At 44.0% G+C, this 144,179-nt stretch overlaps 2 protein-coding genes, 2 long non-coding RNA genes and 2 pseudogenes across 6 annotated transcripts; 3 read left to right on the plus strand and 3 right to left on the minus strand.

Moving 5' to 3' along the window:
* Positions 1–12,857: 12,857 nt before the first annotated feature.
* Positions 12,858–20,373, plus strand: LOC147994904 (uncharacterized). Of its 2 annotated transcripts, XR_015686670.1 has the most exons (5): positions 12,858–13,000; positions 15,315–16,247; positions 16,850–18,152; positions 19,191–19,273; positions 20,264–20,373. It is a non-coding gene; the product is annotated as an uncharacterized LOC147994904 (long non-coding RNA). The 2 variants fall into 2 exon arrangements; XR_015686671.1 differs by lacking the exons at positions 12,858–13,000; positions 16,850–18,152 and having other exon boundaries at positions 15,651–16,247.
* An 8,542-nt stretch (positions 20,374–28,915) lies between these two features.
* LOC147994905 (large ribosomal subunit protein eL21 pseudogene) lies at positions 28,916–29,251 on the plus strand (annotated as a pseudogene).
* A 5,222-nt stretch (positions 29,252–34,473) lies between these two features.
* Positions 34,474–37,037, minus strand: LOC102549525 (uncharacterized). Of its 2 annotated transcripts, none has more exons than XR_015686672.1 (5): positions 36,944–37,037; positions 35,327–35,404; positions 35,003–35,233; positions 34,733–34,763; positions 34,474–34,626 (listed from the first exon to the last, which is right to left on the minus strand). It is a non-coding gene; the product is annotated as an uncharacterized LOC102549525 (long non-coding RNA). The 2 variants fall into 2 exon arrangements; XR_015686673.1 differs by having other exon boundaries at positions 36,910–36,994.
* A 157-nt stretch (positions 37,038–37,194) lies between these two features.
* On the plus strand, positions 37,195–98,632 carry Eif2ak3 (eukaryotic translation initiation factor 2 alpha kinase 3). Its single transcript, NM_031599.2, is given in 17 exon segments — positions 37,195–37,698; positions 50,506–50,635; positions 68,615–68,809; positions 70,562–70,695; positions 72,972–73,197; positions 74,025–74,187; positions 75,035–75,175; positions 76,368–76,490; positions 76,788–77,008; positions 79,517–79,629; positions 81,123–81,245; positions 84,178–84,327; positions 85,454–86,234; positions 90,002–90,169; positions 94,217–94,318; positions 95,433–95,495; positions 97,478–98,632. Coding segments are annotated over 17 exon segments (3,327 nt in total). The 5' UTR covers positions 37,195–37,405; the 3' UTR covers positions 97,679–98,632.
* Positions 98,633–100,833: 2,201 nt separating this feature from the next.
* LOC147994906 (signal peptidase complex subunit 2 pseudogene) lies at positions 100,834–101,605 on the minus strand (annotated as a pseudogene).
* Positions 101,606–117,371: 15,766 nt separating this feature from the next.
* Spmip9 (sperm microtubule inner protein 9) lies at positions 117,372–124,611 on the minus strand. Its single transcript, NM_001109240.1, has 4 exons — positions 124,531–124,611; positions 123,290–123,326; positions 120,961–121,053; positions 117,372–117,982 (listed from the first exon to the last, which is right to left on the minus strand). Exons 2-4 carry the CDS (start codon positions 123,314–123,316, stop codon positions 117,563–117,565), a joined length of 540 nt encoding a protein of 179 aa, NP_001102710.1. The 5' UTR covers positions 123,317–123,326; positions 124,531–124,611; the 3' UTR covers positions 117,372–117,562.
* Between the last annotated feature and the right edge of the window lie 19,568 nt (positions 124,612–144,179).

Below are 144,179 nucleotides of genomic sequence, written 5' to 3' on the forward strand. Positions count from 1 at the left end.
AGATGGCTGTGAGCCACCACGTGGTTGCTGGGAATTGAACTCAGGACCTCTGGAAGAGCAGTCGGTGCTCTTAACCACTGAGCCATCTCTCCAGCCCACTTCTTCCTTTTTTATGATCCCCTTTCTGGGGAAGGATTCTTAAGTGGGCACTAAACATAACCTATGAAAGAAAAACTGATAAATTGAACTTCACCAAAATTAAAGACTTTACTCCATAAATGTGCCTTGTTTGTATTAAAAGGATGAAAATTCAACTACAGGCGCATACACACACACACACACACACACACACACACACACACATACACACACACATATGCACATACATACATTTGGAGTATAGAACATATGGATCTAAAGGATATGTGATCGTTCAGATCTCAATAGTAAACTCAACACAAAAAAACATATAAAATGGGGGAACACATGTCCTAGTTTCATGTTGCTATGACAAATAGCTGTAGAGAAAACAACACAGGAGTAAAGAGTTTATTTAACTTAGAATTACAGTTTACAGACCATCGATTCAGAAAATCAAGAGAGGAAACCAAGAGAGGATAGATACATCATCATATCCACAGTCAAGAGCAGAGAGTTTAGACATGGCTCCTAGCTTATCTTTTTAATTGCTCGGCTAGACCTACCTCTCTTTCTCTCTCTCTCTCTCTCTCTCTCTCTCTCTCTCTCTCTCTCTCTCTCTCTCTCTCTCTCTCTGATCTAGATAATTTCTCATTAGGAATCTCTTGCCAGGCTGGAGAGATGGCTCAGTGGTTAAGAGCACTGACTGCTCTTCCAGTGGTCCTGAGTTCAATTCCCAGCAACCACATGGTGGCTCACAACCATCTGAAATGGGATCCGATGATGCCCTCTTCTGATGTGTCTGAAGACAGCAACAGTGCACTCACATATATAAAGTAAATAAATCTTAAAAAAAAAAAAAAGTCTCCTCCTAGGCTATCTAGGTGGCACACGACTTTAATCCTAGCACTTGGGAGGCAAAAGCTGTGAGTTTAAAGCCAGCCTGATCTATATAGAATGCTCCAGTTCAGCCAGGGCTACTGGAGAAACCCTGTCTCAAAACAAAACAAAACTTTTCCAACTAGAAAGTTGGCTCAGCCATTAAGAGCATATCTTGCTCATACAGAAAACCCAAGTTCAGTTCCAAGAACCACATTAAACAGCTCACAATTGCCTATAACTCCAACTCCAGATGATCTGATCTGATGGCCTCTTCTAGTTTCTGTGGGTGTGCGCGCATGCGCGCGCGCGCGCGCGCGCACACACACACACACACACACACACACACACACACACTCGCTAAATAAAATTAAAATAAATCAGCCAGTAACATAAAAATTGCCTTTCATGGAAGAGGACATAATGGTGTCAAAAAAAATGTGAAACATGATCAGCATTACTAGGCCTTAGGAAGTGTATATGAATACTTCGGAAATATACCCATGCTGGGTGTGTTTAATCTCAGCATTTGGGAATCAGAGATAGGCAGCTTTCTGTGAGTTCAAGGCCAGCCTGGTCTACAAAGCAAGTTCCCCAGTCAGGACTACACAGTGAGACTCTACTCTCTATTAAAAGAAAAAAAGGAGAAGAAAAAGAAGGAAGGAAGGAAGGAAAGAATAAAGGAAGGAAGGAAAGAATAAAGGAAGGAAGGAAAGAATAAATGAAGGAAGGAAGAAAGAAAGAAAGAAAGAAAGAAAGAAAGAAAGAAAGAAAAAATGAATTACTGCATACCTATTATCCTAGTTACTTTTCTGTTGCTGTGATAAAACACCATAACCAAGCTATCTGAGACCCTTTACTGGTCTCTATAGATGCACATTCATTCTCTCTCTCTCTCTCTCTCTCTCTCTCTCTCTCTCTCTCTCTCTCTCTTACACACACACACACACACACACACACACACACACAGAGCAACTTATTAAAAGAACTTTATTTGGGCTTCCAGATTCGGGGGTTCATAAGTGAAGGTACGGTAGCAAGAGCAGGAAGTTGAAGACTCACTTCCTGTGTTGCCAGCCCTGAGCAGAACGAGACCTAGAAATGGTGAGGGCTTGTGAGGAAGACCCTATGTGTCCATAATGCTTAGCTCATAAGACCATCAGCAGAATGTGGAGAAAGAGGAACACTCCTCCATTGCTGGTGGGATTGCAGACTGGTACAACCATTCTGGAAATCAGTCTGGAGGTTCCTCAGAAAATTGGACATTGAACTACCTGAGAACCCAGCTAGACCTCTCTTGGGGATATACCCAAAAGATGCCCCAACATATAACAAAGACACATGATCCACTATGTTCATAGCAGCCTTATTTATAATAGCCAGAAGCTGGAGAGAACCCAGATGCCCTTCAACAGAGGAATGGATACAGAAAATGTGGTACATCTACACAATGGAATATTACTCAGCTATTAAAAACAACGATTTTATGAAATTCATAGGCAAATGGTTGGAACTGGGAAATATCATCCTGAGTGAGGTAACCCAATCACAGAAAAATACACATGGTATGCACTCATTGATAAGTGGCTATTAGCCCAAATGCTTGAATTACCCTAGATGCACAGAACACATGAAACTCAAGAAGAATGACCAAAATGAGAATGCTTCACTCCTTCTTTAAAAGTGGAACAAGAATACCCTTGGGAGGGAATAGGGAGGCAAAGTTTAGAACAGAGGCAGAAGGAAGACCCATTCAGAGCCTGCCCCACATGTGACCCATACATGTACAGCCACCAAACTAGATAAGATGGATGAAGCAAAGAAGTGCAGGCCGACAGGAACTGGATGTAGATCTCTCCTGAGAGACACAGCCAGAATACAGCAAATACATAGTCGAATGCCAGCAGCAAACCACTGAACTGAGAATAGGACCCCCGTTGAAGGAATCAGAGAAAAGACTGGAAGAGTTTGAAGGGGCTCGAGACCCCATATGAACAACAATGCCAAGCAACCAGAGCTTCCAGGGACTAAGCCACTACCCAAAGACTATACATGGACTGACCCTGGTCTCCAACCTCATAAGTAGCAATGAATATCCTAATAAGAGCACCAGTGGAAGGGGAAGCCCTTGGTCCTGCCAAGACTGAACACCCAGTGAACATGATTGTTGGGGGGAGAGCAGTAATGGGGGGAGGATGGGGAGGGGAAGCCCATATAAAGGGGAGGGGGAGGGGCTAGGGGGATATTGGCCTGGAAACCGGGAAGGGGAGTAGCAATCGAAATGTAAATAAGCAATACTCAAGTTAATAAAGATAAAAAAAAAAAAACATCAGCAGATTTTAGTGTAAGGTCTCTCTTTCTTTACCTCATCACAATTTCACGTGCAAATATTCATAAATAATCTAAAATTATTCTCTGTCAATTGTTTTTCTATTTTAGTTGTTATAAATAAATGCAGAGACCGATGAGTTTTCCAGATCTTACGTTCTGTGATTTAACCAACATGGAAATTGGGGTTTGTCAGAGAGCAATGCTTATTATGGCCACCAGGTGGCAGACCAACTCTGTTAACTGAATGATTTGGTCACCACAGGAAATGGTAACTAGCAATTTTTAAATTGTGAGCTTCTTCCTAGTTCTGCTGTGAAGAATTTCTGGAGTAATGCAGTTTCTTTAGATTTTTCTGGACCAAAGGTTTTGAAAATGATCCAACAGTACATTTAGTTAAACTTGGTTCAATGGTCTATCAAATATTTACCAAGTTCTCACAATGAGTACCTTAGGAGGACTTGGGGCCAGGGTTCTATAAAACGTCAGCTGTCCAGCACATTTACATTTGTGTGTGTGTGTGTGTGTGTGTGTGTGTGTGTGTGTGTGTGTGTGTGTGTGTGTGTATGTGTGTGTGTGTGTGTGTATGTGTGTGTGTATGTGTGTGTGTATGTGTGTGTATGTGTGTGTGTATGTGTGTGTGTGTGTATGTGTGTGTGTGTGTAAGGTGTGTGTGTGTGTATGTGTGTGTGTATGTGTGTGTGTGTATATGTGTGTGTGTGTATGTGTGTGTGTGTGTGTGTGTGTGTGTGTGTGTGTGTATGTGTGTGTGTTTACTGCAGGGTATGTTCCTATTGGACCTATCTACAGGAAGGTTCTACCAATGTTCGTGATTTGGTCCTTAGCTTCTCCAAATTGAGGAGAGCTTAGAAGGAGCATTCTGTAACTCCTGGAAGTCAGTTCGATTGACTATTGAACTTCCTTCAAAAATCTTTGGTTGCAGAATAACTAGCTTGTTGAAGTTTCCTTGAAACTGTCAAAGCTTGAAATCTAAAAGACTCACATCTCACAAAACTAGAAAACAAAACCGTTGGTTGGCCACTGTATCTTGGAGGGGGGTTCTCTCCCAGTCTAAGGACATGTCACTGGGAGACATAGGAATGGATTTCAGGACAACTTTCTCCTCTCTTGCTGCTAAGCCTGCCCTGCCATGAGGACAGCCAAGCAAGGTTGTCTCTGTGTACCGTTGTCAGAGTTGCCTATAGACGCCCTTTGAATGCTAGGACAACATCCGTCGGCAGATCTGAGTCACCAGAGCCTGGAGATACTCCGGAGTGAGGGGAGGAGGGACTGTAGTTGATCCTTAAGAGAAAAGGAGAGGTAACATTGTAGACAAAGAGAGCAGTCAGCACTAAGGAAACAAATGAAATGCAGTTTGTCAGAACCAGAAATGCTTCATGTGTGACAGCGGAAGAATGAACCTTGGGGCAGGGGTGGGAGGTGAGCTTGGAGGTAGGAGAGGACACCAATAGGTGGCAGGGGAGCCTGGCAGGTGGGAGGTGAGACTGACATGTAATGGGTAAGACAAGACAGGTGTGGGGACACACTCCGTTAACCCCAGCATTCTGAAGATAAAGGCAGGTAAACCTCTTAGTTCAAGGCCAGCCTGGTCTACAGAGTCAGTTTCAGGACATCAGGGGCCACACAGAGAAACCATGTCTTGAAAAAAAATAACAATAAAAGAAAACAAAACAAAAAAGTAAAAGCAAAAAAAAAGGCAGAAACAGATGGATTTCTGTAGTTCAAGGCCAGCCTGCTGTACAGTTCGAGCTACAGACAGACAGCCGGATCACATAAGACTACACACTCAGCCTTGTTTTCAGCCCTTGAAAGGTCATGTTCTAGAGACACACAGAGCATGAGGCACTGGCAACCCCAGAAGATCACTGCTGGTGATCTTGAAGAGCGTTGTATGAGCTCCTAGAGACTCATCCTACCTGCACATCTGGGTAACCCTCTCGTCTCCAGACTGGACTTAAGGATACAGTCAGAGATTCAGAAATGGAACTTGGAGAGACAATTTGAAATGAGACCAGTTAGTCCATAATGACCAGATATGGGCGCACATACCTTTAATCCCAGCCCTTGGGTGGCAGAGGCCAGCAAAGCTCTGTGAGTCTGAGGCCAGCCTGGTCTCCATAATGAGTTCCTAGACTGCCAGAGCTACAGAGTGAGACGCTGTCTCAAAACAAACAAACAAACAAACGAAAAACCCGCCCACACCCTGTCAGCCTCACTCTGATAAATACACAGTTAGCATGTTAGCCACCAAAATTAGGAGAATTCAGCAAAGGTGGAACAACTGGGTCCATATGGCTGTCCCCTGCAAGCTTCTTCTCAGAAAACTTGGACATGGGAACATAGGGTGAAGAGAGAAGGACGCTGGGCCTCACCGAGGTGTGTCCGAAGATAGCCTGTAAATCAATAATGGGCACACCGCAAAGACTGCACAAGTTTCAAGGTAAACATGGCTCTGGGACCCAGGGCCAGCTGCCTCTGTATCCGTGTGTTTGATCTGGCAAGGGACAGAGTGGGAACAGACACAGACAACCCGTGACGATGACTCATGGCTCTGCTACTTGACATCACCTGAGAAGGACAGCAGCTGGGAACAGAGGTGAGCTGCCACCCCAAACATCCATGGGAGAGCCTAGACCCAGCCTGGGCTAACCACGGCCTCATTCTCACTTCCTCCCTCAGCGAGGTACAGTCACATTTCACATACTAGGGTCCTTGGGGCACAGATTTAGATGTGTAGAAAAATAAGCCTGACTTCGTCAATTCCAGTCAACCGGAGATAAAGCTGGCATAGAAAACCACTCAGCTGGGAAAGTGCCTGCTGTGCGAGCACGGAGACCCCAGTTGGCATTGGCAGCACTCACAGACAAACAAAACACCTGGATGTAATGGCACATGTCTATAACCCTAGCACTGGGCACATGGAGACAAGTGGATCACCAGAGCTCAGTAACCCACCAGTCTAGCCAATCAGTGAGCATCAGGTTCAGTAAGAGGCTGACTCAGACTTTCAGTGGAGACCAAGAGAGGAAGACACACAACGTCAACCAATGGCCTCTACATGCAGTAGTGCAGAAAACTCCAGGGTTCCCGCTTTCTGGAGTCACCCATACTGGGGTGGGATTTTGCGGATGCAGCTGCCTTTGAGTCATCGCTGCTCCTATGAGCAACCCCCACCCATACTCCTGTAAGCAACTCCAATAAATTCATTGGTTGACTAAGCTGGACTTTGATGTTGTCATTACTTTGGTCTGTTACTGATTCCCTACATAAGGTGATTAGACCTTTGTTTACATCTCCCCGGAAATAAGAGTCTCACACAAGACCTAGTACTGTGCCCTGTGAAGGAAGGGGCATCAAAACAAACGTATCTTTAAAAGTCATTTCACAAAGATAACTGACAACCCTTCTCTACCTGGGCTACATGTAGCACAGTGAGCGTGTTCCAGAAAATCCCATAGTATACAAATGCCCAAAAGGTCAAGTGCTATGCGACTGACCTATAACAGGTCATGAGACTGGTGGTCAAGCACTTTTTAGTTTATGCCTTTTCTCAATTCACTAACCTACTCCCATTTCCAGGAGTGGATTAGAACAAATTCTTAATAAATTCTCTCTCTCTGTTTACTCTTAATGATGTATCCCTGGTGCAGTTATTTGTCCTCAGTCACAAGAACCTAAAAGCTTCAGCGGGTGCCCCAGAACTGTGACTAGTACCTAAAACAATTTCTTATCTGGTATATTAGTCAAGGCCTACCTAAGAAAGAAGAATCCACCTTCATTAGCTCACAAAGAAAGGACTTGGTTCAAAGTAATTTAAAGCGTTCAGCAGTGTTGGCACGCTATAAAGACACAGAGTGTAGACTGAACATTCAGGAGAAACACGTGATCTCTACACCAAAGAAATTAACTCCCAGGATCGTTGCTGTGTGCAGATGCTACCGTTCCCTGCACCCAGCTCTGGCACTTTTAATAAAATCCACAGAATGGGGCTGGAGAGATGGCTCAGCAGTTAAGAGCACTGTCTGCTCTTCCAGAGGTCCTGAGTTCAATTCCCAGCAACCGCATGGTGGCTCACAACCATCTGAAATGGGATCTGATGCTCTCTTCTGTGTGTCTGAAGACAGCTACAGTGTACTCATATAAATAAAATAAATCTTTTTTAAAAATCCACAGAGTAAGATAGGTGTCTCTTACCTTATCTCCCTAATCTAAGTCAGTCACAGACTCAAATGTCACCTGAGTTCTTACAGTTGGAAGAATTGTGGTTAGATTCAAAGCCCAAGAAGCAAAGTTGAGTTTCTTGCCTCTACAGTGCAGGGAAAGTATACTAATCGAGGCTGGAAGGGATGTGGTCAAAGCCAATCCACAACATCCAGGTCATACCCTGATTGTACGACCCACTAAAGGTCTTGCTTTCCCAGCCTGATACTCTGGGACTCTGCTAAGCCAGTGATAGCTGTGGGCCCACAGCACCAGCACCTGCCCTGGAGCTCTTAGAAAGGAGGTTCTGGGACCCCGCACCTGCTTATCCAGAATCTGCTCCTTGAGTAACTTGTATAACTACTCAAGCTGGAAAAGCACTGGTCAGACTGATTTTATGGGTGTGGAGCTTTTAATAATTTAATATGCAGCAAAGGAAAACAACCATTCCAGGAAACAAGAAACCCTTATTTTGGGCTTTGTAGTCTGGACTTGGGACCCACAAACCTCAAGCCCTTCCTCACTATCTTACTGAAATAGCTTTCCAGTTCTCTCTTTAGCCTGACTAAGGGCCTCAGGCAGTCACATTATAATACTAGTCCAAGGATTTGCTATTTGCAGGGGTGAGAGAGAAAGAAGGATGGACAGACCATGAATATTAGACTGGTACAATTCCCAAATTACCCTGAGGAAAAAAATAACAAATCAAGGGGATTTCAAAGTGGACCATACCCTTTCCCTAAGTTTTATGCATGGGCATTTGGCACAATACCCCTGTACACCACTTCGATCCATTAGCGTGCCTCAGAAGTGAGTTGGGTGTTTGTAATGTACAATGTTTCTTAATTGGTACAAATGCTTTCAGGCTGCTCATAAGAACATACTACAAAGTTATAACTTCTGGGCTCAAATGGTGGGGCCCAGCGCACATGGGGTGAGTTATATTCTAAAGCTGATAAGCCCTTGGTTTAGTTACAAGACAGACAATAACATTTTTTCAGACATGATGGCATCCAAGAAATATTCACTGAACCAAATATGTGCTGTTGTGCATAAGATAGGCACATTCACATGCTATCTTTTCTGGAGTAGGCTCTTAGAAATACTTGCTGGCTTTGTGTTCAAATGGTTTTCCATTCCAAGTTGATCAGATCCCATCTAGAAAGGTTGAGAAGTACATTCACGTAGGTGAGTGGTATTGTCCATGTCCTCAAATGTATGTATGTGCATGTCTTCCTATCTCTCTGGCGTTTATATCACATGGCCTCTTTGCAGTCCATAGTGAGGCCACTTCTCATAGGATGATATGGGATGTAAGTGCCCTGTTCTTCTCTATAAACGCTATCTGTATTCTGAATTGGAAAAGCTAACACTTCACTATGGAGTGAGAGGCCCAAGCGGTTTATTGTGTAGAATGAATGAGTAATAGCAAAGCCAGTTTGAGAGATGTGTCACCAGGCACACTTTAGTGAATTGCTAAATAATATTCAGGGCCAGACCACCAAAAGACTTTAGAGTCGGTATCTTTTATGTGAAAACACTGGAGGGAAAAAAAAAGGTAGAACTCAGACTGATAAGAACCAGGACAGTATTGAAGTTTAAGAAATCAGTAGATGAAATGGGGGTAATGGTCTTCATGAACCTATGATTGAGAGCTTATATAGGTCTAAGCAAATCACAATGGCCAATAAAAATCTTCGTGGGGCTGAAGAGATGGCTAAATGATGGAGGGCACTGGCTGCTCTTTCGGAGGTCTCAGTTCAAGTTCACCACTCAAATGGTAGCTCACAACCGTTTGTACTTGGGATATGATACCTGCTCCTGGTTTGCAGACATACATGCAGACAAAGCACCCATATGCATAAAATGCATAAATAAACAAATCTCTTAAAACAGTAATCTTTGCCTCTTTACACATAATGGAATGAGTCAGCTCTGGGAAAGAATGAGACCTCTGGTCTTCAGTAACGTGGGTGAACCTAGAATACCTTATAAGTGAAATAAATCTAGCTTAGAAAGACAGACACATTGGGGTTGGGGATTTAGCTCAGTGGTAGAGCCCTGGGTTCGGTCCCCAGCTCCGGAAAAAAAAAAAAAAAGAAAGAAAGAAAGACAGACAGACAGACACTATAAATTCATCCTTAAATTGAAAATGTCAACCCCATGAGGGGCAGAATAAAACAGTGGACACCAGAGGAACAGCAGAGTGGGGGAGGCATAAAAGGATCGTTAATAGGTAGGTATAGGGGTGCCCTAACTTCTTCTTTCATTACATTTATCTTTTTTACTTTTACTAGTATCTTTATTGTTGACAGTTTCTTACATATATACAATGTATCTTGATCATATCTATGCCCCTTGGCTTTTTTTTTTAAGTCAAGATCTGGTTAATGTCTGACTGGCTTTGATTTTGTTACATAGCTGAGATGACCTTAAACCTTCTAAGTGGCACAGTTATAGGCTTGGGTCACCACATCCAATTTATATGATGTTAGGAGTCAAACTGAGGGACCTACCCATCTTAGATAAGCATCTTATCCACTGAACTATATCCCATGCTCTATGAAGACATTTAAACTTTTAAAGACATACTCCCTGCCCTGCCTGGACACAGAGGTCCAGTCACCTGTCCTACTTTGTCCAGCACAGAATGACACCCTAACTGTTTTTATTCAGTCTTCCACACATGGCATGGTGATTTGTCTGGCTGCCTTCCTGCTACTGACTGGTAGCCAGCTCCTAATCTGCCATCTCTCTGTAGGCCTACTATGAGTTTTTAATAATTAAACTGAAAACCTCTGATGTTTGACTAATAAAGAATCTCTTTGGGAATGGAACTTTTGAGAGAAAAACTACTAAGTTTCCTGCAAACTGACGCTGCTCTGATGGGTTAAGGACTGTTAACACTTTATGCTTTACAGATCACCTAGGCTGGACCAGAGGTAAGTGTTTAGTTAAGGTTTGCCCTTCATGAAAATCAGGTGTCTGAGAGGGACAGTGCCCCAAGAAGAAAGTCACTTCACAAGACCCAGGAGTCTGATGGGACGGGCCCAACTCCACAAACAACTAAGGAGACAGTTAAGTTAGCTAAAGCCATTATAGCCATTTGGTGTCAGACACTAATCTAAGCGCCACTGTGAAAAGATACTGTCGATGAGATTAATATTTACGGCAGTTGATGTTAGGCAAACCAGATTCTAATGTGTGTAGGCTTCACACAGCGGACAAACCTGAAGGACTGAGGCTCCTGGAGGAAAAAGGGGAATCTGTTTCCAAACTCTGACTTGACACTAACATCAACTCTTCCTTGGGTTTCTATCTCATTCTGCAGATTGCAGATTGACTAGCCTTAATGAGTTGGGGGCAGGGGTTGACAGGTAAAGGCTAGCCACAAAAGCCTGACAATATGAGCTCAATCCCAGAGACCATGTACAAAGCCAGATGTAGTGGGGCACAACTGTAATTCCAGCACCCATAAGGAGATATGGGAGGCAGAGACAAGAGAATCACCAGGCAGCTTGTAAGCCAGTTCATGGGCCAGCTATTCTGTAATATGAAGTATATCAGAAGAAACAAGGAGAGACCCTGCCTCAATAAGGTGGAAGGTGAAAACCCACTCCTGAAAGCTGCCCTCTGACCACAGTACACTGTGGGGCTTGTGTATCTACACTCATGCACTGATGTACACATAAGAAATGTCAACAGACCAGAGGAATGGATAATTTAAAAACTGTGGCATACATCACAATGAGATTTTACTTAGCTGGAAAGAAAAATAAAATTTTTAGGAAAAAAGATGATTTAGAAAGTATAATATTAAGTAAAGTGACCCTAACTCGGAAAAAAAGTCTATCCTTTTTCCTCTGTAAAACCCAGCCTACAGGGTATATATAAACAGAAGTAAGTGTAATATGAAGCCTGGAAATCTAACAGGAAACCAAGAGCAAGTAATGGCAGGGGACCAGAAAGGATGGGGAAGGCAAAAGGACACAGGACACAAAAGAGGAAAAGCAGCTAGGGACAGACGGGAAGCTAAAAGGGGCCATCGGGAGTGGAGAGGGGTAGGAGATAAGAGGAGAACCACTAAAATTTTGTTCAAAAAATGTCATAATGATATCTAACTCATTATATGATGATCAAAAATAAATACTAGAAGAATAATCATGGAAAACAATTTTCTAAAATCTCTCTCTCTCTCATACACACACACACACACACACACACACACACACACACACACACACACACACACACACAGGAGTCTGGCTCTCTCTCATATTCAATGTGCTCTGAGACAGGGAAGAATATAGTTAGAAGAGAAACCCTGGTGCATGAGCTGTGCCCTACCACTCTCCTGGAAATGATACTTCTGAAGTGACTCTCCCTGCTGGCCAGAGGGGTGCAGCCTGATGCAGTCACTTGGAAGCAATCACGAATGAGAGAACTGAGAGAACTCAGTGAGGTACTGCAGAAGCTTGCCAGGCAGACTGCGTGCATGAACTGGGGCATCAGGGACAGCAGCCCTTTCAATACTTCTGTGCCCCAAACCAAAGGAAAAACTATCAAGAACCACAAACAGGCATTGTCTAGAAATACCACACTCTAGAAATACAACATTGTTAAACACACTGCACAGTAAGTCCCATGATATTTCTATTAGTGGGATCTTTCTTCACTTGTGTGAAGATTCTTATACGTGTCTAATGTATCTCAGTCATATTCATCCACCCATTCCATATTCCAGCTCCTTCCACCGTCTATAAAGTATCTCATATCTCCCTCCCAACTTCATCTTTCTCTCTCTCCTTTTATAATCCACTAGGTCCAGTCAGTACTGTCCACGGGCACTCGTGTAGTCATCACTGGGGCATGGGAACCTACCAATGGCCAGTCTTTCTCAACCATTGGCTGCTCAGTGAGGGGCGGGGCCTCGGGTCCCTTTTCCTTTACATGCATGCGGTCTTAAGTGGCTCTCCCTTCTCCTCCGGGGTTGTTGGACACCAGGCCTTGAGGACAAACGGAGCAGAAGTGACAAGCAGAGTTCAGACAGTTATGAGTATGACAGAAGAACTTCTGGAGACCCTTGCAGCAAGACAAGTCTACTTTGTTGCTCCAGGGATAGGATATATAAGGGCTTTCTTTGGAGTATGGGTGGAAAAGACTAATTGGTCATAGCACCAGCAGGTGGGAAGGGCCGATTGGTTATAATACAGCACCTAATTATCATGAGGTCAGGAAGGCAGAACGGGACTTGTGTGCTGAGTTATGCAGCCTTGCTGAGAGCTCTGTGTAAGGTCACTTTCCAGATAAGGCCGGCCACCTGTGTTCAGGGACACTCTCCAAACAAAGCCAGGTAGAAACTGGGAAGTCCCAGTGAGAAAGGGAGTCCTCCATTTTGCTCCAAGCTCAGAAAACTATCCGGTTATGGTCATGGGGGACTGAAACCTTAGCAGCAGGGTTCTCCACCAGTCTTATGCAAATGGCCACACTGACTGTGAGTTTGTGTGTGTAATGGCTGTTATGGAACTTTTGGAAATACTTTTTAGTGCTACTTGGACATTCTACTTAGATTTGCCTACTGTTCAACCGATTGGCAAACACACTGCGGCAGAAAGACAAGCTACCTACAAGTGTGTCTCAGGGCTGCCTAAGCAAAGTAATGTTTTTCTTGTGACTTCTCAGAGACTTGAAAAACAAATGTGTCTCATGGATTACCAGGAGACTCCAAGGCTTGTAATACATTAACTATTTAAATTTAGCTAATATTTACACCAAGACACAGGAGGCAGGAACTGAGGTTAAACTTGCCAGCTCAGCGAGGTACCTTGATTCTCTTAACTATATACAAGGTATCTATTTTCAAGCCGCTAGCTCTTCAGAAATCTCCATCTGTGTCACTCTCCTGAGCTAGGTTACCTTTTTCGTGAGCTCTTCCAAACCCAAAAGAGCTCTTTTGCACTTCTTCCTAGAACCCTGTTTCATTTGCATCCTGCCAGCTGCTTCTCAATGGTTCTTTGAAAGCCCAAAGAGAAAATCTCTATCTCTTACCAGAAGCTCCTCCATGAAGCTTTCCCAAGTCAACGAGAGCTGAAAGGGATCTCTCAAAGGCACAATTATTATAAAAGACATTTCTAGCTCCTCCGATATACCCTTGGCGGGCTGAACCATGTCTCCTTCATGGTGGGGGATGGGGCTCCAAGCCAAGTAAGTAGGGACCGAACCATTTCACCTTCACTGTGAGGTAGCTCAAGGCCATCCAGCTGACTTTGCCTCTGGCCACAGAGCAAAGACCACAAGACTTCCCCCTATCAACATGCCTTAAAATAGGAACTTCCCATCCTTTAGCATTCTTATCTATCTAGCCTTTGAGAGGTACACCCACACTTCATTTCTTCTGGACACACCTAACTGTACCTGACAAACACAATGTCTTTCTAGGTTGTCCTGTTGTGCTAACAATTTGCTTTTCTATGTACAATAATCAAATACCCTGTAACATCAACAACAATAGACAGGGTTTCTCAAGCTTATTTGTCTGTGGGAAGTGTATAGGAGAGTGGTTTTGTGGACTCACATTTCATGTAACACATGAACTAATGGCAAAGCAAGTGTCTTTCAAATACAGTTTTTCTAGGCTGGCAAGATGGCTCAGTTGGTGAGGGTGCTTGTCACCGAGCCTTAGAGCCTGAGTTTGATCCCTGAGACCCACCTGGCGGAAGGAGGACTGTAAGTTGTTCTCTGACTTCTCTAAGCATGCTATATGGCATGCATAGCCACACACACAGGCACACACATGTACGCACAAATTAATTATTTTTAAATATTCATTTCCTATTATCCACCAGGTCTAATCCTTTCTGCTTCTTTTGCTTAGAAAATAAAGACTTTAATCTGAGAGTCCCCTTTGTGACCCTTCCCTCTCTCCAGCTGGATCTCCCACAGTCCCCATTTAGTTGCAGCAAATTTGCCATGTCTGGAGCCCTGGGCAGTCTTTCTCTATCAGAAAGCGTTAGTGGCTTTGCTGAGTCACTAAACACTTTCTGTGCAGACCTCCTGTTTTGGTGTACATGACAAAGGGCTGTCAGAACGTTAAAAAGAAATACGTAGTCCTGTTCAGTTCTGGGAGAGCCTTACAGTGGTAAAAAGCTAACCTATACCAAGACACAGTCACAGGCTGGGGTTTTATATCTAAAGGGCTTTTCCTGAAGTTTCCTTTTTCTGGTTTTGGTTAATTATATGCCATGGTTATATAGAAGACCGGTTATAGAGTTCTCCTTCAGCCACCAAAGAAAAATAAAAACAAACAGCAACACCCCCCACCCCCCAATGAGGCCACAAATGTAGCTCAGCTGACAGAGTGCTGACCTAGCAGGCCTGAAACCTTGGGTTCAAGCCCCAGCCTCCCATTAACCAGGCATGGTGGCACACACCTGTAATTCTAGTACATAGAGGTGGAGATGGGAAAGGACCAAAACAGAAAAATGGGAGTCCCAACACCCTCAACACACACTGAGAAACACCCAAAAGCTTGTGCAGAGTGTAGTGATGCGGGCAGGATTGGTGAGGAGTTTCATTCGGCTGTGAATACCAGCAGACACTCCTCCATTGGCCATTATGTGCTTCACAGTTTCCTCCCGGAGACATTTTTCTATCCCACCAAGGATCCCTTACCTTCTCTTGACATCTGCCTTTGACATCTACCTGCCTGGCCGGGCAGCCCCTATGTACCAGGAAAGCATTCACTGTTTTCAGGAATGTGGGAGGCTGATGTCGTGTATGAAAATACCCTTATTTTGCCTTCTTTTCAGGTCGACAGTTAAGAGTTTTCCTACTAAACAGCGGTTCCCAACCTCCAAAATAGCAGAGAGGTGAGTACCAGGGGGAGTGAATATACCACCTTCAGCCTCTGTGATCCCTTTCCCAGATCGGCTAGTCTTCCCTGGATAAATTAGAAAATACTGCAGCGTTCTCAAGCTCCACCCAGGAACAAACGGGCCACAGCCCCACCCCTTAGGCATTTCAGAAAAACATGCCCAGGCTAAGTCGGATGAATAGAACAGAAGTGGAGCTTCAGGGTCAGGTGACTGTCACCATGCTGAAAGCACAACTCCTCAGCCAATCAGGAAGGTGGATGAGCAGCGCACAGTTCCTGCTTCTGAGCCGACTGAGAGCCACCTTCCAAGCAGCAAGGGGAACCCCGGAGCTGCAGACTGCTTAGGACAGGAAGGTGTGGGGATAAGCAAACAAGATCAGCACAAAGCACGGTCTGTTTCTCTACACCGTACAGAGGTCGTCTGCCTCAGCTCAGTTTTCCATTGACCACTTCTCTGTGACCGTGGTTGGCACTGAGGTGCTGAGTGTGAGGTCGCGACTGACCTTTGCTGAACTTTTTCTTTTCCTGGAGACTCTATACTTAGTGTTAGAGAAGGGTGGAGGCCCCGGATTCTCATTCCAGAACAAGTCCAGACCAATACGATGCATGCTAGTCATGCCTTTATTTAACTGTCGTTTATAGCATCAAATATTTAATGAGTGTATACTAAGTGACAGGTGGTAGATGAGGACCTGGAGCCCCCATGTCATCTACCCCTTCATCTTCCTGAAACCGGATGTGGGCTATGCCGCAAGACAACTCTGACCCAAAGGGAGGTATGATCCTGGTACCACAGAAGCCAGGTGTGATGGTGCAGGCTGCAATCCCAGCTCTCAGGAGGTGGAAGCACAAAGATCAGAAGTTGAAGGTAACCGACAGCTATTGGTCAGCCTGGGTATATGAATGTGTGTGTAGGGGTGGTGGGGAACTGCCATTTCTTTTAAAAGATACACACACAATACATATATATGTATTATATATATACACACACATATATGTATATGTATTATATATACACATATATATGTATATTTGTATGTACATACACACACACATACATACATATAAAATGTATATGTATGAGCGGAGCCCACACACATATGAGCGGAGCCCAGGTTCTCTGGAAGAGCAGCCAGTGCCCCATTTCCAGCCCTGGTATTTGAAATAGTCATCATCCCACTGTTTCCCTATAGGAAGACACCCCTCTACCACCCTCTGCATGTGGTCATGAGAGGGCTGTGATCAAGCCCCAGCCCCCAGCTAGATCTATTCCCCTCTCTGTTCAAAGGTCATTGGTGTCTGCTCAGTCCCCTGAAGGCTATTATGTTGTTAGGAAAGCACGCAAAGGGGCAATATCACAATGCCAGATGAAAACCAGAAGGCCAGGCAGTAACTCAGGGTTTCAGGCTGAGACTTGTATAACAATTCACTCTTGTAGGAAATAATGTTCTTATTCTTGTCTGCATGCAGTGCCTGTGACAACTCTTACTACTTGGACTGGAGATATAGAAGAGCGGAGCCCTGGCTGCTTTTTTCGAGAGAAAAGACCTGGGTTTGATTCCCAGTACCCACATGAAGGCTCCCAACTCCATTTCCAAGGGATCTGACGCCTCTGGCCTCTTCAGGCATTATATGCATATAGTATACAACCTGCACTCAGGCACACATGCATATAGAGAAAATAAAAATAAACAAATACGGGGCTGGGGATTTAGCTCAGTGGTAGAGCGCTTACCTAGGAAGCGCAAGGCCCTGGGTTCGGTCCCCAGCTCCAAAAAAAAGAACCAAAAATAAATAAATAAATAAATAAACAAATACAAAGTTTTAGAAGTCCTACTAGACCCACCTCTTAAAAGTCTCACTGTTCTAGTAGCAGTATACTATGGGTCAGGCTTCCAACCTAGGAATCCTCCAGAAAGCATGTTATATCCAAACCATAGTGCAATCCCTTTAATTCTGTGAGATACCTATATTCTTACAATAGTCTTTTGATTTTTTTCTCTAAAAATTATAAGAGTTGTTTTATATGGCTTGCCACAGAAGAGCTTTGACTAATATTCCTCGAAGTCTTACAAAAAATTATCCCAGGATAGCATAACTACTACCAGCCACAGAACTAGGACTCCCCCCCCCCCAAAGAAAATCCCATTGTCCCTTGATTGCAATCATCTCCTCCAGTGTGCAAAAGACATGGGGACCCTGACAGGATAGTGCATGTGTCAGCTTGAAAGGATTAGGAAGCACCTAGATTAGTGAGTGTACTTCCTGGTGTATCTAGGAGGAATTTCCGGAAAGAATTAACGAGGGGGAGAAATTTCTCTATGATACTATGCTATAAACTTGGGTCCCAAACAAGAAAAAACAAAACAAAATAGAGAAAAGGGAAAAGCCAGTGGTGTAGTATCATCTAGCTGCTTCCCGTCACCAGGAAGCACTCTGTTCTGCCATCCCTCCATGATGGGCCGCATTTTTCCTCTCTTAGACTTCTCTTGGGCATTTGGTCACAGTAATGTCAGACCAATACACTTTTGTCTGCTTGTGTTCAATCAGCTCCAGGCTGAAGCATCTGGGCAGCTCTCACCCTCACCTCCTACCCCCACCCCTGACTCTTCCACCCCCCCACCACCACCACCAACCACCACCTATCCCCGGTTTCCAGTGGCAACAGTGTCTCTTTCTACTTCATGGTTTGCCTCAGCTCAGTTTGCCTCAAGTAGGATGTCCTCTGGGAATCCCTGAATGCTTGGGCTGCATTGACCCACACTACTGCTGAGTAGGTATTTGTTTTAGCATTTTAGGACATCCCTCTGGGAGCCCAACTGGGAATTATTTTTAATTGGAGTTACACATGACCTAGGACAGAGTTCTAAAGGAAGCTAAGGGAGGCAAATCCACACAGGACCAAAACCACCCCACACAGTGGGGGACAAGAGAAATCAGGGAATGGAGTGATGGCTCAGTGGGCCACTGAGAATAGTCACTGGGCAAGTGCAAAACCAGAGTTTGGATCCTAGAACCCACAGAACCAAAAGCTAGTGTAGCTACATGCATACTTGTAATCCCAGCACTGTTGGGGGCAGAAACAGGAGAACTACCGGGGCTTCCTGGTTCCCCTCCCAGCCCCAGGTTCGTGCCTCAAGGGAATAAGGTGGAGTGTGATAGAGCTGGACACCAGATGTCCTCCGGCCTCTGCACACCCACATGCATACACACCCACAACTTTAACCAAAGAAAAAGTTGTGACTTAGCTATTGCTCTATGCTGTGGTAAAACACCAAGGTCATTTATAAGAGAAAGTTTACTTGGGGCTTATAGTTTCTCAGGGTTAGAGTGTCTTGCCAGCATGACAAGGAGCAAGGCATCAGGCAAGCAGGCATAGTACTGGAGCAGTAGCTGAGAGCTTACATCTTACCTATAAGCAAGAGGCAGAGAGACGTTAGGAATGGCATAGGCTTTTGAAACTTCAATTTCCTGCACCCAGTAACGTACATCTTCCAGCGAGGCCACCCCTCCTAGTCCTTTCCAAACAGTTTCAACCATTCAGAACCAAGCATTCAACTGTATGGGTCTGTGGGGGTCATCCTCATTCAAAACACCAGAAGATAGAGTCCCCAGCATCCAACTTTGACAAGGTATGGGCTCTTGTCATGCAGAGAAGCTCATCAAAAACTCAGTATCCAAAGTATTTACTGGCAGCTGATCCTATAAGTACCCAGTGTCTGCACATACTGTAAAGACTCTGGAATGAAAGCATGCATCACCATAAACCACACTGTAGGGCAGCTAAAGCACCAAGAACCATTCTCATCAGTTACAGGATGGAGGGAACTTTCCTAAATCAACCAAGGACCAACTCTACAAGGAGGCCTTTGCATGGGAGCAGCATCAGGCCTGGTATGCTAATGCTTTTTCAAGAGCCTTCCTTTTACCTTCAATTCTTTGTTTCTTGTAGGCTGAGTTTTGCTTAATCAGTGTATTTGTTAGTTTTTTTGTTGACCTAAAACAAACTGTAGCCACTCTTAACTGGTGAACCTTCTCTCCAGTTCCAGAACCTGGGTTTTGTATGTGTATGGTTCTACTAGTCTTCGCAAACCAACTCGCTTTCTTTGTTTTATCTTTGTTTTTTTTTTTTTCTTTTAAAAGCAGTTTACACAAGACCCCCTTGTGTATTTTTATTCAACTCTAATATGAGTAGTTTCTCCAAGAAATTTTTCTTTAGTAGAGACCTCGTATTTAGCATCTATAACATAGGTGTTAAGGCACTTACTCTTAGGCAGTGTTGGCACTTGCTTTTCATCCCAGCACTTGGGAGGCTGAGGCAGTCGGATCTCTGTGCGTTTGAGGCCAGTCTGGTTTACTGAGCCAATTTCGTGACAGCCAGGAAAACAACAATAACAATAAAAATGTACTTAATCTTAATTTTTAAATGGTGGTGGTAGCGAAAAATAGTGTTTTAACATTGTACAAAGCTGAATTTTGGTAAGGCAGCTTAGGAAGAATTCACAAAAAAAATTAACTACATCAGACTCCATAGGAGTCAGGTCCAAGAATTTTATAAAGTTTCATTGGAAATCCAAGTACAGCCAAGACTGAATCTCACCCATAAAGGTTAAGGAGGGTGTCCTTTGTCCCTCCTCAAGCTCATCAGAGCTGACACTGAGTGGGACATTGGTAGACTCATCTGTACATGAATAAAAAATCTAAAGGTTTGGATTATTTTCTTAAATATTCTTTCTTCAGCCCAATTTCATATTCCCCCTTTTCCTTCCTTTCTGTACATATATCCAGTTGTATTTATAAGTTCTATGCTAAGCAATGCTCTGTCTCCGTTCCAACAAACTGACTCCCACAGCTCAAATTTTTGTCTTGATTTTCATCTTCCAGTTCATGCTTCACTCTCAAGCCCTACATCCGGTTCTGATCTCTCCCCGGTTTCTTTACTTGGAACTCCAGAAGACTTCAGCTCTCACCTGAATAAAATACTTCAACAACCACCTTGGCCATCAGCGTTCCTGAGATGGCCGTGCCAATCGTGTCCTGAGGGAGCCCTCATTCTCTCACGTTGTTGCACAGTGTTGAACCGGGCTTAGTGAGGGTGCCAGTTGATTGCAGGGAGCAAGCCTTCCTTGGGTTCTCTGAGAATAGATATGATGCTATGGGGCTAGCTGCTGACGGGGTGGAAGAGAATTAAAGGCAGAAAACCCAGGGGGAGATGAAAAGACCAAAGCTCCTGGCGTCCTGCAAGGCGGGCCCCAGGGACCCAGTTATGAAGGCATAGCACCTGCCTTAAGGAAATCATAGTCTTAGAGGAAGCAGGTAATTAAGCGGGTGAGTCAGATGCCTTATGGGAAGTGCTTGCTGGAGGTGAGCAGAGTTGTATGGAAGCCAAGAAAAGAGCTACCACTGGTAGGGTGTGGCCAAAGGCAAGGAAGCCTTCTGGGAAGATGCCACGAACGTTCCATGAGGACTCTGCCTTATTTTGAACCGAAAAATATGGGGTCATGCAAGGTCAGTGTAGAAAGAATGAATTAAGAAAGGATGCTGAAGGTAAATTAAGACACCTACGAAAAATGTTCTGCCTTTTGCCAAGTTGGAGGGAGTCAAGAAAGAGATCAAACATGTAATAACCCCTTTGTATCCTGTGGTGTTATCCTGGACTTCCCTGAAAATACCAGGGGGCTCAATGTTGAAGTCAGCACTCTGCAGAGAACGTGGGAACAAGTGGATCCGAGGCCTTGGTCTTTAGAGGAGCTGGCTTACACACACACACACACACACACACACACACACACACACACACACACACGGATATACACGGATATCGACTCAAGTTACTTGAGATCCTCTTGAGAAGGTGTGCCTTTACACCCCACCTTCTTCTTCATCCTGTCTAGCTACAGACATTGTGTGAGGGTACAGAATACTAAAGGAAATACAGGTGAGGTGTTCCTTCAAGTCCCAACGTCTATTATATGTTCCCCAACAATGAAAATCTGAGTTGAAACCCCAGTTCTTAACTGGTCAGCTGCACCATATGCATGTAAGTATTTGTTAAAAAATGAATGTGTGAAACAACAGCTAGGGGTGCAGCTCAGTCAAGGTTCTGACTTTAATCTCTAGCCCCATCACCACACATATACACGTACACAGAGAGGGGGGAGGGGGGAGAGGGAGAGGGGGAGAGAGAGGGAGACCTGAGGTTGGCAGGTGACACTAATGTTAGAAGCAAAGAGAGAAGAAAACTTTAGAAAGTAGACAGAAACAGCCCAGAGTACTTCTCCCCAGCTCCCTGGGCAGAGCGAGTGCACGCTTAAGATAGAAAGCCTGAACATTTGCACACTACTTTCAGTACCAAATTTGCAGAGCAGAGAGAGGGGGTGGAGGGAGAAAGGCATTGAGAGAGACAGACTCAGGGAGTCCATGGCAGCTGCATATGCTGGCAGAGACCAAAGGCAAAACAACAATAAAAACAAAACCGAGGTTGACAATGTACAGTCCACGCTACACATAACGCTGAGGAGATTTTTCAGTCAGGAAATGATCTCCTCCCAGCCTCTAACCAGAGCAACCTGAAGCTATTTTAAAAGCCGTTGTGAGTAATTGGCCACAGGGCTGCAGAGGCAAAGGTACCTCCTTTCACGACACTGTGAACACAGGGCACGTGTCATGGGACTGGTCGCTGAGTGCTGGCCCACAGGGTACCTGGCTGAGCCATAGACCAGATTTAGACTTACAAGTTTCCTGCAAGAGGAAAGGGTAGCACCAAGTGTTTGAAGATGCTGGTGTCCAGGGAAGGTCAGTGGAGAGCTTCCTGGCAGCCCTTCCTAGTACCCAGAGACTCATCTCTGGTTACCCTTTGATTGCTGAGCAAACAACATAAAGGTTGAAACAGGAAATGAAATATTGCAAAGGGTTTGCCCTGGTCAGAAGCCACGGACACAAACAGCAAAAGAAGGAAAAGCAAGATGGTGAGAGACAGGATCTGCTCAGGTGAATGCCAGCACAGAGACGGGCATTCTGGCATTCAGTGCTAATGGAGGTGTCGTGGTCCACTTTGTTCTCTCTCTCTCTCTCTCTCTCTCTCTCTCTCTCTCTCTCTCTCTCTCTCTCTCTCTCTCCTCTCTCTCTCTCTCTCCCTAAAGACTGGACCTGGGGTTGGGACTCTCTCCAGTGGCCTCTTAAGTATTGGCTTGTCTTAGGTTGTGTGAGTACATTTCTTTACTTCTCTCGCTTTGCCTGGAGCTGCCTTGTCTCCTCTCCTCTTTGTTGCCCCTTCTTTTCTGTTTCCATTTTCCCTTTCTATTTTTTCTCTGCTGATCTAATACTAAGGACTAGTTTCACTCAGATTATTTTTTTCTGATTTCTGAGATGCTCCTTCCTCTGCTAGCAATAAAGTCATGCATTGCCATGCCCTGCAAGTAACAAATACCTTAGTAATATTCTGGTTCTTTTATTCTCTGAAAATTATTGCACTCTAAAGAGATGTCTCCATGGTTAAGAGCACTGGCTGCTCTTCCTAGCAACCACATAGTGCCTCACAACTGTTTGTAACTACCAAAAAAAAAAAAAAAAAAAAAAGATGATGCCCTTTTCTGGATTCCACAAGTACCAGGCACACATTAATAAATAAATAAACAAACAAACAAACAAACACACACCACATGTATGTTTATATATGTGGGCAAAATATCCAACATATTTTATATTTTATATAAAATAAAAAGAAATAAAACTAAAGTTACTGGACTTAAAGATGTGATTGTTTTCAAGTAATTTTTTTTTTTGAGACAGGGTCTCACTTCATAGTTCTGTCTGTCCTGGAATTCACTATGTAGACTAGGCTGACCTTGAACTCACAAAAACCCAACCTCCCTCTGCCGCCTGAGTGTGGGGACTAAAGGCGTGCAGCCTTCATGCCCATCTCTGTTACGGTATGTTGGTAGTAGGTCTGTTCAGTAGCAGTGATCGCTTTGGGGAAGTTAGTTGTTCTATTCCAGTGGTGCAGAAGAGGTGCCTGGTGCCAGAGCACATGGTCTGTGGGCTTAGCTGTTGAGCTACATCTTCAGTCTAGCAAGGGAGATTTACACCTCAATCCTACCACAGCCTAATCCCACTGGAACAGTGAGAATCCTTCAACTGAATGAATGGAGATGATCCAAAAATAAATAAATAAATAAAAATGTCAACCCAAACCACACAGCCAGATGTGCATGTCTCGTTGCAAAAATGCAAGAAAACTGATATTTAAGGTAACATGATTCTTTCAAAAATTACCAGTTCCATAGCAATGATAATGAATTAGATAAAATCCCAAAGATTGAAAAAGAATGATTATAAGAATTTTCAATTTAATAGAGAAACAAACTAGTCAGGTAGTGGTGGTGCACACCTTTAATCCCAGAGGCAGAGGCTGAGGCGGAGGCAGATGGGTCTCTGTGACATTGAGACCAGCCCAGTCTACCTAGCAAGTTCCAGGGCAGCCAAGACTATACAGAAAAAGAGAAGGAAGATGAGGAGAAGAAAGGGATGGGGAGGGGAAGAGGAGGAAAAGAGGGGGAAGGGAAGAGGAGCAGGAGGAAGAGGACAAATTAACTCCTGAATGAATTCAAAGGGATTATAAATAAAAAGTGAAATAAGGAAACCAGAACAAGTTATGACAGAGAAATTCTATACTAGAATAGAAATGATTAAAAAAATAAGATTTAAAAACGAAAATCCCAATATGTCACTTAGAAAAGTTAAAATAAAAATAAGCTAAGCTCAGTGAAAAACACTACCAATAGCTTGGTTCCAAAGAACAGGGTACCAAGACTTGAAGACAAGGTGGAGGAATTCAGACAAAGACAAAGCAAAGTAATAGGAGTGCATGAGCAGTGGCTGGACAGGTAGCTCACTAGGGAAGAGTTCTTGCTGCTCTTCCAGAGGACCTGGGTTTAATACCCAACACCCATGTCAGGCAGGCAGCTCACAGCAACCTGTAATTTCTGCTTACACACGCACACACACACACACACACACACACACACACACACACACACACACAGAGCTATAGCTTAAAACAGAATAAATCTTTAAAGGGAACTGAACAGAACATACATGATTTATGTGTGACCCATTTTATGAACCATGACATAGAAGAATAAGAAATATAAGCTAAAGGCATAGAAAATAATTTCAATAAAATCATAACAAAATTTTCTGACTCTAGAGAAAGAGATGGCTATCCAAATATATAATGAATTTAGGATATAAAATAAAGCCAGAATATCCCCCATCTCATACTATAGTTATAATATTAAACATATACAATAATGTTGAAAGCTGTAAGAGTGCACTAAGACACACACAAAGGCAAACCCTGAAGAGAATGTCAGATTTCTTTTTTTTTTAAAGATTTATTTATTTTATGTGTATGAATACACTGTAACCATCTTCAGACACACCAGAAAAGGGCATCAGATCCCATTACAGATGGTTGTGAGCCACCATGTGGTTGCTGGGAATTGAACTCATGACCTCTGGAAGAGCAGTCAGTGCTCTTAACCGCTGAGCCACCTCTCCAGCCCAGAATGTCAGATTTCTAAAACAAACAAACAAACAAACAAACAAACTCTAAAATCCAGGAGGGCAAGGATGGTAGGAATGGTGTACTTCAGTCTCTGAAAGACAATAAAGGCCAACCCAGATTACTATGCCCAGAAAAATACCCTTCAAAATTGAGAGATAAAGTCTTCCCATGACAAACACAAACCAACGGACTTCTGTGACCACCAAGCCAGCTCTATGGAAGTTGAAAGAATCCTACACATTAAAGAAAAGATAAGCACACGCAAGAGGCCACGGGAAAGAATGAGCTCACCAGAACGGTCAGCAAATGGGGAATAGGAGAGCGGCAACCTAACAGGAACAGCCAAACGCCAGAACTAATGGGCAGCTTCCAGTAACAACTCTGAACATGAATGGTCTCAGTTCTCCAATAAAAAGTCATAGCGGATTGGATTTAAAACAGGGAATGTTTTTATTACCTGTAAAAACCACATCAGTAGCAGAGATGAAAGAATAGAAACAGTCCAAGTAAATGACACCCAGGAGTAAGCAGATGTAGCTGTGCTCATGTCCCACAAGAAAGGCATCCGGTCAAATTAGTCAGACAAGACAAGGGAAGATACTATATATGGAGTAAGGAGCCAAACCATCAAGAATATATTACAATAGGAGACATAAGAACTAAATATCTACGCTCCTAGTTTCATAGAGTAAATAAGCTGGAAATACATATATTGACATCAACACAATAATAATAATAATTAACATCAATATCCCAGTTGTGTCAATAGACGAATCATTCAGACAAAACCAACAAAGATATATCAAGGTTAGAGGACATTATAGATTAAGTCAGCTCAACAGAAAATACATTCTCAGTAGCCAATAGGATTCTCTAAAATAAAACACATTTTAGGACACAAAACAAGTCGTAATGAATATAAGAAAACTTAAATAACTTAATGTCTTCTGTCTGTTTATCATGGAATGACGCTAAAAATCAACAGTAAGAGAAATCATGGAGAATCAAAATAATATTCCTGTGACCATTTTTTAGATAAATATATATTTGGAGTACATACTGCGTTGTGTAATAACTCTATATTTAACATTCTGGAGAAATACCCAAAGTCTTTTCCAAAGTATCTGCACAGTTTCACATGCTCAGCTGTGTATAAGGAAGCTGAGTTAATCTGTTTCTGTCTGGTGTTTTTCTTTTGATTTTCTGTTTCTAATCCTGTGTACCAATCTGACTCCACATTGGTTCACATCCTACCGACAGTTTATGTAAAGCGTGAACATTCTGTCTGATATTTTTTCTAAGCGATGTTTGGTTTTTTTGTTGTTCGTTTCCCTGATCCAGTTAGGGAAGTCGGTACTCTGAGACTGTTTGCTTTTCTGAGGCCAATTGAGATACTCACCGGAGCTGTAATCCTGCACTTTGTGAGATTCAGTACTTTTTGAAGTTTTTTCTAACCTTCTTAGAGTTTTGCTCTTTCACCTGCTGGCTTTAGGGATCGGCAAAGGCATTGGCAGGGTAGTAGCCTCAGCCCAGAGTCTCAGTGCTTGTCATTCTGCTGTTCTTCTGGCCCTCCAATCCTGGTTCCCAGGCTAGCCCTCAACTCTACATTCTGTTTCTGTTGCCTGTTGAGACTCTAAAACTCTCTCTGAGCTACACTTTCCTCCTCTGGTCTTGAGAGAGTCTTCCTCGTAACTCGACAAGTATACGGAAGAGGAACAATACAGGAGATGGTTCACCTTAATGCAATGGTTTTCTCTTTCTTCTTGATTTTTAGCCCCTCCGGTCCTGGATGCTTTGGTTCTTGCCTGATGTCTTCAAAGAGTTGCTGCTGCTGCTGCTGCTGCTGCTGCTGCTGCTGCTGCTGCTGCTGCTGCTGCTGCTGCTGCTGCTGCTTTATATAATCATGTGATCAGAGTCAGGAAGAGATTTTTCTCTAAAGCCAGCTACTCTGTTGGAGCTGGAAGCAGATGCCCTCGGGTGACAATTTAATGAAACTCCATCACTGTGCTGAGAGCGCACGCAAGGCTGTCCACGGAGACGTGGGCTGTTTCACTTACAGAGCCACACGCTGTGTGAGAACTTGATTCTCTCACCACTGCTGTTGTGTTCTGAACAGCTACAGAGTGCTTGCTCTTACAGCTTGCCAGAATTTTGGGTCTTACTTTGAAAGAATAAAAAATCTTTTCATGTAAGAGCATAGGTCTCTTTTTCCTCAGTTGCTTCTGACAGTTCAAATAGCACGGCTGCATGCTCAGTCTGATAGACACAAAACACAAGGCTGAACCTTCAGATGTCAAGAAAGAGTTAACCAGGTGATCCTAGGATACACTAAAAAGTTATCGTGTAAATGAAAACACCAAAGTCCCTATGTTCCCACTCCATTGTTACGGAACATTAACACTGTTTGTACTGATGGTCTTTGTAGGAGAAATATTGCATCGACACAGTGTTTGACACGTAAAGTGATACTTAGCACTTATGTTACTTTTCTTTCTTTCTTTTTTTTTTTTTTCCGGAGCTGGGGACTGAACCCAGGGCCTTGCGCTTGCTAGACAAGCGCTCTGCCACTGAGCTAAATCCCCAACACCGTTACTTTTCTTAGAACTAAAAAAATTATGCAAAAAAATTATGCATGTGTCTGTGTGCCACATGTGTGCAGGTGCCCATAAGACAGAAGGAGGCACTGGATTTCCTGCAGCTGGAGTTAAAGGTGCCTGAACAATGCCCAGTGTAGGTACTAAGACCTGAACCCCGGTCCTCTGCAAGAGCAGCAAGCACTTTAAATGGCTGAGCCTTTTTATCACTTATCACTACCTAATTGTTTTGATTTTTTCTGATAATAAAATTGTGGCACACCAGGAACTTTCAGAATCCCATGTAAGGGATCAAAGAAGGTGCCTAGTAAGACACCAACAATATACTGTGAGGGCCCGAGAGGAGAAGCAGATGATCCCTGAGCTTGCAACAAGTCACTGGGCAATTCTAGGGATGGTCCTTTCCTCCACACTACTGAAGGAAGAAATCACCCCTTCACCTCTTCAGATGAAATGAAAGCAATAAAGATCTGGGCAGTTTTCAAGGGGCACCTCAGAGCTGTGCCCATGTCAAGGGGCATCTTCAGAGTTGCAGATTTAGTATTATTTCAAGGTCCAGTGACCTAGTGCCTGGATGCATTTTGTTGTTGCTATTGTAAGTGGTTTTTTTCTTAGATTATTTTTTATTCTCTAAAATTTTATACAATGGATTTTGATTATAATCACACACCTCCATGTCTACCTCCTGAGTTCAAGCCACCACTTCCACCACCACCACCCCCCCCGAGTCCAATTAGTGCTGTCTGGGCTGCAGTTTTAGTCATTTTAGAACCACTCAGGTTTGATTACAAGGAAAGTTGAACAAGAGAAACTCATCTCTTAGCACAATACGAAGCTCTGGCACCACAAAATAGGATGTTAGACAATTTATAAATCAGGTAAAGAAATAAGCCTCTTTCTGTGAAAGAATTTAGACTATGAAAAACCTCAGAGACTATGGGCTCAGTGTTTAAAAGTACCCTGCTCTTGCAAAGGACTTGGCTTTGGTTCCCAGCACCCACATGGCTTCTCTAATTGGCCCTAACTCCAATTTCAGAAGATCTGACACCCTCTCCTGGATTCTATTGATACACACAACACACACACACACACACACACACACACACACACACACACACACACACACACACAGAGTGAGAGAGAGACAGAGAGAGAGAGAGGAGAGAGACTGGTCTTGAACTTGCAATTGTCTTACCACAGCCTCTCAAGTGCTAGAATACAAGAGACTACCACACCCAGCCACCAATATCCTTTGGAGGGTTGAAACAGCTCCCCTCAAAACAGGCTTTACTACATCCGAACCTCCTGAATTTTCCCTTGCATCTTCACCATCCAAATAACTTATGCTTAAGAAAGATGTGCCTTACTGTTCAAAAAGGAATGCCCCATAAGTGTTACCATGGCAAAATCGGAAGAGTCTACAATGTCACCCAGCATGCCGTGGGCATCATTGTAAACAACCAAGTTAAAGGCAAGATTCTGGCCAAGAGGTTCAATGTGCAGACTGAGCACATCAAGCACTCAAAGAGCAGAGACAGCTTCCTGAAGCGGGTGAAGGAGAACGATCAGAAGAAAAAGGAAGCCAAAGAGAAGGGCACCTGGGTTCAGCTGAAGCGCCAGCCTGCGCCACCCAGAGAAGCCCACTTTGTGAGGACTAACGGAAAGGAGCCTGAGCTGCTGGAGCCCATTCCATACGGACTCATGGCCTGATGTACACAAAGGACCTGGACTGCAAAGTCTTCTCCTTAAAAAAAAAAAAAAAAAAAAAAAAGATGCGCCCTGCTAAAGACACTATGTGCTTCAGACACAGGACTAGAAGGATTCAAGACAAACCTGATCCAAAAGCCTCCTCCCCGAAGACTAGCTTGCATAGTACTGGAAGAAGCTATTTAGTCTTCCATAGGAAGGCTAAACCTACTACTGCTGAGTTCCTAAGTCAGCTCCAGGGGATCCACTACCCTCTCATGGCCCCTACAGATTCCTGCATGCATGTGGTACACATATACTTATGCAGACACTCACACATACATTTAAGTAATTAAATACTCTTAAAATACTCAGGAGCATTTGATATTATACTTTCAAAACCACAGTGATGGTCTGGAGAGATAGCTCATTGCTCTTCCAGAGGACCCAGGTTCAATTCTCAACGACTATACATATAGTGGGTCACAACTATCTGTAATTCCAATCTCAGAGTTCCTATGTCCACTTCTGGCCTCCAGGGGTACCAGTCACACATATGATGCACAGACACACATGCAAACAAAACATTCATGTGCACAAAAATAAATAAATAAAATTTTAAAAATTAAGGTTGGCTAATTTTTTTAATTGAAAATAAATCCTTTTTAATACAATACATTCCAGTCATGGTTTCCCTTTCCTCTTCTCCTCCCAGATTCTTCCCCATATCCCCAGCCTTTCAACTCAATGCCACCTTTCTCTCTCTTTAGAAAACAAGCAGGCAAATAAAACAAACAAACAAATAAGAACAAAACAATTTTAGTTCGTGGTAGTCAGATAGGATGCAACATTTTCTTATATCTATGGAGACTTACTTTGTGTCCAAGTATGAGGTCAATTTTGGATAAAGCCCCATGAGCTGCTTAGAAGAAGGTATAATTTTTGGGTGTGGGTGAAATGTTCTATGACTGTCTGCTAGGTCTACTTGATTTATGACGTTCCTTAACTCCAGGACTTCTCTGTCCAGTTTTGTGTGGATGATCTCTGTATTGGCCAGAGTGGTGTACTGAAGTCACTCACTATCAGCAAGTGGAAATCTATATGATTTTAGCTGTGGTAGTGTTTTGTTTGTGAACATAGCTACCATTGTACTTGATGCATAAACGGTAAAAAATTGGAATATCCCCTTGGTGGATTTTTTTCTCTGATAAGTATCCTGCATCCTTCATTATCACTTCTGATTAGTTTTGGCTTGAAGTGTATTGGTCAGATAATAATGATACACTGGCTTATTTCTTAAGTTATTTGCATAGAATATCTTTTTCCATCCTTTTACCTTGAGGTGATGTCTGTTCTTAGATACAGCAGAAGGATAGATCTTGTTTTTAAATCCAATCTGTTAGTCTTTTTATTGGGGGAATTGAAGCCATTAATATTGAGAGTGATCAATTAGCAGTTTCTGTTGATTCTTGTTATTTTTTTATTGTTATTCTGTGGGTCTCCTCCCACCCCCATCTTTTGGTTTGCTGGGCTGGTATTATTTATTCCTTGTGTTTTCTTGGGTGTGGTTCCTTCTAGTGGTTCTGCAGAGCTAGATTGGTAGAAAGACACTGCTTAAATTTGGTTTTGTCTCTCTATTGAGATTGAAAATTTTTTTTTGTTTTTTTTTCCAATTGGTAAGATATAATTGCCCACTTAAACATACAAACCCCGGTACTATCCATCCCTTGAGAACATTAATAACAACCTGTAAATACACAGAGCAGAATCTTAACATCACCTGCCATCTTGTCCTGCCACGGCTTCTCAGCCCCTCTCTCCCTCCTCAAGATTGAAAGTTTTTATTGGTAAACTCATCTAGGTGTTATCTGAAGGCTCTTAGAGTTTGTAGAATGTCTCCCTGGGCACAGCAAAGTCAGATGTTATTCTAATGGTTCTGCCTTTACTTGTCTCTCTTTGTTTGTGTTTTGATTATTATGTGTTGTGGAAATTTCTTTTCTGGTTCAGGCTACTTGGTATTCTATGTGCTTCTTGAACCTTGACAGGCACCTCCTTCTTTAGGTTAGGGAAATTTTCTTTTATGATTTTATTAAAAAACATTTTTATGCCTTTGACCTGTGTTTTTTCTTCTTTCTCTGTAATTATCATTTGCAAATTTTGTCTTTTAATATTCCCCCAAATTTCCTAGATGTTTTGTGCCAAGATTTTTTTCTTTTAGATTTAACATTTTCTTTGACTGAGGTATTCTTTTCTTCTATATTGTCTTCAATGTCTGAGAGTCTCTATTCTATGTTTTGTATTCTGTTAGTGAGATTTATCTCTGGGTTTATGTTTGACTTCCTAACTTTTTCATTTCCAATTTTATCTCAATTTAAGTTTTCTTTAATGATTCTAGTTCTACTTTCATATCTTGAGGTTTTCATTATTTCATTCCACTGTTGGTGTTTTCGCAGACTTCATGAAGGGATTTATTCATATCCTGTTAAAGGTCCTAGAACATATTCATAACTGCTATCTTGAAGTCCTCGTCTTGTGTCTCAGCTATATTGCATTTCTCAGAGTCTACTGTAGAAGGGTTACTGGGTTCTGGTGAATGCGTATTGTCTTGTCTGTTAATTGTTGCCTTTTGACCTAATTATTTGCCACTAGGCCTCTGCTAGTGTCTAGTTTCTGGGGCAGGGATGATTGAGGTGATTCTAGGTGTTGATATCTGGTGTTGTTTTTTGTTGGGTGCATGTTCTGCTCCAGTCTCAGGATCTTAGGAATGGGAGGTGGGTGTGGCCTGCCCTGTAGGTGCTTCTGAGTCACCGCCCAGAGTGTTTATTAAGGTTAACTTGCTTTCAAAGAAAAAAACATAGTGAGATAATGCGACACACACACTAGAATGTCTCAAAAAGATAAGCAGTGACCAGACACTGGCAAGGGTAAGAACTACTGGAATAGCCACACACCACTAGGAGCATGTCCCACACATGGTACAACTCCTTTGGAAATATCAGGTTATCATAAACTTAAGCATACATCTACATATTAGCCAGTTATTCTCTATCTGGGTACTTATTGAAGAGAAATACAAATGTAGTTCTGTACAAGTCATACTTGTGCATGACTGTTTACTTCCAACTGCATTACCTTTAGCAACACCCATAACAATCGTCCCCTCCACTTTCAGTAGAAGAGCCCTGCTTTTACTTAGAGTGGCAGTACACTTCTCCTGCAGCTAAGCAAGGCTGTTGGAAATGGTCTGACCTGTGCTATGCAAATACTAATTCCCTTGTTGGGCTTCTATTCTTAAGTAAGGGTGAGTGCAGGTGGCCACATGCTCCTGACCTTTCCCCTATCCCCTAAAGAATTGCTGCTGGAGTTGCTATCCCGAGATTGTGAGGTGACAAGCAGAATGTCATTCAGGAAGGAGGGAAAGAAAAAGCACAAATCTACGTCACTGTGGGGGCTGTGGAGGAAAAAACCTCCTTAGTCATGGGAGAAAGACTCCTGTTACTTACAGTCAGACATGATGTCAAAGACTCTGACTCTCTTTTAATGGAATGAGTTTGCAGTTTGTGAATCTCAAATCCATCTCACAGACTTTTTAAACCAAGCCTGTTTTAGATCTTAATTGTTCAGGCAAGTTCTGGCTCAGGACACTTCAGTGCCTTCTTTTCCTAGCTTGGACTCACTGACCAGCTGTTCTGCTGAGGACCCACTTCCTTCCACGTCTCCCAAACACTCAGACCCAGGTCCTTTACCTATCACCATGATGTGCTATGTTGACCTAAAACTGGCAGGCTTCCTTTTCTGCCTTTCACGCTATTACCCAAGTCAGCTGCTTCTGAGTCATGACTGTTTTCTTTTTCCAAAATGGATTTCCTTGTCATTTTCCTGAGTATGGAGAAAATAATCCTTATTAGCCTTGCCCATCACTGTTCTCTTATGGCACTCCAACCATCAGAGAACTTATCTTTGTTTTTATAAATAAACAAAGCACATGCCTAATCACTAATGTCCATCTCCCTACCAGGATAGCTGTTAAGCTTCAGGAGAACAAGGACACATTCTTACTAATTAATACATGCAGGAGCCATGAGACGCTCCCTAACTTCTAATGAAATAAATGCATGAACAGCACCAAACCGTTTACATCTCTTGGAGATGTCGAGCAGATCCCCAGTTCATTAATAGCCTTCCTCAATCCCTGATCACTTCATGAACATTTTACAAAACCGTGACGACTGTCTGTCTCCACTAACATATAGACACTGGCTCATTTTTAGTTACAAGCCGTTACAAGATGTATTAAGGCTCGTTTTTCATCTGATGTTAACTTTCATGTCATTTGTAATAATCTATCACACACTTTTGAGTGAGTAATTAGTCAACTGGCTTGAGTTATTTCTTAAATCTACTTTCTCTATGTTTCAAAATAATTTTTTCTCCAGGGGCGCCTCCTGATCTCTGCCTTCAGAGTGGAAAGCAGATTTGTCTCTGTGTCCTCAGACAGGCTAGGATGCTGCTTCCACAGCTCCCGCCATCCTTTCTTCCCGCTTGTTTATTTCCTTTTCATCCTTGGATATTTATTGATTCATCTGATAAATATTTATTCAATGCTTAGTAGTAACTACTTGAACTTAAAACTGCATTGATGAGCAAATGATCAAAAAACCCTTACAAGCAAGTAGAGGTATGTGGGCAGTAGACAGAAGATGTAGTATGTGTAGCATTTAAAGTCCGAGAGAAATAAAGCAGGGAAAAGAGCACAGGTGGTGAGGTTGTGAGGACTGCAGTTTAAATAAGGTGACAGGAGGTGCCTCGCTGGAAAGGTACTATAACTTTGAATAACAGGAAAACACAACTTTCTGGTGTCCAGATTATACACTGAAATCTGTCCTTCCCCCTAGGTCTGTATGTTGAAATCCTAACCTGTAGTATCCCAGAACACAATTTGGAGATAAGAGCTCCCAGTAGTTGAGTAATTAAACTAAAACCCCAGTGCAGAGTTCTAATCCAGTATAGCTAATGTCTTACCTAGAATAAGAAGAAAGGAGGGGGTGGGGGGCTGGAGAAATGGCTCAGTGGTTAATAGCACTGACTGCTCTTTCAGAGGTCCTGAGTTCAAATCCCAGCAACCACATGGTGACTCACAACCATCTATAATGGGATCTGATGCCCTCTTCTGGTGTGTCTGAAGACAGTTACAGTATATAAATAAATCTTTAAAAATTTTTAAAAAAAGAAGAAAGGAGGGGATATTGCATGTCTAAAAGCATTTATTGCTCTTGCACAGAACAATAGTTTGGTTCCCAGCATTCACGTCAAGCAGCTCAGAACCACCTGCAACTCCAGCTCCGGGGATCATATGCCTTCCTCTGACCTCCACAGGCACTGAGCTCACACAGACAAACCTATAGAGACCCGCATATACACATATTAAAAATAATTAAAGTAAAAAAATTACATTAAAATTTACATATATATAATGGTATTCTCCACCTTCCAATTCCTACTTACCTCCCTACTCAGCCAACTTCATGTTGTTTTTCTAAAATAGAAACAGGAGAAAAAGACAACCAAAAATCAAAGCAGACAAGCAAACTGAAAAAAAAATTAATATAACAAAAAACCCTCCCGAACCAAACAAAGAGCACAAAAAACGGCATACGTTTTGTGTTAACCTAATAAGTACTTGTAGGCATGGCGCCCACCCTGGAGTGTGGCTGATAAACCCAGTGAGACTCCATTGGAGGAAACTAATTTCCCCTTTCCCAGCAGTTATCTTACAGATAGCTTCTTGATTTGGGCTAGGACTTTGTATCCACTTCCCGTCGTCAGTGCTGGGATTTTGTCTAGTTCCAGCCTGTGCAGGTCTTTTGTAAGCTATCAGAGTCTCTGTTGAGTCCATATACGCAAAAATAGCACAAATGTTCTTGGATTTACGACCCACTCCATAAGATGGAACCCATAGCTGCCGTTGCTGCTGCTGCCACCGCCGCCATGGTGAAAACCCTGAAACTAGATAGTCACATGCTTAGGGACAAACTTACTACTATTATTCTGTTATAAGGACATAGCAATAAAAGGACTACTGACGCCATATTGCTATACCATCGAGTAGAGCATTGTTCATCCTCATCAGAGAAGCTTCCTCTTGCAATAGACAGTAATTAACAAAGAGATCTGCAACTGAACAATATACAGAAAGTTAGATACTCTGGAGCCCTCTGCCCCAAAATAGGATACCTGTATCAAACCTCTCCCCTCTCAGGACTCATCATTTTGCATAGAAGAAGAGGTGGGAAGATTGCCAGAGCCACAGGTAGCAGATAGCACCAAGGAAAGAGTTTCTTCCAGACACAACAGTACTACTATATATATGAGCTTAAAATAAAATCTTCAAAAATAAATAAAAAGAGAAAGGGGATCCATATGAGCAGAGGAAAGTTCACATGAAGAGGCAGTAGAGTGGGCACTTGCAAGCCAAGAGGGGCCTCAGAAGAAGTCAATCCTGATGGCTTCTGATGGTGGAATTCTAGCCTCATATGCTAGAGGGAATTTGCTCTGACAACCCCAGAGAACTAATATATAGGCAAGAACTTCGGGTCCTTGGCTTTCATTCTGAGCAAAACAGGGTCATTTGAAGGTCATACCCTGCCCTACAGGGAAGCAGGAAAACAAGGGACAAAATGTTTCATAGAGGAAAGGCTGAGATCCACAGTTGAGACTTGGGACGAAAACGGTACTCTCCTTCGAATTTTTCAAAAATATGTCAGAGTATCAGAGAAATTTGGGTGGAGTTGAGGAGTACTAATGCCTGTGCAGTGTGTGTGAGATGAGAGGGGAAAGGAAGATAAGGCATTTAGAGGTTTATTGTACAGGAGAGCGAAGCAATGTGGTAAGAACTAAAGGGAGACATGGGTTTATATGGATTGAGGCCGGGTGGAAACAGTAGTGTGCTTCGTGCACATGCAGACCAGTGTACACAAACTGCCAACGTCTTTAAAAATCTTCCCAGTGCTTGGTTGGCGTTCTGAACACACAGCTGAAGGAAGCAACCCCTTACTCTCCCACACGCCTGCTCTGATCTTCAGGGTATTCACAACTACTTTAAGAGAACTTTAAATGCGTTGGTTAAACATTCAAACCTTCTCTACTTTGGCCGTTTGTCGTTTAATTTCTCCCGAGAGCACTGTAAAGCATGCCAAACCAACCAGGAGACTTAATAAAATTCTGGGATTGTGAGACCTTGGGCAGATACTTAAGTGCGCCAGGCCTGGGATCCTCCTTTATAAACAGGTAAGAGGCGCTCCGGGAACGCTGGGTTATCTGTTCTACTGATCAGTGTCATCTCTATCAAAGCTGTAATTGTAATTCTTAATACCTTCCTAGACACTAACTGGACGACTTCTGAACTCGTCTTTTCTCTTCCATCCACTTCTAAGGACACATGACTTGTGCAGTCACTTCCCCCCAACCCGCATCCCTTCTTTCCAAATAAATTCGGCTTGGGAATAGCAAAAGCATCTATCCCTTTAAGATCGGCCACCTCCCGGCCACCCGGGACTCCTTTCCACTCTTCTTTCTTTCACAGGGGACTGTCCTCTTCACACTCAGAATCGGCCACGTACTAAGTGCCGCTTCCAACCAATCAAAAAGCAGTTATCTCAGGCCTTTGAGGGGCATCCACTTACACCAATAATTTCCAAGCCTTTTCCAGCGCCTCACCTTGAGGGGCGAGGCCAATCACAGAGTGGACCAATCTGTTCCAGAGAATGCATTCGGGAACTGGAAAGATTCACCAGTCACCTAAGAGGACTCTGGGGAGGGGCATTTCTCATTGGTCATCGTTTCCGGAAAAGGGCCGGACTTCCACACGGAAAACTACAATTTGATTGGTAGGTATAATGTTGACAACAAGGAACGCGGCTGCCTGGCTCAGAGTGACAAGGCGCGCAGCCAATTGCAGAGCAGACACACGGAACCCTCGCTCAATGGGCGATGTCTGTACAAGGCTGTCACTCAGGTGGCAGTGGCTGAGACGTGGCCGGGCAGCTCTGCTGCTGCGGCGTGAAGTCGAGAGGCGTCGGGGTCCGTGGTGCGCGCTTTCGGTGCTCCAAGGCTCCTAGCGGCGAGACGGGCCGGCGCCGACCGCAGGGTCTCCATGCCCGCTCGTGGGGCGGGCCGCTGATGGAGCGCGCCACCCAGCCCCGACCGCGCGCGCTGCTGCTGCTGTTCCTGCTGCTGGGCTGCGCGGCGGGGATCTCAGCGGTCGCGCGCGCCCGCAGCTTGCTTGCTCCCACATCGGATACGGCATTTGGCTTGGGGGCAGCAGCCGCCCCTACTTCAGCCGCGCGGGTGCCTGCGGTGGCTACGGCCGAAGTGACCGTGGAAGACGCCGAGGCATTGCCGGCTGCCTCCGGCGAACAGGAGTCACGCGCGACCGAGTCCGATGACGACGTGGAACTGCGGCCTCGCGGCAGGTGAGAAGTTGGGAACCAGGGTCCGGGCACCTCTCGCAGGGATGCGAGTGACTGCGGACAAGCAGAGAGCCGCGCGACACTTTCCTGCCCGCCTCTGACCTCCTGCCTGGTCCTGACTGTGGGAGGGCAACAGCATCTTCAAAGGAGAATGAGGGATGCTTGAAGAATGCAACACCCGGCTTAGGGAAGAAAGTCACTTCCCCGCTTTCATTGTTTCGGGCTTTAATCATATGTCTGGTCCCTTTTACACTCCCATTCCCAAATATTTGACTCGTTCTGTCCTGATTCTGTTGCGACAGGTGTTTTGAGAAAGGACTTTCAAAAGAGATGCCCACATTTATCCTTCAAATACAAGTCTGTTATGGCTCCCGGTCGAGGGTTCTGATTTTCTGTTTCTAATTGAGATCTGCAGGAACACCTGCATCAGAATTACCCGGGGGATGCTGGTTAAATGGACAGTTTTCTAAGCTCCGCCCCGGGTTTACTTAACCAGACCTTTTCTGGGTAAGAACCTGGAATCTGCGTGTTGAACAAGCCCTCTCAAGAGCTCTTGAACACACAAGTTTAAGAAGTGTGGTTGAGTTCTTTTATACTGGCAGTTCTGTGGTATTTAAAGGGGGTTAGCATAGCTTATTTCAGTTGGATTTCTTAGTCTTACAGACTTACAAATTAAAGAGACAACTTTTAAAGCAATTTTCAAAGTCTGCACAGAATGTAAAATACCTTTAATAAAGTATTTTTCAGATAGCATGTGTGGAGAAAGTGGCACTATTTAATAAAAAGAATGCTAAAAGAGCATTAGGTAAATTAAGAGCCGCATCTAAATTAGAACACATCTAAGTTTGTAACATAGAAGTTACTAGATTATAACAAGTATCAGAACCTTGATCTATGTACCAAGTGATTTCCAGAAATAGAGTAAACCCTAAAATTGTCCATACACCATTTGAATGCTTACATTTAAGAGTTTTTAAGTAGTAAAGAATACACTTTTCATCTATCTGCTAATGTATGCACTCTCCCAGATGAGTGAACCAGTTGTGCAGAGTAAATTACATGGAGTAGAGTGAAATATTTCGTTTTCCTTAGAACACACACCTGCAGTGGCAGAGGCTTACCGAAGTTAAGCAGAGCCCAAGATTCACTGGGGCTATGGAGGTAGAGCAGGAAGTCCCTGCCCTTGGAAGGAATATGCAGCCTAGCAGTCAGGATGAAGCAGAAGGTCTTAACTGTAGGGCAGTTCAAATGAACTGTCATGGCTGATCCACAGTTTTCTGGTGTACGTTGTGTAGGGCAAAGGGGTGAGGTAGGTTCGTAGCTAAGAGATTGCAGTGACAGAATGATCTGGTTCTTTAAAATGGGTAGAATTCTGATAGATGGTGGATTTAAGACAGCAAGAAGAATAGGGTTTGGAAATTATCTTGAGACCATTTTGGGGTGTGTGTGTGTGTGTATTCCGGTCCTAACAGCATTCCCACTTGGAAACATGTTAGACCTCCAGATCAAGTACCTCCCAACTTAACTGAGCATCTGAATTCTAATAGATCACCGTATGATTTATATGCATATTAGTTTGAGAAATCCTAATCTTGAATGGTCAGGTCTATGTCTCTAGTGACAAGGTTTACTGAAACTCGAGGTAAGGATACTAGTATTATATTCTATTATATGGGACTAATATGAATGAGAGATAGTTGAAGCAAAATCTTAGTTCTTAGTTAGCAAGTGAATTGGTCTTCGTCTCTTGCTACACCTGTATAAAGGTCAAGAGTCGGTGGCCAGAAAATGATAACAAACAGGAACCTCGGGAGGTTAAGAGACTCTGGGAAAAAAAGGTAAGGGATGTTGGTCCTGATGCCTCAGAGATGCAAGTCATACAGGCTGATGCTTGGCAAGAAGGTGAAAATGAAAGACTTCAGCTAAAGGGAAGACAGGCAGATAGCTACAGTTATAATGGGGGAAAGGTGCGTACAGGAAAGCCCCAGGAAATCTTACAGAAAGCAGCCACACAGCTGACTAGGGCGGAGTATAGCCCTGAGTCTGGAAAAATTTGGTGATGAGCACACTGAACAGTTTCAGCAAACCAGGGAAGTCAATTGCAAAAGGTAAGGACTACTCTCTTTCTGAATCACTCCTATCTTTCCTCACTGATAGTCTACCAGGAGGAAGCCAGTATAGACAGTTGCAAATGAAAGAAAGGATACCATACAGGAAAGCAAGGTGGCTCTTGCTTGTAATCCCAGCACTTGGGAGGCCAAGGTAGGAGGCTTGCAGTGAGTAATAGTTACAAAGGGCAGCAAAGGATCTGCTTGTCAATCGGGAGGACCACTTTCTTCCCTACTCAGACACAAGTGAAAATAGAGGAAGTGTGCCGGGAGGAGAGTGTGTGTGCGCGATCGCTGTGAACAGGACCGCACAGTAGTGTGGAGTCCACATAGTGTGAATGAGAGAGAACCCACGGGTGTCAGCGTTTTGCCTTCGTACTCTACACGAGTCAAACATCTGAAAACATTAGGACCGTAACAATAGAGCGATGTCCCGTTTGTTTCGAGGGGAGGCCTGGAGGGGCAGAACCGAGTTAGCCAAGCGTTGACTACAAACAGCTGTGAAGAGCTATGAAGCTTGCAGAAGCCGGGTCCGGGTTAAGGTCTGCATTTTTGTGCCTTGTCTTTTGATGCTTAGCAAGATGGGACCTACAGAGATTCAGTTCTTTCCGGTGATCCTCCTTACCGGTGCCTGCACGCTCGCTCCGGCATGTGACTGATTGGATAAACGTCCCTTTTCCAAAAATGTAAACTTGTTTTTCTAGTAGCAGTCTCCGGAAAGTTTTCTTTTAAACTTTACACTGGTAAATGGTATTTCCCCACCCCGCCCCGCCCCACCCCCCACCGAGAACCCTGGGAAGAATGCTTCAGTCAGACACTTAACTATGGATACTGTTTTGTTACCAGCTCTACTTGCAACGTGTTAACAAATTGCCAAGTGTGACTGGGGGTTCCTGCAGGAGCTTAGGCCTGCGATGTGTTACTTGCTTCCTGCAGTGGGTTTGGCCTGCAAAATGTTATTTGTTTCCTGAAGTGGGTTGGGCCAGTGAGATGTTACTGAGGGTTTCTACCCAGGATCGTTTATCTTCACACTGAAGACGTTTTGAAGTTATAAAGAACTAATCTAATCTTGCACGTCACTCTCACTGCAAAGTGTATTTTCTTTTGCCTTGCTTGGTCTCTCTATTTCCTAACAAAAGTATTACTAAAGGTGACATTTCCTGGTGTCTTTATACACTTGTGCACCTGCCAACAGAAGCTTTTGGCTTGAGATAACATTAAACATTTTTGCAAATGTAAGACGATTTAATATTTCTTTATTTCTCTTTCGTCTCTGTCTTTTCCCAGACTGAGCTGATAAGTGCAGAAAGCTAGTTTTCCTCAGATGTTCGAATTCATAATGTTTTGTTTGTTGTCTTAAGCCCCTTTGGGCTTTCGATAATATATAACATCTCCAAATACTGTGTTGAAAGAGAGTGTTGTCAGCCATGTAGGCCTGTCAGGGTTCACTCTTCCCACTCCAGACTCTGGAGGATAACCAAAAATCCTATTTAAAGAAGAATTTACATGTGACTTTGCAAATAAGTTGTTGTCAAACCGAACTTACTTGGGGCCAGTAAATGGACTAAACACCAAAAGCAAACAAAGAAAGAAAACCTACATAAAAATACAATAACAAATGGTAGAGAACTTGTAAGTTACAGGGGTAAATGTGAGAGGAGGGAATTATGTAGTTTTAAAAATCCTGTTCTGTTTGTGAGTAGATCTTTTGAGTAAATGGCCTCATTGTATGATATGGGAATACTTTTTTATTTTTTTCAAGTAGCCCAGGTTGGCCTTGAACTTATGATTTCTGACCTCCACCATCTAAATACTGGGCCTTTTTCTTTCCTTTTTTTTTTTTTTTTTTTTTTTTAAAGACAGAATGTTACAGTATAGCCCAGGCTGGCCCAAGCTCTCCATCCTCCAGATTCCTTATTGGCATGATTATAGGCAGCTGCCATGATTGTTTGGAAAATGTTTCCATCTTTAAAAGGACTCTCTGTTACTCTCATGTTACCTATAAATTTGCTTAAGCTTCTTCAAGGTCTAGCTGATATCTCAAAACAGTCGAGCATAGTCGACAGCTTTAGGCATTATATTTGCTTTCACTTGAGGCCTGGCTATTCTTATGATATGCTTATACAAGAAGCTTGATTAGAAGGTTTATTTAGCAGTCAAATCCAGTCAGTACTAGTTTTTTTGTACGAAAACACACACTTCCTTTCTTGAATGTGTGTTTTGGTAGAAGATTCTTGGCCCCATAACATACATATATCAAATCACATTTCCAAGTTTGTAAGGTAAGTTCGCCAGAAGGAAATAAATAGAAAATATTAAAGTAAGCAGTTGTAAATCTGTAATTATTCAATCCAGATAATGCCCTCTGTCATCTGTTGGGACTGTCCACAGGAGATAAGACTCCTTTGAAGGAGTTTAGCATCTAGCAAACCTGATGGTCTGTGGATAGATATTCTGAGCAACTTAATCAGAACCAAAGGTTCTTTAGAATTCAGTCAGAGCCAAGGCAGTCTGTGTATTCATTTGGCCTTGGGTCATTTCTTCTAAATTGAGGGCATAATCAAAGTAGTTAGAAGATAAATGACGGGGATGAGAGAGGGCTGGAGAGATGGCTCAGTGGTTAAGAGCACTGACTGCTCTTCCAGAGGTCCTGAGTTCAATTCCCAGCAACCACATGGTGGCTCACAACCATCTGTAATGAGATCTGATGCCCTCTTCTGGTGTGTGTGAAGACAGCAGCAGTGTACTCACACACATAGAAGATAAATGACATTTCTGGAAGGAAGAGGCTGCATATTATAGTAGCATAAGAGGCAGCTTTAGAGTTGACAGACTAATAGGGTTGGGAAGCCTGGAATTCCCCATTCCTGCCCTATGCTTACTTACCGTCTGTGTTCCGAGACAAGTTCCATTTCTTTGCATCTTTCTCGGCCTCCCTGCCTGTATGATGTGGACAATGCCTTTACATCGTGTATTTAATTTGTATAATAAACGTTTCTTTATTTTGCTAGGCTAGGTACTGAGAGCAGAGAGAAGCTCAGGGTCTAGCAGAAATAACTTTGTTTATGGAATTAACTAGACTGTGGTAGACAGTCAGGCATCTTTATGATGCCATGACGGTAAAGAGATTGAGTGTCACTGCCATATAATTAAGTCCTTAAATAAAAAAGTGTCAGGGTAGGAGCTGGAAAGGTGTCTCAGGGTTGAAAACACTTGCTGTTCTTGCAGAGTTCCCAGGTTTGGTTCCTAGCACCCAAATGGTAGCTCACAACCATCCGTAACTCCAGTTCCAGGTGATCTGATACCCTTTTCTGACTTCCGGGGCACCAGGCATATATGAGATGCACATACATACATGCAGGCAAAATACGCATGCACATAAAACATTTTTGTCAAAGAAATGTCAAAGGCCAGAGAAATACTTCAGTAGATAAGATGCCTTCCTAGAGCCTTGATCCCTGGAATCCAGATGAGGCAGCACATCTAAAATCCTTGCACTCCTACTTCGAGATGGGAGGCAGAGTCAGGAGAGTTACCATGATATTGCAGGTCAGCTAGCCTGGAATACACAGTGTCTCGAAGAAACAACAGATAACCCTGTTCCAAAAATAGGTGAAAGAAAACTGATTCCCAAAGTTATCTCGTGATATCCATAGGCTCGTGTGTGAGTATGCACACGCACACACACAAATAACAGTAATAAAATTTGGATTTTAAAAGAAATTCTTTTGGGCACAGTAGACAATAGAATCACACAAGCAAGGGCACATTGGGGGTTTACAGTGAATTTAGCGGGATTTCTACACCTGAACTCCCAGATCACTGTGGATCTGCAGAGGGCTTCTTTGAGATCTGGTGGGAGTCTGTGGACTATAGGGTTTTAAAATAATGTAATGCAATGAGTCATTTGATGAAGAAAGCACTGATTAATAGGCCAAGCCAGGTGTGGTGGCATATACCTGTAATCCCAGCACTCAGAGGCAGAAGGACCATTCAGGGCCATCCTCTACTATATACAATTTATTTGAGGCTATAAGACATCCTGTCTCAACAGAGAGACAAACACGAAAGAGTGAATTTCATTGCTTTGTGCTCAAATTATGTCAAACCTTAGATAATAACTTTAGTTATTTCTTTCCAGAAACCCTGAATATTTGGATTAGTTTTAATTATTTTCTTAAAGCTGGGGACAGTGCAGGCTACCAAGATGGGTCAACAGGTGAAGGGGCTTGCCGCCAACCCTGACCACATGATCTCCATTCCTGGAATCTACTTGGTGAAAGGAGAGAAGCCATAAATTCCTGTAAATTGACCTCTGACCCACACAATTCAGATTTTGACATGCATAGGCTACCCCCTTAACAAACAAAATAAATTATTTAAAAACAAAAACCAGAGTCTTAAGCACTTGGCAAATGAAATATTTGCAGACACAGTGAAAATTGAATGAACAAAGGAACCTTGTTGAAAAGGCTGGAAACCCCTGGGGGTGTGCATGTTGTCATGGATTGAGGGAGGTGTGAGGAGAGGGGATTAGTTTGGCAGAAGAGACTGAAAGTGAGGTTAGGAAAGTACACAGGAGCCAAACTGCAAAGCAGAGAAGTTAATCAGAACTCTCCTCTGGAAGCAGACTCATCAGAAAAGCAAAGAAATGGTCCTGGGCCAGAAAGTACATTGAAGAGGCCTTGGAGATGTCGTGACAAAAACCGAGTCTGTTCCAGGGCCAGGGCAGAGGTAATGAAGAAATAAGTGTAAAGGCAGCTTCGGAAAACGAGTCAAGAGTACATAGCTATGATCTTAATATCTCAAGAGGGTGAGAGAGCAGGTGTGTGACGTCTGCGTTACATGTATGATGGCAAAGTGAGTGGTTACAGTGTGAAGAGCGGAGGAGGTGGGAGGAAGATGTTGGGTGAGAGGTTTGGCTTTCCGAATGCCTGAATTCTTGATAAGGGATGGAACCTACCGCTGAGCTATGGAGAAGGGGATGGCGAACCATGGGTACCATGACGTTGTGTTTGGAGAGAAAACTGGGCTTTGGTTTTCCAGGAAGAGCATGCAGTGCAGACAGAAAGTACCTGCTGGGAGGGATTGGGGCTGTGGGAATGACAGGTGAGAGTGTGCGGAACTGGTCCTCTAGGAAGCAGGGGCCTCTGTGGAACACTTGCTAAGGGGGATGGAACACTGAAACCCTTCCTAGGGGTAGCTGGACAGTGCTTGCAGGGAACCTAAACTGATGCTCTGCTACACTAAAGAAGCAGCGCTTTGAGAAGTGGTTACAGATCACGTTCTAACGAGCCATGATTTCTTGCCTCTTCTATCGCAAGTCAGTTGGCACAGCTGAGCTTAGTGTGAAGTTTACCCTGGATGTCACGATACCTTGTCTTGTGAGCCTTGAGTAGTATGTAATAATTTTTATGGTCAGACAATTTGGGTTATATTGATCTAGGTGAAATAGCATTATTTTACCAACTGAAAAAAAAACAAGGTGAGGGGCTGGGGGGTGGCTCAGTGGATAAAGCACTTGCTACCCTGCAGATGTGAAGACCAGAACCCATACTCTGTGTTCTCTGGGCCCTCAGCACACTGGCTAACTAGACTAGACGGAATTGTCAGGCCCTGGGTTCCACAAGAGGGTCTGTCCCTATAAATAAAGTAGAGGGGCAGAAGAAGTGGCTTAGCATTCAGGAGCACTTGCTGCCCTTCCAGAGGACCCAAATTTGGTTCCCAGCACCCGTGTCAGGCAGCTCACAATATCCTCGAACACCAGGTCCAGGGGTTCCAACAACATCTGGCCTCTACCAGCACCACAAACATGTGACCTACACATGGAAAACAAACAGATGCACATACTACACATAAATAAAAATAAATCTTTTTGTGGGGCGGAGGGTAGGGGACAGAAATCTGGGTCTCCATATAGCCTTGGCTGGCCTAGAACTCAGTATGTAGACCAGGCCGGCCTGAAACTCAACAGAGGTCTGTTTGCTTCCCAAGTGCTGGGATTAAAGGCATGCACCACCAAACCCAGCTAAAAATAAATCTTGTTTTTAAATAAAAGGGAGGGCAACCAAGGAAGACGCCAGATGTCACCCTCAGATGTGCACAGGGAGCCTTTATGCATACAGAAATAAATATATGAATAAAAATTATAAAAACTCAAGCTGAGTGAAGCTTTGAGGGGCATAAAGGCAGAGCCATGGAGATGTGTACTGGGTCTGACTTCCAGGCCCTACTTGTGAATTCTTTGACTCTTCAGTAAGCTAAGGGTTTTTATCTTGTTTGAAATAGAGCATTCATGGGGCGATAAATGCCTTCCTATTTCTCCCTCTTTTCCTCCCTCTGTCCCCTGTTATCCCTGCACTCAGCCAAGCTCTTTGACTTGTAGAGTGTGGCTGCTTCTACTCTCTCAGTCAGGGGCAGCAAGCGTGCATCCATGACATAATTCGGTGATCTACAGACCCTCGTGTCTGCATTGTCCCAGTGATGCTTCTCAATTCCAGCTGTAGCACGAGGGATCCTTCCCTTCTGGATGCATGCTGTGGGAAGGAGCCACAGTGAACACTCCTAGTTGGTGACAGCCAACGTGTCACACACCCCAGCCTGTAGCACAGAAGGTCTGGGAGGGTTTGTTTTGTTTTGGTTTTGTAACACTCTCAGAGCACTCATGAGGCGCGGGCGCGCGCACGCGTGTGTGTGTGTGTGTGTGTGTGTGTGTGTGTGTGTGTGTGTGTGTGTGTGTCTTGACATTAGGAGTTCTAGACCAGCTTGGACAACAGGTAGAAAGTTTACAAGGAATTGAACTGGTCCTTTTCTGTGGTTTGTCATCTGAAGTTATGTAGCAAAATCTTTATTTTCCCAAATTAGTTAAAGGTTTACCACTTTAAAATTCAAAATAAGAAAATTAATGCATAATTTGGCGATTTCATTTATCTTATATGTTTTGGGGATTTTTTTAGACAGGATTTGCTATGTAGCTCAGGCTGGCCTTAAACTTGATATGTTGCCCAGGCTGGTTTTCTGGAGATCCTTCTGTCTTCTGAATGCTGGGATCATGGGGTGTACCAAAATACCTTACAAATTGTGCTGTGTGTGACTTAAGCTGGGTTTATATTAACTTATTTCCCTGGCTAATTCATAGCTTTGCTTTGTGTGCACTGTATATCAAATGCCACGTAAGGAGGGAAGTTGTGCCTCATAATTCTAAACAGGAATGTAATTATATATTTGGAATTGGCATGGTCTTTTTAAAAGATTTAAATTTTTTATCTATGTGTTTGTTTTGTGTGTATGTGCTCCTGCAGTGTGTGCTTGAGCACACACATTTGAAGATCAGTGATAACCTTCAGGAGTTAACTGTCTCCAGACCATATGGGTCCCAGGATTCAAACTCAGGATGTTGAGCAATCATCAAGCATCGTTACCAGCTGAGCCCGCCATACCCTTGCACGGTTTTTAAAGCTGGCAAATAAACCCAGTGATTGCTAGTGTTCAACTAGGAGTCGACAACAGTGTTCCACACTTTCTTTCATCCAATGTGCATTTATAGTCTGCTGTGTATCTAGGATGTATGCCCCAAGCAAAAAAGAGACAACAGTAAGAAAAATCATTGTTTGAACATTTGAAGGACTCACATAGTTGTCTTGACTTTGGATATAGCAACTTTGATTAGCCAAGAAGCCCGTAGGTAACTTCATTATAGTAGGTAGACATGTGTACCCAGGGGAAAGGCCTAGAGCCAGAGATGAAAAATTGGGAATTGCCAGCACGGAGATGTGTTTAAGCTGTGAGACTGACTGGGATCACCAAAGTAGTTAAACACAGGGAGAAATTATTTTAAGAGACTAGAAAGATAAAGAGGAACCAGAAAACAAAACTGAGAAAGAGGATCAGAGACTTGAGTGAAAAAATAATTTTTTCATTTTTCAAAATTTTTATAATTACATAGTTTTTCAAACTCTTCCCTCCTCCAGTTCTTCTCACTTACCCCAGGCCCCTTTCCTCTCTCAGATTTATGGCGTTTTTACTTTGGCACACACACACACACACACACACACACACACACACACACACACACGCACGCACGCACACACTCACATACAATCCTAAATATATAAATACAACCTGTCCAGTTCATATAAAGTTACATCTCAGTTTCAGGGCTGACCACTTGGTATTGGGTAATCACTTGCAGGAGTTGGGGAGCTCTTCCTGGGAAGACGTTCTCCCACTCTCAGCTTTCCCCAGTGGCTAGTAGTTTTTCTTTAGGGTTGTAGCCCTTCGAGCTCTCCCCCTTCCATTGTTATCTTGTCCATTGGTGTCATCCTTGTGCAGGTCTTGTTTAGGCAGCCATATTGGTGGGACTTCAGGGTGTAGTTTCTCTGACATTTCTAGGAGACACAATTTCACAGCAAACTTCCTGTTCCTCAGATTCTTACAAACTTTTTTACTTCCTCTTCTGAAATAATCCCTGAGCCTCAGGAGGTATGATGTAGGTGTAGTGCTTGGGTCTGTGTACCACAAGATCCATGTTCGCTTGTCCTCTGCATTTTAATTGGTTGTGGTTTTCTGCAATGGTCTGCCTGTTGGGTCAGGAGGTGGGGCGGGGGGGCGGGACAGGGCGGGGCAGGGGCGGGGCAGGCTGTTGTGGAACACCCTTTTACTCCTCTGCATTTTAATTGGTTGTGGTTTTCTGCAATGGTCTGCCTGTTGGGGCAGGGGGTGGGGCAGGGGCGGGGCAGGCTGTTGTGGAACACCCTTTTAATCCCGGATGGATCTCTGTGAATTCAAAGCCATCCTGGCCTACAAATTGGGTTCCAGGACAGCAGGGCTACACTGAGAAACCCAGTCTTGAAAAGAAGAAAAAAAAATAAAATAGGAAAATAACCAGGCATGGTAGCACACTTTTAATCCCAGTATTCAGGAAACAGAAGCAGGTGGCTCTCTGAGTTTGAGACTGGTCAAGTCTATGTAACTAATTCCTGGAAAACCAGGGCTATGTGGCTACTTAGAAAGACCCTGCCTCCGTAAACAAACAAACAAACAAACAAATAAATTAGGAAATATGGTATCTTAGAAACCACATAAAAAGTATGTTTAAGAGTTGAGGTAGGGGAAAGTGTGGTTGCGATGTATATGTAAAGAATAAATATTTTTTAAAAATGTATGCATCACAAAGTACAGGACTGATAGTTGGCCCTGAGTGTTTGGCACTGTGAAGATCAGTAGTGACTCCAGTAAGAACGGCTTTAGTATTGTGGGAGTTAGGTTGTAAAAAGAAGCAAGTAAGGGTCTGGAGGGGAGATACAAGAGAGTGGTTTGGTTTGGTTTGTTTGTTTGTTTGGTTGGTTGGTTGGTTTTGCTTAATTTAGTATTTGGAGTTTTCGGATTCTTTGAGAGGGGTCTCTGAGACAGGGCCTTTCTGTGAGGCCTAAGTTGGCCTTAAGCTCTTAATTGTCCTGCCTCAGCTTCCCAGATGCTGGAAATATAGGCATATCCATCAGCCCCCGCCTGTTCTGATTTTAAGTTGGAGGGAATTACAGCAGATTGAATCTTAGTCTTGCATATTCAGGCTGCTCTAGTGAAGTACCATAGACTGGGAGGCTAGAAACAACTGAAATATTTTTCTCACAGTTGTGGATAAGAAAGAGAGGTGAGGGCCAGATGGTACTAAGGGTCACAGGATCAGTGACTTTAACCTGCTCATGCAGCCAGAAAAGTTTCGAGAGTTGAAGTAGGGGAAATATGTATGTAATATATGTAAAGAATAAAAATTAAAAATTAAAAAAAAAGTTTGTTTGGGGTCAAAGAGGAGGAAGGAAGCAGGAAGGAGAAGGGCTGGTGGCTGTGACAACATGCTTGAAATGTGGTCCTGACAGAGTCAGGGGTCTGACAGGAGGGACTGGTGCAAGGTAGAAAAACTCAGAGAACGAGGTGAAATAATATAAGGTAATAAGGCAGTAAGCAGCTAAACTATCCAGGAATAATCTGGTGACCTTTGTAAGGATTAGCACTGGACCATTAGGAGAGGTGGTGGATGGGACAGTCTGACCTTATTTTCAGGGAGAAGTAGAAGAAAATAAGCCAGAAGTAGCAAAGAGATAAAAACCTGGTAGTCAAGACTCATGATAGCAGACTGTCCTCTCTTCCATAGGGAAGCAGTATTCTTAAAGTTCTAGGAAAGCAAGCATCTGAGTGAAAGTTTAGGGAGGGTCCAGGGCTCAGTCAATAAAGGCTTACTGTGTGAGCATGAGGACCCAGTGTGGTGGGACACTACCATAATCCAAAACCCTGGGGAGGCAGAGACAGAGAAACCCCTGTGACTCTGACCTCCACACAGATGTACATGTACACACATACAAGAAGGTTGGGGGAGGGGATTGCCAAGGAATGGATCTCAGGAGGTGGGGAAAGGGAAGAGGAGAGGACTCAGCCAGGGGTGTTTCCATCTTGATCGTAGTAAGGATGTGGGAGGAAGGGACAACTAGGAATTGGGAGCTTTTCATCAGAGACTTGAGCAAATACAGGGTATAGTGAAGTTTGTTGTCCTGCTCTGGAGACAGATTGGTGGCAAGAACGTAAATGTTGAGGGGCAGTGGTTTCTCTGCTTTTCTTACTGCTGGATGGGACCAAGTTTCTTTCAGACACGAACTAAATGCAAGGTGTCTTAGATTGCTTTCCAATTTTGTTCTATTCCTTTTTACAGGTCCTTAGTAATCATCAGCACTTTAGATGGACGAATTGCCGCACTGGATGCCGAGAATCATGGGAAAAAGCAGTGGGATTTGGACGTGGGATCTGGTTCCTTGGTTTCATCTAGCCTTAGCAAGCCAGAGGTAAGAAAACTCAGGTTGTAAGGAGAATCGCTGCTGATTCTTGTGAAGCTTGAGCTTAGAGCCTCAATTAGAGACTTGAACAGTCACTTCTCCTCTCTGTAAAATGGGGCGGATGACAGCACCCACATCTTAGGACTGCTGCAGGCGTTAAGTGTGTTAATCATATTAGTAACTGAGGAACTGCGTCTGCTATGTCATGTAACACATTATCTGATGGATAACACGATCATCTTTTCTTATGGTCATCATAGGATCTCCAAGGAGTAACAATAGTTGGAAATTTCTAGTTAGAAATCCATGTTGCAGAATCCAATGCTTTGTTATTTTCTACATTTTTTAAGTGCTATACATCCTAATATTCTTTTTTATGTGGTCCAAACCCGGTCACTTAAAAATGTGCGTGTGCGTGTGTAATTAAAGAGGTCCTCAGAGAGAGGACACAAGCACATAGGCACATATGCCATGTTGCACATGTGGAGGTCGTAGGTCAACCTTGTGGAGTCAGTTCTCTCCTTCCGCTGTGAGTTCTAGGGATTGAACTCCAGTCATCAGGTCAGGTCTATATGACAGGCACCACCGAGCAATCTCTCCAGTCCTAAATGTATCACATTTCATTGAATTTTATTAATTGCAGAAAACCTGTACTTAGCTCTAGAATGTGAAGAGCACAGATTGAAACCACGCTTCCAAAACTATTCTGACTCTGCCCCTTAGCAGCGAGTTCTTCGAGGTGAGGAATAGCCCACCCCAGTGAGATGGGATGGAGAGGGGCCCAGAGGGAATAAGCTTATTTTTCAGTATTTGGTCTTGCCTCTGGGTTGCCTCCTCCTTCTGAGCTTTAGTCTGTAAATAAATCCATCTGTCATGCAGTCAGTCGCCTGCCTCCTCCCACATCTAATCGTCCCTAGGTGTGGACACCCTCACAGTAGTCGTGTCTTTAAAAAGTTGGGAAGAGACAAACGCTGGCATGAGGGGTTTAAGAATGACATTGATGCTCGTGGACGTGTGCACTGGATACACCGCTACCAGCCTCCTTTCTGTGACTACACATCCTGAGTCTTCCAGCAAACCCAGCCTGGATCGTTCTGCTGCACTGAGGGAAGGGGTGACGTAGGGACAGTCTTACTGAATCTCCACACTCCCCGTTTGCTAGACTTGGAGCATCGAGCAGTGTTCGTCACGCTCTTATTTTTGTCAGACAGTATGAAGAAGTGTGTTCTGAGACTAGTGAGAGTCTGTTTATAAGAAGAACTAACACTAAGAGCAAGTTGACTTTCTTTAAACTGAAATCAGGTTTTATGAACAGTATTCAGGGGCTGGAGAGATGGCTCAGCCATTAAAGGCTTGACTCATAACCAAAAATATAAGAATGATATTCAGGCCTGGTGGTGCTGGCACACATCTTTAATCTCAACCACTCAGGAAGCAGAGACAGGCAGTTCAAAGCCACCCTCGTCTACACAGCATGTTCCAGGACAGTTAGGGTTATACAGAGAAACCCTGTCTCAAAAGCCAAAAAGAAAAAAAAAAGGTATTCATATGATTAGTGTTACTCTCACTAAACATGTTTATTTGTGCTCTTCTAGAATTTTCCTCATTTTTAAACTTGATGTGAAAGATGATCAGCAAATTGAGATCATAAACCACTTATATCTGAGGTAATTTTAGTGTGTCGTGTGATTCAATGCATGTGTGTATTTGTAAACAGAAAATCCACACACAAAATTGGGTTGGCTGATGGCATGGCCAAGTGTTTGTTAGTACAAAGAGCTGTACTAATGAGTCGTGCCACCTCTGAGCAAGTGCTCAGGGTCATCTTCAGCTGCATAGCAGGTTTAAGGATAGCCAAAAATGCTCAGTGGGTAAAGCTGCAACTACCCAAGTCTGACAACCTGAGTTCAAACCCAGGGTCCACATGATGAAAAAATGGATTCCCAAATGTTGTCTTCTGACCTCCACATGCACCCTGTGGCTGCAACCCACCCACCCCATGCAAAAACAAATCAATTAATAAATGTAAAAAAATTACATTTTGTGTGTGTGTTTGAGTGTGTGCATGTGCCTTGTCTATGTATATCCAGAAGCCAGAAAAGCGTGTTGTATCTCCTGGAGCTGAAATTACAAGACGTTGTAAGCCACTCTGTATAGGTGCTAGAACTAAAAGTCTCCAGGCCTCCAAAAATTAAAAAACAAAAATTAAAACTCACTATATATTATCTAGTCTTAAATTGTCTACTTTGTAAGAAAAAGAAAATCTAAAGGCATAGATCATTTTATGATAATGATAGCTTAATATATAGATATGTTACTGACATTGTTCTCAGTGTTATATACTTGATGTTCCTTGTAGTACTCCTCTTGGTGTTGCTAAGTCAATCCCATTGTACAAAATGTTGAAAATTGAAACTCAGCTGTGATTTACTTGGAGAATGATAAAGACTTGTCTGGATGTATTGCGTGTGTCTGTCTTGGGGCCTTTTCTATGTTTTCTGAAACAGTCTTACTAGGTATCCCAGGATAGCCTTGCATTGGTATCCCAGGATAGCCTTGTATTTATATTCTTCTGCCTCAGCCTTCTGAGTGTTGGCGTTATAGGCATGTACCATCACACCCAGCTATATATCTGTATTTACATTAAAAAAAATTAAAATAAATTGTGCAGGTAGATGGATCTCTGTGAGTTCAAGACCATCCTGGTCTACGTGAGTTTTAGGCAAGCTGGAGCTATACAGTAAGATTCTGTATGGAAGTAAAACAAGGGAGAGAAGAGGGGAAGGGAGGGAGGAGAGAGAACTCCCAAAAGATTTACTAGTTAATAATAAACCCAATACCTGATAGCACAGCACGCTATCAATACGAAAGAGACATTCTTCTTACATGTTTGCAACCCCCCCCCCCCGGGTTCTTTAAGACAGGGTTTCTCTGTGTACCTCTGACTGACCTTGAACTCACAAAGATCAGCCTGCCTCTGCCTCCTAAGCTCTGGGATTAAAGGAGCGCACACCGCCGCCACCACCTGGTGACAACTAGATTTATATAGCTGCTTCTTTATTAAATATACTGCATTGTTGCCAGATATGATAGCAAATGCCCATGGTTCCTTCATGGGGAGATAGAGGCCAGCCTTGGCTATTCATGACTTCAAGGCCAGCTGAAATATATGAGACCTGTCTCAGAAAAACCCCAAAAGAACAGACAAAAATTATATTTACTTACGTTTCGATTATATGAAGAAAATTCAACCACCTACATCGGTCAAAGGGAGGAGTATTTTAGTGGCCTTTTGCTTTGTTTTGATACTGCTCCAGAGCAAGTATCTGAAGGAGTCTGAATCTAAAGTCATTAACATTTTAAGGAATATTTTTATTTGTTGTTTTATTTTGTTTTCTTTGTGTCAGGGGCTCACCATGTGCCTCTGGCTGCCTTGGAACTTGCTGTGTAGTAGACCTGCTGGCCTCAAACTCACAGAGTTTAAAGGAGTGCACCTCTCTGACCTTATTTTTATTTGTGTGTGTGTGTGTGTGTGTGTGTGTGTGTGCGCGCGCGCGTGCGCTTGTGTGTGTCCTTGTGTTCATCTATGCTGTGCCCAGAGAGGCCAGAAGAGGGTGTTGGGTCCCTTGGACCTGGAATCCAGTATGGGTGCTGGGAACTAATCCCCAGTCCTCTGCAAGAACAGCAAGTGCTCTTAACTGCTGAGCCATCTCACAGCTCTGGCAGTAAAAATGTTACACTCCATTGCAGTAAAATCCATTAGCCCATCTTGCCTTGTATAAAAAAAAAATCCATATTTTTCTGACTTCATAGGAAATAAAGAGTCGTTATTAATACACAGTACAATAGGAAAATTTAGTTATCACTAACATCGCTGATCTAATTAGAAACGGCTGGGCTGGGTTGGGTTTTTGGTGTTAGGAATTGAAGGCTTCCTGTACCTAAGCTAGGTTGCTACTGTGCTACTTACCCAGCCTTTAAACACCCTTCGAAGTACTAGGAAAAGGCCAGTTTACTCCTGCAGACATAGGGCGGCCTACCTAGTTTTCTAATTTTCTCTTGAAAACTCAACTTTTGTCATGAATACTGCCAGCTGATTGCTTTGACGTGAAAAGCCTACTTTGTTCTTGCTTGCTGAGGAAATGTCTGGCATTTCGAGTCTCATCTCTGTGATCTTCAGTTTCAGTTGATGAACAGAGTGGAGCCGCTAAACAGAGTAGACCATTCAGTCCACACAAGTGCTGCTCCTGAGACTGCTTCAGATGTGCGCAAGTGCCCAGCGCCCGTCCTGATTAGTCACAAGGACAGGAAGAGGAGAGTACTGAGGGCCGAGAGTTAATGAAATTCATCATGGTTGTTACTTCAAATATTTTCATTTCTCTGTCTGTTTGTCTCTGTTTCTCTGTTTGTCTCTCCCTCCCTCCTTCCCTCTCTCTCCATCTCTTCCTATTCTCATTGTCTTTCCTCCCTGCCCTTCCTTCAGCAAAGTCTTGCTGTGGAGCCCAGGCTCTCCTAGAACTTACAGTCCTCCTGTTTCAGCCTCCTGAGGGCTAGGTTTATAGGCATTTGCCATGGTGCCTGACTGGCTCTTTGGTGCTAAGGATTAAATGTGAGGTCTTGTGTACGCCAGGCATGTGCCCTAGCACCAGGCCTCATCCTCAGGCCCACCAGGAACTGCTCTGTTGTTGTTGTTGTTGTTGTTTGTTTGTTTCTTTGTTTGTTTTTGAAACAGGGTCTTATTATGTAGACAGGAATGGCCCTGAACTCAGAAATATCCTCCTGCCTCTGACAAGAACATATATGAAGCCAGACACAGTAGTGCACGCCTGCAATCTCTGAATTCCAAAGACTGACTCAGAATGATGATTTCTAGACTAGCCTGGTCATCAGTGAGAACCTGTCTCAGGAGACATAAACAAAGCCAGACACGTGGTAGCCAGACCCCAGCACTTGGGGTTGGAGGAGGTAAATCTAAGAATTTAAGGTCCTCGTTGGCTACATCCATGTGACTTCCAAACCAGCTTGGATTCCATGAAACCCTGCTTAAAAACTAAGCAAAACAAACAGATAAAAACATAGAGGAAGCCTGCATAAAGTCAGCAAGGTAAACCAGTATTTGCTACATAAATATGAGGAGTGGAGTTGGGATCCCCTGGGACCCAGGTGAAAGCTGTGAAATGGTTTAATGCTAAAATCTCAGCGCTGAGGAAGAGCAGACTGGAAGACATCAAGACTTTCTGGTCAGCTACTCACTTGATCAGTGAACAGTCTTGAACAGGAGGTCCAGAGTGATTGAAGAAGATACTCAGTGTTGACCTCTGACCGCCACATGCAGACATACATGTATACTCCCTCCCATCCCCCAAATACACATATGCACATAGCCCATATGAACTAACACTAAATTTTTATTAAAAGTGCAGACTCCTTACACGTTACAGATCTCCTTGCATTCTGGCTTGTTCTGATGTCATGAACTTTTTCTGATCTGCAAGGGTCTATAAACCAGTGTGTTGTGTTGCTTTGTTTGTGTTTTGAATATGTCAGTGAAAATTTCTGGTGCACAAGGGAGAGTGACAGCTCTGTGAGGAACAGATAGTTTGTATTATATTTAGACTTGCATGTGGCAGGAAGGTTCAGGTGTCCTGGGACACATCTCATTTGCCACTCCTTCCTGTTGACAGGGCACCCACAAAACTTCCTCAAAAGAATGTTGATAATGAAACCAACCTACAACTGTGCCTCTGAGTGTGTGTTGGGATGACTAGGGAGCCAGGCATAGTAGACTATGCTCCCTGGTTAATGAACCACTTTTGTAGGACAACCAGTAGCTAAGACTTGTGTTTTAAGGTTTCAGAAGGACCCCCTGAGGTGAAATCTGATCTGGCTTTTTCTTTGGTAATTGAAATGTAGCTAGTTTCAACCTTAAAATTTTAATTTATAGATAATAATTCATTCTGTAGTGCATTTTTTCTTTGAAGGTCCCTGGGCAGCCTTTGGACCACACTTATATCTGAATAGAGACCAGAGCTGTCATGGTAGCTTACTGTAGGCACTTGCTGTCAAACCTGAGAAACTTAGTTTGATCCAAACCAATATGGTGAAAGGAGAGAACCTCAAATTATCCCGACCGTCACCATCATCATGTCTTGGCAAGTACATGCATGGCTGACCACACACACACACACACACACACACACACACACACACACACACACGTAATTAAAAAACAAAATCTTGGTTGATGCGCTAGGCATGGTGGCACACTTTTCAATCCCAGCACTCAGGAAACAGGCAAACAAGAAATCTATAGGTTCAAGGCTAGCCTGATCTACATAGTGATGTCTAGGCAAGCCTGGACTACATAGTGAGATCCTGTCTCTATCAATCAGTCAATAAATTAAATATGTACATTTCAATAGACTAAATGTTTTTGAGTCTTACTTCTCTGTGTCTTGGGGCATATTTATTTATTTGCGCGCAGGCAATCCTTACTTTTCGTAAGGATGTCTTTATAATGACCTTCCTAGTGTGTACACATCTGCAGCTAACTTGTACTTGGATGGCTGCTTTTATCATTTCATCACTTAGACTTTAAACACAGCATGCTGTTTTCTGGTTTTGCACTGTGCCTGCCCCCCTTTCCTCCTAAAAAGAGCAAACAACTCTGTTGTTAGTCGATACTTACTTAGAGTTTTGTTTTATTTTAGGCATGGTTATCCCCAGGAGATGAGCATTTCTGTTTCAAACAGGTGCATAGACAGACAGGTGCATAGACAGCAGACAGCAATGAAACGCTGCTGTTGGCAGAGAGAAGTGTTTTCCCCACCTGCCTTCATCCCGATCGGCACAGGGGCTTCCTGCCTCAGCCGTATGTACCAGGATTACAGGCATGCACCGCCACACTGGTCAGCTGAAACACCTTTGAACAGAAGTACCTAGAGCAGGGCATGGTGGCACACACCTATAATCCTAGCACTGAGAAGCTGAGACAGTTGGATGGTTAGTTTGAAGCCAGCCTAGGCTGCATGAATGAGATCCTGTCACAAACATGAACACAAGTGTGTGTGTGTGCACTCACATGTAGAGTGTGCCATTCGTAGTTACTAATTCTGATTTGTTCACAAACATGTACATGCATAGCAACTGAATGTGACTTTATCAGAACCCTATTGGGCATGGGTGGCATATGTCTATAATCTCAGAATTTGGTTCAAGGTCAGCCTGGACTACACAGTGAGACCCTGCCTTAACTCCAACCCCTTTCTCCTCAAAAAAGAAAGCAAGCTGCAGGGCTGGAGAGATGGCTCAGCGGCTAAGAGCACCCGACTGCTCTTCCAGAGATCCTGAGTTCAATTCCCAGCAACCACATGGTGGCTCACAACCATCTGTAAAGAGATCCGATGCCCTCTTCTGGTGTATCTGAAGACAGCTACAGTGTACTTATATATAATAAATGAATAAAAAAAAAAAAAAAGAAAGAAAGAAAGCTGCAATCTCTCACTCTTTTCTATATAATGCTGGAAACTGAATTTGGGCTTGTGCCGGCTTTTTGTCAACTTGATAAAGGCCTAGACTTCTGAGAGGAGGGAACCACAGTGGAGAAAATGCCTCTATAAGATTGGTCTGTAGGTAGACATGTGAGCCATTTTCCTAGTGATTGATAGGGGAGGGTTCTGTCCACTGCAGTGCTGCTGCTTCAAAGCAGTGGTCCTGGCATATATAATAAAATCAGGCTGAGCAAGCCGGTAAAGAGCATTCCTCATGTCCTCTGCTCCGGCCCCACCTCCGTATTCCATCAGTGATGGAGTATGACCTGAATTAAACTTCTCCAATTGCTCTCGACAGCAGTGATTCATCACAGCAAGAGCAGAGTAACTAAGACAGACTTTATGAACTCTAGGGAAGGGCTATACCACGTGTCCTTTGCACCTCCGAAATGTTGTTTAATTCGGGGCTAAAGAGGAGCCTTACCAGTTAAAAGGACTGGCTGCTCTTGCAGAGGGACCCAGCTTTGGTTCCTAGCGTCCACACAGAAGCTCACAGTCATCTATAACTCTAGTTCTAGGGTATCACCTTCTGGCTTCCATGGGCACCAGGCACACGGGTGGTGCATATACATATGTGCAAATACTCATACACTTAAAATAAATAAGTCTTTAAAGACTGCCTAATTTATACTAAATGTTGCCCAAGTCATTTAAAGGGATTGTGTATGTATGCGGGTGAGACACAGAGACAGAGAAAGAGAGAGACGAAGCAGTGGGTCTCGGCCTGGAACACATTATTCCTGGCTGGCCTTAACCTCTTCACTCTCCTTTCTCAGTCTTCCAAATGCCTGGGTTACAGGTATGCACCAGTGTGTCTGACCCACATTTCTTTTGATTTCGACATTAAAAGGTGCTTTTTGAATCAGCTAAGTCATCAGCTGTGAAGTCTGTTTTGAAGAGTAACTGTCAATTTTGCACCAAGCCAGTATCTAATTGATTGCCTAATTGCTTTTCATTATAGAAATGAAACTGTTTTGATTTAATTTTTATTACTTCCTTAACGTGGCCAAAAGCAATCCTGTGAACTAAATTAATTTATTCAAGTAAGCATGCTGCCAAATGAGAGATTGAGATCACTCCATTGCTATTGTTTAGGGAATGGGGTTCTCCCTGTGCGCGCTTGCGCACACAATTTTGTGTGTGTGTGTGTGTGTGTGTGTGTGTGTGTGTGTGTGTGTGTGTGTGTGTGTGTGTGTGATGGGGGGAGTGTCACTTGCCCCAGCACTCACATGAAGGTCAGGGACAGCTCTGTGTGGTCAGTTCTCTCCTTTCACTTTATATGGGCTCCAGGGTTGAACTCTGGGTGTCTGACAGGCAGGGCAGTTGCTTTTGCCCACTAAGCTGTCCCTGACCTCCTTCATTTTCTTGGGAGCATGTCACTTCGGGTGTGTCCTATTAACTGAATGTGTGTGTCGGAAGCTCTCAAGCCCCTCCTGCAGGAACTTGAGGTCCTGTTAGCCATGAAGCCTCCCCTTACCCGTGAGGCACTGTCCTCTTGGATTCTTTAGCAACTTTATTTTTACTTCCCCCATCAGTAATGTTGGCATTTAAGGGGAAACACAGGCTACTTCTATAATACAACAATGTCGGGGCTTCTTTTTATTAAGCCATACGTAATAAAGCAGTGCAGTCACTTGTTCATCTGGTGGTGTAGTCACTGGTTAACTTTGGGTAACAATTGCCATTTTTGGTTGAAGATATAGCTCATTTGGTAGAGTGGGTTCAGTCACCACCTCCACAGAAAACTAGTGTGGTGCACAAGCCCGTAATCCCAGCAGTATGAAGGTAGAGGCAGGAGGATCAAAGTTATCTTGTACCACATAGAGGGTTCAAGGCCAGCCTGGACTACATGAGCCACTCAATTTTTTAAAAAGTTACCATTTTATGCCCTACACCTAGCACATCATCTTTAAGAAACTGAAATATTACACATACGTCTTGGTTCTAGAGAGGCGTGTCTAATGGGCTTCTCTTCTCTTCTCAAACCTGGGTTTGAGTTCCAGAACCGACATCTTAACTGTCTGTAACCCAGTGAAGTTTAGAGCTTGCTTTGTTGCAGTGGATTCAGCAGAACCTATGGGCTCCCTGCAGTCCCTTTCTTCTTCTCAACACTCCACACATTTCAAACCCACGAGTTTCCAAGACATTAAGACCTCTCTCCTTACAGGATGCTAAGGAAGTATTTGACTGTTCGGGCCTTGGATTTCCAGAGGAGAGATCTGAGTTGCACACAGAGCAGTGTTAGTGTCCTGGGAACCAAGAACTTGGTCACCTTGAGAGTAAAGCAAGAAGACAGCTGAAGACAAGACTGTTAGAATCCAATTTCCTAAAACTGAGACGGGGATAGGCAAAGAAAACGGTGTTTTGGAGATGGGCTGGTTTTATGGTTTTTATGGTTTTTCTGCATTACTTCCAATATCTTTAACTGCTGCCTGGTGTTAATACATATTACTTTATTTTATTTATTTATTTATTTATTTATTATTTTTGAAACAGGGTCTCACCTTTTTGAAACAGGGCTAGTCTTGAACTCACTGTGCTATTGAGGATGACCTTAACACCTGACCTCTGGCCTCTACCTCCTGACTATGGTATTACAGGCGTGTACTACCCTACCAGTTTTCTGCAGTCCTGGGGATGGAGCCCATGCTAGGCAAGCATTCTGCCAACTGAGTTACATCCACAGCCCCTGCTTTAAATATTTTAAAATATAAATGTTTCACAATTAGAGATACCTGCCATATTTGGCAAATGTGTCTCTTGTAGACAACCCCCTTGATTTATTAGAGTCTCTTTAGAATTCCTACAACAAAGAGAATGTCAAAAGCCTTTCCATTTTGCTGATAGAGGGATTGGGGAAGCTTGAAGAGGAGGTGGAGGAAAGATATGCAAGCCTGTTTACAAGACAGCAAAAGAATTTGGGGACCAGAAGAGGTGAGCCTTTAAAAATAGTTATGGAGGGGCTGGCAGGATGGCTCAGGTGGTAAAGATACCTACCACCAAGACTGAGGCCCAAGCTCACTTCCTGGAGCCCACGGGGTGGAAGAAGAGAACTGGTTCCTGAAGGTTGTCTTCTAACCTCATTCATGTATGCCTAAACATTGCTCCTTTAGACAGACAGATGATAGATAGATAGATAGACAGACAGACAGGCAGACAGATGAAATAGTTGCGGAGTATGATGTGAGAACTGTAAGAAAGACACGGTCTCCCGGCAAGTGTGTAATGGTGTGAGGGACCTAAGGAGTGGGGCCAGGCGAGGTGCAGAGCAGTCTGTCGTGCATCCTGGCTTCAGATGCAGCAAGCCGCGTGCTGATTAAAACAGCAGTTGTGGGCAGGCATTGTCCGACTTCCTGTTTTTGATGAGTACTGTCCACCTATTTTGCCCCTCCCTAGGATTAGTGAGTTTCAGTCTTGGTTCCTGGCATCTTTGTTGTTGCTGTGTGGTGCTACAGATGCCCTGCCATGATGGAGGAGCACAGGGGAGTGTTCCCCTGTAGTAAGTGCTCCAGGATAACTGTTTTCACTGTTCTCTCTGTCACGCAATGTGATGGGTCGTCCTTGCCCCACTTCCTCCTCTCCTTCCCGTGTCATTCTTTCTCACCCATGCTATAGCTGGGACTTACGACTCTAGCTCTTCTGGTGTATTTCCTCTTGGGTTACAGAGCAGACTGGCGTCACTGGAGCACAGGAGCCATTTTCAACTTTAAGTCACACTGTGTGGGAATTAGTACTGGATACAACTTTAGGGATTTGATGATAGTTTATGTCTGAGTCAGGAATTGACAAAACAGTTGTATATATACATCTGGCTTCCAAAGCAGATTGAGAACAATTTTTTTTTAAGAAAAAAAATCTAATAAGTACAGAAGAAGCAAATACAGATTAGAAGCCATGATTTTATTCTGTTTAGGTGAATAATAGGACCATCAATCAATACTACAATGAAAAATTGATGGGGAACTTTTACGTGGAAAAATTGAGCTGACTCCCTAGAACTCAGTTTGGTAGCCGTATTATTAAAAGTGGGGCAGACAAATAATACGCACCATGTAATATGTCATAACACAGGACTCACCAAGCTTTTTATGTAGAGGTTCAGATGGTAAATACCTTAGGCCTCAAGGGACACATGGTCTCTGTTGCTATTCTAACAATGGTTATAGTTACAGTGGGCTCTGCAGTTGGGACTCAGAAGTGCTCATGGGTATATGCAAATGGTAGGATGTGTGAATGCATTTCTCTTTTTAAAAAAAGATTTACTTATTTATTAAAAATAAGTAAGGGGGGTTGGGGATTTAGCTCAGTGGTAGAGTGCTTGGCAAGCGCAAGGCCCTGGGTTCGGTCCCCAGCTCCGAAAAAAAGAAAAGGAAAAAAAAAAAATAAGTACACTGTAGCTGTCTTCAGACACAGCAGAGGAGGGCATCAGATCTCATTACAGATGGTTGTGAGCCACCATGTGATTGCTGGGATTTGAACTCAGGACCTCTGGAAGAGTAGTCAGTGCTTTTAACCACTGAGCCATCTCTCCAGCCCCCATAAGACTTTCCTTAATGAAACATTTTGGGCAAGATTTTGCCTATGCAGTTCATAGACTCCTAACAATAGAAAATACTAGTTCTGAAGCACACATTCCAGGATGCATGGGTTAAAAGAAGTTGTTAAGGAATGTATAAGTCCTGGCTATGACCCATCTATAGGAAATTGAATCCTTTCTCCAGAAAGGAAGTGATTCTTCTAGAGAGATGGCTCAGTGGCTGCTCTTGCAGAGGACCCACGTTCAGTTCCCAGCACTGACATGGGGGCTCACATCTGTCGAGAACTCCAGTTCCAGGCTACCCTCCGCTAGCCTCCTTTTCCACCAGGCATACATACTGTACACAGACATATGCTCAGGTAATGTGCCCATACATGTAAAGTCAAGTGGTAAAATTTTTTTAAGGAAAGGGCACTGAAAGAAGCCCATACTGTGATGTGAGGAATCAGATAGAATCCCTTATGATATAGTGAATCTTTGGGACAGTCTGAGAAATGTGAATTCTTACGTGTTTATAAACCATCTGGCCAAGTATCAGTAGTTATTAGAAATCAATACGTGAGGGCTGCTGCACTGGCCTCGTTACCTTTCAAATGTTTGAAATAGTTCACAGTAAGTTAAAGTTGAATGTATGGGCACAAAGAAAGTGAAGAAGACAGCCAGGACTGACCAGAGAAATCCTGACTGGGGGGGGGGGGGGGTGAGGAAGGGAGAAGTAAATGGAAAACCGTTCCATGCAGCTGGAGGATTTCTTTTTCTCTGATAGTATTTAATGTTTCTTTTTCTCTTCTTCAATTGAGGTTCCCTTTTCCTGTGTAAGTCAGAGTTCTTATTTCCACTTCAGTCTCTCAGACAGTTTCGATTACATGTGTACATGTGTGTGCCACTTAGATTTCTATTCAGGACAGAAGTCAAATTACTTTACTCGGCTGTTAATGCTTTTCAATTGCACAGAAAAAGGCTCTAGATCTTTGGTACTGAGTTTGCTAACCAATGTGACAGACCCTTTGTTTTAAAATTATGAACGGGGGAAAACAAATAGAGGAAATAAATTCAAAATAGCATGAATTTATACTTCCTGAAATGACCAAAGGGAAAGCCAGGTCCCATAATTACCTTGAGATGCAGAGCAGCAGATCAGAACAAATAGCTCTCACAGGGACAGATGGCTGGAATATGGTCGGGCATCATCCGTCAACCGCAACCTACATTTTTTTTTTCTATCAAGAGATTCAAAGCTGACTATCAGAGTGACTCATTCCTTTGCTTAGAGGATGAGGTAATGCTATTGTGAGGGGTGATGTCATCTCTACCTGAACTGCATGCATATAGATCACTGCTCAGGCTCTCCAGGAAAAGCACCATCTGCTTTGATATCCACTGCCTGAAAGGCTTTGCAGAGATTGGTGCAAAGGTCACCAGCCTCGAGTATGACTCATAGGCAGCCAATCAGCAAAGAGCAGCTGGTGAAAAGTAAACTTCTAAAATCATAATCCAAACATATGACAGGATGAGTCCATACTGAATCACAGTTCTTATATCAATCGTATGTTTTACACTTACTGAAGTTACCACCATTGAAGGTTTAACTCCTACATATAAAGCCATTTTCAGTTGGCCAGACATCACAACCCCCCCCCCCCCTTGTTGTTTAAAACATTTTTTTTTTAAATTGGAGATAAGTTTTCTGTTACTTCGGAGGTGCATGGGTCATTCTTGAGTTTCAGTGCACGTGAGTTTGGCAGCCGCTTTCTGCAGTTAGGACCTGTGTTCCCTGCAAACCAGCTGCTACTCTAGGGGAAAAGAAAGAGGGCACATGTCACAGGAAGCGCTCGCTGCTTGTGGCCAACCCACTGACCCTCCCTTTGTTTTGGTGACAGTGTTCCCCACACTCTTTGAATTTACTGTAACTTGAATCTGTCGTCTGTTGTGTACTGTCAAATTTCTAATAGATGATGGAAAATAGACAATAATAAATACTTGATCTTTTTCATTTGTATCTTGAAATAGCATATTGTCTGCATATTGTATCTGTATAACAGCACACATTTGTTTTAATGGCAACTTTAAATCAGATATTCTACAAATATATAGTTAATTATGTTAAGTATATTAAGCTGTTATAAGAAATATAAGGAAGGGGAGCTCGAGAAATGGCTCAGAAGTTAAGAGCACTAAGTGCTCTACCGGAGGACCTGGTTTCACTTCCCAGCACCCACATAGCAATTCACAACTCCCTGTTACTCATGCATGCATGCGATGCATAGATACACCATACACATAAAATAAATAAAGTTTAAAAGAGTCAGAGATACAAGGAAACAAATAAATGGAAATTTTAACCTAAGTAATTTCAGGTGGCATGCATCCGATGTCTTTGGAAAACTTAACGAAAGTTAGATACTGACTAGACCTGATGGTACATGCCTGGTAATCACAGCACTTTGAAAGTGTGCAGAAGGATTGCTCTAAGTTTGAGGCCAGCCTGGGCTACATAATGAGTTCTAGGACAACCTGGGCTACAATATGAAATCTGTCTCAAAGCTACAACAGAAAGATCATGTAACCATCCTATTTGTTATCAGAATTTTTGCCTAGAATTAACATTAATGATTCTTGTCTGATCTAAATTTTACTATCATGGTTACAAAATGCTATTTTTTTTAATCCAAGTCTTTTTTATTGGTACTTTTTTTTTTAAATTAACCCGAACTTAGGAATTTCTCTTTTTTTCTTAATAGTGCTTCCTTTGTCTTCGCACCAAACCTCTATAGTTGTCTTTTGTCATCATAAGATGGCAATGGCTCACCTTGTACCTACTCCTCCTCCGCTCTGGACCATTTCCTTTTGGTAGAAAATTAAAATCTAGATTGTTAGTGTTGGGTTAATTAACAGTCATTGGATCCAAACAATTATAAACATTTCTGTGTCTGGTAAATATGTCTATAATTTTGAGATCCTAACAATTTGAGAACATTGTAGAGTCTCAGCTTTAGTTGCCCAGAAAGTGAAATAGAGACTGGGTATGATGTAGTTCAGTGGTGGACCACTCACCTAATACGACACATTAGTTTCCTGTCGGTATATTAGTTCACTCACCAGGGCCTGAGGCCCTAGGCTCCATCTCTGTCCCAGGAAAATTAGATACAGAGTGGGCTGGAGAGATGCCTCGGTGGTTAAGAGCACTGCTGCTCTTACAAAGGACCTGGGTTCACTTCCCATCGCTTACATGGCAACTCACAACCTTCTGTAACAGCTGCTCCAAGGACTCTAATGCCCTCTTCTGGCCTCTGTGGGAACTGTATACATAGTACAAAGAAGAATACAGGCAAAACACATAAGAATAAATAGATCTTTTTTTTTTAAATTTATTTATTTTATGTACAGCATTCTGCTTGCATATGTGACTGCAGGCCAGAAGAGGGCACCAGATCTCATTACAGATGATTGTGAGCCACCATGTGGTTGCTGGGATTTGAACTCAGGACCTCTGGAAGAACAGTCAGTGCTCTTAACCACTGAGCCATCTCTCCAGCCTGAATAAATAGATCTTAAGAAAAGATAGAGATAGAAAAGTAGAGAGGCTGAGGAGTGGAGCATTACCCCCACCCCACCCCCAACCCTTATCTGGAGTAGAAATTTTTCTAACAGCAAATGTGCACTAGCACTATTTTCTTAGATTTGAAACAGGTAAATGATACTAGGTGAAGGCCAGTCGGGTTTTAGTGGGCAGTTGTGTAAGAAAGTGCTCCAGGGAAAAGACACACATCACCAGTGAAATGAGTGGTACCAGGAAGGGCAGTTGTGTGGTTACGTAGCCATGCCAGGTTGCTGCCCACACAGGGAAAAGGGAAGGACACATGACAGAAAGGGTGTTGGAGGTCACACTTACAGGACTCTGGACGTCCTCCACAGGATTTCAAGTCCTTAGGATTTGGGGTCTTCTGTAAGAAGCTAATGAAGAGCCATTGAAGATTTTTCAATATTGTCATAACAAGCTTAACTGGCCCAGAGGGATTAATCTAAGAGATGCATCAGCTTCAACTGGGGCATTTCCAGGGGAGATCTGTGAAGAGTTTATGATAGGAGCTCAGGTCAGACATAATAAGGATCTGAGCTGGAGTATGAATGGAGTTAGGACAGTGGTCTTCACCTTCTTCCAGATCCCGAGTTTAAAGCAGAGGTAAGGAAGCATAGAGAGTTGAATCCCAGCTTAGAGCTACTTAAAGAAAGCCTGCTGCTTCAGGAACCCAAGGCATCCAGTGGGGGTTCTGTGTTAAACCAGGAAGTCTGACAGTTTGTCTAAAGAGTTTGTTTTGCATGCATGGTTTGTTTTGTCCTTAACTCTTTCGTATTCTCTCATCCCAAAGTTTTAAGCCTCATGGATCAAGACAGAAGTTGTGTTGTTAATTGGAGTTGATGAAATTTTATTTTTAATTCCAGCAGAAGGCCAATGCCATGAAGATCTGTACTGAAGTTCCTAAGACATTCTTTGGGCTGTGCCCTGGTTCCCTGTCTTCTGCCCATGCTGCCCAGTGAGGCTGCCATTGAGGCTTCCCTGTTAGGACACTGCTCTGACACTTACCTCCTTCACGGCTAACCAGTCTCTGTCCTGTGCTTGCTGCCCGTGCCTCCGCTCTCTCTCCTCAGCCTGTTTACCTTCTTGTGGTGCCTCAGTTATGACTACGTCATTTCTACCCAGAGGCCTTTGCAAGTTTGTTCCCCAAGTGTCAACGTGATATACTGTTTCATGTTGAGAGCTTTGCCCAGCCGTTATTAACTAACATTCTCAGCAGGACCTGCCATGAGTTCTCCATTGACAGTTCCCACTCACCCCATGTGCTCCTCTGCCCCTTTATCTTTAATTCTCCTTCCTCTTATGATGATCTCTGTCACTGACATACATCATTTGCTTGTGATGCTTGTGACGTCTCCAGACACCAGAGTTCAAGCTCCATAGGACTCTGATTTTGTTTGTCAAGATTTGGTTTGGCTGGCCATAGTGGTGCATGCCTTTAGTCCCAGGACTCGGGAGACAGAGATAGGTAGATCTAGGCCAGCCTAGTCTACAGAGAGAGTTCCAAGACAGCCAGGGCTACAAGGAGAAACCGTCTTGAAAAAACAAATTAAAAAAAAGATTTTGTTTGACAAAGAAAGGATGAGGGCTGGAGAGATGGCTCAGCAGTTGAGAGCACTGACTGCTCTTCCAGAGGTTCTGAGTTCAATTCCCAGCAACCACATGGTGGCTCACAGCCATCTGTAATGGGATCTGATGGCCTCTTCTGGTATGTCTGAAGACAGCTGTGGTGTACTCGCATACATGAAATTAATAAATATGACTTTTTTCTTAAAGAGAGGATTTAAAAGAGAAGAAGAACAAGAAGAAGGGGGGACTGCACATATAAAACTCTTGGGAGGCTTAGTTGTCAGCTAACTCAGCAGAGTTGAGAAAGTAAAAGGAAAAAAGAGGGACAGCGGTTGAATTTGCATCCCTCACCCTGTGCTCCTTCAGTCTCAGTCTATGATGTAACTGGTTAGAAAAATGAAGGCCTAGAAAGTAACCCATGTCACCCATTTACTAGAAAAGCACGCTTCTTAGCATATTAACAGCTACAAAAGCTATAGTGGCCTTGTTTTATTATTTATTACTTCACTGGATCCCCAGGCTCTCTTTTGGCAGCTTACTCATCAACATGAGACCTTCTTGACCTATAACAGTTTGAGAAAAACCGTACTAGACTGCCATGCCAGGTCGGGGGACTGTAGGCTCACAAGGTGATGGGTGGCCCTTTCCAGTTACTTCTGGTTGATAGCCGTATTGATTTCTATGTTCTTCAAAACGCTAGATCTTATCACCTCTCTTCAAGGTATGAGGCTTGTAAAAGTGGGCTTTTGTTTTAGGTGTTTGGGAACAAGATGATCATTCCTTCCCTGGACGGAGACCTCTTCCAGTGGGACCGAGACCGAGAGAGCATGGAGGCCGTCCCTTTCACTGTGGAGTCCCTTCTCGAATCTTCATACAAGTTTGGAGATGATGTTGTTCTGGTTGGAGGAAAGTCTCTGACCACATACGGGCTCAGTGCATATAGTGGAAAGGTGAGTGGTGACGTATTAGGGGTGTGGAAAACAGCAGGATAGGAGGAACGGCATTTTTAGTCGGGATCTCAGGGTAACTGGCCAGCTTAGAGTGTGTAGGCCGGGCTGGCCTCAAACTCCCGAGACCTACCTACCTGTGTGCTGTTGGCAGTTGGTCGTTTGTAATTCCCCCCTGAGAACAGAATTTGTCTTAGTAAGACACTTGTGAGGGAGTTGTGGGAAACTAAGTTTATCCAATGTGAGAGTAATCATCACAGGGCTGGAGAGATGGCCGAGCTGTCGAAGGCTCACAACCAAAAATACAGGAGTAAACATCAGAGTCAGGATAACAGGAGGAGAGGAGTTCATAAACATGATCTACTGTGCTGGGTGCTTTTGTAGTACGTTACTTTGAAGTCTTCATCATATTCCTAAGGATGGTGTATTTTTACAGGCAAAGAACCCCTCAAAGATGAGTAACGATCCTGATAATAGGAGTGATTGACACTTGTTTATCTGGTTTGGTTATAAAATTGCCCAAGGAGAGAGCTGCTGTTCACTAAGCAGATAAGGAAACCTTAACTGATTCAGAAACTCCGGGGTCAGATTGCCTCAGATCAGGCTAATGGCAGTCATTGATGACCCATATTCTCTCCAACGAGACTCCCAGGATACGGTCCAGAATCTTAGTCCCTGGATGCATAGACATTTTCTGTATGGATTTACACTATGACAGGGAAGGATGGGAGCAGGACTTCCTAACCTGTAGGTTCCCAGTTCAGTGCTCCCTCTTCCAGATGCCGGGCCTCTCCTGCAGCCTAGGTACTGAGGTTCCATGCCCCCCGGGACGGCCACTGGTGCTTTTTAAACTTTCTTCTTAAATAAGGCAGGTTGCCACTCTCCCTTACTTTAGCTCTCTCCTCTGTAGTGCAGCAGGGCTGACCAGCCACCTGGTTCTCTGCATGTACTGCTATAGAAGTCTGGGATTCCAGCATGTTTCTGCCTTTTCTGAGGATTTTAGTTTAGATTTAGCTGAAAAACCTCCTTTTTTCTTAAGTCAAAAGATATTAGGGTTCAAATTTTTAAAACTGTATACATAGTACTAGGTGGAAATCGTGTACTTGATTACTGTCAAGTCATCTGGAGTGAAATCTCTGGAAAGATACCATTGGCTATTCATTTCTTCTTTGGAATTCCCCATGGACTAACCCCAAAATAGGGCTCAAATTATACAAATCCTTAAAATCATCCACTCCCTGAAATAAATATTGTTGGAACTTTCATGGTTCTAAATAACTCATTTTCTGGTTTAGTAATCTAGTGATACTCATAACAGGTATTTCTTTAGTTTCATTTTACTTTTTAAAAATTATAAGCTAGGCATGGTAGTGTGTTCCTTTAATTCCAGTACTAGAGAAGCAGAGTCAGGCAGATCTCTGAGTTTGAGGCCAGCCTGATCTACAAAGGGAGTTTCAGGACAGCTAGGGCTACACAGAGAAACCCTGTCTCAAGAAAAAACAAATTATAGAGATCTCATGCTGGACGTGTTGGCACACATTTTAATTCCAGCACTTGGGAGACAGAGGCAGGTGGATCTCTGTGACTTCGAGACCAACTTTAATTATGAGAGCAAGTTCCAAGTCAGCCAGGGCTTAGTAGAGATAGGGTGTGTGTGTGCGTGTGTGTGTGTGAGTGTGTGTGTGTGTGTGTGTCTGTCTGACTGTCTGTCTGTCTGTCTTGCTTCCTTGACTTATTTTATGTCTGTCTTTCCAGCTGAGGTATATCTGTTCTGCCTTGGGATGTCGCCGATGGGATAGTGATGAAATGGAAGAAGAGGAAGACATCTTGCTTCTGCAACGCACGCAGAAGACTGTGCGAGCTGTCGGGCCTCGAAGCGGCAGTGAGAAGTGGGTATCAGAACATCAGTAATGGCATTATTTAGGAGTTCCAAAAGCTGCCATGGGGTGCACACCTTTAATCCCAGCTGAGGCAGGTGGACCTCTGGGTTCTGTAGGCAAATTAAAAAGGTGGTGTGACTCCTTTAAACCCAAGGTTTCATGAATTCTTTGCTTTGTAGAGATTCTGTGAATTATTTGTTAACCTAAGAGCACAATGTACTTTTAAGAGAAATGAATGCCCATGTTAATCCCAAAGCTGTGAGAAGAAAGACCACGGACCCAAAGTGTCATGGCCAAATTAGTTGCAGCAAGCTTTTTTATTCATATACACAGGCTGTCTACCGCTGAAGGCAGGGTTCATGGGATCAACATTGGACATGGGGGAGACAAGGATTTTGTAGCTCTGGGGTAGGGGTTTCCCAAATGAGAAATTTGGCAGGCAAAATAGGAAGGGTTATAGGAACAGGATTCCTATAGGAAGTGCATAACAAGTTAGTCATAATGATCTGAAACAAAGACATGATTGCAAGGTGGTCTTAACAGTCACAACAAGGTAACCATTTTGAAACAATCCTTTTGAAACAAAAGTAGGGTTACAAGATGGTTATGACAGCTTTTAAAACAAAGACATGATTGCCATTCCTGGAAGAGGAACAACAAAAGCATCAGTAATTAAGGTTGTGGGTGGGGCGGAGCCCAATTCCTGAGAAACAGATGTAATGGTAAATAGGAATGAACCCAGTTAGTCTTTACTATGAGGCGGCTTTCAAGCCTAAAATGGAGGCAAGCGAAGCAGCATCACATCCTGCGCTTCAAGGTGTGGTACCCAGGAGTCCCGTGAAATAAAATGTAATTTTAGCTTAGTCCTTGGTCACTGACTCTTGGCATAGTCACATGACTGATAGAAGCTACTTAATGGCAGGGAAGTCTTAAGGCAAAGGTAACATGTATCCCTTGAGTGTCTGGGGATGCTTTCATAGTTTGTCTCATGAGCACTGTTTTTCTTTTCACGTTTGTGTTTGTGTGTGTGTGCTGAGGGTCAAACCCACCTCTTTGCACACGCTAGACAGTGTCCGTCACTGAGCTGCAGTTCTAGCTCCCAGATTTAGAACAGTCATTTACTCTGCTATCTTTAAAAGTACCAGCCTTTCATTTGGACCTAATACTTTTTTTTTTGTTTTTTTATTTTCAAATAATGAGCTCCTTATGTAATTTACCACTTAAATATATGATTCAGCTATTAGATCCGCTAGTCCTCTGTCATGTCCAGACTTTTTCAGCCTGATTACTAAGCTCAAGAGTCACCTGGGTTATTTAAAAAAAAATCACCTTAGATTCCATTTTGATCTTTTGAAACTGAATGACTTACAGATTTTGTCATATGATGAAATAGAATTGAGGCATCTCTCCTGAAATTTGATTTCAAAGCCGATTAAGAATGTATTTCTTCTTTCTGTTTTTGCTGGCCTGTGAAGAGAGATTTGTAGTTGCCTGTGAGACCGTTGAGTCTGAGAGATCTGTGGGAGCAGAAGTGGCTACCGGAACCCAAAGAGCAAGCGTGGGGCTCTAAATTCTGTGTTGTTTGAGAGAGAGAGAGATATCTAATCCCCATGTTCCTTAAGTGTGTGTACATATGTATATGTACATACGTATATCACTACATTTTCAAATTCATACATAGCTAGGCCATTTTATATCTTAGTGCCGTGTCATTATAGTTACTTATGTGCATTTCCTGCTTCTGAACTATAGAGGAAACACTGCTGCATTATGGATAAGAGCACACACATCTAAGACAGAGTGAATCATCTGCCATGTCTTGGTCAGTAGAGAGCCGACAATAGGGCTTAGGTGATCGAATAAAAGTTTCATTAGAATCTAAGAGTGATGCATACACCTTGCCTTTTACATTGGTCTATTGGGATGTGTTTTACTGCGCTTGAATGACATGTGCTCATGTAATTAAGAAATTAAGGCAGGCTGCAAGTCACCTCACTTTTCTGTGATTTTGTTGTGCTTTATGAAGTACATGTTAATTTTTGAGAGAGCATCTGGCCTTAGGTGTTTACAGTCTCCGACCTCAGAATGGCTGCCTGCAAAGAACCAGCACGGCTCTCCGAGGCCCTCTTGTGGTGTGAGTCAGAATTGCATTCCATCCCAGAAAGTTAGGATGTCTTCTCATCACTAAAGTGTTCTATTTTCTTCTTCAGTCTGAAAACAGTGCTGTATTATTTGGTCCCTTCATTTAAACATGAGATTCTAAAACACACCTTTATAAATTTAAGGTGGAATTTCAGTGTTGGCCACTTTGAACTTCGGTATATTCCAGACATGGAAACTAGAGCCGGATTCATTGAAAGCACCTTTAAACTGGGTGGAAACAAAGAAGACTCTAAAATCATTTCAGATGTGGAAGAACAAGATGTGGACACAGTGATAAAAGTTTCCGTTGCTGATTGGAAGGTCATGGCGTTTAGTAAGAAGGGAGGCCGCCTAGAATGGGAGTACCAGGTATTGGAGACCACTGACCCTGTGTCCCCAGGTTTTGTTTGACCACACACATTGCTAGAGGGAGGTAATGCCATTTTGGAATCTCAGGGATTTTCCTCTGCTTTAAAACTGTGACTTAAAGAGGCATTTTGTGGAGCTGGCAAGATGGTTCAGTCAGTAAGTATTTGCTGCATAAGGCTGATGCCCTGAGTTCAGATCCAACGTGAAAAGCTAGGCCTGGGATTCCAGGTCTATTCCCAGCTCTGGGAAGGCAGAGAAAGGCAGAACCATGGCGCTCACTGGCTGGCCAGCCTGGCCCAATCAGTGAATCCCTGTAATTGGTAAGAGAACCTGAATTGAAAAATAAGAAGAAGGAGCTGGAGAGATAAACAGCTCGGTGGTTAAGAGGAGCTGCTGCTCTTGCAGAGAACATAGCTTGGGTTCTGAGCAGCCATGTGGCTGTTCACAACTGCCTACAACTCCATTTGCAGTAGATCCAACACCGCTTCTGACCTCCACACGCACCAGGCATGCAAGTGGTGCACAAACATGTGTGCAAGTGAAACACACATACATGTAATAAATAAATAAACGAACGAATGAATGAATGAATGTGGAAAGCAAGTAAAGAAGATAGCCATCATCAATGTCTAGCTTCTACATTAAGTGTACATACTCACAGCATGTGCAGACTTGAGCACACACACACACACACACACACACACACACACACACACACATACACACACATACACAGAGGGAGGAAGGGAGGAAGGGAGGAAAGGAGGGGGGAAGGGCAATCAGGTAAACATTGCTTACGCTGCTGACTGCTTTTCTCCTTTGTCTAGTTTTGTACTCCCATTGCGTCTGCCTGGCTGGTGAGGGATGGTAAAGTCATCCCCATCAGTCTGTTTGATGACACAAGTTACACAGCCAATGAGGAAGTTTTGGAAGATGAAGAAGACATTGTAGAGGCTGCTCGGGGAGCCACAGAGAACAGCGTGTACTTAGGTGGGTAGATGTCGCTAGGAAAGGTCCACCAGCACCCAGAGTGCTTCACTGGTGGCCCTTTCTACCTAATTACCTTAATTACTGAGTGCAGTCTTTGCCTCACTTTCCCTTAACATCTGTGCCTTGATTCGTATTCCTGCAGCTTTTCTAACTGTCCAGTTCTGCAATCTAATTAGTATAGGGTATTCTTTTCATCTGAGACCTGAGACATAAGTTAGAAAGGTTTGGAAATGCTCTCACTGTGTAGGAAAAGCTCTCCTGTAATTCTGAGCATATTACATAAATACATTTTGAAATGTTTGTATCTGTTCCAGTTAGTTTGGATTATTATCACAAAATCATAAACTACATGCCACCCATACTTCAACCCAGTCTCCATGAAAAGCTGTGGTCTGAAGGAATAAATCTTTTTGACAACATGAACAAGTCAAATATATTGCTAAATAATCTATTCATGGAAATAAAGAACGCCCTCCCTTTTATAAAATAAAATATCATGCATATGTTATAGTAGCATTTGGCCAAACTGTTAGTCATGGCCTTGGAATTAGAGTTGTTTAGATAAACCTTGTTCACAGACAGTTCACTTCATCTCTTTGCAGCACAGAGAGTGTTATTTTTTTTAATGTTTTGGTTACTGAATAGGTGCTATTTACTCAGCGAGGAACATCGTAGGGGCTTTTTATGTACTCTTCAGTGTTGTTGAGTCAAATGGAAATGCTTTAAGCATTTTCTCTGGAAAGAGCCATGTAGCAAAAACATGAGTAAAGTTTATCAAGGTGCATTAAATCAAAGCAATTTTTTAAGAATTCCATCACGTGACTGGCATGTTTTGTGGTTGACCCAGGGATGTACAGAGGCCAGCTGTACCTGCAATCATCCGTCAGGGTCTCGGAAAAGTTCCCTACAAGGCCGAAGGCCTTGGAGTCTGTAAATGGAGAAAGTGCCATTATTCCTCTGCCGACGATCAAATGGAAGCCCTTAATCCGTAAGTCACTCAGAGACTTTGCAAAAAGTGCCAAAGTGCCTAGGTAAGCCAGGTGTGGTAGCTCGGGTCTGCAACTCCCCAGAGCTCGGAATGTGGAAGCAGGAGGTTCAGCTACATAGTTTGAGGTCAGTCTGGGTTACAGAAGACCCTCTCACAAAACAAAACAAAACAAAACAAAACAAATAAACAAGCACCTTTATGCCAAGCTCTTGGGAGGCAGGAATAGGTCTCTGTTCATTGTCAGCCTGGGCTACACAATGAGTTCCTGCCAATCAGGGCTACACAGAAAGACCACATCTCCAAAACCAACTAACATTCATAGCTGTTAGGGCTGGAGAGGTGGCTCAGTGGTTAAGAGCACTAACTGCTCTTCCAGAGGTCCTAAGTTCAAATCCCAGCAACCACATGGTGACTCACAACCATCTGTAATGGGATCTGATGTCTTCTTCTGGTGTGTCTGAAGATAGCAACTGTGTACTTACATACATAAAATAAATAAATCTTTTTTAAAAAACATAGCATTTAAAAAATATGCCAGGCCATGGTGGTGCAGAGGCAAGCAGATCTCTGAGTTCGAGGCCAACCTGGTCCACAGAGCATGTTCCAGGATAGCCAGGGCTACAGCAGAAAACCCTTTCTCAAAAAACCCAAAAAATTACAAAGATTATATAGGTAAAAATGTTTCCTGGTTATCACCTCATATTTTTGAGACAAATAAATAAATTGAAGTACATCCTTTAGTTTTCTTTCCAAATGTTTTGTGTGTTTTAATTGTAAATGTTATACTTGAAGTGCTTCTTTTAAATTTTTGTTCTAGTTAAATTTTATTATGTGGATTAGAGTGATCAAACTCAAGTTTGAGGCTTCGATGGCAGATGCCTGTGCCCAGTGACCCTACTTGCTTACCCTAAGTGATTCTTCAAATGACTCTTTCTGCATCTGTCATTTTGAGATATGGTCTGAGTATGTTGCCCATGCTCGGCTCCCAACTCCTAAGCTCAAACTAGCTCCCTCGCCACAGATGTAGGTCGTCTTCCTAGGGTAGGGCCTGATCGTGTGTCTCAGTAGCAAGTCTGTTGGACTCCTTGACCTGCGTCTTTGAACTAAGTTGTGGGTAAATGTCAGCTAAGTGTATGAATGAACCTGTGTCTTTCATTGAAGTCACACGGTTGATAGTTTACATTCTCTTTAGATTCTCCGTCTAGGACTCCTGTCTTGGTTGGGTCTGATGAATTTGACAAGTGTCTAAGTAATGATAAATATTCCCATGAAGAATACAGTAATGGTGCGCTTTCAATCCTACAGTATCCATATGGTAAGTGTCATTACTCCTAAATGGAAAATACTTGGTTTCATTTGTCTTATTCAGTTATGTGAAATTAATTAATAGGAATTAAGATGAGGTAAATTGGCTGGGTGGTGATGGCATACACCTTTAATCCCAGCAATCAGGAGGCAGAGGCAGGTGGATCTCAGAGTTCAAGTCCAGCCTGGTTTACAGAGTGAGTTCTAGGGCAGCCAAGCTACACAGAGAAACCCTGTCTTGGAGGGTGGGGAACAGAACTGTTACAGTTGTCTTAACAGAAACCCCTTTCGGTGTTTGTTTTCTCAGACAACGGTTACTATCTGCCTTATTACAAGAGAGAAAGGAATAAGCGGAGCACGCAGATCACGGTCAGGTTCCTGGACAGCCCGCACTACAGCAAGAACATCCGCAAGAAGGACCCCATCCTCCTCCTGCACTGGTGGAAGGAAATATTTGGAACGATCTTGCTTTGCATTGTGGCCACGACCTTTATCGTGCGCAGGCTTTTCCATCCTCAGCCCCACAGGGTAAGATGCTTTCTTCCTAATGTGCTTCCAAGTGTTTGCTGTGTAGAAAACTTAACAGGAGGAGGGAGTCGGTGTACTCAGACTTACCAAAGAATCGCCTATGTCCATATGAGCTCCGTCACGTAGCCACAAAGGTACCGCCAGTTTTATCATGTGCAAAGGTCCTAGCGTGTACGTCCACAAACCTAAACAGGCAGTATGACACAGCCTGCTGCCGCCAGGTTGCAGTCTCATACAGTGTGCGACTACAACACAGTATTTAGTGTCTATACATCTGAAATAGATAAGGCACAATTAAAGAAAAGAAAAACTAGCCACAGTTGTTTTCAACTCTATTATAATGTTATGGGAGGGCCAGAGAGATGGCTCAGTGGTTAGAGGACCTGAGTTTGTTTTGCAGCACCCAAATCAGACAACTGTCAACTGCCTGTAACCCCATCTGTGGGGGATCCGACACCCTCTTCTGGCCTCCACAGGTGGCCATATATTTTTGGCATAGGGTCAAACACATAAATAAAACTCGATTATCTTTTTAAATTGTAATAGTAATACATTTATAACACACTGTTGTGGACGTGCTGTAGGTCCCTGAATGGCCATGATGCGAGGCATGGCTACACGCCATTTCTACTTTCTCGCCTTCACGCAGGTCTCGGTCCATTGCATTCTGGCTTTCACTCCTCACAGCTCACTAAACTGACGTTGACAAGAGCTTTAGATGACCTTTTGCTAAACAGAGTGGGTATCTTCCTGTCCCTGGCTGAGCCTCTGGGATGACACTGTTGTATGCTTCTCTTAGACTTTTCCTATCTGCCTTCCTTGACCCAGGCCCTCCCAGTCTCCCTGGAGGATGAGTGGATCCTTCAGGACTTCATCTTCCTCAGCATCCACAGAGTCTCCTCACCCATTCTGCTCTTTTCAGCACCAAGTCTTGCAAAGAGATTTCCAAATCCCACCTCCTTCCTTTTTTTAAGGCAGGGTCTTACCCTGTAACCCGAGTTGAGCAGAACTGATGGCAGGCCACCTGCCTCAGCTTCCTGGGTGCTGGACTCAAGGTTTGATCCCAGATCCAAATCCCTTCTCTGGAGCAACTTTCTAGTTAGGACTATACAGATGGCTCAGATGAGCTGTATCTCGGACTGTTCTCATTCATCCATCCATCCCCAGCCTGTCCCACAGGCATTTCTGTCTCAGACTGCAGTCCCCTGCAGTCCCCCTGCAGTCCCCTGCAGTCCCACAACCAAAGCCATTCTCTCCCTTGACAGTCACCATCTGCCAAGGTCTTCTTTCTAATTATCTGCAGTGTTGTTCTCGTTTCCTTATATCTGTTTCCATTTTTTTTTTTTGTACATACACCTGTCATCTGATTGGTGGAACATCCCGTAACTGGGTTCATGCCTCTAGTCCACTCCTGTCTGTAAGCCATTCTCCATCCCTACTCCGCCTGTAAATCCTAATAACTGACTTGACGTTCTTGTTAGAATAAAGCTCAGCTTTCTTCAGATATGCAAGGATTCTGAGTGATTCCTGCCCTGCCTGCTCTGTTCTCATCCTTTCCCATGCCTGGATCCTTAGATTCGAGAGTTGAGTCCTCTGCTTCTGTCAAGAACAGCCTCTTCCCTTGCTGGTGCAGTTAATAGGGACAGTCTCATTTCTCTCTGCCTGTGATGACACTCTGGAACCAGCTAGTTACATGTCCAGCTGTCCAGTCCCTTACAGAGAACCTGGCAGGACAAGAACCAGTTAATGAGTAGACAAACCAGGATTGCCTCTGCCCTTTATACTGTGCTAATTTTTAGTCCACTCCAGAACAGTGGCTCTCACCCTTCCTTATGCTGTGAGCCTTCAATACAGTTCCTCACGTTGAGGTGACTCTCAACCGTAAAATTATTTTCATTGCTACTTCCTACCTGTAATTTTACTACTGTTAGGAATCATAATGTAAATATCTGATATGAAGGATATCTGGTATGTGACCCCTGTTGAAAGGGTTGTTTAATGCAACCCACCAGTAGGGAACAGCTGCTCTAGAAAACCTTTTAATTGTTGGTAAAGAGACATTGCCAAGTTTAATTTTATGTTGTCAGAACATTTATAAAAGCATCTACAAGGGCGGGAGGGATGGCTTGGAGGTTAAGAGTACTTCTCTTACAGAAGACCCAGGTTCAGTTCCAGTACCCACAGGGCATCTCACAGCTATCTGTTATTGTATTTCTAAGGAGTCTGACATGTTCTTCTGCCCTGGGTGGGCACCTTCACACACATATACATACAGTGTGTACATGTACATGAGGCAAACATGCAAATAACAGCTTTAAAAAGAGAAAGGAAACAAGATCCATTTGCTGTCCAGAGGACGGCGATGGATGTAAAGTCTAGTGGGGGGAATCGCTGCTCTGGTGTTTGGCTTTCCTTTCAGTGAGTGTCATGTGTGGTCCAGTGTTTTCTCACAAGCTAAGACGATGAGCTGACTTCCGTTCTAATAGTAACTGCTTTCTGCCTTCTCAGCAACGGAAGGAGTCTGAAACTCAGTGCCAAACTGAAAGTAAATACGACTCTGTGAGTGCTGATAACAGCGACAACAGCTGGAACGACATTAAACACTCAGGATACGTGTCCCGGTAAGAGTCTTGGCAAGTGTCGATGCACACAGACAGCTTCAGTCTGTGAAGTCAGTGAATTCAGCTGTGAACTCACGTCCAGCCTCACCGTCCGCCAGCTGAGACCTTAGCAAAATGTGGAATCATGCATGAGCTGTCGCTCCTTTTGATAATTGGAAGGAGTGCAGTTGGCCCTTGAACTGTTGAGGGCTTTTGCATTTGGGGAGGTGATTTGTTCTGAGGTCCTTAACAAGCTATTTTTAGGACAATTGCTCTTCCTTCTGTGTGAAGGTAATTGGCCTAGGGAGGGTTGGCATCAATTATGTCTCCACCTTAACTGTTCTCTGACCAGCTGAGGCAACTACTAAATTAACGAGAGTGTACGAGTCGTCGCTTACGTCATAAGAGTGACACTGTAGAACAGCTGAGTCTCCACTCCGTGTGGCTGGAGTAGTCTCCAGCATGCATACCTTAATTCTCACAGGCACTCAACAGACATCTGTTAGACATTTGATTTGCCAAGTGGTGTCCAAATTCTAGAGCTAGGAAGAGAAACAAAAATATTTTGCCCACGTTTATGGCCCCCGTGGTACAGTGGTGCTGAGACACATGCACTTCATTGTAACTCAAAAATAAAAGAGCATTCCCTCCGTTATGTGGACAGTGCTGTGTGAGATCAGCAGACTGAAGGGAGGGTAAGATTTCACTAAAGGTAAAGAACCTGTCTGCAAGAGCGCAGGGCAGGAACAAGAGCCTTGAACCCGAGAGAGAGCACGATAGGTCAAACCCCTGTCGTCTCCCATGTTCCCATTACAGTACCCAATGTACATAGTCAAACAATTAGGAAATCAGTTCTGCCATGGGGCACACACTGCAACCTGAACTGGAACTGCAGTGAGAACGTACAGTCATGAGACGTGCATTCCCCCTCCGAACCTGACAGGAAAACCAAGCATGGAGGCTCATGGCAGTAATCCAAGCTGATGTAGCCAACAGTAGGACTGCCATGAAGCACCGAAGGGTGACAGGCTGCAGGCGACAGGCTTCAGGGGACTAAGCTTGGCTGAACATCTTCCTGGTGGGCGCACTGACTCTCAGGCAACCCTGCCCATGTCAGCTTTGGTGCCTACTGAGCGTGCCAGCTGTGAGTGTACTTAAATAGAATAGGATTGTCTTTGTCTCGGGAAATTTTATGAGCAATGAAACACAGCTAAAGAACATTTTTAACAGAGAGAGACGTGCCGAAGTAAGCAGAAGCTTAGAGAATGGAGAAGATGGTATCTTGGTAGCTGACAAAGTTTGGGGTAGAACAGATCGTTAGTACAGTTACTGTAAGAACAAGAGATTGCCAGCTAAACAAAGCAATTCACTCGGGTGAACTTAGACGCTGCTAGTCAGTTCTCTCTGTGCCTTTTCTAGTTTTAGAGGCTATGCATTCATATTGAACTGTTTGTTCAGTTTTGAGGTGTTACTGTAACATTTCAAACTTTAAAGTTTTGTATGTATCTTTTAAGATACCTAACAGATTTTGAGCCAATTCAGTGCATGGGTCGAGGCGGCTTTGGCGTTGTCTTTGAAGCTAAGAACAAAGTAGATGACTGCAATTACGCCATCAAGAGGATCCGTCTCCCAAACAGGTACTGGATGATTCTTTTGTTAGATTGGATCTTGTCTCATTACGCACAGTGTCCAGCTTGTGCGCCATAGTCACAACGTAGTTTCTACTTCCAACTCTTTGGGTCTAAGCGTAGCCAGGTAACAAGTGATCTTAAAGTTCTGGGCTGTAGGGTTGGGGATTTAGCTCAGTGGTAGAGCGCTTGCCTAGGAAGCGCAAGGCCCTGGGTTCGGTCCCCAGCTCCGGAAAAAAAAGAACCAAAAAAAAAAAAAAAAAAAAAAAAAAAGTTCTGGGCTGTAGACAGCTTTAAAGTGTGGCCTTTTAGACTAGCAAGATAGATCGCATGGAAGTTAAATGCACTTGTTGGACGAGCGTGAAGACTAGAGTTCAGATCCCATCACCCAGATAAAAAGCTGGGCATCCTACACTCACCTGTAACCCTAGTGCCAGATAGGACAGAGGCAGGAGGATTGCTGAGGCTTGCTGGCTGCTAGCCTAGATTTTTAAAAAAGCTCCGGGTTCATTAAGACCTGGCCCTAAAGGAATATGGAGCGTGATAAAGGAGTGTGCCGACACCATCCTCCAGCCTTTATGTGTCCATGTGTACATGTTATGGCCACACAATACACATGTGCATGAGCACTAACCACAGTCACAGCACATGTACACAGACATTCATGCAGATTCTTAATTCAAGATTCCCCCCGGAGGCAAGTGTAAAAACTCGAGCCACAGCATTCAGAGTCACTTTCGTGTGGTGTATTGGTTGGCTACATCAGTGTAACGAAAGACTGGAAGTTCACTTTGCAGGTGTTGGGTTCGACTCTGGGTTCTCAAGGTTTCAGTTGATAGTGACCTGACCTTACTGCTTTTAGGCCCGTGGCAAGGCAGAGAACATACGATGGAGGAAACAGCTTAACAGTTCCCCTCATGGCTAGGGAGGAAGCTCAGAACCCACTGATCTCTTCTAGGGTACACCCCCAGTGGGCTACTGCATAAAGTCGCCATCACCTTCCTGTAGCTCAGGGACGGTCCATATTCAAGAATGTCCTGAACCTGCCATGCCTGTGGCCTCAGTCCTCAGGAGGCTGAGGAGGGATGCTCATGAGTTTCAAGCCAGTTAAGTGTGTCTGATGCCAGTAATATCAGTTCTTTTTCTCATTGCTGTACCAAGTGGCAAAAACAGCATAAGGAAGGAAGGGCTTATTTTGGCTCACAGTTTGAAAAGACAGTCCATCATGCCAGGGGAGGCATGGTGGTAGGGGCATGAGACAGCAGCTGGTCATATCATATCTGCAGTCAGGGAGCACGGGGATGGACGCTGCTGTAGTCAGGGAGCACAGAGAGGTGGATGCTGCTGCATCAGGGAGCACAGGGATGGATGCTGTTGTAGTCAGGGAGCACAGGGATGGATGCTGCTGTAGTCAGGGAGCACAGAGAGGTGGATGCTGCTGCATCAGGAAGCACAGGGAGATGGATGCTGCTGTAGTCAGGGAGCACAGAGAGGTGGATGCTGCTGCATCAGGAAGCACAGGGAGATGGATGCTGCTGTAGTCAGGGAGCACGGGGATGGATGCTGCTGTACTCAGGGAGCACAGGGCTGGATGCTAATGTAGTCAGGGAGCACAGGGATGGATGCTGCTGTAGTCAGGGAGCACAGAGAGGTGGATGCTGCTGCATCAGGAAGCACAGGGAGATGGATGCTGCTGTAGTCAGGGAGCACAGAGAGGTGGATGCTGCTGCATCAGGAAGCACAGGGAGATGGATGCTGCTGTAGTCAGGGAGCACGGGGATGGATGCTGCTGTACTCAGGGAGCACAGGGCTGGATGCTAATGTAGTCAGGGAGCACGGGGATAGATGCTGCTGTATCAGGGAGCACAGGGGGATGGATGCTGCTGTATCAGGGAGCATAGGGGGATGGATGCTACTGTATCAGGGAGCACAGGGGGATGGATGCTGCTGTAGTCAGGGAGCACAGGGGGATGGATGCTGCTGTAGTCAGGGAGCACAGGGCTGGATGCAATTGTAGTCAGGGAGCACGGGGATGGATGCTGCTGTATCAGGGAGCACAGGGCTGGATGCTGTTGTAATCAGGGAGCACAGGGGGATGGATGCTGCTGTAGTCAGGGAGCACGGGGATGGATTCTGCTGCATCAGGGAGCACGGGGGGATGGATGCTGCTGCATCAGGGAGCACAGAGAGGTGGATACTGCTACTCAATTTCTATTCTCCTTTTGCTTTCTTTTGTGTGAGAGTTGACAGGTCTTCCTACCTCATTTAACCTAATCTATATAGACCATTCCCTCACAGATACCCCCAGAAGCTTATATCCTAGATGAGTCTTCTTCACATGGACCCACAGACATGTAAGAGTCAATGGCGATTTTTCTTCAGCTAAGGAACTTTATTTAGATGAGAAAATAGGGGTGTGTGTGTGTGTGTGTGTGTGTGTGTGTGTGTGTGTGTACATATCCCCCTCGATCCCCCAGAATTGAAGGGGTAAAACTAAAATACACTTTTTAAAAGGAATTCAGTACTACTACATGACTGAGGCTAATCATATGCTCTTAATTTTATTTTCAGAGACTTCTTGTTTTTTTTTTTTTAATTTATTTAATACGTAATAATAATTCTTTGGTTTCCCGGTAAACATCCCCCTCCCCCCTCCCCTTCCTTATAGGTGTTCCCCTCCCAACCATCCCCCCATTGCCGCCCTCCCCCCAACAGTCTAGTTCACTGGGGGTTCAGTCTTACCAGGACCCAGGGCTTCCCCTTCCACTGGTGCTCTTACTAGGATATTCATTGCTACCTATGAGGTCAGAGTCCAGGATCAGTCCATGCATAGTCTTTAGGTAGTGGCTTAGTCCCTGGAAGCTTTTTCAGAGACTTCTAATGCACTCTTCTTTTTTCACCACTGGACAGCAGATACTTACTCTTGTTTCCTATACTTCAGGGAGCTGGCACGGGAGAAGGTAATGCGGGAAGTCAAAGCCTTGGCTAAGCTGGAGCACCCAGGCATCGTGAGGTATTTCAATGCGTGGCTGGAAACACCACCAGAGAAGTGGCAAGAGGAGATGGATGAAATCTGGCTGAAGGACGAAAGGTAACTCTGTTCAGTGACTTACAAATGAGTGTCTGCTTCTAGGTAGCACTTTGCTGTGGCCATGGGGTGACCATTTCAGGGGCCACCCCGTGTCATCGGGTCATTCTCTGAGCACTCGTTGAGTACTCGAGATTGGAGTAGGCTTTCTCACCATGCTTTATCTTACTGTGACTTGTACTCAAGGAACCCATGGTGGCTTTTCTCTCAATGTGACCTGTCTCCATTCTCTTTTCTCTTTTGGGGGTTTTTTCTCTTGGCAGTTAATAATTTATAACTCCATTAAAAATGGTTCTAGGCTATTTCAAGTTTGTTTGCTTTTTGAGACAGAGTTTTTCTATGTAGCCCTGGCTGTCCGGAAATTCTCTCTGTAGACCAGGCTGACCTCAAACTCAGAGATCTACCTGCCTCTGCCCCTGGTGGGATTAAAGGTGTGCGCCACCGCTGCCTGGCTGGCTGTTTCAGTTTTTAAAAGTGTATATACTTAGGTAGCCTGCAGATACCGCCACCCCACCACCCCTGCAGCGTTTGTTATCTGTGCGTGATGTGCTGTAGGAAGGAGCCCCTCAGAAACCACCATGAGGAATAATGAAGCATATGCCTGCAGAGCATTCAGTCCCTGGAGGCATCTTGCTAAGCAACACCTGTTATAGGCTCCAGGACAAAAGGAAGTGGCCTCTTGCATCAAGGCCTGTGAGCTACATTAATTTGCACAGGGCTTCAGAATTATTTCATACAGAAGGCTACACAGAGATGACTGTGTACATATTTCAAGTATATAATTAAGCTCCCAGGGCTCTTGCAGAGGACTTGGGTTCATTACCCAGCACCCATATCGGGAGGCTCACAACTGCCTATAACTCCAGTTCCAGGGAATCCAATATGTTCTTCTAACTTCTGTAGGCACTGCTTAAATACACAGATTTGAAACAAACAAAATTAAGCTTTCAAATAAAAATGTTGAAAAGGAATAGATAGGGTGAGATGTTTTTTTGTCCCACATGGCGTGTTTTATTTCCACTATGTGTTTTTGATAATTGTGTTTATAATAACTGAAACATTTTAAACCACTGTGCAGGTCACATCTGACATATATTCACTCCATTCTTTGTATTTCTCCCACTTTTAGCACAGACTGGCCACTCAGCTCCCCTAGCCCAATGGATGCCCCATCTGTTAAGATCCGGCAGATGGATCCTTTCTCTACAAAAGAACAGATTGAAGTCATAGCTCCTTCTCCTGAAAGAAGTCGGTCTTTCTCAGTGGGCATTTCCTGTGGCCGGACAAGCTCATCTGAGAGCCAGTTCTCTCCCCTGGAGTTCTCAGGGACAGACTGTGGAGACAACAGTGACTCAGAGGACGCAGCCCACAACCTCCAGGACAGCTGCCTGACAGATTGCGACATGGAAGATGGTACAGTGGACGGCGATGATGAGGGACACTCCTTTGAACTTTGTCCTTCTGAAGCTTCTCCCTATACCAGGTCAAGGGAGGGAACGTCCTCTTCCATAGTGTTTGAAGACTCTGGCTGTGATAATGCGTCCAGTAAGGAGGACCCCAGAATGAATCGGCTGCATAATGGCCACCATTACGTTAATAAGCTAACTGAGTTCAAGCACTCCAGCAGCAGGTCTTCTTCCGAAGCCACCTTGTCTACCTCTCCTACCAGGCCAACCACCCTAAGTTTAGATTTCACCAGGAACACGGTGGACCGGCTCCAGCCCAGCTCCCCCAAGGTGTACCTGTACATCCAGATGCAGCTGTGCAGGAAGGAGAACCTTAAAGACTGGATGAACCGGCGCTGCAGCATGGAGGACAGGGAGCACAGAGTGTGCCTGCACATCTTTCTGCAGATCGCAGAGGCAGTGCAGTTTCTGCACAGCAAGGGACTCATGCACAGGGACCTCAAGGTCGGTCTGTAGCCTGAGACAGTCATGGTCTGGGTGTGACGTGGGGTTCAGAGCAGAGTGGACTAATATAAAGGCATCGGAAAGCAGAGGCCCAGGAAGGAAGCAGGAAAGGAAGACATCTTGAATTTGAAAGGCTCAGGGGAACCATGCATCTTCCTTTAGAACCTGTTCATTTTTGTTTTACTGTTTCCAGTAGTCCTGGTGGGGGAAAGATCTTGTATCTAAAGTCCATCAGGAGCAGATATACCACATAATTCCTATGCTTTAAAAATAAGTTTACATCACTGGGCAGTGGTGGCCCAAGCCTTTAATCCCAGCACTCCTGAGGGAGGTAGGGACAGGTGGCTCTCTTGAGTTCGAGTATTTAGAGTGTGGATGCGTGTGTGTGCTTGGTTGTATGTGGAGATCCAAGGATAACTTTTAAGAGTCGTTTCCCTTCTTTCACCGTGTGGGTACCAGGGATTGAACGCAGGTTGTTAGGCTTGGCAGCAGGCTCCTTTATCCACTAAGCCATCTCAGTGGCCTGGTACTTCTTATGACTTTGAATAACCTTGACACAGGCACCCAGGGTTTCTGCATCACATGGTGAGAGGGACCTGAGCGGAAGGAGAGATGAGTTTTCTCCAGCTCAGATTTGGAGCAGCAGATGCCCATAGTTTTACCCCCTTGCCGACTGTGTGGACTTTGAGGGAGAAAGAAGCTGACTAGAGAAAAGTGGCAAACGCTTAACCAAGAGGCCAGAGCCGTGTAAGACTTAAGCCCTTTTCTCAGAGTATACAGTACTAAGCAGTACAGCAATACAGTGCTAAATTGCATAAAATTTTAACTCAGAGGCTACTGCACTCTTTCAATCATAGCACTAAATGGCTGAGACAGGAGGATTGCTGTGATTTCAAGACCAGCCTGTCCAAGTCATTCATACATACATACATACATACATACATACATACATACATACATACATACGTACGTACACACACACATACACACATATACATACATAATTTTTCCATAGTATATATTTCTAAAATATACAGAACTGTAGCTAGTTTGATGATTCTATTAAACTTTTGACTGTTTCTTGTCATGACCCACTTGCTCCTGGTAGCCCTCAGTAGATGTGTATGAACCCATAAATATTTCCTGACTTAAGGGTAGTGACTTAAACACCTGGTGTATTTGACCTTGTATTAAGTATTTTAAATTTTATTTTTATGTAACAAACTTTTGCTTCAGATACTAAAGTAGCTATAACAGGAATTGTTTTCTCGGGCTGGGAGTGATCTCCAATGGTAGAGTGCTTGCTAGCATGCAGTGAGGCCGAGTTTGATCCCCACTGTCGATCTCTGACCACATAGCAAGTTTCCAGCCAGCCTGACTACACGAGACCATTACCTGACTTTAAAACAAACAAACAGTTGCTTTCTTCTAAAATCATCACCTAAGTGTTTTTAAAGTTTTGATGTGCTTTAAGGGTTTGGGGAGAAAATGGGAATAAGACCCCATTGTGCTCCTACATACCTGCTCCTTGTTAAAAGCAGTCATTGTGCTTTGCTAAGTTTGATGTGGGTAAGCTGGGTGCCATGGACTGATCCACACACAATGAAAGTTGAGAGGCGTTTCCTTTAGTTGGAGTGGAGAAGATGTCTTACACTAGAGAGACCTCCAGCTTCAGATTGGTGATCCTAGCTGTTGAGGTGTGAATATGGTCAACCTTCCTAATACATGTACAAGTTCTCCATGGGCCTACTCCCTGTCATGCAAAGCAGCACCATAAAATCCATGGCCAATGCCTTCCTTAACAGTATAGTCTGCAGTTTTATAATGTAAGCAAGATGTTGGGGAAAGGTTTGCTCAATACCTTGTGTAAAGAACTTTCTCTACTTTTATGTCCACCATAAAAATTCCCAAAAGAGTTAATTTTCCCTTTAGTTTTTCTAAAAATATAAAGAGGTTTATTCCTTTGAAAGGGCAATCATTTCAAAGATATTTAGTATGATAACAAGACCACCAACCATGAATCTTTCCCCTCATTGAAAAGCCTGAATTTTGCCATGTTCTGACCCAAGTCTCCATGTCAAACCTTGCAGGTTTTCCCCTTCGTAAAGCTTGGTCACATGTGTGTCGTCAGCACGGGTGATGCCACCTCTCCAGTAACTCTGTTTTCCTTTCAGCTTTTCTCAGTGTTTCCCCATCACACCTAGATCATCTGTCCTCTGGTTTCTATGGTGGTCCAAACCATGCCCACCCACCTTTTTCCCTCATCCCAGCCTCAGAGCAATGCTGGGCATGTTCTGGACCCTTGGTTCATTTTAGTTTGGATTTTCCTTTGCTTGCAACCAAAAGCATTAGTACTGACAAAGTCCGAGGTCAACCATGCAACAAAACTGTCAGAGATTCAGACAAAGTGTGGCTATTCAGCTAGAATCAGACAATTTGGTGAGCATGCTTCTCTGCTTCCTGTTTCTTCTTTCCACTTTCAGCCAGGTTCTCCTGTCATAGACTCAAGGTAGCCACCAATGATTCTCAGACATGTTTTGTCTTTTAAGCTCTCTGGAAGGCATTTGGTAGTAGTACAAAGTGGGAAACAATTAAGAAGATCCCTGGGGTGGCCAGAAATCCTAAGGCTTGTTTCCAGTAAACCAAGGTCCCTAGACCATCCCTTCACCAGACTTCTTGGCAGGGAAGGGATCAGGCAAGCATGGGGTTGCTCTATACCCAGGCAGAAGGAAATTCACAAAGTCTGGATGCTTCTAGAAGAAGCACAGGAAATAGATGCTAGAGAGACAAACACTGTCTTTAAGGGTTCAGTAATTGCCATTGGAAAATGGGAGCGTACACTACACTACTAGGGGTGTTGCTTGGTTGGTAGAGTGCTTGTCTAGCATGCGTGAAGCCATGTGTGATCCTCAGTGCCACATGAAAACAAATTGTGAGGAGAAATTTAAAGTCATCTTCACCTACAGAGTGAGGCTGAAATCACCCTGGACTGCTTGAGCCTCAAGAGAAGAACAGAGACAGAGTTCCACCACAAATACCACTTTGTATAGCTCTTACATGCAGGCTTACGGCTTTGGCTTGGTTCTGTGGCCTAGCGGTGGGAAGGAGGAAAGAGAAGAAAGAAAGGCAGTACCATTTATTGCTTCTGATATGGGGCCATTGGTGAGAAAGTTCTAGATTATTACCACAGATTTTAGTTACCATAACCTTGTCACTTCAGAGTCAGAATTGTATGATGGTATCTTAGGAATCAAAGTTATTATTTTCTGTCAGTGTTGGAAGCATGATGAGGTTTGATTTTTATGAACTAAATGGCTCCTCTTTCCGTGATGAAAGTCATAGATTTCTTGCACGAGACCTGAAGTCGGAGGAGCACATGTGACATTTGGTTAGCTGCATCTAAAATGTAAATTCAAGTGGGAATTTAGAATGCAGGCCAGCTCTTCCCAGAGCCTCCTCCACCTCCCTACCCACACCACTGCATGTTCTTTCTCTCAACAGCAAAACAAAACATGAAAAAGTATGGAATCTGATTAATGTTGGCCAGCTGCTCCTCACAGGACAGCAGCTCCTTTTAAAGGTCATGTCCTTTAGAATATCTAGCTCTCTTATTTCTTTTCTAAAAATCATAACTATTCTTTTGGGTATTTCCCCTTCTCTGTACATAATCACTGTGGTTATTATTGTTGTTGTTGTTGTTGTTGTTGTTGTTGTTATTATTATTATTATTATTATTATTATTATTATTATTATTATTATTTTCCCAGCCTTCCAACATATTCTTCACAATGGATGATGTGGTCAAAGTTGGGGACTTTGGGCTAGTGACTGCAATGGACCAGGATGAAGAAGAGCAGACAGTACTGACTCCAATGCCAGCCTATGCTACACACACGGGACAAGTCGGGACCAAGCTGTACATGAGCCCAGAACAGGTGAGTCTTTCAAACTTGTAGGTAGCTAAGCAGTGAGATGGTTGTGCCTAATGAGTCTTTCCAATGTCTTGGTACAGTACCTAGTAACACACAGCCTAAAAGTTATGAAAGCAATTCTGCCCCAAGGAGCACAGCCCCACCCTGGGGTTGGAGTGAGAAAATACAACTGTGAAACATGTTGTCACCTCTGAACCAGAACCGGAGAAGAGACTTTGAGAGCCTCTCATGGCATTGTGGCTCGTGGCAGGAATCCAAGCAGTCAGGAGGCTAGAGCAGGAAGATTGCCTTGAGTTCAGATCCAGTCTAGGTTACAAAATGAGATCTGTCTCAAAAACCCAAAGAGAAAAAAAAAGAGAAAGAGAGATGGGGTGTGGGGAAGTGAGACAGATCACATCAACACATAGACAGCGTCTCATACAGCTCAGCCTGAACCCTCGGCCTCCTGCCTCTGCTGCATACATTTGTTTTGTTACATGAGCCTTCTTTGCTTAAGAATACTCATGGTTTGTGCTCAGAGAGAGGAGAGGAGCCACAGAACAGCAAGCAAACCTACGACAAACAGCATCTCCGAGTTGATTGTGATAGTTCTAAATCAAAACAGTAAATTTCTCTAAGCAAATCTACTTAAGAGGAAGAAAAAAACAAAAAAAGAAAAGGGAGCATACTGCAGAGATAATAAGTCACAGAGAAAGAGAGAAATCAATTGGCCTAAGTAATCGGATTGGCTTCATTAGTCATGTAGCCAAGATTTAGTGAAGGAAAAAACAGGGTGGAATATCAAAATGTTCTAAGTTTACATCTGTGTCCCAAGAGGAGAGACCAGGGGAGCCCTAAACTGCCAACTGCCCTTGGATTCTTTAACCTTTAATACATCAATCTATTATCAGAACTGAGATAAAAAGGATTTTAATCACATTTTTAAAAGTTAATCATAAACTGAGTTGGGTAAAGGAAGGCATATGCCATCAACCTGATTTCCATCCTTGAGACCCATGTGATTGAAGGAAGGAACAACTCTCTATTGACTTGCATGGGAACACTGTGGCATGTGTGTGCAAGCACACAAAAATAAGTACACTTCAAAGAGCTAACAATTAAAAATTAGCCTTTGTTTACAGGATCAAAAATAATGTTTACATTTTAAGTAATGTGGAAGCAAAGTAGGAATTACTGACTCTGGATGCTTCTTAGAGAAGGGCTCACTGGAAAAGCCACCCCCAACACACACACACACAGGGGAGCACCCGTCCACCTTTGCCCTCCCCCCCACAGCAGAGTACCCACCCACCCCGACTCCCACACACAGCAGAGCACCCACCTACCTCACCACCTACTATCTTGTACATGTGTTCTTTTCATAGCATTTTCAACTCTCTAAAAAGATTTTTCTCCTCTCTAAAACATAAACTATTAAGGTTAGTATCTCGCTGTGTTACATGAAGGCGTAGTAGGACTATCGGGAAGAACAAGGAACAAGACCAGTAGGAAAAGATGGGTTTGGAGGGAGGGGGCAACAAGTGAAGCACAATACTTTGATAATTTTATAAAACAAATTTTTAAAAATTAGTTTTAATCCAGGTGGTGTTGGTTCATGCCTTTAATCCCAGAATTTGGGAGGCAGAGGCAGGTGGATCTCTGAGTTTGAGGCTAGCCTGGTCTAAGGCATGTTCCATGACAGCCAGGGCTACACACAGAAGCCCTGTCTCAAAACAAAACAAAACAAAACAAAAAAACAAAACAAAACAAATAGATTCAAACCTTTATTTTCCTTGAAAACTACTTCTAACTACATAGTGCAGTGCACAGTGAGTAAAATACAACTAGAATTCCCAGTTTCCTGGCCCTGCCTCAAACCAGGGGTCTGCAGTCTGCAGTCTCACCTGTTTTGTTTTGTTTTGTTTTGTTTTGTTTTGTTTTGTTTTGTTTTGTTTTTGAGACAGAGTTACTCGGAGTAGCCCTGGCTGTCCTGAAACTCACTCTGTAGATCGTGCTGGCCTTGAATTCATAGACATCCAGCTGCCCCTGCCTTCTGCATGCTTGGATTAAAGGCATGTGCTGGCATTCCTTTAATGTAAAATTTGCTTTTTAAAAAATTCACTGTTGTGGGCCTTCAAATATAGTGCCAGGCAACACTAGTTACTGCCCATCCTGCTGCCCACGTGTGGTATACTCAACAAACTTCTTCAAAAACTAAGTAAAAGTTCTCTTCAAACAATAGCTCAGTCTCCACAAATTCATACAATTAGCATAAATATGTGGAGGGTTGAGAGATGACTTAGCAGTTAAGAGCACTGGCTGCTCTTCCAAGGGACCCTGGTTTAATTCCCAGCATCTACATGGCAGCCCACAACTGTTAACTCCAATTCCAGGTTATCTGACACACACCAGACACACATGCAGGCAAAAACACCAATGCACATAAAATAAAAATGCAAAAAACTAAAGTCTCAAGAATTTTATAATCCAGTAACATGTTAAAAGTTGTTCTTTCTCTTTATATATTAATCTTTCCTCTTTATAAGGAGTGTGAAAATATAGGAATATATAATAAAAGGGCATTTACCAAAAATAGGTATCCAATTTCCAGCTATGTACATGCACGCACACACATATATCTTATATATATAAATACATATAAATTGTTTTGTTGGAAACCAATATTGGAATTTTGTTTCATAAAAATTTTGATCAGTATTCAAACGTGGCCATGCATAGGTTCTTGGACATCCTTAGATAGCGCTGTTGCTGTGAAGCATTCACTCAGTTCAGATTGCTCAACATTTGTTTTGAACACTAAAGTTAATGCCAGTTTTGCTGTGAGGCCGGTCACTTGTATAATTGGCCCAGCCAGATCCTTGTCACATCTTCATCCACTCTGCCATGGATAGAATTCGATGGGATTGAGTATCAGCTGTCCAGCTTCCTCCAGTGAATGAGTCAGTTTACATTATCCAAATATTGTATTTTTTCCCCCTGTACCCCTGTTAGCAATATCCTTAGACACATTTTCTCTGAACCCTTCCCAAACCACAGAGGTGGGGAAGGGGTGGCAGTCAAGGGACAGTGCAGATAGGTTGCCATGATCACTTGAGAAGGATGGTGGGTGCACAGCTGATACAGTCAGCGGAACTTTGCGCCTGCTATTTTTTTGAGCAGAAGACAGTGGTCTGCACAGAAGGAACCAAAGAGGCAGATACCTAGAGTGGTGTGGAGGAGAGGGGTGATGGCCTCAACGCTGACAGCATCTGTTTTCCCCTGTCCTCCCCCTAGTACAGTTCTGAGGTGAGCCAGTTCCAAAGGTGTTTACCTGCTGTCGAGTAACTGGCCTAAGGATATGTTCATAAATAAAAGGCTCTCCCAAGGCTCCAGGAGCTTGCTTTGCATTTGAATTGGGGCTTTCCTTAATAGAGCAGACCAGATGTGATTCATTGCCCTGTGGTATCAGGTATTTATTGGGGCCTGCTCTGTACTTAGCCCAGTGCTGAAGGATGGGAAGGAACACAAAAGCCAGCAGTCTCTTCCCTGCCAGTACTGGGAAAGAACAAGAGATATGCACATGAAAAATAGAGCTGCGCATGCAAAGCCATCTGCAATTAAGTGCGTAATGAAGGCTCGAAGGTTGATTAGTGGCTGGCAATAATGACTGACTTCAGGACTACCTCAGGTGATTAGAAATGAGATTGGCTTCAGATAGTGTCGCTTTGAAAAGCTTCACCTCAGGGGGGCCCTTAGAGACTCCAGAGCACAAGGCTCCAAGTTTCTGCCGATTGTGCTGATGCATATCTCTTTGGAGCCTTACCTGGGCTTTCCCTCTGTGATGCTGAGTGGTATAATTACACCTGCCTACTGTGAAAAAGGGCAGAACAGGGGCTTAGAGATTAACTCTTTGCTAACTGTTTTACACATACACTTATACCCAGAGGTAACTGAATCAACTCGGTTCCGTGATGCTGTCATAGGAACTGAGCCATCTCTGTGTGAATGCTGTAATGATGTGCTCTCTGGGATAGTTTTTTTTTTTTTTAACATGTCTTTATGCTATTGCAGATTCATGGAAACAACTACTCCCATAAAGTGGACATCTTCTCTTTAGGCTTGATTCTGTTTGAACTCCTTTACCCATTCAGCACTCAGATGGAACGAGTTAGGGTAAGTATATCACACACCCAAAAGGATGGAAGGAGAAAGTTATTTAAATTTTACAAGAGTTTTAAAAAGATGGTTATATTTATTCTTTTTTTAAACTTTTATCTATGTGCATGTGTGCGCAGTTGTGTGTGAGAGTATAGGTATCCCCTGATGTCAGAGGCTTCATGTGCCCCTGGAGCTGGAGTTATATGCACTTGTAAACTGCACAGCTAAACTCTCTGGCGCCATTAAGTTTAATCTTGATGCCACTAGACAGTTAACTAGGAACAATGGGATCATGTGAGTGACAGGATTATTCCTAGATGTTCTGTTGTGTCAGTTCATTATAACCTTAACAGTATTTTGCGTTTGGCAACTTTGTGACCACTGCAAAGCCAGAGGGAGCTGGAAGAGCATCATGAGTGGGAGAAGGAAATAGTGACAATTGGCTGGGGAAATCAGTACAGAGGACAAGTGGCCATGCTCTCACGGACTGACATGCTGGCAAAGGGCATATGGCTAGGTGTTTCCTTCTCAGAACAAATCATGACCATAGGTTTTTCAGGCAGACAGTACAAGTTGCATAGTATTGCACACCTTTAATCTCAGCAGTTGGGAGGCGAAGACAAGACAGATCTCTGTGTGTTGGAGGCTGGCTTGGTATACATAGTAAGTTCAAGGCTTACTAACTACCAAGTGAGCTCTGTCTAAACAAAACAAAAAGGAGATCCAACCAAGTAAAGAATCAAGAATCAAATTTGTGGAGTTCGTCAGTTCATCAAAGACACTGCTAAGAAAGTGGAAAGTTTGGGGCTAGAGAGAAGGCTCAGTGGTTAAAAGCCCTTGCTGTTCTGTCAGAGGTCAGTAGTTCAGTTCCCAGCACCCACATATGGCAGACAGCTCACAGTTGCTTGTACTCCAGGGAGCTAACACCTGGGCTGCCTGGATGCACATGCACACACACAGGCATGAGCACACACAGAACAAACATAGGCACATGCATATTCATAAAAAGTAAGGAGAAAAGGGGAAAGACAGGCTGCAGTGTTATCAGTGTATTTGTCTAGCATGGGTGAGAAAGGGCCATATGACAAAATAAAGTTAAAAGATTAACGAGTACTTTCTTTCTTTTTAGACTTTAACTGATGTAAGAAATCTCAAGTTTCCACCACTGTTCACTCAGAAATATCCCCAAGAGGTATGGATAATTTTCAGTTCTTTCTCTAAAAGCATTGTATGTAGTGCTTAAATTGTTCTTTTTTTTTTTTTTAAGATTTATTTACTTATTATAGATGAGTACACTGTAGCTGTCTTCAGACACACCAGAGGAGGGCATCAGATCCCATTATGGATGGTTGTGAGCCACCATGTGGTTGCTGGGATTTGAACTCAGGACCTCTGGAAGAGCAGTCAGTGCTCTTAACCTCTGAGCCATCTCTCCAGCCCACTTAAATTGTTCTTAAGACATCTGTAAACACAAAGGGTCCTTAGCAGTCAGCTGGTCAGCTTCACCTTTTCAGATGAGGCACCTAACATTCTAGATCAATGGTTCTCAACCTGGGCATCTCGACCCCTTTAGACCTATAGGAGTTGACTGTGATCATATGAAAACACAGGCATTTACATTATGATTCATAACTGTAGCACAATTAAAGTTAAAAAGTAGCAACAGAATAACTTTATGCATGGGGGCAGGGGTCACCACAACATGAGGAGCTAGATATTAAAGAAGGTTGAGAGCACTGATCTGGGAGCCACTCGACCCAGTGGCCTGCAGAGGTCAGGCTGCAGTGCTGTCTTCCCTGAGACTAACTTCATAAGCACCCTTACAGGAGCAGCCATGTCCCATTAACTCTGTACTGGTGACCTGGTCAGTCACCAACATAAAATGGCGTATTGTTAAGCAGATGGCTCCATTGCTCTTCATACCAGGAGAGGGTTAGGCCACACAGGAAGTGGTTTAGAACATAGCCGAAGATTAAGCTGGTCCTAGGGTTAAAAAATACACTGTAACATCATTTCTTTTTGTAACTGATTTCCTATAGTGTGTGTGTGGGTCCACAAACTTAGTACTTTAATGTTTACACATTGATAAATCTTGGCTTTATTGTATTGTAAATTCGTGTGTATTTGTAAAAATGAATCTTTTTAAAATCAGGTGACATCCATGTCTCAAGGATGTGATTCTAAAACCTTTCATTTCATTATAAAGACACTTTTTACACCCAGATAACCTCTGTACATTTACAGAAAGGCTACCAGCTAAATTCAGCCTACTGCCTATTCATAAATTTATTTGTTATGTGGGGGGGGGGGTACGTGTCTGTGTGTGTGTGTGTGTGTATGTATGTATGTATGTATGTATGTATGTATGTATGTATGTATGTATGTATGAATGAGTGCACCATGGTTCATATATGAAAGTTAAAGGACTTAAGGGGTCTAGTTCTCTCTACCACATGAGGCCTGAGAAGCCAACTCAGGTCATTAAGCTTGACAGCAAGGGCCATGGAAATGGCTCAGTGGGTAAGACTGCTTACTGAGGACCCAAGTTTGAGTCCCTAACACACATACACACAAAGTTGGTCATGCCTGCACACATATTATTTAACTCTAGCACTGTAGGAGGCAGACAGGAGGACCACTGGGACTTGTTGGGTGCACGCCTAGTTTCAGGGCCAGTGAGAGAAAGAGGAATAAGGTGGAGAGTGACAGAGCAGGACACTGATCCTCCCCTGGTCTCTGCAGGTGCTCACAGGCACGCATGCATATGCCACCTGTACACGCATGTGCGCGCGCGCGCACACACACACACACGATAATGGAGCTCAGCCATGCTCCTTACTGCCATTCTTTGTGGCTGCCATAGGACTTCTAGGAAAGCTGTCTAATCAGATGTGGTTCATACACTAAAACAGTTATGCAGAAGTTTGGCTGGGGATGAGGGTGTAACTAAACAGAGACCATTATACCTACCACTTACAGAGGTCATGTACTGGAGATTGAGAGGGTGTGGGGTTTGGTGTATATGTGTGTGTGTGTCTATGTATGCATGTGCACACATGTGCCCAAGTGAGTATGTGTGTGTGCATATATATCTATGTGTTCATTATTTTCCATGACTTAAGGACTGCTTAATCTAACTCTAGAGCTTTTAACACAAAACCATTTTTATGTTAGCATATGATGGTTCAAGACATGCTTTCTCCATCCCCCATGGAGCGGCCTGAAGCCACAGACATCATTGAAAATGCTGTGTTTGAGAACTTGGAGTTTCCTGGGAAAACGGTTCTGAGACAGCGGTCCCGCTCCTTGAGTTCATCCGGAACTAAACATTCCAGACAGCCCAGCAGCACATTCAGCCCACTGCCTGGCAACTAGTCTCCAGCTGTGCCTGCGGCCCTCAGAGGTGGCACAGGACGGGCACCTTGAGGAATGTGGCTCTCCGTGGTGGCGGACTCATTTTATGCTTTGATCAACTTGACTTAGGACCAATTTTTCTAAGTCAGACTGGATTATGGGCCTAACCCAGTTTGATCTTAACTAAACTTCAAGGAAAGGGCTATATAAATGACAAGTGGATTTGTTTCTTGTTGGTGTCCCAAAACTAGCTGGTCAAGCTACAGAACCTTCACTTTTCACCAGGAGGCAGAAGACAGCCTGAAACCATCTGAACTGGAAATGACTTTAAAGCACAAAGGTGTGAAAGACCCTCTCACATGGGAACTACATGTTCTAGAAACGTGCTTTCTAGAAATACAAGGGTGATTATGGAAGCGACTGTTATAAAGCTGACTCCATTTTTGTCCCTGGTGAGCATGTGACCCATCTGCACTATTTTGGAAGGCGCAGCACAGGCTGGGTGGCCATTTATGTCAGTAGTGCCATAGTCTGCAGCAGTGAATAACTTCACTTTTTAGGTGGTCTAGGGAGCACGGTGAGCTTTTTGTACTTTTTTATCTCCAGTAATGGGAAAATGAAGCTTTTTAGGTATTGGTCAAAAGGTCTGATTGGAGGGTTTAAAAAGAAGTGTAGTAAGAAATGGGTCACCTATTACACCTAACTTATTCCATTATGGAGTTTTTGTCCTAGTAGAAGTCTACCTTATGTGTAATACTACAAGTCAGCATATCCCCCAAACTGATTATAGGTAAGTTTAATCATCTCAACTTGCTAACATGTTCTCATTTTTCCTGTAAATATCTTTATTTTTTATTTATAAAAATTCTGAAATCAATCCATTTGGGTTGGTGGTGTACAGGATGCACATAAGTGTGTTAACTATTATGACTTCTTTCAAGTCTAAATGATTTAATAAAACGTTTTTAAATTATACTTACAGTTGACTCTTACTTTAGAAATCTAGTTTCCTTTTGTGGAGCTTGTTTGCTGTATTTGCTTTTGCTTTTTCGGCTTTTCTCAAGGCTAGGTTTCTCTGTGTAGTCTTGGCTGTCCTGGAACTCTGCTCACCAGGCTGCCTCAGACTCAAAGATCTGCCTGCACTTGTCTTCCTAGTGCTGGGATTAGAGGTGTGCACCAGCATTGCCTGGTTTTAGAAACTTGTTAAATGATTGTCTTCTAACTTACAAAATGGGATCCTAGAACCCTGAAAGGTTATACCCCTTACTCTCAAGTCAAGGGATTCCTTTTTTTACGTTCTTTTCTATTTTTACTTCTGTGTATGTGTGCATATCTGCCCTATGTGCACAGGTACCAGGGTGGCTAGAAGAGAGGATATCAGGTCCCCTGGAGCTGGTTGTAAAACAGCTGATCTAGTGCTCGAAACTAAACTCAGGTCCTCTGATCTAAAGAGCAGCAAATGCTCTTAACTGCTGAGCTCTGATAGTGGTAAAAGGCTGCACTGCTTTGGCTCTAGGAGATATCTGGATTTGGGAATGGAAGACACACACATACACATACACACAGCAGTTAATTTTAAAATGCCTTGGCTAGCTCAAAGACTGGGCAGTTGTAATCTTCCCTGGGCCTACTGCACATTTCCCTCCTGTAATCCTGGTTTAACTCCCTCTAATTCCACATTTTATCTTTGTTGCCCTGTTTCTTTCTGGATGGCTTCCTAGCCTTTGCTGCCCAAGATGCTTCTGGGCAGCCCTTCCGGGGGCTGCATTCCTTTCCACCTACATTTCAGATGACTTTCCTTCTGCAGCTCTAAATCTGACCCATCTCCCTCAGAATCACAGTGAGTCTCCTGTTTTCCAGTTCCTAGCCTGTGCAAATCTAAAGGTCTCCCTCTGCCCAGCCATTGGCTGGCTGTACATCAATTCTTTATTACCAGTCAGAGCCAGCTAGGTCAGGCTTCCTTTAGCCTACTTGCAGCGTTGGGGGTGGGGTGCACTGCAAACAAGATTTTTGGGTAATACAAATAGCAAGAGAACACCAGCCACTACACAGCTCTCTCCAGCTCCATAAAAACTTACTCTTCAGCTTATCCAAGGCAAGTTCACAAGATTCATAATCAAAGATGGCTTCTATGCCCCACTCCATGCCAAGGACTATAGAGGACCATTCCCCGAAGTGAAAGCTCACAGAAAAAAGGAAGGTGGTGTTGCTAATTAGGGCCACCTGTGTATGCCTATTGTGTCCAATTCCCAACTATGCCTGTCTTTTTCTTTTCCTGTTGCTGAAATGTACTTATTGAAACACAAAGACTAAAGCAACTCCAAAGAGTAAGGGGAAACTGGTTCACAATCCCAAGGAGCAATCCACCATAGTGGGGAAATCAAGTCATCAGGAGTATGCTGTAGCTGGTCAAATCACGTCTTTCAGAAAGCAGAGAGAAAAACATGAGTGCTCGTGCCCAGCTTGTCGTCTCTTTGTTTTATTTTTAACTAAAAATGCCATTGGCTTCTTTAATTGGTTAAGAACACAAAATGTAACAGGCAGGTCTATTTTAAACAAATTAAAAGGCTGTTTTGTATTTTTTTTTAAATAATTCTCCCCGGGGTTGGGGATTTAGCTCAGTGGTAGAGCGCTTGCCTAGGAAGCACAAGGCCCTGGGTTCAGTCCCCAGCTCCGAAAAAAGGAATCAAAAAATAATAATAATAATAATAATAATAATTCTCCCCAAGTCAAATATACATATCCACAAAATTGATGTGTAAAGGAAAGCTGCCATACTTAAGAAGTTGTATCCTAGATTTAAGGAAATAGTTGCTGATGTGGTAGTCAACGCAAAGTCAGCAACAAGTTAACAATACCCACTCCCCAAGACAGGGCCTAGCTCTACAGCCCAGGACCGCCTCAAACTCAATCCCCTTTCCTCAACCTTCTGAGTGCTGGGATTATAGGTGAACACTACCTCACCCCAGCAAGGTTAGTTCTTAAGAACTGAGCATTCAAACATTGCATGGCCCAAAGCTATACTGTATAAAGTGCTATAAAGCATAAAGGAAAAAGTATGCTTAGCTTTTACAAAAAGCCTTAAGGAAAACAACAGAAAACCGTTCAGCAGACCAAGGAGGCTACAGCTAGCCTTCAAAGATACAACTTTGCATATCTGTACTAGGAAATTCTGTTTATCCAGGGTGGACTAAACAGGGGCATCTTTAACATTTTTTACTTGACCAAGCTTAAGCTTCCTGTCTTTTCCCCTACCCACCAGTAATTCGTATGATCCAGCAGAAGGAGAACTTTTAGAATTGGCTGTTTTATTTTTCTTTCTGTGGCGAGACTGTCATGAGCCTGGATACTTCAGGTTCGAATGCATCCATGACCAACGTCCCGCTGTGGTCAAAGAACTTAGCAATGGACTTGGTGAACTCGGCTTGCCAATGCTGCATTGTCCTCCCACTGATGAAGGTCAACTTCCGGGTGTATTTGTCACCAAACCTTTTGAGGCTGAAGGACAGCTGCCAAGTATCCTCAGGATCCATTCCTGTAGGGTCTTTTCTGTGGGCCACACGGAAGATGCTCTTCTCTTTATATGAGGAATAAATGGTCAGAATCCCCATCATCACAAAATAGGATATGATGCACAAAGCCAAAATTGGCTTGGACTCTGGAAAGGGATGCGTTTAGTCCCATCAAAGCCACTACGGCAAAGCAGGGGATGGTACAGATAGTAAGGCTATGTCAATAAGACCAAAGCTCTCCACATGCTTGTACTTTTTCAGGAATACCTTTGTGACAGAATCATCCAGAGAGTTTCTCACAGTTGACCCACCTAACATCAATTTTTACAGATTTATCATCAGTCCTCCACTTATGTGTCCCGCAGCTGGGGCCACCCCTAGCTCCACTACTGCCTCTGCCACTGCCACTTCTCCTGCCTTGCTCTGCTGCCACCATCTTGTTTCTCCTGTCTCCATTTTATACCCATCAGGATTGCCTACTGAGGAAATATTCCTGCCCCAAATTAAGATGGGTCCTCCCATATCAATAAACCCCATCAAGATAATTCTCCTCTGGAACACTCAGGAGCCTATCTCCCAGGTGATTCTAGGTTCTGTCAAGTTGACAGCACTGGCTCAGTGCCCAGGAAACAGTGCGGCATTCTGGGTAGGTAAATGCAAGCCAACTAGTCACAGCCATGTCTATGGTGGGTCTATGGCAAAGGGCTCATTGAAGGCTCTGTCTCTGACATTCAAAGGCAGAACTTTGGAGGTTTGGAAGAGAGATTGGCTCATGAAGGCATGGATCTCATCAATGGGCTAATTCATAATTAGATGGACTGAAGCCTGTAGAGAAAACTCAGTGGTTAAGAGCACTTAACCTAAGTTTGGCTTCCATGCTACATAACAGCTCACAGACTCTTGTAACTGCAATCCAAGGGATCCAATATCCTCTTTTAATTTCATTAGGCTTCTGTATACATACATACCCTCAGGTACACACACACACACACACAGAGACAGAGGAGAGAGAACAAGCAGTCTGCAGATGAGTAAGCATCTGTCACAGGTCAGCTGTCTCTGTTAGTCACTGAGGCCTCCAAAGGGAAGTCCTTCCTTACCACCCTACAATACTGCATGAAGCCTTGGCTGTGTACATAGTGAGGACGGAAGAACCTAACACTAGAACAGATGCAGCTGTCAAGAGCCAAAGGGTGGATGAGTGACCAATTTACCTGCTCCTTCTTAAAAAAGAACCCCGGCAACAGAACCAAGGTACATGGCTGGCTGTGTTCCAGAACGCTCTGGTGCGCAGCAGGAGAGGAGAAAATTATGGAATGCAGAGCACAGCAAGGAAATTAAAGCACCTGGCACCTGCCCTCCATGATGGACAGGAGAGGGAATCTCCCCTCTACGTGGGTAAGGGTGGGAGAGCGTCTCAGCAACATCAGCACTGAACTGGGGATCATGGCTATGAGGAAGTTTCAAAAGCCCATGGTCTTACAACCTGAATAAAAAAGAACCCTGAAATCTGCAAATTCACCCTCTAACAGCTGGGACCAGGAGCCATCTCAAGACTTACAGCCTCCATTTGAATTGCTCTAGGTGTCAGTCCTGCCCATCCCCATCTTTGAGACTCCACAGGTACTCCTAGGCATTCTACTTAACTGGTTGAATTGATGGCTGCTGGTTCAGGAGCCAGAATCGGCTAAGGTGACTTAACACAGACTGCTTTCTCCACAGGAAACAGGTGTGGCAACAGGAAAGGTTATACAGGGTGACATCCCCAAAAACTGGATCCGAGAGCCTGCCCTGCAGGACCAGGGATGTGCTGGAAAATGTAGGTTCACGCTGGCCCCTTGCTTTTCTTTTTTTTTTTTTTCGGAGCTGGGGACCGAACCCAGGGCCTTGCGCGTGCTAGGCAAGCGCTCTACCGCTGAGCTAAATCCCCAACCCCTGGCCCCATGCTTTTCACATCTGTTTCCTAGCATAGCACCCAGACACCCACCACTAGCAATTTTGTATATAAAGAGCTGCAATTTCATAGTCCATCAGTGGTGAGGCAGAGCCAGACAGATCTCTGAGTTTGAGGACAGACTGATGTGCAGAGAGAGTTCTCAGACAGCCAAGGCTACACAGAGAAACACTGTCTTCAAAAACAAAACTAACAAACAAAAAGCTGCAATTCTGCTGTTGCCCCACACCCACACACAACCCTCCCTTGGTACCTGGGCAGACGGTATCAGGGATACATTCATGTATGTAATAAAGCCAGTGTCAACAACGTCTGAAAAAATCCCCACCTATCAAAAGCAGCCACACAAGTGTACATCATGCATTCTGCTCTGTAAACCATACCAGCTCGAATGGTCACTCAGTCTGACCCAATTGCTTGGTGGTACACATCTTTAATCCCAGCACTCAAGAGTTTAGTAAAGGCAGATCAATCTCTGAGTTTGAGGCCAGCCTTATCTACAGAGCAAGATCCAGGACAGTACCTGCCTGAGGAATGGGTCAGGGAAAGACAATAAAAAGTCTGGATTCTAATGCACTTTTGTTTAAATCAAAAGAAATGGCCTGGTACACATGTTCACCCATCCAACATCCTTCAGAGACACACATACCTGCTGGGCCCTATGCCCTAAGAACATCTCTGCATCTTCCACAATCAACTCAGAAGTGAATGGTCCAGAACTGAGTGTTGGTCAGGGAGACTAGGCAAGGTTTAAAAGTAACTACTCATTTTCTCCCTTTCTGATTTCAGGATGAGATTGCCTCCCCAACTCCCCTCCCTCCCTTTCTCCTCTCCTCTACTCCTGTCTACTTCTGTCTGGAGATACATTTACAACAAAAACTGTTGCACTGCTTTGGCTTTTTCTCTATGAGAATAGAACAAACAGCCATAGTCATTCAATCTGACTCCTGGAAAAGGTCTCAGTGGGACTCTGCATGCCCTTTGCCTACCTTAGAACATCTGCTATCCATCCTCAAGCAGAGTGTTGTGGAGCTTGTCCAGGATTCTAGAACTGCAAACACAGTAAATGCCACACGGTGGCTCATCTCCACCAAGAACACGTCTACAGCTGAAGACCCAAATTTCCTTTATGTAGAGTTCTTCCTCAATCTCAATCGTCTCACGGGCAGGTAACAAACTCTGCAGGCCACACTTGACAAAATCCACCCACACCAAGCCCAAGAGCCATGGACATTTAAATTCTTCATGTGGAGCCAAGCACATGGCTGTCACCTGAGCACTTTGGAGACCAAAGAGAAAAGTTGGGGGAAGACGATGGCATAAGATAGGGTGAAGTGTGAAATGCACCCCTCTGTAGGAAGGCTAGAGGGAAGAGAAATAACTCAAGAGTTACCACTGAGGTCTGGACACTAGAGATGACCACGGGTGAGGAGGACACGGTGCCTGAGTTTCTAGAATAAGTCTTCCATAGGAGGATGCCTTTTTGAATCTATTTGAGGATGCTATTTTGAAACAGACACCCAAAGCTGCTTTTGGTAAAAGCACTGATTCATTGTGTAGTTCCCAAGGTCAAAAAAGCAGAAGGGAAGGCAGGCATTTCCGCCTTCATTCTGAGTACTTTGGTTGAAGGCATGGAGATAAGTCACCATCCTTAGCCCTGCCTTTGGGTCGCCTTGAATTCTCGAAAGAGCAGCAACTTCAAGGACAGATCCTCCACTGCACTCCTCACCCAAGATACAATCTGAAAATGTAAACCTCCCAGACTTGGGGGGTCACTGGATGGTGTCCTCTTCCCAATGTCACCACACCGAATAAATCTTTCTCTACTTCTCACTGTTACTCATCTTTTTCTTTTTTTTTAAAGATTTATTTATTTATTATATATAAGTACACACTGTAGCTGTCTTCAGATACATCAGAAGAGGGCATCGGATCTCTTTACAGATGGCTGTGAGCCACCATGTGGTTGCTGGGAATTGAACTCATAACCTCTGGAAGAGCAGTCGGGTGCTCTTAACTGCTGAGCCATCTCTCCAGCCCCATCTTTTTCTTTTTTTTTTTTGGTTCTTTTTTTCGGAGCTGGGGACCGAACCCAGGGCCTTGCGCTTCCTAGGTAAGCGCTCTACCACTGAGCTAAATCCCCAGCCCCATCTTTTTCTTTTTTATTTATTTTTTTTTAAAGATTTATTTTATTTATTTATATAAGTATGCTGTTGCTGTCTTCAGACACACCAGAAGAGGGCATCAGATCTCATTACAGATGGTTGTGAGCCACCATGTGGTTGCTGGGATTTGAACTCAGGACCTCTGGAAGAGCAGGCGGAGCTCTTAACCACTGAGCCATCTCTCCAGCCCTTTTTCTTTTTTAAACTTGTTTTTGTTGTTGTAATATTGGAGCAGGGATGCGTGCATGTCACCATACACATACAGATGCCGGAGGACAGCTTACAGGAATCAGTTTTCTCTTTCTACCACGTGAGTCCCCAGAATCAAATTCAGGTCATCAGGCTTGTTGGCAAGCATCTTTACCCACTTTAGACCTATTTTACACTGTCCATTCCTCAACTCTAATTGGCATATTGAGACCTGTAGTCGAGCCTACCCTCTTGGGACTACCCAAACCTAGGATTCTATACTAAGAATACCAGTGATGGTTTGGAGGCAGGAAGAATGGTAAGTGTCCCCTTTAAGGGAGAAGTAGAGTCTTGCTCTATAGCCCAAGCTAGCCTCTTTCAATCTTCTCTCAGCTTCCTGAATACCAGGGTTACAGGTGTGTACCGTCATGCCAGGTCAAGTATTCCCTTAGTAAAAGACAGTCTTACAATTCTGGGAGTGGGGGAGGGGGATGGGATTTGGCTAGCAGATGGGAAGCTGACAGAAGTCTCCACACCAGAGACACCACAAGGAGCAATTTTAAGGTCATGGTGAGTAAAGAAGTGGGTTGATGAGAGGGAGAAAGAGTTCCAAACAAGAAGCCAGCAGGGAGGCCACAACCTTAACTATTCAGCAAAAGGCCAGAGAGCCTAAGTCAGGGAGCAGGAGCTGAAAGACATCCCCATCCAGTAGCCAAGGGAGTAAAGGCCCCAGCAGCCCAAGGCAGAGAGGGTTCTCTACAACTGTTCTTCATGTTCAGTTGTGAGGGACTCCATGGGGTGGTATGGTGACTGGGCTGAGTGGCTTGTCATTGTGGAAGTACTCACTGCCTTCTTAAGGGATTTTTAACTTTTATTTATTTTTATTCTTTGGGCTGGCAAGATGGCTCAGTAGGAAAAGGCTCCCCAGAGTTCAATCCTTGGGCTTCAAGTAGTAGAAGGAAAACTCCAAATCCACTAAGTTATCTTCTGATCTCCACACACACTCTGGCATGTGCCCACCCTCCTCCCCGCCAAATACATTCATTGTTTTCTTTTGTTTTATGGAGATGGTTCTCTGTATAGCCCTGGCTGTCCTGGAACTCGGTCTGTAGAGCAGACCTCTGCCACCCAAGTGTTAGACTTAAGTGTGTGCCACCATTGCCCAGCAATAAATACAATTGTTGAAGTAAATTTTCTGTATGCATGTTTATGTGTGGAGGCAGATAGATGTGTGGTGGGTATGGTTCACTCGCTTGGCAGCAAGCACTTTAGGTGCTGAGCTATCTCATCATGGGCTCCAAGGTCTGCCCAAAGTTAGCTTTCACAGTGTGCCAAGAGACACTATCATGAGAGATAGTGTCAAAGTATCCTTCTTGTCAGTCCTTGGTGTTGGTATTCTGTCAAACCCCATCCCCACAGCTACCTGGGAACAGCCAGGTATGCTCTGCCCCACAGTTGCCTGGCAACAGTTAGCTGTGCCTGACTGTAAAGGGGGATGCTTGCCCCCCTCCCTCTTACTCTCTTGCTCTCTCTTGCCCTCTCTGTCCCTGTCCCTTCTCTCCCCATCTCCCTCACCCCCTTTTCCCTCCACCTGCTCATGGCCGGCCTTTCCTCTCCTCTCCTCTCCTCTCATTAAACCTCTCCACATGGAACTATGTTGGCTTGGTGTGTTCTGTCCAGGGACGGGCTGAGATTTAAACCCTAACAGTATGTCCAACGAGTCAGCAGCAGAAGTGGAATTTTTTTTTTTTTTTTTTTTTGGTTCTTTTTTTCGGAGCTGGGGACCGAACCCAGGGCCTTGTGCTTCCTAGGTAAGTGCTCTACCACTGAGCTAAATCCCCAGTCCCCAGAAGTGGAATTTTTAAATGGTATTTTAGGAAAATAAATGGCCAAGGCAAGTTTCCGGGAGGTGGAACATCATGATAGCCCCCAATCCTAACGTTTTCTGTAGGTGAAATTGTTGTCACGGGTATAGAGCGTTTATAGGAGCCATCACTAAACTCCTTCTTGGGGTGAACTTCGTCTCAAAAATATAATAGTTTTCAGACTACTTTGTGTCCTACCACCTGCCAGTCATGGCAAGAGAATAAAATAACAAAACCAGGACCAGGTGTTTTCACAGCTGGAATCCAAGCATTTGGGAAGTGGAGGCAGGAGGATGTCCAGAATCATATTTATTTATTTATTTATTTATTTATTTATTTATTTACTTACTTACTTACTTAGTTAGTTAGTTAGTTAGTTACTTACTTACTTATTACAGAAAGAGTCTTACCATGTCTGGTTGGCTGACCTGCAACTCAATATAAAGACCAGGCTGGCCTCAAACTCACAAGCTCCTGCTGGGATCACATCCGCGTGCCACTGAATGAAGGTTCAGAAATGTAAAGCCAGTTTTGGTTCCATAAACATTTCTGAGGCAGCTAGAGCTACCTGAGCGTCTGTCTCAAAAAACACAGCACACCCCACACACGCACAAAGAGAAAAGAAGGAAGGAAATATTTACAATAACTTAAGTGATCTCGGATTTGTACTGTTTTATAGAATTTGACGTGACCTTTAATTTTACTAGGTCCTCGGTAAAAACAGTTGTTTTCGGTTGCTGTTTTGCATGCCAGGAAACAAGATCACATAGCTAACAAAGGCTGTAGCTCGTAATAACCCTCCTGCCCCTGCACCACCCATATTTGCATAACAAGTCCCTATCTTGCTTCTCAAAAACCCTGAGGGCATTTTTTTCCAGGAGTGACAGGTGACAGGATCCTGTCTTCTGGAATCACAGCTTCTGAATTCTTGTTTACAACTGCCTTTAAGCTCTCCAATCTATACCCACTACTGCAAATAACAGTGTGAAGACTTAAGAGATTTGACTTGTATAGTAGACTCTCCTACATACCAGGAGTTCAACAGAGACTTAAGGATGAAGTCAGGGTTCACTCAGCTCGAAAACGAGTGCATTCTGCCAGGGTTCATGTGGAGATTTGCTGGCTAAACCGTGGATTAAAGAGCCATATACGACCCACCTCATCCCACCCCACCCCCAAAAAACCCTCATACATATATACAGAACTCTGAGTGTCCTGCTGTATGGTTGGATAGAAAGGGGTAAAACGGGAACTCTGGACTGTCCCCTTTGATTAGTCTCCAAGTTTTCACCTGGGTGAAAACGGAAGCGGCAGAGAAGAGAACAAAGACTTGCAAAGACCAGGCAACTTTTGCGGGGTGCTTGCAGGGCATGGCATTAATCCCAGCACTCAGGAAGTAGTTTCCCTTGCCAGTCTTTATAAATTCCAGACCAGTCTGGTTTATATAGTGAGTTCCCAGCCAGAAAGAGCTATTAGTAAGACCCTGTCTCAACAAACAAACAACAACAACAACAACAACAAACAAACAAGCAAACAGAACCCAGCCTAGTAAAACCTACTGCAAAGAAAAGCAGGTGAGATAGTTAGTATGTACCTGCCAAGCAGGTACTAGCGTCCAGGATTAGATGATGTCAACCTAGTATGCATATGGTTGTTATTGAAGTAGTGAGAACTGTCCTTGAAGAAAGGAGGGGAGCAGGGAGAACAGAGACAGGGATAGAGACTTCCCAGCAATTCCTATTCGATAGGCGAAGGCTTGGGTTGGGGTAGTGTGGGAAAAGAGCTGGGATTATCTCCTTCCTTCCAGGACTTTGACCTTAGACTGCGGAGCACCCCCGGAGGCGGGGCATAGCTAGTTTGTGAGTTAGTCACCACCCACCCGCCCATCAGAGTCTGCCTGGAGTCGGGGCACAGCGTGGCCTCTGAGTTTGCAAAGACCTAAAATAAAGGAATGCTGTATTGATTCTCCCAGTTGTGTCAGGAATCTGGCTCCAGCCCAGCGAGGAGTGGCGCCAGGAATTGTTGGTGTAGAGAGCGGGTAAAGGGAAACCAAAGTCTCAGACTGGCTACCTGGGGGAAAGGCTGGGACAATGCCAGTTGCGGGACGCACAGGTTGAGGAAACTCATCCAGGCAAACTTGTATAAGTAACCCAATCACTGGAGAAAGATTATCTGGGATTCGGGAGGGTGGGCTCGAATACTGTGAGGAGAGCCTGGGAGAGGTACCTGGCGGGCGTGTGGGTGCAAGGAGCAATCAGCCCCTTCCATTAATTACCTCCCTGACTTGAGTTGAAAGACCCTACCCCAGGCGCACACCCGCTGAGCCCCAGTGGGTGGGGCTCCTGGATGGCTTTCTTTCTGATGTAAGTGCTGCATACCGAATCCCATCCTTCTAGGATGGAATGCCTGGAACAGACCGACAGACGGATGGACGGACCCCACAGGACACAAATAGATGTTACATAGGTAATGTAATCCACTTCTAGTCTCCTTGACAACCTCAGGGGATACTACGGTTGCTGTTATGGATCAGCATGTATCCACAGTGAGTAGACTTCAGACAAAGAAGGAGAGTGTTGGGGAGGTGGCTCAAAAAGAGTACAGTCTGCTCTTCTAGAGGACCTAAGTTCAATTCCCAGCAACCACGAGGTAGCTCAGAACCATCTGTAATGGGATCTTGTGCTCTTTATATGAGATCTTATGCCTAGACATACATGCAGCAGAACACTGTATACATACTAAATAAATCTAATAAATATCAGGGTTCTCTACAGGGTCCTAAAGACCGTGTGTGTGTGTGTGTGTGTGTGTACAGAAAAAATAATAAAGCAAAAACAAGAAGAAAGAGTCAAGCGCTGGGGTCAGGAGGGCTGCAGGGGCTGGTAACCAAGCCAGTCAGTTTGTTAACAGCACAGCTCTTTTATACCTCCAATGGCTTGCAGAAAACAAGTCAATTAAGGGTATCAAGCAGAAGAATTATAGGATCTCAGAATATCTCAAGTTCCTTCTTAGCAAGGTGCATTCTGGGATGGCAAACAAATAATTTCACCTCCCAGGTTGACCACATTCGTACAGAAGGAATGTCAAGTTCTAGTTCCTAGACTACAGCCTCACTGGGCCCTGGCAAAAGGTCATAGTTGGCCTTGCCAAGCATGGTCAATGAAGGCAAAATGTTTATTTCCCATCATCAGGGCCTCTGGGAAGTCTCCAATCCAGTCTACCTCCAATGTGTGTGTGTGTGTGTGTGTGTGTGTGTGTGTGTGTGTGTGTGTGTGTGTGTGTGTGCGCGCGCGCACACGTGTGCGTGTGTGTGTACACATGTTTGTTTGTACATGTCATGGTATATCTATGGAGGTAAGAGATATTTCAAGAGTCAGTTCTTGCCTTCCACCATGTGAAAGGTCCCAGACTGAACTCAGGTAGTCAGGGCTGGTGGTAGGTGCCTCTGCCCTTTGAGCAGTCTCACCAGCCCTCATCTTAGTGTATTTTCATATGTTAATAGACTTTATTATGACATCTTCACACCTATATATAATTTATTTTGATGAAATTCAGACCCTCCTATATTATCTTTGCATGTTTCTCTCATGTTTCTATTGATCCCTTTTCTTTCCAATTAATATTTCTTTTGTCTGTTTCCCTTTGAGAACCAGTTTTAGTTACAGTACTTACAGGAGTACAGGTCAGTGGTTATTTATAAGCTACTCCAGAGGAGAATATGTCTCTCCTTCATCCAATAAACATTAACTGCCTGTAGAGGAGAGTGGTTTCATAAGCTCCCTCACCCTCTTCTGTGACGGAATGTTGGCCTGCCCAATGTTGTGTAGGTTTTGTGCAGGTATTCAAAGCGCTTGAGTTTTAAGAGTGCCAGGGCCATGTCATGCTTTTCCAGAGCACTCGATCCCCTCCCCCAACTCATAGTCTTCCCACCTTCTCTTCCTCAGTGTTCTCTAACCCGAGCCTTGGAGAGGGGTGGGATATGTATGTCCCATGTATGCATGAACAGTCAATGGTCATTTATCATCAGTTAAGAATATCTAAAGAGAAAAAGCTTCTCCGTTGTTGGACACTGCTAATGAAGGTTGGTCTAACCATTGTCAGCTCAGCACAAAATGGGGACTCCCTTTACAAGCAGAGCTTCTTTTCTGACCTTGTCTGTCATACCCTCTATCTGGGGAATGTCGCATAGCCTTGGTGAGATTACAGGTAACTCCCAGCCCTCCTCTATAAGAAACCCTTCAGCAAGCACCTGAGATTCCTGGGATGCCTCCTCATGCTAATGAGGCATCTCAGTACCTTAGCCTTCAGCCAATGACCTTTGCCCACCCTCTCTTCCCTAAAACTATAAAGCCTTTGGTTCATCCCAAATAAAGTGGATGTGTACAAGCTAAGAGCCTCTCAGAGAGCTGTTTTGTTGAAGATCATCAGCAAGGGCCTCCACCTAAAAGAGCTGTAACACTAAGATCCTCAGAGAAGGCCTTCTCCCTGCAACTCTTCCATTCCTGGGACTCACAACCAGTGAGCCAACACAGAACCACAGCTGGACCCCAAAACACGTGCCACACTCCGTCCAGAGCTGCCAAGCAGTACTAATTTATAGATATAAACGTAATTATTGGAATTTGGTAATTTGACTGACATGTCATGATCATTTAAAAAACAATTAGCAGAGCCTCCCCACTATGGCCTACTAGAATCTCCCCAGACATGTGCTTTTGTCTGAGTTTACCGTACAAGATTTGGTTGTCTTCCTGTGGATCAAGCCTCAAATCCAATCAGTATGTGGTTACCTGCATGGCAGACTTACCACTTTTGCACTAGTATGTGCTTTCCTAACCATTGTGCTGTAGCAATTCCAGACTGGGTGGAGTGTTGTGCAAAGTGACTTTCAGGCATGACTAGTGACAGCTTGCCTCTAGCTTTCTGAGTAGCATCTACCACGGCTATAAGAGGTGGCCACGAGTTCATAGACACTGTCTGGTTATTAGATTTACTGACCAAAGGGTCCCAGTAGCTGTGTTCAACTAACATTCATTTCACTTAATGAGAACAAAATGTGTAATCAATGGTGCTGGCAACTGGTATAGGATGCTGTTGCATGAGATATAAAAACATGCAATCCACACAACCACCAGCAGGGCGCCAGCAGGCAAATTGGCCTGCCTGTTCTCAGCCGCCTGGCCTGCCTGTTCTCAGTTGCCTGGCCTGCTCTCTGACCCCAGGGCTCCTACATCTCTCCTCCTGGCTCGCTAAGTTCCCATGGTGGGTTGCTCTGTGACAGCCCCACGCTTCCAAATTCCCACGGCTTTTGGGGTGCACTTCTCGCAAACCCACGCTTTGCCGCTGTACCTTTCTCTCTGGAACCCACTTGAGTCACCACATGAAGGGAAACACAACACAAACTTAGTTCAGGTAACACAATCACTGTGCACAGCAACTAACATCCTAATCTGTAAGCCACTCTAAGTTAAATCTACTGGTAGTGGATCTGCAGCAGGATGGCCAAAAGCTTGACTTACATCCCAGGTAGGACAGAAAAAGATTTCATCATGGTATTTAGACAAACATAAAATTAAAAAAAAAAACAAAAAACATTTTGAATACATATGAATCGTTTTATTTAATATTTTGGGGCCACAGTTGACTATAGGCAATAAAACTAAACAAAGAAGAAGCTAGGAGAAGGAGGAAACCACTGAACATCCCAAACTGTCATTTTCCATACTATGAGTACCACTTGGTCCAAGCCATTACCACTTCTTGCCTGCACTGGTCTCTTCCTCTTCTTCTCTCCACTTTGTTTTGGGGGACAGGGTTCTTTACCGATGCTGGAGCTTGCCATTTAAACTAGACTAGAGAGCTAGTGAGCTCCCAGGATCTGCCTAGATCTCCCCCTGGTGCAGAGGTTGCAAGTACACTCTGCCATGCCGGGCTTTACATTGAAAGACCCCCCCCCCATGAGTCTTAAGACTCAGAGCTGCAACAGGCTTGACTGAGCCCAGGCACACCCAGATACCCAGGGCCGAATCACCGTTAAAACTAACAGACCATAAAAGGAAAGGAATGCAGAACAGACCAGGAGTATCTGATCTGACTCACAGGCCACCTGACAGGAAGAGATAAGCCCCCAGCCCCCGACATGCACCAGCCTGCACGTACTCTCTTACCATGTTGCAACCTCATTTAAATATGATTCAAACCTGCCAATGTGTGTAGCTATACCTTATTACCTCATCATGTGAAATAGCCAATCATATGTGAACATGTCTGTGTGCCTCGTTTGAATCCACCAATCCCTGTAACTATGCATCTGCCTCTGTACGCCCGCTTCTGCTTCCCCAAATGCTATAAAAGCCCCATGCTAGAGCTGCTGGGCGTGCAAGTCCTCCGAAGAGACTGTGTGCCCACAGGTACCTGTGTTTTCCAATAAACCCTCTTGCTGATTGCATCCAGTGGTCTCGGCTCGGTCATTGGGCGCTTGGGTCTCCTCCTGGGGGAAAGGTCCTCTCCGGAGGTCTTTCAACATGGGTGTAGGCAATAGGAACTCAAGTCTTCATGCCTACGCAGGAAACACTTAATCACCTCCAGATCACTGGTAGGTTATTTCTCCATTGCTAAAATGTGCCAGTTTAAGCCAGAATAGATTCTATTAAAGACAGGTTTATTGGGAAGCTGTTGTCAGGTGGTTGAGTTCCCTGGCCCCAAGGACCAAGGCTAGGGAAGTCGCCATGGGGAAAGGGACAGGGTAAAGAGAAAAGGAGAGAAAGGGAGAGAGAGAGAGAGCAAAATGTATAGATTATTTAAAGAGAAGCCTCTAGGGGAAGGGCAGTCCAGCCCCTGGGCTGGAAAGTTCAGGGTTGGGGGAGGGAGTATGCAAGGTAGGGACTGAGGGATGATGGGAAAACCTGGAGGCCAGATCTGCTTTGGTATGTAAAATATGCACCTCAGTCCCTAGTCCTGGGTCCAAAAACAATCACCTCTAGAGCTTTTTAATTTTCCCCACCTGAAATGCTGCCTGTCATAGTTACTGTTCTATTTCTGTGAAGGGACACCAAGACCAAGGCAGCCTATAGAGGAAAGCATTTTATTGGTGGTTTGCTTACAGTTCCAGAGGGTCATCATGATTATCATTGTTGGGGGAGCAAACTGGCAGACAGGCATTAGAGCTTACATCTGCTCTGAAAGTTGCAAGCCCAGAGAGAGAAACACTGGGCCTGGTATGGGTGGGCTTTAAAAACCCCAAAGCCCACCCCTCAGTAACACACTTCCTTCAACAAGGCCACACCCACTCCAGCAAGGTCATACCTCCTAATTCTTCCCAAACAGTTCCACTAACTGAGGATCACGCTATCAAACATAGTGGCCTATGGAGGCCACTCTACAGCATCACACTGCCTAACAATCTCTGTTCTCTCCCCTTCCCCAACACATGGTGGCTACCATTGTACTTTCAGTCAATTTGACTTTATTTTTTTCCTAGATTATTAATGTGTTTTTTGACTGCATGTATATCTGTGCACCACATGCATGCAGTGTCCTAGGAGGCTACAATAAGTTACTAGATCCCCTGGGCTGGAGTTATAAATGGTTGAGATGCCATGTGGGTGCTAGGAATTGAACCTGGATCCTTTGGAAGACTCAGTATGTTAGTGTTCTAGCCACTGAGTCATCTCTCCAACCCTGAGCTTGACTTTTTTAGGTATATATATGTGTGTGTGTGTGTGTGTGTGTGTGTGTGTGTGTGTGTGTACAACCCCTCCACTCCTGCCTTCCATCAATATATTAGTTTAAAAATGTGATGTGTATATATACACACACATGCACACATTTGGAGATTAATGGTTATATATATATGCATTAATATATTATATATAATTACATATTCATTAATATATTATATGTTATTATATATCCATTAATATATTATATATAATATATCACACACATATATATGTATATATATATGTATATATATATATATATATATATATATATATAACATTTGGAGATTAATGGGCACATTCTGGAATGTGTGTCCACCTGAATGGTTTCAGATATTTCAACGCAGACCTCCTAACCCATATCTATTTATCTAGCCCACCAGTCCATTATATTTATCTTCAGGGATCCTGACTGCTGTTCCTTTCTTCCTGAAGCTCAGTATCCAATTCCATTGCTTCTCCTATGCAGCACCAATGAATCTCAGGAGCTGACGCCAGACCTTACAATGCCCATCTAGACCTGGAGACCACATTCCTAAGGAGCCCAGGTGCCTTCCTCAGGCAGGCACTCTCAGAACTAGCCACTGTGGGTGAGTGTGAGATGAGGCAGTGCTCACCTAGAAGAAGCCATGCTGCAATAAAAGTTTGAATCACAGTGTGAATTCCTACCCAGCTACTTGGTCTTCTGTCCCTTCTGTGAGAAGGGCATGCAAGTTCCTTATTCTCAGGGAAGGGAATTGAGCATGAAGAGAGATAGCATTTGCGGCTAAATTTTGCAGACCTCGAGAAATAGCCCTTTTCGAGAACTGTAGGCTTTACCTCCAAGCCCCAGCCTTGCTCTATAGCTTGCTTCCAAGGGTCCTTCCAACTACCAAGGAAGGACCAAGGATGACAGCCTGTATGGTACATCGGAAAAGGCTCTCTTCCTTCACCATAGCCTGGTGGAAGGCATCAAATGGGGAAAGGGGCAAGCATACCAGCTTATGTCTCTCTTTTTCTTCTTCAGATAAAGTAGTTAAGAGCAGAGCACTGACTGTTCTTTCAGAGGACCTAGGCTCGATTGTCAGCACCCACACAAGGGCTCACAACTGTCTGTAAGTCTGACATTCTCTTCTGACTACTGAGGGCATGAAGCATGAATGTATTACCCAGACATACAGGCAGAAACCCATTCACACAAAAAATAAAAGTAAATAAAAATAAAGCCACAGATAGCGTCAAACTCACCCCTCCAATTCTAATTATCTCCCTAACACCTTGCTTCCAAATACCAGTGACCTGTGAACTTAGGGGTTAAAGTTCAACACTTCAGCTCTCTGAAAACCATCCAACTCATGTCTGTCAGAAAATGCCTACAACAATAAGACGCTGGCATCAGGACTGTCTTTACAGATCTTTTCTGTTTATTTCCTGAGTAGGCTTCTGTAGGTAAAAGTGTGACCCTTCCCACACGATTGCATTTATACCAACTTGGAGATTGTTAAACCCATGGCATAGGACAGAAGAGAGTTCTACTTGCTACAAGGAAAGACTTCATTATAATAAAATATGACAAACCCATGCATCCGTGCCTCCTGCCTCTAATCTCAGAGCTTGGGAGGCTGAGTTGCAGTATCCCAGAAGATTCAAGGCCAGCCTGGGCTACATAGTAAAATCTACGCCAGGCAGACTACTGAATAAGACCCTGTCTCAAAAACCCACCAAGGGCCAGAGAATGGCTCAGTAAATGAGGACACTTGCTGCCAAGCCTGACAACCTGAGTTCAACTCCTCAACCCTAGGACTCATGTGATGGCAGGAGAGAACCAACTCCCATGGATTGTCCTCTGATCACCACAAGCACACTGTGGTACAACCCTTCCATGCCTGCCCTCCACAAAACAAACAAACAAACTACAAGGACAACAAAAACCACTCTCTACAACAACAACAAAGGTAGGGAGATGGCTCAGGGCATAAAATGCTTGCTGTGTATGCATGAGGACCTGAGTTTGAATCCCCCCCCCCCCAGAACATATGTAAAGCTAGGTGCAATAGCACATCTTTAATTCCAGTGCTCCTACAGCCAGATGGGAAGCAAAGGCAGGACACACACCTCTCCCCATCCTCCCCCATACCCCTACGCCCTAAGCTAGTGACCAGTTTGCCTGGGGTAAGCAATAGCACCCAACAGAAGAGACCATATCTTAAGAGGACTGAGATTGCCCTCTGACCTCCACCACTTGTGATCATATGCCACCACTCACACACATACACGTACATTTTATACACTCCCCAAAATATAGAAAAAATAAAAATGAAATACCAATTTCGATTCAGCACACAAACCGATTTTCCCTCCTTCCTTCCCTCCTTTTGCACTGAGATGAGACCCGGATTATGATGAAGCAATACCCCTTGGCAAAAGGAACATCTTCCCGGTTTATTTTTTGGGAGCCTTCTCTGTGAGCATCGGCATGGAATTCCTTCATACATTGAGACAGCGGGTATTCTCGCACTTCTACTGGTAAAACGGCATCAAGGGGCCCCACCTATTCAAGATGGGGACCTTGACCTTCTGGTGATGATCACAGGGACAGCCAGGGAGTAGAAGGTAGCCTTTGCCCACTTCTGGAGCAGGCTGCCGCTCTGGTTCCATGAGGCACGGGAAATCTGCCCTCTGGTGGAGCCAGTAGGGGTCGTACTGCGACAGGTACAGAGCCAGGGAAGCTGGGTACGCGTAATGGCAGGTGGTGGTAAACCTGCCATCATCCTTCTTAGCCGTTGAGTCTCGTGGCGGGAAGAAGCCAGGAACTCCCAAGTCTAGGGCAGTCATGTGGACTCTTTTGAAAGCAGGATACCCATCCTCCAGTTTGGGGTTGGGGCTGGGCTTGGGCCGGTAAAACTCTTTGCTTTGGAGCTGAGCGTCAAGCTTGGCCTGCTGTAGAAACACAGAGAAGACTGAAAAGGCCGCTGAGGCAGAGTCCCTCAGAACATTCCAGACAAAATCCACACTACTTTAGAAAATGTTAATTCGGGCCTAGAGAGAGGACTTGAAGATTGAGAACACCGGTTGCTCCTACAGAGGATCCAGGTCTGGTTCCCAGAACCTATGGTCACTCACAACCATCTGTAACTTCAGTTCCAGAGGATCTGATACCTCTATGGCCTCCATGGGCATCAGGCACACATGAGATACATAGACATATATATAAGCAAAACACCCAGACATGAAAAAAATTTTCTAAGTTAGGTTCAGTTTTGATTTTTTTTAAATAATATTTGCTGTGTAACATGACAGAAAGGAGAGAGAGAAATAGTGTGTACATATTATATACTATAATAATATGTGCATGTGTGTAGCTGTGCATTTGTGCAGTTATGCAGTGTGTGCATGTGGGGATGGGCATCATGGCACATACATAACCCCCCACCCCACCCCAGAAAAAGCCAGGTCATGGTGGTACACGCTTTTAATCCCAGCACTTGGTGGGCAGAGGTAGTGAATTCTAGGCCAGCCTGGTCTAGTTCCAGCATAGCAGAATAGCAGAGGCTACACAAAGAGAAAAGCCTTGTCTTGAAAAACAAAACAAATGTTAAAAAGGAAAGCCATGGCCACAGACCAAAGAATTCTACACTGGCCAAATTTGGAAAATGTTTCAAGCTGAGCAAGATCGCAGTGTCAACATGGCCACCACGGCTGGCAATAGTTTGACCTGGAGTAACTGTAAGGGAAACTGTGATGCCCTAACACTTGAGAAATATCAATCCCGCTCCTGTCATAAGAAACTCATACACCTTAGAATATGCCTCCTTTTCACTGAAGGAACAAAATAACTCAAGTGTCCATCAAGGGAAAGAACACCCACATGGTAGCAAGTTCGTAGGCTGCCATACTGTACAGAAAAGGTGATAGCTCTACAATGCGTAGCAAGAGTGACAGCCACAGAAGGGCACTTTCCAAACTTTATACAATAATAGGGCTGCAGAGATGGTTCAGTCGTCATGAGCACTTGCTGCTCTTGCAAAGAACTGGAGTTTGGTTCCAAGCACCTACAAGGCATCTTAAAACCAAGTAACTCCAATACCAAATCATCTGATGCCCCTCTCTTGGCCTTTGTGGGCACCAGACATGTACATAGTACACATACACGCATGCAGGCCAGCACGCATACCCCATTGTTTTTCACTACATAGTATATTTTATCTTTATTGTGTTTGTGCCTGTGCGTGCGTGTGTGTGTGCGTGTGTGTGTGTGTGTGTGTGTGTGTGTGTGTGTGTGTGTGTGTGCTGGGAGGGGATGGTCATGTGCATATCTGTACATACATGTGGATGCCAGAGATCAACTTCATATATTATTTCTAAGGAACTATCCACCTTATCCTTTGAGACAGAGACTCTCATGGTGCCTATCACGCTAGACTGCATAGCCAGTAAGTTCCAGGGACCTGCTTGTCTTTCCCTAGCACTGGGATGATAAGACATGCTATTATGCCTGGCTTTTTATGTGGGTTTTAGGGATCAAACTCAGGTCCTCACACTTGTGCAGCAAGTACATTATTAAATGAATTATCCCCTCAGATCAAGAATTCTGTTTTTTAAAAAACAAAAGAGGAGGAGGAGGGCTAAGTATGGGCATATAGCCAATAGACAGAGTGCTTACCAAGTTTTGAGTTCAATTTCCAGCACCACATAAACTGGCCCTGGTGCACATGCCTATCTTCCCAGTATTCAAGAAGTAGAAGCAGGAGTATCAGAAATTTAAGTTCAAGGCAATCCTTGGCTGTATAGCAAGCTTAAGGCTAAACACATGAGACCTTATCTTTTTTTTTTTTAAAGATTTATTTATTTATTATATATAAGTACACTGTAGCTGTCTTCAGATACACCAGAAGAGGGCATCGGATCTCTTTACAGATGGTTGTGAGCCACCATGTGGTTGCTGGGAATTGAACTCATGACCTCTGGAAGAGCAGTTGGGTGCTCTTAACCGCTGAGCCATCTCTCCAGCCCGAGACCTTATCTTAAAATAATTCTACAAACACATGGGAATAGCTAAGCTAACATTCAGAATATGGGAATAAGAGAAGGAATACACATGCAGTGCTTAACAATGGGTACATTAGTGTTGGTTTTATCAGTGTTATTTAACATGTGCTGTATATTTTGGAATATCACATACATGAGTGAATGTGCGCACACACAAACACACAAACAAACATGCAAAAGCTCTAAGTGAAGCCCCCTGGCATTGGCTATTTTAAAAGCCACAATGTCCACATTAAAATGAAATTAATTTGCTGTACTTGCTGAGGACTGGGGCTCAATTGCCAGCAATTGCATGGTGGCTCACAACCATCTATAACTCCGGCTCCAGTGGATTCAACACCCTCTTCCGGTTTCTGTGGGCCTGCATGCATATAGTACACAAACACACATGCAGGCAAAGCACACATGAAATAAAGTAGTCTAAAATATTGTTCCAGGGAATCGTAGGGTGGGTAACAGGCCTACAGGTGCTCTTTCTGTTAGTGTACAGGCAATTCCACGGGGCTGCTCTCAGGCACATAGCAACTGCTTACATCATCACCTACCGCTACCTCCAGGTGCGCCAGAAGTGTGCTGCAGATAACAGCACCACCAGCCACCCCAGCTCTCTGTTCCCTCTCTCAGTACTGTGTGTACCCCCTTTCTGCCTTGTCTCTCTTGCTCTCATGACTTTCTCTCTCTTGTCTGTGTGTCTGTCTGTCTGTCTACATGCCCACTTGTCTGCCTCTATCCCTTCTCCAGGCCATCACTCTTCTCCCCTCCCTTTTACACCAGATCTGTTGCATGGAATAATTTCTTAGGGGTACACCTTGGCATGGGGCCTGCCAAAGGTACCACCCCCTCACTGCATTATGTTCCATAACACATACCTCTTGTGGTGTGACTCTGGAGTATTTGTGCTTCCCGAAGGGCTTGAAGTCGATCATGTATGAGCTTTGGTACATATCTAGGTCGACTTGGTACTAGGAGACAAGTGAGAAAATGATACAGGAGGCTGTTCCTGCCATTGTTCCATTACAGCTGTTGCAGGACTTCTTTCTTTCTTTCTTTCTTTCTTTCTTTTTTAAGATGTATTTATTATAAGTACACTGTAGCTGTCTTCACACACACCAGAAGAGGGCATCAGATCCCATTACAGATGGTTGTGAGCCACCATGTGGTTGCTGGGATTTGAACTCAGGACCTCTGGAAGAGCAGTCAGTGCTCTGACCACTGAGCCATCTCTCCAGCCCCCATGTTGCAGGACTTCTTATGACATCAGGAGTTTGTGCAATCTGGCTTCTGTCCCTTACCACCCTCCTCCCTTCTTCTGTGTCCCATTCATCTTCCCACCATCACAGGAGCCTGGCACATGCTCCTTCTGCCCAAGGAAAACAAAGACTGTTCTCCTTGCCAACAAGCCAACTCCAACGCATCTCCCAAGATCCCTGTTGAATGTCACTTTTCCCAATCAGTCTCCCACCCCCTTATGCCCTAGCTTTCAGGACTGAAGACCTCCTTCCTTTCCCCTCTGCTTCAGTAATACACTTTGCAAATGTTCTTCCAGGAGACCACAGTTTAATTCCCAGAAGCCACATAAGGCGGCTTAAAATCACCTGTAGTTCTAGGGAGATCGGCACCTATATGAGGGCACACACACACACACACACACACACACACACACACTTAAAGTAATAAATCTTTACAGAGGAATTCAGTGAAGTAGCTGTGTGTGGTGGTGCCCACCTATGAATCAGCATTTGCAAGGTAAATACTGGCTCTTAGTCAGACCTGGTGGAGCTCCTTTTTATTCCCAGCACTTGGGGGACAGAGGCAGGTAGATCTGGTCTGCATAGTGAGTTCCAGGACAGTCAGGACTATGGACAGAGACCTTGTCCAAAAAGGAAAAAAAAATACTGACTCCAAAGAACAAATGAACAAAAAATCACTAAAGAAGAAGCAATCTGAGGATGAAAGATGGTGGCTCAGCAGTTAAGAGCCCTTGCTACTCCTGTAGAGGCCCTGGGCTCAGTTCTTAGCAGCCATATAAAGGCTCACAGGTATGCTTAACTCTAACTTCAGGGTATCCAATGCTCTCACCTGTCTTTCGTGAGCACCAGACACACATACACACATGCATACAGGCAACACACTCACGCACACAATAAAAATAAGCCAATCTTTGTTTTTTAAAGAAAACAAGGGGCTGGAGAGCTGGCTCAGCGGTTAAGAGCACCCAACTACTCTTCCAGCGGTCTTGAGTTCAATTCCCAGCAACCACATGGTGGCTCACAACCATCTGTAAAGAGATCCGATGCCCTCTTCTGGTGTATCTGAAGACAGCTACAGTGTACTTATATATAATAAATGAATAAATCTTTTATAAAATTAAAAAAAGAAAACAAAAAATAATTTAGCCAGGTTTGGTGGTTTATACCTTTAATCCCAGCGCTCGAGGAGACAGAGTCAGGAAGATCTGTCTGGTCTACATAGCAGGACATCATTGGAGATTGGGTCTAATGTTTTGATTCACCTGGGAATCTGCAAATCCAAACGCTAAAGGTATTGTGTTTTTAATGGATCAATAAAGATGCCAGTGGCCAATGATTGGGCAAAGGGAGATGGGGCGGGACCTTAGAGTTGAGCAGGCTAGGACCAAGTGGAGAGGAGAGGGAAATCGTGGCGAAACCGTGGGATACGGTCGGACGGACGTAAGCTGCAGAAGAGAAAGCCAACCAGCCACGTGAGATTTGGGGGAAGTGGTCATTGGGCCTAGGGTAGCAGGCAGAGGATTAGAAGTGCCCAGCCCTTGAGCTAGATGGGATATTAAAAATAAGCTAATGCGGGTGTGTCTCTCATTTGAGAACCCAAAGATTCTTGGTGGGTGTTTGGAAGCACATGACCCACTGGGAAAATAAAGTAGTGTAGCAAAATATTATAAAGTTTCAGGCCATTCAGGACTGCACAGTGAGACTTTGTCTAAAAAAAATTAAAAATTAAAAAAATAAACATACTTAAAAAACAAAAGCAGCCACCATAGCAACAAACTTAATGAGGTTTTAGTTTTATCCCAGAAATCCAGTGCTGATGCTTCATACACCTTGGGTGCCTAATAAATTCATGATGAATAAATAAGTCCCTAGAAGAGTGAAAACTTTCCCTGGTGCTGTATACCTAATACTGATACTGTTATGGGGGACAGAAACCTGCATCACTCACCTTTTGGGGTTTCACCACATGTGCCATGGCCAAGGACCTAGAAAGACAAGTCAGTTAGCACTACTCTGCCTCAAGCAGGGGCAATCCCATTGCTTCCACAGTTATGCAAGGAGGCAGGCCTGTTCCGGTCCTCTTAGTCCATCCCCTCGCCACCTTCCCTAAGATTCCACTTTCGATATTCTCTGGGGCCAGCGGAGGCACTGGGATGGGTGTGGGGTTCCCTGAGACAAAGGGACTAGAACAGGATTCAGAGGAATTAGAATTCACTCAAAATATCAGACCTATCTGTTCATAAGAGCATCAAATAGCAAAGCAAGTTTAATAATGAAGGAACAGAAGCCATGACTTCACAGTATCCACCAATCCCTGTGGTGTAAATCCCCCAGCACGGTCATTTCACGCTTCTAATACATCACTGATGCTGAATTGCAAAGGTGTGCATAGAGTGGGATCTTCCCCGCCTGTGGGAATCAGGGCTCACACTGCCTGGAGGAGGCAAGGCCCAGGTCTGGAGCTCCGACAGTTCAGAAGCAGGATGTCCAAGAGAAAGTTGGGCTGCATTCTCAGATAAAGGATGAACATGAAGATCCAACCCTGTCCCTCATGACCAACCCTGAAATCTTCAGGGAAACCATGTCATGAGTATGTCTGTATCTCTGTCTCTCTTTTCTCTGTCTGTCTCTGTCTCTCTGTCTCTCTGTCTGTCCTCCCCCCTCCCCCACCTCTCTCCTGTCTGACAGGGTTTCATATAGCCCAGGCTGGCCTCAAAACTGCTAGTAGCTAAGAGTTACCTCAAACTTCTGATTTTCGTATCTCAACCTCCTGACTGCTGGGATTGCAAACATGTACCACACACCGTTAGTCCCAGCACAGATGAGGAAAAAGCAAATGGATCTCTGCAAGTTCAAGTCAAGCCTGGTCTACATAGTGAGTTCTAGGCAAGCCAGGACTACATAGAGAGACCTCGTCTCAAAGACAAAACTAAACCAAACTGCACAAGTGCACCACCATGTCTAGGTTAGGTGGTGCTAGGAATTTAGTTCAGAGCTCATATACTAGATAAGCACCCCACTAACTAAGCTATATCCCCAGCAATCGCTCCCTCATTTCACTCCCAGGAACTACTCTGCCTGGAGGTGCATGGGGGTCAGCTGGCTGTGGTACTGGCCAGACCTCAACTGATATTCCATGTTTCCTCCTTTCTGAATACAAACAGGATCTCACTTTAGTTCAGAGCCTACCTTTTCTTTTGGCAAGACACAGTGTTCCTGCCCTTTCAACCCCAGGTGTCTCAGCTGTATGGAGAGTCCTGTTGGCACTGTCTTGATAACTAATCACCCCTGTGACCAGCCTTGACCTACACAATTGAAACTGCTTTAGTCATCAGCCCTGGTCATTGTGATGTGGGTAGCTACTCAGCTGTCCTCATGTCAGTTGCCCTGTCCCTGGCTTACCCCTCCTGGAGTCTCAGTAAATCTGGACCAATTGGACCAGAATAAACCTGGCTGATGGCAGAGGAGAGATGCTTTCAGTACTCCACAGATCACACCATTACCAGGACAGGCAGTTGGCTGATGACATCAAACTGGTTTTAACTAAACCCATGCCCTGGCAAGTTTCTATCACCTTAGAACCTGTCTCGTCCTATTTGTCAAAAGCCTTTTCTCTTTTACTCATATTAGTAAAGCTAATTAAAAACAAACAAACAAAAAGCCCAAAGCAGAAAGTAGCAAGTGTTGTTGAGAATCTCATGCAATGATGGTGATGGTACCTCCAAAGGTAACCCCAGGGGCCCACAAGACGGCCCAGCAGCAAAAGATGCTTGCCCCTAAATGGTACTACTTGTGTTTGAACCTGGGATTTACATGGTGGAAGGAGAGAACCAACTCTGGAAAGTTGCCCTCTGACCTCCACGTGCACATACAGATTATAAATAAGTGCTTTAAAACCACTTGGGCTGGGGATTTATCTCAGTGGTAGAGCGCTTACCTAGGAAGCGCAAGGCCCTGGGTTCGGTCCCCAGCTCCAAAAAAAAAAAAAAAAAACCACTTGGGAAAGAGCCATGTGATCTGGAAAATTCACTTATAGTCACATAGTCCTAGAGTAAGAGAAGCAGAGGTACTGGATACTACTCCCCATGACAGCAGAATTCATGATGCCTAATCGGCCACTGGCAACTAAAGGGGTCACCTAAATGGACAGGCATACTGAATGGTGTTAGTGCCACAAAGGAAGAAAGTTCTGACCCATGCTACAGAGGGACTGAAACTTGAAAACAGGCTAAGTTCAAAACCTAGTCACAAAAAGACAAATGCAGCAGACATTGCCAGATGCAGAGACACAGAGGTGAAATGATTGTTTTTTATTTGGCACTTAGGAGAGCAGCCTGCATGAGTAACTGGGCAGGTTACTTCATTCCAGCGAGTCCTTCACTGGGGACTGAAAGCCTGGGTTCTTCAGTCTTTCTTACCACAGACTACACACAAACTATCACACTGTACTAAATTTAACTTTTTACAGTGCAATACAGCACACCCCTTGTGCATGTATGGTATATATTTGAGTGAGTGTGTGCGTGCACGAGCACATGCTTATATGCATGTGGAAGTTAAGAGGTCAGTATCACTCCCCACCTTAGCTCTTGAGCCAGGATCTCTCACTGAACCTAATTTGGGTAGGCTAGTTGGCCAGTGAGCTGGAGGGATCCACCTCTCTGCATCCACAGCATTGAGAGCACAGATGTGTTCCACCAATGCCTAGGCTTTTGTATGTGGGCGTGCAGGATCTGAACTCAGGTCCTCATGCTAGTGTGATAAACGCTGTATCACCTGAGTCCCCCCACCCCAACCCCCTTTATTTCCTCACGTTTTCGAACAAGGTTTCTCTTTGTAGCATTGACTATCATGGAACTCTCTGTAGACCAGGCTGGCCTCAAACTCACAGAATTCCACCTGCCTCTGCCTCCCAAGTGCTGGGATTAAAGGTGTGTAGTACCACTCACTACCCAGTTATATGTTTCTCAAGAACAAACGCACAAAACATGTTTTTTTCCCATGATGCTTATTATCACATACTTTATTGACATTCAAATGTATGCTTTCTACATTTGCAAGGGACGGAAAAATACTCCAGAAAGCAAAGTTTGTCTTGCCCATTTTGTACAAGCTGATCCTGACCCCAAGGGTCCTCCCATCTCAGCTTCCAGAAACTCCATCTTGAGTGTGTATGTGTAGTGTAGGACAAGACATATTAAATAAAAATTTAGTAGCCAATAAGACTGTAGAAACGTCGTTGTGCTAAATTAAACAATACTTAAAAGGTTGCAAAAATGAAGGGGAGGGGTGACCTTTGTGGACAGGATCCAATACCCCAGGTAGCAGGAACAACTCAGGTTCTCAGGAACATCATTTGTTCTTCAGGCTCGTCCTTTCCCCTTTCCTCCAGTGAGAATAGTCACCTCCAAATCGATAAAACACTTGTCCAAACACACTCACAGATTTAGCTGTGACAAGCAAAAGAAGTGGTGTGCATTCACCTACTGGACTCCGAGTCTAGTAAGCTGTAGGAGCTGCAGAATGCCCCCAAAGCTTTCCTTAGTGTGAATCCCGCTTCAACCTCTGTACCTCAGAGGGAGAGTCAAGCCCCCAAATTTCTGTCTATGCAAATTCAGTCTGTTAATATCATTAGGTCAGAAGGCAATTCCTCCAACTTAGAAGCCCTAGTTCCTCCAGGCTTCTATTAAAGGGATTACAACCCACTTCCTCCCTAGCAGGGCTAATGCGCCATGGGAAGCCTCCAGGCCAGAGATTAAAGCATTTATGCCTTTAATTAGGAGCAGCCTTTCCCCAGCGCCAGAAACACAAACAGCAAGGCCACATTACAAAGCACAATGCCCTCTCCTAGATCCTGGAGGGGGCGTGGTACCAAACAGGCTTTTCCCAAAGTAGGGCCTTGTCCCCAGGCTCTCTGCACAAATTAAGCCCCCCTCACTTTGAGAACAAACAACCAGGTAAGGCAGATGCAGGGCCCAGCAGGGCAAGAGGAAGAGGTCTGGTTAAGATCCAGGTGGGATTGCCTTATCTCTAGGATGCGCTATCTAGTGAGGATGTTGCGCTCTCTCACAGCAGAGGGTCGTTAGCTTTCAAGGAGACAGCTCTGGAAATGGCAGAGTACGTTCAGAGCGATCTGTCCCCATGCGATGTTGTTGCACTAGGAGCACACAGGCTCTGTCCTTTCCCAGTCCTGATGCATATCCCCTGAGGGTCCCTGAAGGTCTGGATTTCTCCAGGCCAAGTGACCTGAATTTCACAGTTGCCTGGATTCATGATTATTGGCCTGCTATCTGTCCTCTCCTTTCTTTGTCGCCAAATGTAGAATAATCTACACTGAAGACGCTTCTCTAGCAACTCTGGATTCTTAGGTCTGAAACAGGAAACCGCGTCGTCGCTGTCGCCCCCTGCTGTTCACAGATGAGGGAGCAGAGGCCCCAGAGTCTTCCAGGTGCTTGGACAACGGAAGGCAGGTGGAAGGAGGTTCACTTCGCAGGAAAAAAGACTGTCGAGTCTCCGCAAGTATTTTTTTTTTTTTTGAGTCTCCGCAAGTATTAAAGAGGCCTAAGAACTCGGGACCTCTCACTTCATTGTTCAGTAAAATGTCTAACAGGTACATTCCAAAGGTACTGCTGAGCATCACACCCTAGCTGCAGTTCCCCTTTTGCAGGACATGCCTTTGATAAAAGTGTCATCTATAAATTAGGCACCATGGACTGTTACAGACAGCACAATTAAATAGAAAAATGGGAATAATAGCTATAATAAAGTTTATTTAAGGCTCACAAACTGAGTCAAGTGTGGTTAGTGCATGCCTTTATTCCTGGCACTTAAGAAGCATACAGAATCGAGCAGGTCTCTGAAACATAGTGAGTTCCAGGACAGCCAGGGCTATGTACAGAGATTCTGTCACAGATAGATAGATAGATAGATAGATAGATAGATAGATAGATAGATAGAGGTAGATTAATAGATTAGATAGATTAATAGATAGATGATAAATAGATAAAGGTAGATAGATAGGTACATACATACATACATACATACATACATACATACATACATACATACATAGCAAGATGGCTCAGTCAGTTAAGGCCAAGCCACCTCACTGGCCTCAAAAATCTGTATAGGAACTTTCTTACACACAGTACAGGGTGGTGACACTTGCTTCTTGTTCTGGCACATACAGAGGAGGCAGAAGCAGGAGGAGTTTAAGTTCATTGTTAGCTATACAGCGAGGTGGAAGTCACCTGGTCTATGTGAGACACTGTCACAAAACAGATAAACAAAAACTCAAGAGACCTGTTGTACATGCCCGCCTTTTCTCTTTTTGCTCTGTGTGGACCCTTACATGGATTGGACAGTGCTACCCACCCCACCCCTCCGGGAAGGGAAACCCTCTCAATGCTGCTCTACCTGATACACCTTCAGAGATAACCCCTAAAATAATGTATTACCAGCTAGCTGGGCACCGCTGAGCCTAGTCAGATGGAATTTACCACAGCAGATAGTGCGCTCAGCCTCACTTGACATCTACAGTTGAGCTATATACTTTTTTCTTGAGCATAACCTAATGGAGTTTGTGTATCAAAACCAAACCTGTGATCCCAGCTACCAGAGACTGAGGCAGGAGGATCACAGGTTCATGGACAGTTTGGGCCACACAATGAGGACAAGTCTGTCTTAAAATAAAAAGAAAAATGACGAGAGAGAAAAAAGAGTGCTGAGGGATGTAGTTCAGTGGTAGAGTTCTTGGTGTGCATGAGGTCTTCAATGCTCAGGATTGCAAAGTAATTAAACTACTCCATCACTAGTATGTCTCGACATAAAGGAAACATGGTCACTAATGTTTTAAGATTTATTTATTTTATTTTATGTGCATGAGTGTTTGCCTGCATGCATGCACACATGTACCACATGCATGCCTGGTATCATGGACCGCCGGCAACTGCAGTTATAGACAGTTGTGAGCTGCCATGTGGATGCTGGGAATTGAAGCCAGGTCTTCTAGAGGAGCAGTCAGTGCTCTTAACCACTGGGTCATTTCTACAGCCCTTGAGCACTGAAGGTTTTTCTTTTTTAAAACATTTATTTATTTATTATGTATACATCACACAGCTTTCTGCCTGCATGTATGCCTGCAGGCCAGAAGAGGGCACCAGACCTGATTGTAGATGGTTGTGAGCCACCATGTGGTTGCTGGGAATTGAACTCAGGACCTCTGGAAGAGCAGACAGTGCTCTTAACCTCTGAGCCATCTCTCCAGCCCACACTAAAGGTTTTTAAAGATGTATTTATTTTATTTTATGTGTATGAGCATTTTGCCTGCATGTATGTATGTGTACTGCGTTGTGTGCCTGTGCCTGAAGAGTTCAGAAGAGTGTGTCAGATTCCCCTTTAATTGGTGTTAAAGATGGTTTTGAGCCACCAAATAGGGTGCTGTGACTCAAACCTGGGTCCTTTGCAAGTGTAACAAATGCTCTTAACCACTGAGCCATCTCTCTTGCCTAACGTGGACATTGTTTAAGAAAGATACACAAATGAATCAACTACCTTCCTATTCTACTGACAGAGACTGCTGTGTCCATAGGTTTAACTTATTTTTCCTGTTATCAGTTTCATTATTAAGATATCCAATTACAGGGGTTGGGGATTTAGCTCAGTGGTAGAGCACTTGCCTAGCAAGCACAAGGCCCTGGGTTCGGTCCCCAGCTCCGAAAAAAAAATGTAAAAAAAAAAAAAAAAGATATCCAATTACAGGGCCAGTAAGGTGACTCTGGGCAAAGGCTCACTGCCAAGCCTGACAACCTGAGTTTGACACCCAGAACTCCTATGATAGGAGAACTAACTTTGAAAGTTGTTCTCTGACCACACATGTGAACATGTGAATGAATACTTCACACACACACACACACACACACACACACACACACACACACACACACACACAAATATATAAAACAATATTTTATTAATAATGAAATAAAAATTTAAAAACCTATCCAATCATAGAAGCTAGGCATGGTGGTGCATGCTTTTAACACCAGCACTTGGGAGATAGAGGCAGGAGGATCAGGATAAGGACAGTCTCAGCTATAAAGTGAGCTCCAGGTCAACTTGGGCTAAATAAAATTTCCTGTAAAAAAAAAATCCAATCTGAGTTACTCCTGCTTCCTGATCTATAGTTTCCAGTCTTGAAATGAAGAAGCTGTTGCTTCTTCATACAATATTGTAAGGTGTCTTAACGGTCATAACCTTTGAAGGAGATGGGAGGTACTTGCTCCAAATGCTAAGGGCTCTAGTCTTTGATCTAGCAATTGCCTCTCTATATGTTGTCTTATACCAACAACTGATCCTCCATGCAAAGAGAGGTATGATATGGTTCATTATGGCTTGAAATCACAAAACCTGTATGTCCTTAAATCTACTTTTACAGAAACTGATACTAATTTAGATGCACACACATTATAAAACATTAGTGATAGTTAAGGGAAATAAAATAGTTCATCAGAAGGGTTGCTATGGAAAGATGCCCAGGCCCATGAGAGGAAGAAAAATCACCTTGTGAAGATCTTAAAATATACTTTTGATATCCTTGAGGATAGATGGATGAGGTCTTCCTGCCTAAAAGCTTGGAAATGAAAGGGGGAAATGATTGCTGTCAGCATCTCTATCCCATAATTAGAGTAGGATGTGTCCTGTGGGTGGTCAGCAGAATCCCATGGCTGCTACTGATGGTAGAGATAAGGGGAAGGAGTATATGCTGCAAAGAGCTGAAAGCTCACTGCTTCTGGGAGACCTGACTTAGCCCAACCATGACTACGGCGTTAGCTGAGCCTATTTTGCCCCCTGGTTCCTTTGTCAACTTTCCTAAATTCTTTCAAATGCTTTTTGGGCCATGTGTCCAGGGTCAGTGCTGGGTCAGGCCATTTAGATGTTGAAAGGGTAAGGTGGTCCGTAAGTCACACCTTCATTCTCTGCGTGCTCGACCTGGCTGTGGACGTGTAATCTCGGAGAGCATCTCCCTTTATGCCATCACATTGGAATAAGGTAGAAGAGCATCTTCCCCCGGAGTGGCGTTGACAGACCAGCCAGTCACTTTAGGGTCAGCCGGCCTGCTTGCACCTCAGAGCACAGAGCTGACAACGGGAGGCTGAGGAAAAGTCACGGAAATGCTGGCAGTGAGGATCTTAACATATGGTCAGTGCTCCTCAAGTGATGGCAGTGAATGTAGACTGCCTTGGCCATCCCAGATTCTCCAGACCAAAATCTGATGGGATTGACTAGGGTGAAACGTGGAAATTAACTCCCCACCCCCACCCCACCCCCGAGAAAGGGTTTTTGTGTGTAGCCCTGTACTGGAATTCCTTCTGAAGACCAGTCTGGCCTCAAATTCAAGAGATACATCTGCGGGTTGGGGATTTGGCTCAGTGGTAGAGCGCTTGCCTAGCAACCGCAAGGCCCTGGGTTCGGTCCCCAGCTCCGGAAAAAAAAAAAAAAAGAAAAAAAAAGAAAAAAAAAAAAAAGAGATACATCTGCCTCTGTCTTCTAAGTGCTGGGATTAAAGCCATGCATCCCTGTGCCCTGTGGTAATTCAACATTTTAAATGAGATTTTGCAGGAGTGCTTCTGTACACTCAAGTCGACAATCAGCAGATAGCAGCCTGGGTGGTGTTTGCCATGGTCCCGCCTTTCAGAATATCATTATGTCTTACTTCCTCTCTGGATGAAGTATTTGGACAAGCAGCCAGGAAATCCTAGGTCTTTTCTACTAAACCAGAAGGCAAAATAATTACAAGAGCCAGGGGCGTTAAATAATTAGACGTGCCTGGGAGTCAAAGGTGGGTAGGTCGCAGAGTTCAATGTCCTGGGCCACTTAGGGAGCTCCAGGACAGTCTGGCTTACAAAAAACAAAGATGAGGAAGAGCAAGAATAAGAAATAACTAGGGGTTGGCCTTAAATGGTATCCTCTCTCTATTTCACCACTATCAAACCTAATGCCAAAGAAGGGACAGTAATATAAAGAAAATAAACTGGGTGTGGTGGGGCTCACTTTTAGTCCCAGCACTCAGTAGGCAGAGGCAGGAGGATGGAGGAGGCCAGCCTGATCTACAGAACAAGTTCCAGGACAGTCAGGGCTGCACAGAGAAACCCCCATCTCAAGAAAACAAGAAAGGAGGAAAAGGAAAAGGAGGGAGAGGAGAGGAGGAGGAAGAGGAGGGAGAGAAGGAAGAAAAAGAAGAGGAAGGGAAGGAAGAAAGAACACACACACACGCGCGCACACACACACACGCACGCATATCCTTTACTTATTCATTTCATTACCACTGTGTGTCTCAGATTTTAAATACGTGTACTCATATATGAATGTGTGTAAATTTGGTCATTCTCTCTCAGAGATTCCTACTCTCTTTGTGCTATTTGTGTTTGTTTATAACAAGTCACTTAGACAGGCAAACCTTGGGCTTTCCCTTCTCAGTAAAATCTTGAGGGTTAAAGTCAATTAACTACATATTCACCATTCCCTCCCTCCCCTTTCCCTCCTCTCTCCTTCCTTGCATCCCTTCCTCCCTTCCTTCATTCCCGTGTCTAGTAAGTAGTAAGACTGTATATAGTAAGATCTAATATATATATATATGTATTATATATAACATATATAATGTATATAACATATATTATATATACATATATATCAGTCATTGAGGATATATAAGTGAACAAAAAATAAGGCCTTACCCTTGGTGTTCCACCCTCTTGGCATACATAGACACATGAATATAATAGGATACATATATGTAAAATATATGTATATAAAACACATCACGCAGACATAACAGAATAAAAAGTTGGGGCTTGGGAAAGCAGACTGATTTCATGCAGGGATTTTTGGACTTGGGTTTACAGTTACTCAGTTTAACACTTATTTATATGATTCTAGGTGGCTTGCTTAGTTTTCGGTCTTCTTACAGGAAAATAAAATAAAGGCGTTGATGAGCAGGAGTGGTGACTCACATCACGAGCCCCGGTATTTGGAAGGCCAGCCTGGTCTAACTAGCAAGCTCCGGGGCAGCCAGGGCTTCATAGAGAGATCTTGTCTTTAAAATTAAAGGAGGTGGGGTGAGCTGACTCAAAGGGCAAAGGGTAAATGCACTTGTTTCAAAGCCTGACAACCTGAGTTCAACTCCCATGTCCACTGGTAAAAGTAAGTATCCCTCTGTCCTCCACACCCTGTAATGTCCTCCCCAACACATGCTAAAATAAATGAATATAATTAAAATTTCAGAAAAAGAAAAGGCGGGTTGGGGATTTAGCTCAGTGATAGAGTGCTTGCCTAGCAAGCGCAAGGCCCTGGGTTCGGTCCTCAGCTCCGAAAAAAAAAAAGAAAAGAAAAGAAAAAAGAAAAAAGAAAAAGAAAAGGCAAATTGAAATGTCTCCAATGGGACAGGTCAGTGACTCAGACGTAATCCATACAAGACTCCTAGTCTGAAGTTGAGTAGATGCAGAGGTCTACCCTCTCAAAAAACCCCAAAGCCATATGTATACATGTGTAAAATCACATGTATAGTTCACTCAGTTCTTAATAAATCAGTTCAAAAACTGAGCTCTTCTACCCTGAAACTTGCTCTCTCTCTTGTTTGAAAAAACAGTCTAGGCAGAAAATCAAGTGCCCTGTGATTAACCTCAAGACCTTCAGCCATGCTCTTGGGTATTTCTACCACTTCCCAGTCCCCATCTCCATGAGACAGACCCCTGCTGTGGGCTTTGAATTAACTTTTCTGTCTCCTCTCAATTCTCTATGCTGCCAACAGATTGATTGATAGATTGATTGATTGGTTGGTTGATTGATTTTGAGACAAGGTCTCCCGTATCTCAGGGTATCTCAGGGTGTGCTCAACTTGCTAGGTGGCCAAGTATAGTTTTGAATTCCCAATCTCCCTGCCTCCACCTCTTGAGTTCTGGGAGGAGGCATGTACCACCATGCCTGATATACATCGTGTTGATCATGGAATCCAAGGGACCATGCATGCTAAGCAAACGCACTACTAACCTCACTTCACCTTCAGCACCAGAAACACCTTTTAATTTTCTTTATTCTTGAGAATTTTATGCAGATATACAATGAAATATGATTATATATAACCCCTCTTTTTCCTCTCAAATTCCCCTCATAGCCTCTACAATATACATCCCTCCCAACTTCATGTCTTTTTTTTTTTTCATTAAAAAAAATTAAGTCCCTTTAGTGCTATTCATATATGTATGGCGTGGGGCCATCTTCTAGAGCATGGTAATCTTACCAGTGGCCCTACATCCTCCAGAAAAGGAAAAGGAGAGAGAGAGAGAGAGAGAGAGAGAGAGAGAGAGAGAGAGAGAGAGAGAAAGGAAGAAACAAAGAGAAAGGTTCTCTTTGCCTCCCAGGTCCAAGGTTAAAACTAGCCTATGGCTCCTATTGCCCTTGGGTGGTAATGAGGAGATGTAAATCCTAGACTCATGTAAAAGTGAAAGGAATTAAAAAGGGAAAATTAGTTGATACTTCCTTATCATATAATATACAGGGCTTCTCTAGGCCTGACTCCTGTCTGAACCTTGCTATTTTTTTTTTCTTTTCCTTTTTTCGGAGCTGGGGACCGAACCCAGGGCCTTGTGCTTGCTAGGCAAGCGCTTTACCACTGAGCTAAACCCCCAAACCCCCTTGCTGTCTTTAAACACCTGGTTAGCCTAGTTTGGTGATGTACTCCTTTAATCCCAGCACTCAAAAGGTAGAAGGGCAGGAGGATATCTGTGAGTTTGAGGTCAGCCTGTTCTACAAAGTGAGATTCAGGACAGCCATGACTACATCATAGATTCCTTATCTCAAAAACAAAACAAAAAGGGCTGGAGAGGTGGCTCAGTGGTTAAGAGCACTGACTGCTCTTCCAGAGGTCCTGAGTTCAAATCTCAGCAACCACATGATGGCTCACAACCATCTGTAATGGGATCTGATGCCCTCTTCTGGTGTGACTGAAGGCAGCTACAGTGTATATAATAAATAAATCTAAAAAACAAAACAAAACAAAAAATCAAACAAGAAAACCAAAACCAATAAACAGGGGCAGGAAAGCTGGCTCAGTTGCTGGGAGCATTGGCTGTTCTTCCAGAGGACCCAGGTTCGGTTCCCGGCACCCACATGGCAGCTCACACCACTGGAACTTCAGTTCCAGGGCTTCTGAAACCCTCACACAGATTTAGATGCAGGCAAATCGCAAATAAACATAAAATAAAATAAATTATATAAAAAACAATAACAAACTCATGATTTATTATATGCTAATATGATTGGGGAAAGTTTTTGCACACAGATAAGAGGTACAAATGGACCTCTAGGTGGGCCCAGGAACAAACAGCCTGTTGAAGAAAAGACTCCTTTACAAAGCCCTTCACAGTCATAACTGCTTTGGGGAGGGTACGAGACAACTGTGTTTGTGCACAGAAGAGCTCACTGGATAGCAGCCAGGGGACTGAATTATGTCCTTGCTTCCAGATATATTCCCTCTCCTGAAATGAGAACGAGGATGGTGGTGGTGGTGGTGGTGGTGGTGGTGGTAGTGGATGTGATATGTGTATAGACACCCATGACACAACACACTTGTGAAGGTGAGAGGAAAAAGAAGGCCTTGTAGGCTCAGTTCTTCGCTTTCACTTTTACATGGGTCCATGATTTGCATAATCCCATTTTACCCACTGAGCCTTCTTGCCCTGCTCACCTTATTTCAAAGTATTGTCCTTGCAGCTATGATTGAGGTAAAGATCTCAGAGTGAGGTTATTTAGGGAATAGGGTGAACACAGAATCCAATGATAGGTGTCCTTAGAAAAGGTGAGAATTGGTTTGTGTGGCTTCCTAAGTCCCTCTGCTTTGCTGAGGGTCTTATTCCCTCTGAGGCTGTTGTACAGGTGTTTATTCACCCTCAATAAATGTCTTTCTTCAACTGCTAAAAGCAGAGAGAGAAAGAAGATAGGAAGGAAGGAGGAAAGAAAGAAAGAAAGAAACAAACAAACAAAGAAACAAACAAACAAAGAAACAAAGAAAGAAAACAGTGGCCCAGTGGTACAGGCTGAGAGGTGATGGCTCAGTGGTTAAGAGTGCTTGCTGCTAGACAAATAACCCTATTAAAAGATGGGGTTCAGAGCTAAACAAAGAATTCACAGCTCAGGAATGCCGAGTGGCTGAGAAGCACCTAAAGAAATGTTCAACATCTTTAGTCATAAGGGAAATGCAAATCAAAACAACCCTGAGATTTCACCTCACAACCAGTGAGAATGGCTAAGATCAAAAACTCAGGTGACAGAAAATGCTGACGAGGATGTGGAGAAAGGGGAACACTCCTCCATTGTTGGTGGAATTGCAGACTGGTACAACCATTCTGGAAATCAGTCTGGAGGTTCCTCAGAAAATTGGACATTGAACTACCTGAGGACCCAGCTATTCCTCTCTTGGGCATATACCCAAAAGATGCCCCAACATATAACAAAGACACATGCTCCACTATGTTCATAGCAGACTTATTTATAATAGCCAGAAGCTGGAAAGAACCCAGATGCCCTTCAACAGAGGAATGGACACAGAAAATATGGTACATCTACACAATGGAATATTACTCAGCTATCAAAAACAATGACTTTATGAAATTCATAGGCAAATGGAGGGAACTGGAAAATATCATCCTGTGTGAGGTAACCCAATCACAGAAAAACACACATGGTATGCACTCATTGATAAGTGGCTATTAGCCCAAATGCTTGAATTGCCCTAGATGCACAGAACACATGAAACTCAAGAGGGATGACCAAAATGCGAATGTTTCACTCCTTTAAAAGGGGAACAAGAGGGGCTGGGGACTTAGCTCAGTGGTAGAGCGCTTACCTAGGAAGCGCAAGGCCCTGGGTTCGGTCCCCAGCTCCGAAAAAAAGAACCAAAAAAAAAAAAGGGGGGAACAAGAATACCCTTGGCAGGGAATAGGGAGGCAAAGATTAAAACAGAGACTGAAGGAACACCCATTCAGAGCCTGCCCCACATGTGGCCCATACATATACAGCCATCCAATTAGACAAGATGGATGAAGCAAAGAAGTGCAGGTCGACAGCAACCGGATGTAGATCTCTCCTGAGAGACACAGCCAGAATATGGCAAATACATAGGCGAATGCCTGCAGCAAACCACTGAACTGAGAATGGGACCCCCGTTGAAGGAATCAGAGAAAGAACTGGAAGAGCTTGAAGGGGCTCGAGACCCCTTATGAACAACAATGCCAAGCAACCAGAGCTTCCAGGGACTAAGCCACTACCCAAAGACTATACATGGACTGACCCTGGACTCTGACCTCATAGGTAGCAATGAATAGCCTAGTAAGAGCACCAGTGGAAGGGGAAGCTCTTGGTCCTGCTAAGACTGAACCCCCAGTGAACGTGATTGTTGGCGGGAGGGCAGTAATGGGGGGAGGATGGGGAGGGGAACAGCCATATAGAAGGGGAGGGGTAGAGGTTAGGGGGATGTTGGCCCAGAAACCGGGAAGGGGAATAACAATTGAAATGTAAATAAGAAATACTCAAGTTAATAAAGATAAAAAAAAAAGTGCTTGCTGCTCTTCCAGAGGACCCAAATTCATTGCCAACACCCACACAGGTTGGTTCACAAACACCTCCAGCTCCAAACAATCAGATGCCCTTTCCTGGCTTCCATAGACACCTGAACACATGAGGTATACCACACATACACAGAAATAAAAGGAAATTTTTTTATTACTGGAGATTTTTTATTTACATTTCAAATGTTAGCCCCTTTCCTGGTTTCCCTTCCATAAACCCCCTATTCCATGCCCCCTCCCGTAAATAAATTTTTTAAAGATAGGGTCTCACTATGTAGATCAGGCTGACCTTGAACTCACAAAGATAGGCCTGCCACAGCCTCCCAAGTGCTGGGAGTAAAGGCTCTGCTGTCACTCTTGAAAATCTATCTCTCCTCTTCTACTGTGTTTTCCATTGACTAAAATTTCCTTTCGTTGTTTAGGGAAACATCACAGACACACACACACACACACACACACACACACACACACACACACACAATTATGGTACAAAAAGTTTTTTTTTAGATTTTTTTTTAAGATTTATTTATTTATTTTGTATATGAGCACACTGTAGCTGTCTTCAGACACACCAGAAGAGGGCATCGGATCCCATTACAGATGGTTGTGAACCCCCATGTGGTTGCTGGGAATTGAACTCAAGACCTCTGAAGAGCAGTCAGTGCTCTTAACCACTGACCCACCTCTCCAGCCCAATTTATTTTATTTTCACGTGTGTGTTTTTGCCTTGCCTACATCATATCTATATATCACACACATGCCAACAGAGGGTGTCAGATTCCCTGGAACTAGAATTAGAAATGGTTGTGAACCACCATATGGGTGCTGGGAACTGAGCCAGCTCCTCTCTACAAGAGCATCTAGTGCTCTTAACCACTGAGCCATCCATCTCTCCAGCCCCTGTGGTAACCATCTTAATCACTACAGGCGATGTCCTCCACAGTCATCTCACTCCCATTCACTCCATCTTTCCACCATGGCACGGTGTTTCTATAGTTAGGTCGTGCAGTTAACAGCACCACACTGACTCCATACCAGATGGGATGCGGTTGATCTGAGGGTAAATGACTGTGCATCACCAGCTGGCTGTTGAACTGTTTGCCGTGCTCTCCCCTCAGCTGAGGGAGGGGGACCAATCCTGAGGATTTGTACTTGTAGCAAAGTCCCAAGTGAGGATGCTCTGTCAATAGCTGCTCTTCCAGCCACACTGAGCACTGAGTTAGTCTACAGCAAGCAGGGTGTCCGTGTCTTCTGCTTTATGCTAAGTAAGGAATGTGTACACGGAGCCACAACTGAAGGATAATGTCCCTGCACACAACATTAGACTAGCAGCTGTAGATATTCTTGGCAGCCAGCAGCACCACCAACAAAAAGGAAATCAGGCCTTCCTAAGCCAGAGTGGGTATATGGATAAAGGAAGGCCCAAGAGAACTTCAAAGAAATAGAGCAGAGTCCTGGCTGAAGGTGCTGGGAGATCCAATTCCCTGGCTAGATACTGGGGTACGTTCCCTTTAATGTGTAAGTTAATTAGGTTGTGTCTTCTGTTACTTGCTACCAAAATGTGCTTAAGAGAGGAAGAACCACACTTGCTGACAATATTCCATGCTGCCTCAAGGATGCCACTAAGCAGATACTCAGTACATACCCATCACTTTGTGCAAGGATGCCTGCTTATTTTCTTCTCACAGGACCCAGTGGTTGCCTCAGCCAGGCTCAGAGCTAGCCCGGGCCTGCTTCTGTTTGGTTTTGATTTATGTATATATGTGTATCTTCATGAGTGTCTGCCATGAGTGTGCCCTAGGAGACCAGAAGAGGGCACTGAACCCCCTGGAGCTGGAGTTACAGGCAGTTGTGAATTGCCAACACAGCTGGGAATTGAACTCTTATCTTCTGGAAGAGCAGGGAACACTAGGAGCTCTTAACCTCTGAGCATCTCTCCAGCTTTCTTTCCTTTTTTCTTTTTCTTCTTTTTTGGGGGGGGATGGTTTGCTTGCTTGCTTGCTTTTCAAGTCAGTGTCTCTCTGTGTATCCCTGGCTGTCCTGGAACTCACTTTGTAGAACAGGCAGTCCTCAAACTTAAAGATCAGCCTGCCACTGCCTCCCAAGTGCTGGGATTAAATGCATGCACCATCACCACCAGGCTCATGTTGTTTTTTTAAGACAGAGTCTATCAATATGTACCCCTAGCTGGCCTCGAACTCACTATGGCTGTCTTTGACCTCATGGCAGTTACCCTTGACTATGCCTGAGGAGGGCTGACATCACAGGCATGTTCCCCCACATCTGTTTCTTGCCTGGTCCCTCTCCACTTCCTAGTGTTCTGGGCTGAAATGAACCCAGCTTGGTTTAACCCCTCAGTGACCATCTTAGGTTACTAGCTCACAATTGCAGTAGATTTTCTTCTAGTTATGAATCAGGTATTCAGTTCACTTATTCATTTGTTCATTGGTCAGTTAGATACAGGATTTCAATATGTAGACCAGGCTGGTCTCCAGTTTGTAGCTAATCTCTCACTGCTTAGACCCTGGAAAGGTAAGATAACAGACACAGGCCACCACACCTGGGTAGAAATGAATCTTGATCATTGGATCTTAGGTGAACATTTCACTTTATGAAACGAGGCTGCCTGCTATAACTATTAATTAGTGAGTTGTGTGCATTCTCTGTACTATGTCCCTCAACCACCCTGGGGTCTTGATCTAAGAGCCTTCAAGTTTATTTCTTCTGCCCAAACCAGCTACCTATGTACACACCACTACCTACGTGCAGTGGTTCCAGCAGAAAAAGCCCCTCAGGGCACATCTGTGATTCCCAAGATGGGTCCAGCAGGGAGAAGGTCAAGAATTCAGAACTAAGTAGAAAGGTTTGGTAGTATGTGATTGTAATATCAGGTTCTTGAGAGGCTGAAGCAGGGAGATCACAAATCTGAGTCCCATTTGACTCCAGAGCGAATTCAAGAACAGCAGGGGCAGCTTAGCTACACCTTGTATGTATCAAAATAAAAAGTGTAAAAGGGGTCAGTGCAGATTGAGGTGTAATCCTTAAATTCCAGCATTCAGGAGGCTGAAGCAGGTAGATCTTGAGTTTAGGACAGCCTGGTCTACATAGCAAAACCCTGTCTCTATAAATAAATTAAAGGGGGGGGGGGTTGACATATAGCTTATTGGTAAAGCAGGATGCCTAACATGTTTGAAACCCTGGGTTCAACCCTCAGCACCTACACCACACACACACACACACACACACACACACATACACACACACACTAAAAATAAAAATAAAAATTCATGCGGAACGGCACATTTTTGTATGTTCCCTTTGTGTGCTTTGCTCTGGTCAAGAGAGCAAGGTCTAGGGCTGCAAGGACATATTACTACAGAAGTGGGAGTTTAAAACCACAGCACATATACTCAGCCACAATCCTGCAGTCCAGAAGTCTAAATCCAAAGTGGCAGCAAGCCTCTTCTCCACGTGCCTCTTCTCTGGTGTCTAGGGTCCCCAAGTGTCCCTTGGTGTGTAAGGGCAGAGCCACCTTCTCTGTCCAGCTTGCTGTCTTCACATGGCTGCCCTCTGTGTGTCCCTGTGTTCTTTCCCACCTCTTGTGATGATATTCCGGCTTATTAATGGTCTACCCTCAGCATGTATGACCTCAGCTTGATTCTCACCTTACTCAATAGCTCTGTAAAAGCCCCATTTCCAGAGAAAGTTGCCCTTAAAGAGTTGGGGGGGGGCGGGGGCGGGGTGGCTTATACCACCACACTTCCTTAGAATGGGGTCTGGCTGAAAACATTCCCCGGCTACTCTGAGTAAATTCACTGAATACTCCCTGCCCTGGACTACACAAAATTCAGTCCCAGGTGCTTCCTGAAATCACCTACAAAAGCAACACCAGGAAACATCAAAGATCAATAGTTTGGCCTGGTGGTGCAGGCCTGTGACTCTAGCATTGGAGAAGAGGAGGCAGGAGCATCCGGAATTCAAGATCGGCCTCAATTCAACACAGCAAGTTCAAGGTTGTTGCAGTGAGATGGGAAAATGAGGCAGTAGGTATGTGTGTGAAGGGGAAGCTAGCAGAAAATTAGCCTTGATACAGAGCGCTTTACTAGAAGAATAGCACTCTGTACTCTGTGCTACATGAGACCCTGCCTAAAAAAATAATAAAAAATTTAATCAAATTGAAAGAAGTAATAGCAGTACAGAGGAATGAGGCTGAGTGTGGGGCTCACCTGGAAAGGGAACTCACTCAGAATCAGGGTTGGGAGGGAGGCAGGGTGTAGTGAGGTGAGTGAAAGGTTGTAGGGTGGATGCCTGCCTGGGGGAATCCAGAAGGCTATAATAGAGTGAGCCTCCCTGTGTATCTTCTCAGCAGGCAAGTCATTCTGCTGAATCACTCACTCCCCGAAGGCTGCCTTTGATATTCAATTGGACCAGATTTTAACTGATAAGCAAAGGTTGTGGGGTCCTCCTAGGCCTGGATTCTAGAACCTGATTATCTAGGAGGGTGGTTCTGGCAGGAGGGCCAAAATGCCCTTAGCTGGGCGCTCCTTTTTTGGCCCAGCCCGCTTGCAAGTAAGGAACTGTGTCTCTTGGGGCAGTTCCTTTAATCATCCGGTAGGAAGAAAGGACAGGGTGTGTGGGTGCATGGGGCACTCATAAAGAGCTGGGCCCTATGTCCTCTATGACACAAACTTCTAAAGGCAAGGAGACTTTGTCCCTTTCTTTGATGTTAGATCCTAAGGAGAAAAAGCTAACCTGGAAATAAAAATATTAAGATCCATGCTAAGGGGTACAAGAATGGGCAATGAAGTACCCATTCCTTTTATTGCGATTTTTGGAAAACTGGAAAATCTGAGCTGGCAAGATGTCTGAAAAAGACTTGCTGCCAAACTGGCCTGAGTTCCAACCCTGCAACCCACACGGTGGCAGGAAAGAACTGATTCTCAGAAGTTGTCCTCTGACACACACACACCCCAACGTGCATGCACACACACACACACACACACAAACACACATTCATGCACGAACATACACACACAAAGACACACGCAAAGACACGCACACTCAGAAAAAAACAAAATAAAAAAATTGTTGTAAAAGCTTTTTAAGAAGTCTGGTGGCACATGCCTTTAATCTCAGCACTCAAGAGACTGAGGAAGGAAGATCTCTGAGTTTGAGACCAGCCTGGTCTACAGACAGAGTTCCAAAATAGCCAGGATGATACAGAGAAACCCTGTCTTGAGAAAACAAACAAACAAAAAGTGTAAGAAGAAAAAGAAAATCAGACATTGTAGTCCTGTATCCTCGTCCACATTGAGCTACCCCAATAGTCTCTCCACACCCTGCTCACACTTGAGTCTCGCAAACATGGGGATACTGGAGACATGTGGATTCTTCTTCAGGTCAAAGCACAACAAAGTCATTCTTAGACATACAGCCACAGAGTCCTTACAAATTACTTGTGACAAGTCCAGAAAAGTTATGAAAGGAAAAAAAGAAAATATGCCAGAGAAATAGAAAACACACTGCCTGAGGGTTCAAAACCACGCTGCTCATCCTCTCCTGGTATACGCATCTCACTGCCGTGTGACATAAGTAGAAAAGAACCATGTGCAATTTGGCCTAAATCAACTCCTCATCATGATCATTCCTACTCCAGGAGTGATGTAAGCAGAAGCTGCAGGGCGTCTGAGGTTCCACTTTGCCTTCCCTATGATCTCCTGAAACAAATGCCTCTTAGTTGTTCTCTTTTAAGGCAAAATGTATGCTGCCCAGGAGATACATTCGTTTTTCCTCCTGTGTTTATACAATCTCCAAACCCTTTTCTTCTGTCTAGGGAGAAAGTTCTCTCTAGTGAGGATGTGGGGTAGACCTTCTGGTACTAGAGTTGAGAGTGAAGTTGGGAAGCTCCTCTTCCTCTTCTTCTTCTTCCTCCTCCTCCTCTTCCGCCTCCTCTTCCTCTTCTTCCTCCTCCTCCTCATCTTTTTCTCCTTCTCTCCTCCTCTTCCTCCTCCACCTCCTCCTCCTCTCCTCTACTCCTCTTCCTCCTCCTTGTCTTCCTCCTCCTCCTCTACCTCCTCTTCCTCTCCTTCTCTCCTCCTCCACCTCCTCCTCCTCTTCATCCTTCTCTCCTCCTCCACCTCCTCCTCCTCCTTCTCTCCTCCTCCTCCTCCTCCTCTTCCTCCTCTTCTTCCTCTTCCTCCTCCTCCTCCTCCTCTT

Source organism: Rattus norvegicus, chromosome 4, assembly GCF_021556685.1.
Source record: "Rattus norvegicus strain SHRSP/BbbUtx chromosome 4, alternate assembly SHRSP_T2T, whole genome shotgun sequence".
Lineage (NCBI taxonomy): Eukaryota > Metazoa > Chordata > Mammalia > Rodentia > Muridae > Rattus > Rattus norvegicus.

Bases quoted from the DNA above. Each gene is read 5' to 3' on its own strand.
- Spmip9 (NM_001109240.1), bottom strand. From the start codon at position 123,316: ATGGCACATGTGGTGAAACCCCAAAAG. The intron at 121,054-123,289 runs GTGAGTGATGCA...CTTGTCTCCTAG, and splicing joins ATGTGGTGAAACCCCAAAAG to TACCAAGTCGACCTAGATAT. The intron at 117,983-120,960 runs GTATGTGTTATG...GTGTTTCTACAG, and splicing joins CCAGAGTCACACCACAAGAG to CAGGCCAAGCTTGACGCTCA.